At 35.0% G+C, this 129,682-nt stretch overlaps 11 protein-coding genes across 15 annotated transcripts; 6 read left to right on the top strand and 5 right to left on the bottom strand.

Annotated features, from left to right (window-relative positions):
* The first annotated feature begins 15,855 nt into the window (after positions 1-15,855).
* LOC116125229 lies at positions 15,856-16,831 on the top strand. Its single transcript, XM_031410956.1, has 2 exons — positions 15,856-16,134; positions 16,262-16,831. Exons 1-2 carry the CDS (start codon positions 15,856-15,858, stop codon positions 16,829-16,831), a joined length of 849 nt encoding a protein of 282 aa, XP_031266816.1.
* Positions 16,832-39,240: 22,409 nt separating this feature from the next.
* LOC116125241 (SH2 domain-containing protein B-like) lies at positions 39,241-47,869 on the top strand. Of its 2 annotated transcripts, XM_031410967.1 has the most exons (12): positions 39,241-39,515; positions 40,352-40,537; positions 41,431-41,625; positions 41,727-41,816; positions 42,000-42,077; positions 42,179-42,343; positions 43,623-43,970; positions 44,853-45,136; positions 45,735-45,897; positions 46,293-46,642; positions 47,374-47,439; positions 47,787-47,869. In XM_031410967.1, exons 1-12 carry the CDS (start codon positions 39,369-39,371, stop codon positions 47,800-47,802), a joined length of 2,088 nt encoding a protein of 695 aa, XP_031266827.1. In that variant the 5' UTR covers positions 39,241-39,368; the 3' UTR covers positions 47,803-47,869. The 2 variants fall into 2 exon arrangements, with proteins under 2 accessions (XP_031266827.1, XP_031266828.1); XM_031410968.1 differs by lacking the exons at positions 39,241-39,515; positions 40,352-40,537 and adding an exon at positions 40,581-41,154.
* Positions 47,870-49,330: 1,461 nt separating this feature from the next.
* LOC116125223 (receptor-like serine/threonine-protein kinase At1g78530) lies at positions 49,331-51,282 on the top strand. Of its 2 annotated transcripts, none has more exons than XM_031410948.1 (6): positions 49,331-49,491; positions 49,582-49,723; positions 49,802-50,140; positions 50,379-50,633; positions 50,724-50,857; positions 51,003-51,282. In XM_031410948.1, the coding sequence occupies exons 2-6, from the start codon at positions 49,588-49,590 to the stop codon at positions 51,201-51,203; spliced, it is 1,065 nt and encodes a 354-aa protein (XP_031266808.1). In that variant the 5' UTR covers positions 49,331-49,491; positions 49,582-49,587; the 3' UTR covers positions 51,204-51,282. The 2 variants fall into 2 exon arrangements, with proteins under 2 accessions (XP_031266808.1, XP_031266809.1); XM_031410949.1 differs by having other exon boundaries at positions 49,354-49,500.
* A 646-nt stretch (positions 51,283-51,928) lies between these two features.
* On the bottom strand, positions 51,929-54,593 carry LOC116125224 (fatty-acid-binding protein 3, chloroplastic). The gene is made up of 5 exons (XM_031410950.1): positions 54,273-54,593; positions 53,184-53,285; positions 52,631-52,786; positions 52,315-52,529; positions 51,929-52,192 (listed from the first exon to the last, which is right to left on the bottom strand). The coding sequence occupies exons 1-5, from the start codon at positions 54,481-54,483 to the stop codon at positions 52,034-52,036; spliced, it is 843 nt and encodes a 280-aa protein (XP_031266810.1). The 5' UTR covers positions 54,484-54,593; the 3' UTR covers positions 51,929-52,033.
* Positions 54,594-60,276: 5,683 nt separating this feature from the next.
* On the top strand, positions 60,277-61,562 carry LOC116125226 (glucan endo-1,3-beta-D-glucosidase). The gene is made up of 4 exons (XM_031410953.1): positions 60,277-60,363; positions 61,026-61,069; positions 61,174-61,408; positions 61,493-61,562. Exons 1-4 carry the CDS (start codon positions 60,303-60,305, stop codon positions 61,516-61,518), a joined length of 366 nt encoding a protein of 121 aa, XP_031266813.1. The 5' UTR covers positions 60,277-60,302; the 3' UTR covers positions 61,519-61,562.
* Positions 61,563-65,429: 3,867 nt separating this feature from the next.
* On the top strand, positions 65,430-69,639 carry LOC116125242 (solanesyl diphosphate synthase 1, chloroplastic-like). The gene is made up of 6 exons (XM_031410969.1): positions 65,430-66,020; positions 66,255-66,379; positions 67,206-67,333; positions 67,417-67,520; positions 68,442-68,569; positions 68,748-69,639. The coding sequence occupies exons 1-6, from the start codon at positions 65,789-65,791 to the stop codon at positions 69,294-69,296; spliced, it is 1,266 nt and encodes a 421-aa protein (XP_031266829.1). The 5' UTR covers positions 65,430-65,788; the 3' UTR covers positions 69,297-69,639.
* A 1,134-nt stretch (positions 69,640-70,773) lies between these two features.
* Positions 70,774-75,005, top strand: LOC116125238 (mitochondrial inner membrane protease subunit 1). Its single transcript, XM_031410964.1, has 5 exons — positions 70,774-70,929; positions 71,021-71,242; positions 72,252-72,362; positions 73,520-73,582; positions 74,703-75,005. Exons 1-4 carry the CDS (start codon positions 70,819-70,821, stop codon positions 73,556-73,558), a joined length of 483 nt encoding a protein of 160 aa, XP_031266824.1. The 5' UTR covers positions 70,774-70,818; the 3' UTR covers positions 73,559-73,582; positions 74,703-75,005.
* A 2,349-nt stretch (positions 75,006-77,354) lies between these two features.
* On the bottom strand, positions 77,355-83,078 carry LOC116125237 (cytochrome P450 CYP72A219-like). 2 transcript variants are annotated; one of them, XM_031410962.1, is made up of 6 exons: positions 82,720-83,078; positions 82,313-82,530; positions 81,980-82,224; positions 81,499-81,575; positions 77,944-78,254; positions 77,355-77,843 (listed from the first exon to the last, which is right to left on the bottom strand). In XM_031410962.1, exons 1-6 carry the CDS (start codon positions 82,994-82,996, stop codon positions 77,415-77,417), a joined length of 1,557 nt encoding a protein of 518 aa, XP_031266822.1. In that variant the 5' UTR covers positions 82,997-83,078; the 3' UTR covers positions 77,355-77,414. The 2 variants fall into 2 exon arrangements, with proteins under 2 accessions (XP_031266822.1, XP_031266821.1); XM_031410961.1 differs by lacking the exons at positions 77,355-77,843; positions 77,944-78,254 and adding an exon at positions 80,623-81,087 and having other exon boundaries at positions 81,188-81,575.
* Positions 83,079-84,212: 1,134 nt separating this feature from the next.
* LOC116125239 (cytochrome P450 CYP72A219-like) lies at positions 84,213-86,838 on the bottom strand. Its single transcript, XM_031410965.1, has 5 exons — positions 86,502-86,838; positions 86,004-86,221; positions 85,516-85,760; positions 84,805-85,189; positions 84,213-84,724 (listed from the first exon to the last, which is right to left on the bottom strand). Exons 1-5 carry the CDS (start codon positions 86,779-86,781, stop codon positions 84,296-84,298), a joined length of 1,557 nt encoding a protein of 518 aa, XP_031266825.1. The 5' UTR covers positions 86,782-86,838; the 3' UTR covers positions 84,213-84,295.
* A 676-nt stretch (positions 86,839-87,514) lies between these two features.
* On the bottom strand, positions 87,515-91,507 carry LOC116125225 (cytochrome P450 CYP72A219-like). 2 transcript variants are annotated; one of them, XM_031410951.1, is made up of 5 exons: positions 91,169-91,507; positions 89,249-89,466; positions 88,880-89,124; positions 88,141-88,525; positions 87,515-88,046 (listed from the first exon to the last, which is right to left on the bottom strand). In XM_031410951.1, exons 1-5 carry the CDS (start codon positions 91,446-91,448, stop codon positions 87,621-87,623), a joined length of 1,554 nt encoding a protein of 517 aa, XP_031266811.1. In that variant the 5' UTR covers positions 91,449-91,507; the 3' UTR covers positions 87,515-87,620. The 2 variants fall into 2 exon arrangements, with proteins under 2 accessions (XP_031266811.1, XP_031266812.1); XM_031410952.1 differs by having other exon boundaries at positions 91,174-91,298.
* Positions 91,508-122,266: 30,759 nt separating this feature from the next.
* LOC116125236 (cytochrome P450 CYP72A219-like) lies at positions 122,267-126,420 on the bottom strand. The gene is made up of 5 exons (XM_031410960.1): positions 126,039-126,420; positions 124,227-124,444; positions 123,795-124,039; positions 122,920-123,304; positions 122,267-122,812 (listed from the first exon to the last, which is right to left on the bottom strand). Exons 1-5 carry the CDS (start codon positions 126,316-126,318, stop codon positions 122,387-122,389), a joined length of 1,554 nt encoding a protein of 517 aa, XP_031266820.1. The 5' UTR covers positions 126,319-126,420; the 3' UTR covers positions 122,267-122,386.
* Positions 126,421-129,682: the final 3,262 nt, after the last annotated feature.

Genomic DNA, 129,682 nt, shown 5'->3' with positions numbered 1-129,682 from the left:
TTACTTTTCTAGAACTGTCCCAACAGATTGAATTTATCTTAATCCTATGGTAACACTTTACGATAGCAATCATTAAATGAGGTTTTCAAGAAACAGAATAGAGTAATAAGGGTATTCTATGAGATTTTATTCTTAAAAAAACTCAGGGTCTCACACAGTGTTAAAGTTCATATTTGACTTTCATTACCCCTTTGGTCAATTTTTGCACATGTGGTATGAATCACATGCTACAGCATTTCCTCCTTTCCCATGGAATACATGTCTCTTTTCTTGTAAATGCTGTACAGATTTTAGTTCAGACATACCTAATGTCTAACTTGAGTTCACTTTACATACTTTTAATTCATCAGAACTCTAATATGGCAATTAGACAGATAAAGTGATTATTTATCACTTATGGTCACATTTCATTATGACATTATTTTAATTCTATTTTTTTAGACGACGTTAAACATTTTAAGCTTGGCTCTCTATTATCACCTAGATAATAAGCTTAAAATTGTCTCATCTCCATTCCTACGAAGTAATGGAGGCGATTGCCCGTGTGAGAAGGCCAATCTTTTAATTGTCTGAAATGCTTTTCAAAATAGACATATATATAATATTTACATAACTAATATATATATTTCTTCATGTATGTTCCATAATAATCTAAATTGAGCATTGACAATATTGTTATTAATATTGATAAGACAAATGTGAACAATTTTGGGAAATCTCAAAGTATAAATACATTCAACACCTATGTAAGCCTAGAGATCTAACATGTCTGTTGAAAGTATCTCTTAGTATAGGCTTTGTGAATGGATCCGCAACCATGTCATGCGTAGATATGTACTTCATGTTCACCTCCTTTTGTACCACCAAATCTCGCACAAAATTATATTTGATATCCATGTGTTTCGTTTTACCATGATATTTGGCATCCTTAGTGTATGTTATTGCTGCTTGACTATCACAGTTTATTCTGCAATATTAATTATTTCCAGATGATTCATGAACCGTCTCAACCAAACGGCTTCTTGCATTGCAGCTAAAAATGCTACAAACTAAGCCTCCATTGTAGATAAGGCTATACATGATTATTTCTTACTGCTCCAAGATATGGCCCCACCATTTAGTAAGAAAACATATCCGGAAGTAGATTTTCTTTCATCTAAATCTCCTCCCCAATCAGCATCGGTGTAGCCTCTCAAGTGTAAATCATTTCCTTGATAACATAATGAGTAATCAGTTGTCCCTTTTAGATATCTTAAGATTCTTTTCACTACTTTCTAATGTGCTTGTCCTGGGTCGGACTGGTATCTACTTACCAACCCAATGGCATAACAGATGTCGGCTCTAGTGCACATCATGGCGTGCATGAGACTTCCAACAACACTTGTATAAGGAACATTCTTCATTTGTTCCTTTTCTTGTGGAGTCTTTGGACACATTTTACGACTTAAAGGCTCGCCTTTCTCTATATGGTTGTCTATGGGTTTACAATCTTGCATATGAAATCGTTCAAGAATTTTCTTAATGTATGCTTCTTGTGAAAGAGATACTAATTTTCTTAAGCGATCTCTTAAAATCTTGACTCCAAGAATATATGTAGCTTCACCCATATCTTTCATCTCAAAATGAGATGATAACCATCCTTTGATTTCATTAACAAGTCCCTTATCATTTCCAGTTATAAGTATCCTAGTGAGTAAAAATGCGTATTATACGCGAATTGTACGGACAACCGTATAATTTGCATATAAAACGCACATATACGTATTTTGTAAAATCTGCCGTATAATTCGCATATAATAAGGGTTCCTGTATAATTTGCGTATAATTCGCGAATTACTCGCGAATTTTTGGAAAAAAAAAAAAAAACAAAATCTCACACCCCCAAAACGACGTCGTTTTGGTGGGTTTATACAAAAAATTAAAATAGATCTGGTTCAGTCGTTCTTCTTCAGTTCTTCGGCAGTCAGCAGCAATTCTTCTTCCTCAGTTCGGTTCTTCTTCTTCCTCAGTTCGGTTCTTCTTCTTCCTCAGTTCTTCTTCAGCTTTTCTTCCTCAGTTCTTCACGTTTTCAGCTTTCTTCATCTCTTATTCTCTTCTTCCAGGCTTCTTCTTCCTTATATTTGTATTTGTTAATGTGGTTGGTCGTGAGGACTCTGGGCTTGATTGGTTGTCTGGTTGCACGAATGGCTTGAAGGGATTGTGATGGATAGTGGCTTCTTTAGAGGGCATGAAGATGTAATAGAGTCCTAGGATCAAGAAAAAGAAAAAGATTTGAAAGTTGCGAAACTTTCTCAAGAACCAAACAGAAATTTCAGAAAAGAAAGAGAGAGAGAGAGAAAATGTTGAATCTTTGCAGAACTAAAACTTATTTTTTATTTGCTTAACTTTTTCAACTGAATATTAAATTTCTTTTATACAAGCATCAGCCACGTTGGCCATCCTTTACAAAATAACATCTCCACCGTTGATCATTCTTCTAGCATCTCCACTATTGATCAATTGTAAAACTCCAGTTGCCTTGTAATACTCAAACATCCTCCCTCAAGCCAAGCAGTAAAACTTTGGTAGCTTGCCTGTGGAAAATTTCAGTACCTTGTTAAGTTCATATCTATATTATATTTTTATATAATCTGTGTAATGTGAAGTGTTGATGCCAATTTTAGATGTGTTTATATATTGTGTATTTGTGTTATTGGTTAATTGAATACTTTGCATTTGAAATGTTATATTGATTTTAACCAGGTAGTCCATAAAAGTGTTAAAACTGAGATTGATATTACCGTATTTTTCAAAACGTATTATTAACAATGCACCATATTAAACCCGTATATACCCGTACCGTATTTTTTCCGTATCCGAATTTTATGGCCGAATTTTTATATAAATGTATTTTTCACCGTTTACCGTATTATACCTGTATAATTCCCATACCTTTTTTTGTCGTAGTCGTATTTACTAACTAGGATAAGTATATCATCAACATATAATGATAATATAACAAATTTGTTATTGGATCTCTTTGTATATACACAGTGATCTTTATCTATCATTTTGAAATCATACGACATTATCGCATTATGAAATTGAATATACCACTGTCTTGAGGACTTCTTGAGGCCATAAATTGACTTTAAAAGTCTACACACTTTGTGTTCTTGACCTTCTCTAATAAAACCTATTGGTTGTTCCATATAGATTTCTTCTTGTAATTCTCCATTGAGAAAAGCAGTCTTTACATCCATTTGATGCAATTCAAGATCCATGCTAGCAACTATAGCTAGAATAAGTCGGATTGAGGTAAACCGTACAACAGGTGAAAAAGTTTCTTCATAATCTATTCCTTCTTGTTGTGTATACCCCTTCGCGACTAAGCGAGCTTTGTATCTTTCAATACTGCCATCAGCTTTACGCTTGATTTTGAGAACCCACTTGTTCCCAATGGCTTTGCGTCCTTTCGGTAAATCAACCAATTCCCATACTTGGTTTGATTTCATAGACTCCAATTCTTCTTCCATTGCTTTCATCCATTTTTCCTTAGAAGGGCAATTGAGAGCCTCATTTACATTCCTTGGCTCTTCGTCATCTTGTGGAGTAACTAGAAAAATTTCCCCCTCAATCTCAAATCGTCGACGTGGAACTTGTTTCCTGTTTGATCGACGTATTGGAGATTGATTGGTGTTACTCCCACTTGGACCAGCTATCATAGTTGGATCACCAGTAGGGAATGATGGAGGATCTGAAACTGATTCATCAACTTCCATATTGCTCCCACTGGGATGTAGTATAACCAACTGATTGTCAGCAACAGAATTGCCTTGGTCTTGTGTTTCATATAGAAACAAGTCTTTACCTATTTCGCCCTTCTTAGGAAAATCGGTTTCTAAGAATGTGACATCTCGTGATTCAAACTCAGTGATGCTACCACTTTCTTGTTCTCCTATGAAGACATATCCCTTTGAATGTTCTGAATATCTTATAAAGATACATTTCTTCCCCCTTGGACCTAATTTTCCATATTTATGGGAAGGATCATGAACATAGGCAGCACATCCCCATGGCTTTAGGAGACTCAAATCGGGTTTCCGATTTGTCCATAACTCATATGGTGTAGTAGTAATAGATTTGGATGGTACTCGATTGAGGATATATGTGGCAGTCAATAAGGCATCACCCCAAAAGGTGATGGGCAAGTTTGCTTGTGCCATCATAGACCTCACCATCTCAAGTAGGGTTCTGTTTCTTCGTTCTGCAACACCATTTTGTTGCGGAGTTCTGGGAATAGTTAATTGACGTTCTATTCCCATTTCATCACAAAAATTTCTGAACTGATCAGATAAATATTCACGTCCTCGATCGGTTCGTAGAACTTTTATCTTTTTATCTAATTGATTCTCAACTAAGTTTTTAAACTTTTGAAAGCATTCTAAAGCTTCTGATTTTTGAGAAATCAAGAAAACATAACCATATCGAGTGAAATCATCTATAAATGTGATGAAATAAACAACCCCATGTCTAGCCCTCACATTCATTGGACCACATATGTCAGAATGAATTAGTTGCAATGGAACTTCAGCTCTTATCGCTTTTCCAAATGGTTTTCTTACTGTTTTTCCAGCTAGGCAATGTTCACAAGTAGTCAAGTCTACTTTTGTTAAGGATCCTAACAAACCTTCTCTTGCTAGTATATTCATTCTTTGTTGGCCAATATGGCCAAGCCGTGCATGCCATATATTCACATCATCATTATTGGAAGATGTAATAAAGGAAAAACAAACATTACTATAATTATAAGCAACGTCAACTACTATAAAATCATCCGAAATATAACCACAACCATAGTATGTTGTGTCCAAAAATAAATGGACACCAGTACTGGAAAAGTTTAAATTAAAACCAAGTTTAATAAGTTCTAACACGGAAATCAAATTTCGACAAATATCGAGTGCATATAACACGTCATGTAGGTATAGGATTCGACCTCCACACATGATCAATTTGCATGTGCCGATCCCTTTAACTTCCACTTTTGAATTGTTACCTACATATATCCATTTTGTTTCCCGTGGTATTCGTCAAAACTCCATGAAAGCACTCCTATCTTTCGCTATGTGGTCTGTTGCTGTTGAATCTACAGTCCATAAAGGATGAGATTCAATTAGAAAAACAGAATTGGAAACATTTATATAACTTAATTGTGCAAACAAGTGATTTTCCTTCTTCGGCTCGCTACAATCGCGAGCAAAATGTCCCTTGTTACCACAGTTATAACATTTCACCTTTGCCATGTTTCTCTTCCTAGTAGGATGCTTTCCTTTTCCGTGTTTAAAAAACTTCCTCCTCTTCCCTTGAGCCTTATCAGTATTTCCTTTTCTTTGGGATCCACCTTGGAATTTACATTTAAATCCCTTCTCACCATGTGAATTGGAACCAGCCATATACACATCAGTATTTGCCTTACTCGCATTAAGGCGATCTTCTTCCAGTTCCAAATGTCGTATGACATCTTCTAAATTTTTTATGCCCTCATTGTGGGTAAGGTGTATTTTCATGTGTTCCCAATTTTGAGGCAATGATCTTATGACAGCTGAAACATGTTGTTCATCAGTTAGGACGTGACCTGCATGTCTCAACTCATTTATCATGTTTGACAAGTGCCGTAAATATACTCTCATAGTATGTTTAGGCTTTTTTTTTATATGTATCAAACTTGATAGTGAGTGACCGGAGTTTGGTAATGGACGTACTGCCAAATTTTGTAGCAAGGGCGGACCACATGTCCTTTGCTAATTCGTAATCCCGGTACTTTTTCATGAGATCATTGTCGATGCTACTCAACAGAGTGATGCGAGCAGTGGAATTCTTCTTCTTCCACATGTCATAAGCTGCACGGTCTCTTCTATGTTGAGCCGTGACTCCTTCTTCAGACTCTTCCATGGTCGTGGTAAGAGCTTCAAAAACCTCTTCTTCTTCCAAGACATATTGGATTTTCATGCTCCATATCTCATAATTGTCACCGTTAAATTTTTCTCCTTTAATAAGTTCGGCGACAATGTTCTTAGATGCAGATGCCATTTCTAAAAAAAATTACACATTGGATAATGCATGTTATTCAATGCTCGAAACATACATATATATTTAATTAATTATATCAATAATTATTGTATATTAGATTTGGAATCAAAAGTTAACAATGTCAACAATCATCATCCAAAATTCTAATCTCCAATTATCATAGATATAATTAATTGCAATTCAAAAATACTATTAAGACACAATCATATAAGTATAATTCAACATAAATTCACATAAAATTTAAATGTTAATAAAAAATAAAAAACTAATTCCATTATGTAAATAGAATTCAACATGTAATGAAATTAAAACAAACAATTTCCAAAAAAAACTAAGTGTACAGCCACATTCCATAAACTGGGAAGGATCTGATAATCCTTATCGTAAGGTCTTTATCTAATTTGTAATTAACCCTAGGCAAGGGAACGCCCAGTTTCTTGTGATGTCCTTTACGATTGGAGACTCCTATAGATGCACCAGCCGTCTTTTTGGCACCCCAATCTATGTACTCCTTGATGTAGTTGTTGACTAAATATCTATAATTTTTATTGTCATCTTTAAGGTTTTGAACTTTTAGTTTGTTCCAAACCATATCAAGGAGACCAACGAGATTAGGGTAACCAAGAGTCTCTCTTAGGACTTTGTGTTTCGACTCATCTTCCTTTAGCCCCCCAATCCAAACAATTTCCTGAATCTTTTCATTCACATAAATGAAATGATTTACGAGTTGCACCAACTCATCCTCTATGTCTCTTAATATCAATGTGTGAGTTTGTAGAGTTCTAATCATGTTCATAACCCTTTCCTTTTGAGCGGGTGTTCTAGCAACCATTGCCCGTCAATAACGTAACATTTTTCTGTAACAAATACAAAAAAAAACTATTTATTTATCAAATAAAGGTTGACTATATTTGATAAATAATATATATACATGTTTATGGTTTAATAAAAAAAATTAGACTCATAACAACATACCAAGTATGCATTTTATTCTTTACAGCAAAAGAAAAAAAATTTGGAATACTTCACACGCCTCCACGCGCCCTCACGCGCCGCCCAGAGAAGCCATGCGCCCTCACGCGCTTGGCACGCGCCTCACACGGATTTGGGTCGGGTCGACCCGTTTCACATTTAACCGGGTCAATTTTGACCCGTTGACTTATTTGACTTCATGGGTCGAGTGTTGACCGAGTTTGAATGACCCGTTTGGTCTTATGGTTCAGGCGTTGACTGGGTTTGACTGACCCGTTTGACCTTATGGGTCGGGTTTGACTAATTACCGGGTTTGACTAACCCGTTTGATGTATTGGGTCAGATCCGCAGGTCAACTTGACCCATATTTATTTTGGTTTAGGATTGGGTTGGAGTTGAATATATGTGGTTTGTAAATGTGACTAACACAAAACAAACATGTAGCCCAGTGGTTAGAGAGTTAGGCTTCAACCTCGGAGACTTGGGTTCAAGTCTCACCAACCACACTTGTTTGCATTTTTTTTTAAAAGGAAGTAAACAAAAAAAACGACTTGTCATATTTAATTCTGGAGTTAAAACGACATGTCGGTTGTTTGACATCTTCAACTTCCATCCGGGGCTGCAACTTGGTACCCGACCCGGAAATTAGCCCGTACAGAAACCTGAAACTTTAAAGATGCATATCTTAGTCATTTTAACTCCATTTTTTATGATTCAAAAACCATTTTCTCATAATTTCATAAGGAATCTTATAGTCTAATTATCATTACCAAAATAACAACTTTTTATGCACAAAAATTCAAAATTCAGAACTACATTACTCAACAAGCAACATGCTTTAACATAACAGTACAAATTTAAAAAAATATATAAACCAAATGCTCTGATACCAATGTTGGAAAAACACAGAATAACATATATCCTAAAGTAATCCCAAGATCATAGTCACCCATTGCAATCACATTTTGTATATAAACGAACTACAATGAATTTACACAGCATAAATACTTCTTCTCCTTATCTCTGAAGCAAAAAATTGAATCTAGAAGAATAAACTACATAGTATTTTTCTTTTCCAATTTTAGAGAGAGAGAGCGTATTTTTTCTTGTATATTGGTGTATGCGTTTTTTTGACTAAAAGAAAGAACTTTTCTTTTATATGTAGTGGTTAGTGAGAAACTGCCTTTGGCAGTTTCACTTCACACACGTCGCTTGGGTAACCCATCATGGGTATACCCTTATCCAATACATATAAATATGAAGTTCTAGGAAGCTGCTATAAGCGCTTTAATTGCAATTTTTCTGAAATTTCTCTTTGGTTATTTGAGCAAGATACTTAATGGTACAAGCTTCAAAGAGAATATGATTGGAATTCACGTCAAAGGTGTGGCAAAATTTTTGCTTTCAAACCGGAATTCCATCTGCATTTCGAGCTTCAATGGGCGGAAAGACGAGCTAGAGTTTTTCTTGAAGGATGGTCAGGTTTTGAAAAAGCTGACAATAAAACCTCTTGGTTTAGTTTTGGAAGATGAGAAAGTGGGGACGTTTGGATGATATAATGCTTTATTATAGGGATATTATATTAACGGAAAAAAAGATTATCTTAAATATTACTGGGAATGTTTAGAAAATGTGTTTGGTTGGTTTGAATAAATTGGTGAATAATATGTTTGGTTAAGAGAATAAATTGGTGGATATGTTATATAGATTATTGAATTGCCCTCCTTTTTAAATATTAATATAATAGTATTTTTTTTAATTATTTTTTGAATAATTCTTTTAACCCCCTACTTTTCAGATTTAGCAAAAACACCCTAGCAACTAAAAACATTTTAAACTTAACAAAAACACATCTACCCACCCCAAGCCACTACCGATAGTCAACCACCACTGCCAACGACCGCCGGCAGTGCCACAGATCTGGCTGTGATGCCGACAATACCACAAATCTGGCCGTTTCACAACGAGATCTATGGCTGTTTCACGACCAAAGATGTGGTCGTGAAATGGCCATAGATTTCACCGTGAAACGGCCAGATCTCGTCGTTTCCGACTGTGGATTTGTGATCCATAGTCGAAAAAGGCCTCACCGGCGCATGGTTGGCCATATACGGTTGGTCTTACACCATTATGGCGACTTTCGACAACCTCTAGCAATGGTCAACGACGGCAGGCGATGGTGGCCAGTTTTGGGTACAATGGCATTTCTATAAATAATGACAATAACAAGGGTAATGTCATCCAAAGAATTCAAAAAGTGAGGACAAAAGGGTCTGCATGAGTGAATTGGGTGTTTTATAAATCTTAACAAATATAAGGGTAATTTGGACTAAATGCTCAACTGTTTAGGGCAACATGAGACAGAAAATATGATTACCTTGGGTTAGTTTTAATAACAGCCTCCTTAGGGAGTGTTTGGATCATATAATATTTTATTATAGGGGTATATTATATTAACGGAAAGAAAGATCATCTTAAAGATTACTAGGAATGTTTAGAAAATGTGTTTGGTTGGTTCGAATAAGTTGGTGAATAATACGTTTGGTTGGGAGGATAAATGGATGGGTATGTTATATAGATTACTAAATTGCCCTCCTTTTTAAATATTAATATAATAGTATTTTTTGTTATTATTTTTTGAATTATTTCTTTTAACCCTCTACATTTAAAATTTTGCTAAAACACCCCAACTATATAAAATTGGGGTGTTATATAGATTACTAAACCCTCTACATTTTTTGAATAATTTCTTTTAACCCTCTGTAGATCCCATCGATCGTGCACCATTATGGTGACTGAGCCTACAGGTGGGCATTTGGGATTGGGTCCAAAAACCCGATCCTAGGAGGCCTAGTCCCAAAACGGGACCAGGCCTAAGGAGGAGGGCCCAAGCCCTCCACTGGGCCCAAATTTTTTTAGATTTTTTCAGTTTAGTCCCCTATACAATTACATAAAACTCCTTATAAATTTTAAAATAAGCACAAATTACAAGGGTTAAAATAAAATTTCACAAATTTAAAAAAAAAAACAAAAAAATTTACTAACCTTGGCAACAGCCAACGGTTATAATTTTTTTTTAAACCGTTGGCTGCCAGCCAACAGTTATAATTTTTATTATAACCCTAAAATCGTTCATTTTTTCCACACCAATCAATCTCTCTACTCCAAATCTCCAATCAAATTCTCATTCAATTTATATTTATATTTATAATTTATTCATAATTCAATTTTTTTCTATTTTTCATAATCATCATAATTTCATATTTTATTTAATTTCTTTTCATTTTAATTATTTTTATTTTATCATAAATTTTAATGGCTTCCCCAAATGAGTTTTACGTTCCATCCACCAAAGAAATGGAAGGGTTCAATCCATTTTCACCATTTCCTCCAGAGACAGCTAAATTCCACAACCACATTCGGTCGGGACGAGGTGTAGCCAAACACATGCGAACTGCGAGTCAACGGCATAGCATAGCCCAACCCCCTTGAACTTCGATGATGCGACAACACTTCGATGATGCGACAATACTGGAGAAGAAGCACCCCTAAATAATGCAGTTGCCGGATACATCTTCAAGCGGATCAGGTAGACAAATTCAACTCAACTTAATTTTAATCCACAATCCTCAACTCTTTCAACATGGATACAATGCAGATGTTGCACGAGAGGAAATAGCAAGATTCATAGTTGCTACGGACTCTCCCATTTGTTTATTTGAAAATCTTTATTTTATTTACATGATAAAACTACATTTTGTCCAGCATATACCCCTATTAGTAGAATACATGTAGAAGAGATATACTAAAACTTTATAACAAAATAAATAATAAACTTAAAAACAATTTCAAAATTTAGGAATATCTCTATTGCACTTACATCAGACATATGGGCTTGTAGATCAAAAACCGATTTTTTAACTTTTACAGTACATTTCTTAGATCATAATTAAGGTTTACAACAAAATTGATGGGTTTTAAACCATATATGAAAAGCATAGTGCTGAAACTATTATTTTACAATTCTTGAAGTTTTGCAAGATATTTATTAACTGATAAGTTGTAACGCTAACGCTTGATAATGTAGCTGCTAACTGTTAAAGTAGATGCCCTAGAGCCAATCAATTATAGAATTGACTCTTCGTGATAATGTTCATTAATCAATAAAGGCATTTTTTTTTATATCGCGTAATCATTATTATTGCAATATGTATTGATATATGTCCTTAGAATGGTAGAACCGTGACGAGGGTATCAAGTGTTTCAAATCTTGATAGTGAGAACCCTATGAGCACATATGGTGGACATTCTAGAAACGTCTGTAGCCCCAGTATTATTCTAAAGTAAGGGCACAGATAATACGGTAAGGCTATCATAGTGTTGAACGACCCTGTCGAAAGGTAGTGACTGATCTCACTTGTCGAGGTTGTTTGGTGACAACCTGGTGCAACACATGGGTGCTTGCTGTAGGCAGATATATCGTAGTAAGTTCACTGGACTGACCCATTAGAGGATTCCATATGGATGGTAACCCTAGCGGATGGTGGTGCATGTGATCCTTAGACTTGAGATCATTGAAGTGCCTTGTGCACCGATTGGTGCAGTTTGACTAGCCTAACGCAGTTCTATTCAGAGCTATCAATACGGTGGTGATTGGCTGTATCAAGGAGTGTATCAAGACTATGGTGGATAGACAGAGGATTCATCACTCCTAGGTACAGGAGAAGTTATCTCACGGCGCAATTCAGTAAATGGCAATGACACTATAACTATGGCCACAGTGGGATTGAGTTGTTGCTCTATCCAGTTTATAATACAGGTGATTGATCCAGAAACTGAATACATAATATCGAGAGTAACCGAAGGTTGACACTATTTCTATGCCTTCATCTCGTCAAGATAATGTATGATGAAATGATCGAATTGTACGGTAACCATATCGTTGAAAAGGTAGCTACTTTACTAAATCTGAATCTATCGGGTGGCCATGATGCCTTGCTAGGGGCCAATATTGGTCTGTGTATTAGTGAGATGATTAATTGGTGTTAATCACGATACTATACACTACCGGTATGATGAGGAGCCTATGGGTCACACACATAGAAGAAAATTTAAGACTCAGGAAGAAAGAAGGGCGTTTTCGTCTTTTTGGGCAAAAGGGTATTTTGGTAATTTCATAGTGCAATTAAATTTGCAGAGGTCATAGCCTTTTATTTAATTTGTTAGAAAAATTAAATAAATTATCGTTATTGTTAAATGTTAATATATATATTAATTGATTTTAATTGAAGATAATGATGAATTAAAATAAATATCTAATTGGGAGTGTTTGGTAACATGGGGCGTTTGGGTTGGAGCCCAAGCCTATTCTATATGGGAATAAGGCAACTAAGTTTTCAATATAAAAGAAAAAAAGTTATTTGTAAAATAATGCAATTGATTCACTGTTCATTTTCTCTTTGAAAACAAAAACACAGCAGCCCCATATTTCCTCTCCCACGGTAGAATTCATTTTTGCCTAAAATCAATCTATTTGATTTTTCTTCTTTAATCTTAAAGCTAAGGAGGATCTAGCAAATCCCTCCTTAGTTCTTTGTGATTGTCTTCGTGTAGACTACGTTGGTTCGATCCTACACTTGGGTCGGTAGCAAAACGTTCAAAGACAAATTTGGAGGAGCCTCCAAACGTATGTATGTCTTTGTAAACTCATGATTAATTTTTCTGCAGATTTCTACTTTAGTATAAACTGTAAAATTATACCTTTGATCTTGGCTCTTTGGAACGATCCTTGTATTATGATTTTTGTTTTCCGCTGCGTATATGGATCGTTTTCTAACACTAACACTGTGGCAATCTCTTTATTTGAAAAGAGATTGGATCCACGTGGTGAAGGCAAATTCTTTCACTAGAGATGTGCTTGCCACATCATCAATTTGATAGTTAAAGCAGGTTTAGATGCTATACATTCGAAGATGGAGAGGGCGTCCACGGCTATCGGATTTATCGTCAACGATAGCAATAAAAGATGGCAGGAGTACGTCAAATATTGTAAGCAAGATGACCCACCGGTTCGACCTTTGAAGTTATGTACAGACATGCCTATCCGTTGGAGCTCCACCTACTTGATGTTGGAAAAAGCTTTGCCAACCGTGAAACAAATTATAGATTTCGTCAACCGGAATCACTATCCAGAGAAAGTTGTTAGCTATGATGATTGGGCGGTTTGTGAACTTTTTTATTCATTTCTTCAAATTTTTATGATGCTACTAATACATTAAGTGGTATTTATTATCCAACTACTAATTTAGTGTTAGATATTTTACTTCAAATTGCTAAAACTTTTGCTCAATATAAATATAATAACATTTTAAGGGAAATTGTTTTAAAGATGCAAGAAAAATATGAGAGATATTGGTTAGATATTCCATTCTTATATAGATTAGGCCTTGTTCTAGATCCTAGGTTTAAATTACACATAGTTAACTATATAATTACTGAGATAGGCTAGCATTTAGGACATGATTATACGTCTTATTTGACTGACTTTAAACAAAAATTGGATAGCCTTTTTTCTTTATATGAGAACAGGTACAATGGAAGTGGAAGTGGAATGTTCAGGAGAGAGGATCCAGACCTTAATGCAGCCTTCCGTCAAGGATCGAGCAAGTGGACGTATGTGGAACATGGCGGAAGTAATAGCTCCAGCTCATACATACATGGACCAAATGAGTTGAATCGCTACCTACAAGTGGACATGTCCTTCATGATGATGAATGAGGAACATGATATGGATATTCTTCAGTGGTGGAACCAACATGAAAGTCGATTCCCCATTGTAGCCCAAATGGCACGTGACATTTTATCTGTGCCGGTTTCTACAATTGCATCCGAGTCAATATTTTCAACGAGTGGTTGAATTGTTGAAGACAGAAGATGTTCTTTAACCGATGAGATGATTGAAGTGATAACGTGTTTACGGGATTGGACTCATGCAGAAAGAAGACTACAACAGCACGCTGAAGATCTTGAACTACTTGAACTCTTTAGGAATATAGATTTGAATGATATAAATATTGTTGACGATGAAAATAAATAATTTAATAAAAAAATTTATTTAATTGTTTATTTGTGAGACGTGAATGTGTGAAACGTGAATTTATGTTAAAAATTAACTATTAATTAATTTATTATTTTTTAAATTAATTAATTTTTTATAAACTTATTAATCTACCCCTAAAAAAATACTAAAAACCCCCTATAAAATTTCATTTCGCCCTTAAAATATAAAAAAAGACTGGGGGGGAAAAGAAATTATCTAGGCCAATAGGACCAGTCCTAGGACCGGTATTGGGCTCATAGGACCAGTCCTAGGGACCGGTCCGAGTCCTAATATTACTCATGGACCTGGGATCGGTCCTAGGCCCATGAGCGACTGGTCCCATTTGGGACCAGTCCCAAACGGGCCCAAGCTTGAGCCTGCTTGGGACTAGTCCTTGACTAGCTCTAACTGAGTCGATGGCCAATGGTGGTGAGTCACGGCCGACAATGGTCTTGGGTGGCTGAGGGTATTTTGTTAACTTTTAAACTTTTTTGTGGTTGGGGGTGTTTTAGCTAATTTCTTAAATATAGGGAGGCTAGGTAATTGTTATTTGGTAGACATTTGAGGGCAATTGTGTCCGAAATGAGTTTTAATTAAGGGCAGAATGGGAAGAAAAATCATATTACCTTAATAATGTTTTAATAACAACCTCTAGTAAGGCAATAAGATTACCCTCCACATTACCAACAGTAACCATTATTTGCTATAAAAGATTAATATAATATTTTATTACTTGCAAACTAAACACAAGAATCTTGAAAAATAAACGATATTACCCCTGTTATCTTATTTACCCCCGATCCAAATGGCCCCTCAAGGTAATGATATTCCCGACACCTTACCCCCCNAAAAAAATTGCAACTAAATTTATTAGTCACTAAAGCAACCGGTTCTGTGACTAACAAAATAGTCGCAAAAAAATAACTTTAGATGCCAAATGTTGGAACATGTGGGCCCTAAAATGTTAATCCTCTTTGCTCGACTAATGTCAATTTAGTTGGTAAATGTAGCCTTTTTGCAACTAATTCTGGTTAGTTGCTAAAAAATTGGTTGCAAAATGTCATTTTTCTTGTAGTGTTCTTTTTTTTTCTTTTTTTTTGCAGGTTTATAAAACTGTTGTAAAAAGACCCGTTGGCTTTTGCGAATCCAGTTAGCTTTTGTGAAGACACCCAACACAATTGTACTTATTTCTATTTTAATTTTGCCATTGTTAGTACTTTTTTTTCCTTTTAACACAAGCATCAAAAAATTGTGCAGCTTCATATGTTCTATATGTAATATGTTGTATGTAATGGATAAATTTTGGGCGTAAACAATTATTGGATTATTAGAAATATTTTTTTTTCGGATTTCACTAACTGATATATTTGTTCTGTAGATTCGACATCGTTCTTTAATCTTAACAGCAAATTACGCTCATATGCACAGATGTCAGTATAATTTCTCTCGACGTCGCAGGGTTGATAACTACTTGTAGCAGAGGCAAAAGTTTCAACGTTTTTCCAGACTTAGAGTTCATCATACACCCAGTTGGTCTACATTGTCTATATCTGCCCCTGCATTAATGTCATCAAGCAGTGTCGGATCGAACGAGGTATAAGTTTATCTGTGTTTACTTGATTACCACCACATGTTAGTATTATATTTTGTAATGTGATTGGTGACTCGTATGGTGTCCCAATGTTGGTTGTCTCTCACCGTACTGTCTTTAGATGAGTGATTCTGTGGCTTGGTCTGTTGAGATGACCCACAAATTTCTAGTCCTGTTATCTGAGCGAGCCAAAACTTTGCACGGTACTGCAATAAAAACAGCAGATTACCAGGAAATGTTGGACGACATATCATTAGTGGCTGGCAGGAGACTCAACGTCACACAATTAACCTCTAAGTTCTTTCGCCTGCGAAGAGTATATCAAGCATGGCGGAAATTGCTGCAACACACGGGGTTTGGGTGGGATCACGAGTCACAAAGTCCAACGTGTCCCGTTGAGGTTTGGCAAGAATATGTCAAGGTAAATTTTCATATTTTTTAACTAATATTATTCAATGACACCGTAATTATACACATTTTTTTTTCGGACTGCTAAATATTAATATATTATTCTTTTAACTAACCAGCAAAACCCATTGGCGCAACAATTTTACCACAAGGGACTTCCTCACAAGGAGCTTTATGAAATCATATTTGAGAAACAAACTGCCACCAGGAGATATGAATACACATCTACATCTCAACCGGTGGAGACCTCCAATTATTCCAGTCAGGGCGCGGTTCCCATGGATGATAGCGACTTTGAACCTGATCCAGATCAGACGACAGGGGAAAAACAGCCAAACACATCTGGCCATGGAAGAGCGAGAAATAGGAGGAACAGAAGCGATCCGGGACAATCACTTGCGGATGTCATTGGTAGATTGACAGACGAGCTTGTGGAGAAGCAGACTATGGGATCGAGGGCTAGCAATCGCAGTGCAGATAAGAGGGACGAAGAGAACACCAGTGCTCTATCTGATCCTTTTTCCATGAGCAATTGTATTGACATCATGACGGCCATGCAAGTACCGACACAGTTTTACCTGCTGGTTGTCCAGTACTTATACGAAAATCCTGGGTCGCGGGAGATATTCGTGAAACTCCTGCTCAAGGAAAAGGCTAACTGGATTTATAACAACTTTCCCAATAAGTAGATGACACTATATTTCCTAAGTGTTTGACAACAATTTTGTATGTGTCAATGGGCAGTTGTCATTACAATTACAATTTATAATGCTACTGTATGAACTTATTAATTGTGGTATTGTTTTATGTGATATTACATGTTTAACACCGTTTTGGATTGTCATTAGAATTAAATATTGACTGTTATATTTTGCTAAGTAGTACAACAACTGTTAATTGTTGATAAATATTTTGCAAATTTGTAGGTTTAAATGGCATCGTCTAGCCGTACAAGAAGAAGACGACGTGCTACAGATGACGAAGAAGAAATACTGACAGATATAGCCATTGCACTCTACGGTGTTGCCGCGTTAGAAGCAAGTTGGCGTGAACTACGACATACATCCGTATTAACTGGTCATGAGTACATGTTGGAAGTACTCAATGGTCATCCTGACAGGATCTATGACAAGTGTCGCATGGACAAAGACTGTTTTACATACTTATGTGAAATTTTGTCCGATCAAGGCAAATTGCAACCAACCAGGAAGACGAGTTTGGAAGAACAAGTTATGATATTTCTAACAATTGTTGGAAAAAACGAGACAATCAGAACGATGATGGAAGATTTCCAACATTCGGGTGAGACGATCTCTAGACATGTTGGCGTAGTTTGCGACGCTATATGTGAGTTGAAGACAGAGTTTATTAGACCACTTGACTTCAATGATGTTCCATGGGAAATATCAGCCAACAGAAAATATTACCCTTTCTTTAAGGTATTGGTTCATTATGTTTTCTATTAGTGGATAGTTAAGTTCATTGTGTTATTAATTTTGATAGTCGGTTAATATGAGTAAAATTCAATTTTCATGATAGGACTGTATTGGAGCCATTGATGGCACACATGTATACGCTTCGAATCCACATGAATTTGCCGATAGGTACCGGAATCGCAAAGGAGCGTTGTCACAGAATGTAATGGTTGTATGCGACTTTAGGATGATGTTCACTTATGTCGTTACTGGATGGGAAGGATCTGCGCATGATTCAAGAGTATTAAAATCAATTCTTGATGATCCTACTTCTGGATTCCCACATCCTCCACCAAGTATAAGTATTTTCTTGATGTATTATAGCGTATTTGCTCCACTGTTGAGGTCTTGTAATTCAAATAAAATGTCTGATATTATTACAGGGAAATACTATTTGGTTGATACAGGTTATCCAAATAGAGATGGGTTCCTCGCCCCTCATAGGTGAGCGGCTTACCATATTTCTGATCACTACCGTAACCGAAGGGGGCCACAAGAGTTGTTTAACTACAGACATGCTTCACTCCGCAATGTTGTCGAGAGAACCTTTGGTGTTTTGAAAAGACGGTTCCGTATTCTGAATGGAATGAACAATTACCCATTAGACAAACAAGGGAAGATTGTTATGGCATGTTGTGTACTTCATAATTTTATCAGAATGTACAATATGGACAATCGTATCTTCGAACAAACCAATAATAGTACGGGTAATGAGCAAGTATATTGTGATCGTCAAAACGGGACAGAATATGGCCGAAATGGAGAAGGACCGAGTCAACCGCAACAAGGTATTATAGACAACATGACGACTATACGGGATAACATAACGAATGCACTATGGGCAGCACAGTGGACCATGTCGTAGTTGTGAATGGAGCATACGTGTAAGAATGATTGTAAGGGTTGATAATTAGTACTTTTGTCATATATATATTAATGTGATGTTTTTAAACAGTTGGATTAGTACTTGAAATTAATATAGGTTTTTGTTTTTTAATATTTACAGATGACAAAATTATCAATAAAATGTTTAATGATAAGTTATATGAATAATAATATATTATTTTAACAAAATGCAACAAAATATTATATTAATAAATCAATTATAAAAAAATATATCAATCAAATATTTAACACAAATATCAAGGTCAAAATACTCTACCAAACACATATTATGCAAATCCTATTCTCGTAATCATAACTCTACTCAACTATCCAATATTATTCCCAAAATTTTATCCAAAATAATGAACCAAACGCACCCTAGAATACCACGGTCATATTACATCTATAAATCTAAAATATTACAGTCGTATTACATCATCTATAAATCTAGAATATCAGAGTCATATTACATCATCTATACCACTATTCAGTTAATTTATATTAGTTGTGAAATTTTCACTCTCATTTATCTTTATATTGAATGTAATTGATAGTCACTAAATATAAAATTACTTGGTATGCAAACATTGACTCGGATGCCACATCATCAATTCCACCGTCTTCTTTGTGGCATAATACCTTAGGATCCCACATCTACCAATTATGGAACTAGAGAATGGTTTTATTTACAAACCAATGAGCAAACGACTATTTCCCACCCAAGGTTTGCCTTAATGACATTTATCCACCCAAAAAGTTTTAAAATACCAAATTACCACCCGAATATCATGCTCCGTTAAATACAGTGATTTTAATTGTAAAGACGGAAATGCCCTTTAACAGTTTGACTGGAATTTTTCTAATTAGTATATGTCATGTCAATGCAATCAATTAGCAATATACCCTTTTTTAATTGTGTAATTACTGATATACCCTAACTATGTGTAAAGATTGAATTACCAATTCCTCCAATACTAAAAATCAATCAGTATTCGCTTAGATTCAAAAATTTCGAAGCAGTTAATATTACCATCCTTGTGTTTGATGCAAAATAAACTCACATTTATATAATTAATTTTATCAACTAAAACCCAACAAGAGTGCAATACAAATATCTTCAATCTGGCTAAATAAAAAAGTAGGTTTTGGAGAGGGAGAACACAAAATGGAGTTAAAATCAATTCATTGTTATTGTCATAAATCTCATTAAAAAATATCAAAGCCAATTAATTATCATTGTCACAATTCTCACTCAAAAATATCAAAGCCAATTCAGTCTCCATCTCCCTATATGCCACCATCATAAATCTATGATCAATAATATATATATAGAGCAAAAATATGACCAATATTCGACCCATCCTGGGTGACAAACATGGTTAGTGAACATAAGACTTTAATTTTGGTGCTTCCTGTAGTCCAAACCCTTGATGATCTCCAAGGGTTATGTACCTGAAACAGATTAAATCAATAACTTCCCCTCAGAATTTTCACAAACTTATAATACACACAGTATACAAATAATTAACCAGCTTTACACAAAAAAAAAATAATAATAAATAAATAAATAAATAAATAAATAAAAATTCCAACAAAAACAAGTAAAAAACAAGCAATTTTTCAATCAGCCACCTCAAATTCACCTCCCAATCCCAATCCCATCCAAAATAGTTATATAGCCTTATTGACTATCCAATCAAAGATTATTATTATTTCTGCCTAACCCTTACAGCAAGGTTACTACAGAGTAACCAAAATAGAAAAATTTACATTCAGAACCAGAACATTGCCATCAATATAAATAACTCAAGTAGCTGAAACTTGACATTAAGATGAAATGAGTTGCTTTTGCTTTAAGAAAATTGATATAGCATCAAAAGAAAAATTATATTATCTATATATACTGCCTATATAGTTGCAAATTCAAGAAATTCAATTGCAAACCATTATTTCAAATTTCAACAATATCGTGCAACTAGCAACAAACAATGATTACGCGGAATTCATCCTTCATGGAAGCATCAGTAATATATCAAAACAAGTGTAAAATGCATGGCACAACTTGGACAAACTACCTCACCCTGAAACAAATTAAGTTAGCAGATTCATCTTCGAGAAATCTGTTCATACAATTGACAAGACAAAGGAATGTGTCAAGATTTATACCCTATTTTGAGAAAATTTCTTCTTCACGCAATAGTGATGAATTCAAGCGAGGCAACCTTTGGTTTGGGACAATTCTCCGTGTCAAATATAATTAGAATAAAGTATCAATGGACTCAGTAATCAATGATTTAGCAACTCAGCTTAAAACTATGACTAATCCATCAGTTTGATGTTTAAATCATTAAGTTCTTTGGTAAATTGCAAGAACTAGGCATTATATTTTATCTCTGATACTATGCATATGAGCATATCTTTAAATATATCTTAACCTCCAACTACTTGACCCGTATAATAACTATATTAGCTGGAAGCGTTACAAACTTAATTATGTTTTTTGATAAAGCATCAAGAACAACCTAAAAAGAACTTCCTTTAAGGATATCAAATAAGCTAATTGGGTAAAATAATCATATGGACTAATCAAATTAAAAACAAAAACAAAACTTTGCACTAAACAAACATCAATCAGATCTGGAAAGTAGAGCGGCAAAGAAACAATTGAATACAACCTTCAATGCAGCTTCATTGCACTCTTCACAGGAAGGAACATCCAGATTGCAGAACCAACTCCGCAAATCAAGGCAAGACCTGACACCAAGTCCTATTTTACCATCTTCTATGTAACAAAGCCACTTGTCCTGCACCAGCTCATCCGAAGTTTTTTCCTTCTAAGACATTGTGAAATTTCTGAATGCAACAGGAACATGAACAACATTTTGTGACCATGATTTCGTACCAGCAAGAACCTGAAAATGTACCATGAGAATCATAAAGCACTAACCCTATGTACAAGAAAACAACAAACAAATCTTCCTGTCATTAACCCATTCGCAAACGAAAAGAACAAAACAAAAACCACATTTTTTCCCATACAACCTCCAGTAAACGAAAACAACAAAGGTGCAAAAAAAGATGACCACCACTAGTCCTCCACAAGTTCAACTACTCGCAAAAGTAAACCTTATCGTTACCAACCTCAACGATGAACGACTCAAAAGCCGTAAGTCAGCAAACCAACTGTCAGTGGAAGCCACTAAAGAACTTGTCGTTCGCCTAAAAAACAAGTCCTTTGCCGAAAAAACTTGCCGATAACAACCCCAAACCTTTATCGTCAACACTGTAAACGAACCCAAAACTCCACCCCGCCAGTCTACCTTGTCATTAACACTCACCGGTCGCCGTAAACAATCACCACAATGCCGTTGAGGCCGTCAGCCAAAACCCAAAAGTCGCCGCTTCCAGAAAACACAAAAGGCACCGTTTCTTTTGCTTTTCTTTCTAGTGTCAACTATCTTGGACATGTGTCAACCTCCCAGCCCGCCACTACAAATTTAAATTTAAAAAATAAAATAACGATCCTGCCTTTACTTATAAATGATTTTTGACCATTTTACCCTTCTTCATAACTAAATTTACTGACAAAAATACGCTGTGAGTAATAATTTGATATTTTGAAATTTTTTGAATAGTAAAGTTTCTTTAAGTCAAACCTTTTTTGGGAAATATTTTTTTATTCTAAACCAATTTTAAAGGTGAAATATACATAGTAGACAACAGTTGATATCAGAAAAAACCATCACAATCGTTGTGAATGTCCATTACGGAAACGTGAGTTCGTAAGACAACACAAATTACCAACTTGAGAGTCACAAATTTGCATGACCAAGGGCTATGAGAACTGGTCTTCATTTCCTAATTTGCTCAATTCGAAGAAAACCAATTGGGAACTGTTTGCTCAAGGACATTAGGATTCCAACCACAGTGATGTTATCAGGCAAATGAGTGTTACGACTGTCAATAAAAGTTTCAACTTTCAATAAAAAGTCAATAAATTCTTTATTAAAATGTACAATAATGAGTGTTATGTCTTGTAAGTTGTAAATCCACTTTACACCCACAATTCTCCATAAAAACATCATTGCCCTCAAGGTTTTTAAACTAATATTTACACCCTTCATTTAAATGGGATGAGCATGGGCAGCAGATAGAATCAAAACTGGAATCAAAACCAAAACTGAAATCGAAACCGAACCGAAACTAACATCGTGCAAGTAGGTTTTGGTTCTAATTTTTTGGAACAGACGCTGTGTGGGTCCGGTTTCGATTCTTACAAGTGCAGGAACAGAATCGAAACCTAAGATGGGAACCGATGGTGGGTACCTGGGATAGAACCTGCTTGGAACCAATGGCGGGTACCCATTATAGAACCTACTTGGAACTGAGGGTAGGTACCCAAGTTGGAACCCGCTTAGAACCTGTCTTACACATAAAAAATTTAAAATGGGATTAAAATACGTATGTGGACTGTGGAGGCCTCCGCTTGGTTGGTGTAGATTATATTAAATAATAAATATTATATATTTTTGTTAAAATGTTTTTTTAAAATATATATTATAATATTAAAGTTTTGATTAATTAAGTGTATAATTGGAATTATGATACAATTAAAAATATTTTAATGTTATTAAAAGAATTATTTTTGAAAAAAATAGTATATTTAATTGAATAATATGTAGTTATTTACTTTAATTATCAAGTTCTAACTTCTAAGTATATCTATAGTAAATTAATAATTAATTAATTATATAGGTGCGTTTCGATCGGGGGCATATAAGACAACGGGCGTAATCTTCATTTATTTGCAAGATTCCGATGTTTGGTTTGCAAGTAATAAAATATTACAGGAATCTTTTATTACAAATAGGGTGCGTTTGGTCCGGGGAATGTTTTATTGCTGAAAATGTAAGATTACCTCTGAGATAGATTATCTTGAAGATTATCGAGGAATGTTATACCGATATGTTTAGTTAGATTAGTGGGTATAAATAATTAAGATGCTTGATTGGGAAGAATAAAATATTATCGACGGAGGCTTTTACTGAATTGCTCTTCCTTTTTAATATCATAATAATAATAATAATTATTATTATTATTATTCGAATAAATTCCTTTAACCCCCTATATTTGAGAATTTAGCTAGAACACCCCCAACAACAAAGTTTGAATTTTAACAAAATACCCCCAGCCACCCAAGACTACCGCCGACCGCTGACCATTGACTTCAGTCACCAAAACAGCAAACGACCAGGCAAATCAGGCTAATCGTGTGCCGTTTTGGCTGTTTTCGTCTAGATCGAGGGTTGAAAACAACTAGATCCACAATGATCTGGTTGTTTCCAGCCAGATCCACGCTGATTTGGCTGTTTTCGGCCAGATAAAAGGTCAAAAATAGCTAGATTGTTGTGGATCTAGTCGAAAACGGCCACAAATGGCCAATTTATTATGGCCATTTCCGGTTAGATTCACAACAATCTGGCCAGAAACAGCCAGATCGTCGTACAGTCGGCCAAATCCTGCCGATCGTACCTCAAGATGGCGACTATTGCCGGTGGCCGACGGTGGTGGCTGGCGGTGGTCTTTGGTGGCTAGGGGTATTTTGTTAACTTTTAGACTTTTTATGGCTGAGGTATTTTAGCTAAATTCTAAAATGTAGGTGGTCTGAGTTATTATTATTTGATAGACATTTGAGGGCAATTGTGTCTAGAATGGTATTTAATTAAGGGAAAAATTGGTATAAAATTTAGATTACCCTGGTAATCTTTAAATGCCACCCCCTGAGGAGTTAATCTTATTACCCCATTTTTAACCCACAGTAGTTACTATTGGTATTAAAAGATTACTAAAATCTTTTATTACTTGACAACCAAACAAGGGAATGTCTGGAATTAAAGATAGATTATTGGAGTTATCTTTCCAAAGCCCTAACCAAACACACCCATAGTGTTTACTGTTGGTAATGCGGGGGATAATCTAATACCTTTCCCCACCCCTGAGATTAAAACATTATCGAGGGGTAATATAATTTTTATACCTATTTTTCCCTTAATTAAATTCTATTTCGGACACAATTGCCCTCAAATGTCTATCAAATAACAATTACCCAACCCCTCTACATTTGAAAAATTAGCTAAAACACCCCAGCCACAAAAAAGTTTAGAAGTTAACAAAATACTCCTGGCCACCCAAGACCACCGCCGACCGTGCGTCAGTTACCATAATGGTGCACAACCGACGGGATTTGGCCAGTCGTTTGTCGGTAAGGTCAGATCCATGGCTGTAAAAGGTCAAATCTGGTCGTTTCTACGACGTTTCATGGCCAAAGATGTGGTCATTTCACAGCCACATCTTTGGTCGTGAAATGGCCATAGATTTGGCCGTGAAACGGCCATGGATTTGTGATCCATGGCCAAAAATGGCTTTGTCGGAACACGACTGGCCATATACAGCCAGTCGTGCACCATTCCGTCAACTATTGGTGGCGGCCGGCGGTGGTGGCTAATTGCCGACAGTGGCTTGGGGTGGGTGGGGGTGATTTTGTTATAAATTAAAGTTTTATATGGTTACGGTGTTTTAGCAAAATTTCAAATGTAAGGGATTAAAAGAGATGAATCAAAAAATAATATTATATCAATATTTAAAAAGGAAGACAATTTAATAATCGATATAACATACCCACCCATTTATTCTCCCAACCAAACATATTATTCACCAATTTATTCGAGCCAACCAAACACATTTTCTAAACATTCCCAGTAATCTTTAAGGTGATCTATCTTTTTGTTAATATAATATCCTCCTATAATAAAAACATTTTATGATCCAAATGCTCCCTATATGATAAATTGATAAACATTACTACATTACTTATTACTGAATTAAATGATTAGAGATTTAATTAATTATAATATTACATTATAGGATGACAAGTCATGCAGTTATGCCTTATCAGTCATGTTATATTAAGAAATGTAGGTGTTTAATTAAATATTCATAAAACATATTAATATTAATATTTAATTTTATTATTTTGTCACAAATTCACAATTAATGTTAATTTAACTTATGAGCAAATTTAAAAAGTTTATTTTCACTCTAGTAATTATAATAATATATAAAATATTTTTATCTATTCATAAGTAATTAATTATGAATCAAAGTTCAATGAGTATCAAAGATAAATGATTAGCCGTTAATTTATTAAAATACAAAAATCAGAACCACCTGCTAATTGTGTATGAAACTTTTTCCAAAATAATTTAATTATAGTAATTATATTTTATTTCTCTATTAAAAAAAAGACATTATAATGTTAAAGTTTGGAGGGCATGTGATTAAAACTTAAGAGAACTAAAATAGATTAGATTCATTAATTATTTGATTGGAACTATGATCCAATTAAAAGTGTTTTAATGTTATTAAAAGAATTATTTTTGAATAAAAATAGTATATTTGATTGAATAATATTTTGTTATTTACTTTAATTATCAAGTTATAAGTATATCTATAGTAAATTAGTAATTAATTAATTATATATGATAAATTGATAAACATTAGTACATTACTTGATTAAATTATTAGAAATTTAATTAATTATAATATTACATTATAGTATAACAACTCATGCCTCATGAGTCATGGTATATTAAGAAATCATAAAACAAACTTAGAGTCATACAAATTATTTAATTAAAGATTCATAAATCATATTGAGTTAATATTTAATTTTATTCTTTTGTCACAAATTCGCAATTAATGTTAATTTTGAGATAGTGTTAAATCTGCTGCTTACTTGTTTGCTTTAGTTGTTCTCTCATTTTTCTTTTTCTTATTTCAATAATCGTTTGTGTTTTGGTTTTGATTAAGAAATTTGGTGTGAATTGATTGAATTCTAGTATTGCCTAGAGATTAGAAGATTTGTGAGTCACATTGGACACAAATGAATGAGTAATGAAAAGTTGAAAACTACTAAATGCAAGTTTACTTAATTTGTTAGGCGTGTATTTGTAAAATTTTAAGGTATGTTTGTCATTTTTTAAACTAATAGGGGGGTAATTTTTTTTTACAGGGTACTCAAGTTAAGAACTAGCACCTGCATTTCAGGTTTCGGTTCCAAGAATCAAAGAAACGGAATGGTCGGTTAACTGACCGGTTCCGATTCCCCCAAAAGTCGTAGGATATCCGGAATTGCTCACCCCTATTCATTTTTTTAAATTAATTATTTAATTTTAAGGGTTTTGTAAAAAACATAAGTTAATCTACTCTTCTATCTTTTAAAATCTAATACAACATCACTATTACACTGTAATTGAGTGCGATCTTGATCGGTGTTACTCAACATGATTACCTAAACTTATGTCGTAGTGGTGTTTTCGGTAATTCAACTACAATCCCTCTAAAACATTAATTAGTTTTATATAGTTTTAATTCTTATAGGATTAAATTTTGGAAATTGGTAAATTTTTATTTTATATTTGATTATATCAATTTCAGCTATTGTTATTAAAAGTAAAAATGTCTAGCCTAATTGTTGGGACATTGTATGCATATGTTCTATTTCTCGTTAATACCAAGGGTAATTTGGTAATTGTATCAACAATGTTTTATTTCTCATGTATAATGAGGGCATTCAACTTTAACTGTCTTATGGTTTTATTTTGAGTAAACGACATTTTCCCACCCAAGGTTTGTCTTAATGACACTTTCCCACCTAAAAAGTTTCAAAATACCACTTTCTCACCCAAAGTTTATATTTTGTTAATACCCAAAAACACTTCATTTTCTCAACCGACGTTCGACGAGTTACCAGGAGCTAGGGTAAGAGGGGTTTTATAGAGTGGAGGTCGATGGATCGAATAGTGGTGACCGATTGAATATTCGTTGCTAGAAATCAGTTAAGAACAAGAAAATCTAGCTTTGCAATGACCGGCAATCGATAAGAAATCAAGTGCTAGAGTGAGAGGGGTTTTATAGATAAGAGACCGAAGATTCAAATGGTGGTGACGAAGAGAATTTTTACCATCGAATTCGGCTTTGGATAGTAATGAAATATTAACTTTAGGTGGGAAAGTGGTATTTTGAAACTTTTTGGGTGGGAAAGTGTTATTAAAGCAAACCTTGTGTGGGAAAAAGTCGTTTACTCTTTTATTTTATTAATGTACGGGGTTGTGGTTGTTGTTTTTTAAACATGGGGGAAGCCGTGTTCTTTTCCTGATAGATTCAGTAAAAATATCGGCAAGCGAAATGTGGGATCTCCGGATTGGGTTCAACAGAGTGTCTTTGAGACTTCTTTTTTAGAAGTTGTGGAGAAGCAAAAGAGTTCTTGTTTGAACCTAGAGACCCCCCAAAATAATGCAGTTTTATAAGCTCAGAAACCATGGCAACACTTAGCTGAATTGGGCAATCACACTGGGGACTACTCCAAGTTCTGGGTACGTAAAGACTAGAGATATATTTTATTTCATTTTATTTTTTCAAGTGGATTTAAGGGTAAGCAATGGGGACTTAAACTTAGGGGGCGTTTGGTTCAGGAATGTTAGATTACTGTGAATGTTGGATTACTGGAAAGATAGATTACCTTGGAAGATTACTGTGAATCTTTAGGAAAATATGTTTGGTTAGTTGGTGGGTATGTTATATTAATATGTTTGGTTATGGTAAATAAATTGGTGGGCATGTTATTTAAATTACTAAATTGTCCCTTTTTTAAATACTAATATAATATTATTTTTATTATTAATTTTTGAATAATTTCTTTTAACCCCCAATATTTCAGATTTAGCTAACACACCCCGCTTATATAAAACTTTAATTTATAACAAAATCACCTCCACCTCTTGCCGCCGCCTGCCGCCACCGCAAACCACCATCGGAAGTCTCTGAAAGTCCCCATGAGTAGCTCACCGTGACCAAGAGGCTTCGATATGGCCGTTTCCAGCCATATTGATGGCCGAAAACGGCCATATCAGGTCAGATATGGCCATTAAAGGCCATGGACCTAGCCGTTAGTGGCCAGATCTATTCCGGCTAGATCTGGCCTGATATGGCTGTTTTCGGCCATCAATATGGCCGAAAACGGCCATATCGAAGCCTCCCGGAGTCTCCCACCTAATCTCGTTCTTTTTTAGGGACTCTGGTGATTTTCCGACGGCGGCCCATGGTAGTTGGCCCGCTGTCGGCAGTGGTGGCTGGGTGACAGTGGTGGTCTGCAAATTATTTTAAATATAAGGGCATTATTGTCCAAAATTTTAATTAAACAAGGGTAAAATTAAAATAGGATATTAATGTAAATTTGTTTTAAAGTAGGGGTATTATTGTCCAAAATTTTTATTAATAAAGGATAAAATTGTAACAAAAAAAGATAACCCTGGTAATCTCAGAATACCTAAGAAAATGGAGGTAATCAGATTACCTCCGATATTACCAATAGTAACCACTATTGGTATTTAAAGATTATCGGTATCTTATACTACTTGACAACCAAACATGGTAATCAAATAATATAAGATGACATTACCCCAGTAATCTCATATAACCCCTAACCAAACGCCCTTAAAGTAGAGTTATAAGTTTTAGGGAGATAAGTTTGTTTCTGCATCTGGATATGTGTTTATAGCTTTGATCCACTCACATTTTGTTTGTATTTTTCATATTTTATGAGGTTTTGACTTTTGAGTTACTTGGCTTCTTCTTTGTTTGACTTGAACATATATTTTGCAGGCATTTGCGTCTTGTCAATCCACTTTACACCCACGAAACCCTCAAGGTTTTTAAACTAACATTCTCTTCATTTTTGTAAATGAATTATTTAATTTAAAGGAATTTAAGGTTTTTGTAATAAACTTAAATAAATCTACTCTTCTATCTTCTAAACTCTAATACACCCACAACATATATTAAATCAATTAATCTTTAACAACAAAAATGTCAATTTGTAAACAGTTGAAAGTATGAAAATTATGTAAGAAACTTATCTGCAATCTAAACAGAAATACAAAGAATACAATGTTCTTAGACTACAAACCAAGAATCAAGGATTACCTTCAGCCATTGAAACAAACTCACGAAGCTGTATTTTTGCTCTTCTAAGCTCTCAAGACACTCTAATATTGATGGTATATTTTGTTTTTGTTGAGTACTTGAGCTTAGGGACGAAAACATTATATAAATAGCCAAGCTTCCATCAAGCTCTTAATGACATTGCTTAATAGCTACCATAAATCCCAATCAATGGTTAAACAAAAAACGTTTGGAAAACTGAAGCAACAAATGTGGATGTAAAACCCTTCCCTAGCCGGGTATTTCCTAAGTATCCCTTGGCCATTGAGAACCTAGAAAACGCACGCTTAGAAAAGAAGTTTATTTTAAAATCATACTTAAAGAATAAACCTGTAGTTTAAAAATATATATATTTTTAATTTAATTTAATTTCTAAACTATAATAAGTTCATTGTACAAGTCAAAAAAAAAAAAAATATATATATATATATATACTTTCCTTTCTTGGAGTACATTATGAAATCCATAGTAGTACTTACGAGAACATACACACTTTTACAAAATTTACTAGCAATTTGATTTCCTTTATTAACACAAACATATATACTCCATAATAACATGGACATATTTACTACATTATGAGATATAAACATAAGTACTACACTAAATACTAGTAAAACCATTCAATAGTCATAATTAAAACATTCCTTCATGCTCATAGCGTCCCTCGGAATCCTCTCCCAGCTTCATGCCTTAATCCTTACTTGCAAAACATTTGAAAACATTTCGTGGGATGAGCGTTAATCGCTCAGTAAGGAATATGGCCATTTATAAACTATTAAGGTTCATTATACAAGTATATTACTTAGGACCTTACCTACCTACAAAACATGACCTTTATTCTTTGACATAAAAAGTTCATAAAACATATCATACACTTTGGACTTTTCTCATAAACATAAGTCATAACATAACCATACATAATATAACATAGAACATATATGACTTATGAAATATTCATGTACATGGCATGCTTATTTCTTTTGTCTTTATACTTTATGGTTTCATTAGTCTTTGTTATCCGATCAGATTCATTTGAACCATTACCTTGTTCTTGGTCGTCACCTCAAAGGACTCATGGTTTCCATAAGAATTCCATTCCTCTGATCTTGGTTTATATCTCAAGAGACTCATGGAATTCATTCTTTAACATTTCATAAATTTTTCATAAGACAACTAAATAAGCTATATGCATTACCATTATGAATGCAAACATATGGACTAACATATTCCATGCTCAATCATACTATATTCTCCTACTAAACTTCTTAACTTAATTCATTCAATTTCTCATACAATACAAAGAATTTCAGTAGTAAGATTATTCAGGGGTTTACTAGAATTAGAAACAAATGGGAATTTCCATTAAGAAGGTGGATGCCATACAGTTCGTTACTTTCAAGCAATTTTTCCATTATCTTCTAATTCGAATTTATTTTTGGCTAAAACATAAACGTTTTAGGTCTGTTTCTAAACTTTTTAACACTTCAAGAATCAACTCAATCAGACTTCTATAACTTCAGTTATGACTGATTCAGTGAAGCATGTACAGTATAAGTCTCAAAAAGCCAAATCCGAATTCTATTCATTTTAACCATGTCACCTTCATTTGCACATTCATATCATTTGCCATGTCATTCTAAGTATAAAAGGCCATAAAAACCTCCCTTTTTACAGAACCAAAAAGTGCCAAAACATCGTCCAACTACAAATCTCTTAATTGGCATAATCATCCTCCACATGCACACATACACCAATCAACACACCCATTTAAACAATCCATAACCAAAACATAGCATCACACTCATATTAACATAAATAAATGTAAGTTCCATAAACCCTAGGTGTTATCAATTGTAGTCATAAGGGAGATTTTTTTCCTTACCTTAGTATTCAAAGCACAAAGACACTCCTCCTTAGCTCCAAAGGTTCACCCTTTCTACCTTATACACATAACCACTTATGAATTTCCCTTTTAACTAAAAGATCAGAACAACTAGGGTTTTGAAACTCACCTTAAACCCTGAAATTGAAGTTCTTTAAGTGTGGATGGTGATCTCCTTTGAAAATCAACTTGAAATCCTATGAAAATTTGAGAATAAAATGCTTGGATTAGTGGCTTTTATGGTGGATTTGAGAGATGAAGAAGAAGATGATATATTTGGGGTGTACAAGGCTGACTACTCTCTCTTAAAACCATGTAAATATTTATTCCATTGTTACTCTAATGTGATTGGTCAATAAAAGTTAGATATAAGGGTCATTTGGCATAAATTTTTCATATAAGGGCATTTTGGTCATTTCTACCACAACATAATGATTAGCACTCATTTAATGCCATTTGACTTCTTTAAAACACTTAACAATTAAGCAATCCCATTAGGTAAATGACTAATTTACCCTTGGTGCACTTTTATGGATACTTAAATCATATGTATTTGTATGAAAAGACCATTATACCCTTGGTTACCGTTTACACCATCTAACCATATCAATCAACTTTATAACCATTCTACCCTCATTTCTCTTCAATGACATCACCCCTTACACTTCATAATGGCCACATCTCGAAATACATGTAAATTGACCATTTTACCCTTCCATTCAAAAAAAAGAAAATTACTTGAAAAGGTAAATTTCATACCTTAGGGCATCGGAATAATAACGCGGGATTTATAGTGGACCATTAATCTTTAAAACTGATTTATATTTAATGAAAATTAAGTATCAACGTTACATGAGTAACGTAAGTTTTACATTTTCTCACTTGGTCCACATTTTTAACCATTATTTCATTAAGAAACAAATACACCAATCATGACGACAAGTCCTCAAAATAAAAACGAGTATTATCTTCCATGTATTACAATGCATTTGATTTCTCAAGTTTACTTTATATATGACAACATTACTTAATGAATAAACTCTATGTTTATTCTTGGTCTTACAGATGAATTTTCTCAGATGAAATTAAGGTGCACATGAATATGAGAAAATATCACAGTAAATAAGAGTTTTATTCAAACATTGTATATACAACTACATAGTAGAATGAAGTCCCATTTTTTCTACATGATCCTTGAATTTCAATGGTGGCATGCCTTTGGTCAAAGGATCAACGATCATCAAATTCAGTACTTATGTGCTCAATGACCACTTTCTTTTCCTTAATACGCTCTCTTATGGCTAAATGCTTAATGTTAATGTGTTTACTTCGACTTCGACTTCGACTTTTGTTGTTCTTAGCCATAAAGATAGTAGCTGAATTGTCGCAGTATATTCTCAATGGTTTAGAAATGGAATCCATAATTTTAAGCCCAGATACGAAACTCTTTAACCATACACCATGTGAAGTAGCCTTAAAATAAGAAATGAACTCAGCTTCCATAGTGGAAGTAGCAGTCAAGGACTGCTTGACACTTCTCCAAGATACAGCTTCACCAGCCATTATGAAAATATATCCTAATGTTGATTTGCGTGAATCAACACAACCAACAAAGTCTGAATCTGAATAACCGATTACTTCCAAACTGTCTGTCTGTCTATACATAAGCATGAAGTTTTTGGTTCCTTGAAGGTACCTCATCACTTTCTTTGTAGCTCTCCAGTGGTCTATACCTAGATTACTTTGATATGGTCCCAACATTCCAACAACAAATGCAATGTCAGGCTTTGTACAGACCTGAGCATACATTAGGCTTCCGACAGCAGAAGCATATGGAATGTTATTGATTTTTTCCCTTTCAAAATCGTTCTTTGGGCATTGGTTCAAATTGAACTTATCACCCTTCACAACGGGAGCCACACTTGGTAAACAATCTTTCATTCGAAATCTCTCTAAAACCTTATTGATATAGGTTTCTTGAGACAGACCCAAGATACCTCGTAGTCTATTTTTTTTATGGATCTTGATGCCAATGACATAAGATGCCTCACCCATATCCTTCATATCAAAATTTTTAGAGAGGAATTGTTTTACCTCATGTAGCAAACCCTTATCATTGGTTGCAAGCAAAATATCATCTACATATAAAATAAGAAAGCATATCTTACTCCCACTAACCTTCTGGTATATACATTGATCTATGGGGTTTTCAACAAAACCGAATGAAGTAATTACACCATGGAATTTACAATACCATTGGCAGGATGCTTGTTTTAGACCGTATATAGATTTCTTGAGCTTACAAACCAAGTGCCCACCATCACTAGAGGAAAATCCTTCAGGTTGTTTCATATAAACCTCCTCCTCTAGGTCTCCATTGAGAAATGCTGTTTTTACATCCATTTGTTGCAACTCAAGGTTAAAATTTGCTACTAATGCCGATATGATGTGTAAGGAATCTTTCGTAGATACAGGAGAAAAAGTCTCTGTATAGTCGATTCCTTCCTTTTAAGTGAATCCCTTAGCAACAAGTCTCGCCTTGTATCTCTATATGTTGCCTAATGAGTCTTTCTTTGTCTTAAAGACCCATTTACATCCAATGGCTTTTACACCATCAGGCAACTCAACAAGATCCCAAATTTCGTTACTCTTCATGGAACTCATCTCTTCCTTCATGGCACTGTACCATAATTCTGACTCTTTGCAACTCATGGCCTGTGAAAAAGACTTGGGATCACTCTCAGCTCCAATATTATAGTCAGATTCTTGTAAGTACACTACATAATCACTAGGAATGGCTGACCACTTAGTTCTAGTGGATCTCCTTAATATTGTACCATTATCTTCATGAGAAGCTTGTGGTTCAACTGGATGTTCAGAAGGTTCTGGTAATTCTTGAACTACTTGATCCACTAGAACATTGTTAGCAGCTTGTGGAACTTTAATGATTGGTCGTTCAACACCGATTTGTACTTGAGGGGTGCTATGAACTATGACCAATCTATCACTTGAGGTGGAAGGTCGAGAATCTGAATGATCATGTTCAGGAACATTGTTTCTGATTTGATCATTCCCACTAATCAAGTCATACTCAAGAAACTTGGCGTTTCTTGATTCCACAATCCTAGTGTTATGAGATGGACAATAAAATATGTACCTCTTAGACCTTTCAGCATATCCAATGAAATACCCACTAAAGATCCTTGGGTCTAACTTCTTCTCTTGTGGATTATAAATTCTCACGTCAGACAGGCATCCCCAAATGCGCAAATGTCGTAAACTCGGTTTCCAACCTTTCAATAATTCAAATGGTGTCTTTGAGACAGCCTTGGTTGGAACTCGGTTTAATATATACACAGTCGTCTTAAGTGCTTCAGTCCACAAGGACTTACGAAGATTGGAGCTGCTAAGCATACTCCTCACCATGTCCAATAATGTTTGGTTTCTTCTTTCTGCCATACCATTTTGGTTTAGTGAACCAAAATGGTATATTGGGCAACTATCCCATGTTCTTGAAGAAATTTAGCGAACGGACCAGGTGCTTGTCCACTCTCAGTGTATTTACCATAATACTCACCACCTCTATCTGATCTCACTATCTTAATTTGTTTTCCATATTGTTTCTCTACTTCAGCCTTATAGGTTTTAAAAGCATCTAATGGTTTGTTCTTGTTATGAAGTAAGTAGAGATACATATATCGTGAGTAATCATCAATAAAGGTGATGAAGTGTCTCTGACCATGTGAGTCCATGTCTAGACTACATATATCAGAATGTATGAATTCTAATATGTCTAAACTCCTATTGGCACATTTCTTAGACTTGTTGGTCTGCTTTCCCTTACTGTAGTCCACACATGTTTCAAAATCAGTGAAATCTAGAGTCCTAAGTACACCATCATTCACTAATCTCTTAATTCTATCTATGGAGATATGTCCTAATCTCCGATGCCATAACATAGAGAAGTCCTCGTTAATAATACACCGTTTAGACCTAATGTGAACATGCATTGAATTATAAGTGATATTGTCTTATAAATTAATACGATAAAGACCATCAGAAAAAATATCATTCCCAACACAATCCGAATTATAAAATAAACTGAATGATGTGTTTGAAAAATTAAAGAAATAACCCAAAAGTACAAGTTTGGAAACTGAAATCAAGTTTCATGAAAAACTTGGAGCATAAAAGGTCCTATCTAATTCTAATACAAAACCATTACTTTAAGTTAAAACACATGTTCCTATGGCCTCCACATGTGAGCCCATCTTGTTTCCAGATAAGATGCTTTGCTCACTTTCCTCTGGTTTCCTTAGATTTTGCATACCCTGCAAGGAGTTTGCAATATGGATTGTAGATCCAGAGTTAATCCACTAGGTGTTAATATTAACATTAACCATATTAGATTCATAACAAACAAACGAGGTTGGATTACCTTTATCCTGAAGCCATTTCTGAAATTTGGGGCATTCTTTCTTCATGTGTCCCTTCTTTTTACAGAAGAAACATTTGGCCTCTTTCTTGATATCAGCTTGAGGTGGTACTTTACCTTTCCCCTTTTGATTGGCTTGAAGTTTGCCTTTCCCGCATGTTGTTACCAGCATTGCACTTTTACCAAGCTCCATCACAAGCCTCCCTTCTTCCTGAACACACGTGGTCATTAATTCATTGATTGACCATTTGTCCTTATGTGTGTTGTACGAGATTTTGAATGGCCCGTACTATTGTGGGAGGGTGTTCAGGATATAGTACACTAGGAAGGATTCAGACATCTCAACCTCGAGTTTCTTAAGTTGAGCCGCAATGTCCCTCATACTCATGATGTGCTCACGCACACCTTTCACGCTGGTGAGTCTGATGGATGAAAAATTCTTGATTAGGGTGCTTGCCAGTGCTTTATCTGAAGTGATGAATTGATCACCAATGGCTTTCAGCAAGTCCCGGACCTTTTCATGCTGATCAACGGAACCACATATACCAACAGAAATTTTAGTCTTAATGAACATCACGCTGAGGCGATTAGATCGCTCCCACCGTCCATAAAGCGTGATGTCCACTGGAGTGCTAGTATCAGTGATAGCTGGTGGTTCATCTTTCTTAATAGCATAATCAATATCCATCCATCCTAAATGGAGGAAAATTCTCTCCTTCCATACCTTATAGTTATCACTTTTCAATTCAGGGATATCGCAACGAATATCAGAGAAATTAGCAGGTTGTGAAGTTGCATTAAAATTGCTTATGTCAAAATTTGAGGTCTAATAATTTTCATGTTTTACCAATGCAAAACATGTAAGAATTGAATATAATGACATAAAATTTGACTGTGGGCTTAAATTTTAATTCAAGTATATTCATATATAGCTTATGATAGAATCATCAAATTATGTTCTTAATTCATAATTAGTTGGTATATTATGAAAGTAATTTGATATTCTATCTTAATCTTATGATAAAACTATCAAATTATGTTACTTCTCCTAATTCCTGTGGGTAAATCAAGAAATATAATTTAATATTCTATCCTAATTAATTATATAAATATAACAAAATATCTTATGGGATAAAATTTATTATATTAAGTATAATTAATTACAGTTAATGTCTATAATTCTTTATGTGATCTTATATAATTTTATTTAACTAAAGATACTGTGGCTAATCTCTAATTAATTAAAATTATATGGATCACAAGACATTATAAATTTAAGTTTTATGAGAATATTTCTCCAGCATAAGAAAATTCAATATAAGAATAAATTGCATAATTCAGTCTATAACTAACATGTTATTATTATGCATAACATATTCACATAAAATATTGCATAATTTGCATAACATTTAATTTCATGCTCTCATTCAAAAAATTACATGTAGAAAGATATAATCAATTCATGAAAAATAAATATGAGCATAATTAATTTAGGATTCTGCACAATTTAACTTATGTAAAAATGCATATGATTAAACCAAAATTAATATAAGATGCATAATTAAAATGAGCAAAATTAGACATAATATAAATTTTCTTTTACCAATCAAATGACAAAAAGGGTAAGTGGCTTGTTTGCCTCAGTAGCATACTTCTTCACTTGGAAATGATGGGTTCAAGTCCCAGAGCTGTTAGATTTAAATTTTTTTTTTTTAATTGACAAGTAGACGACATGTTGTTTTCAAGACTTAAGGAAAACTGACATGTCATTAATCTTGGGCTCCAGTTGTCTTCAACCTTTGATCGGATCTATAACCGGATACCCGACCCGAAAACGACCTAGTAGCCAAACCCGGATGGAAATCTACTCCTCCAACGCCAAAATGATTGTTTCAAAGCATATAAATGATAGAAATCCATTTTCCTAATGATTTATAACATTTATTTTCATTAAAAACAATTAAAAAACAAACTTTGATTTTTTTTAAAAAAAATTTCAAACGGCCATGAATAGAGAGCTTAAAAAATTTATTTTGCAAAACATCAAGGCAGAGGTATTATATGGCTTTGATACCAACTATAAGAAACTTATCTGCAATCTAAACAGAAATACAAAGAATACTATATTCTTAGACTATAAACCAAGAATCAAGGATTACCTCCAACCATTGAAACAAACTCACGAAGCTGTATTTTTGCTCTTTTAAGCTCTCAAGACACTCTAATATTGATGGTGTATTTTGTTTTTGTTGAGTACTTGAGCTTAGGGACGAAAACATTATATATATAGCCAAGCTTCCATCAAGCTCTTAATGACATTGCTTAATGGCTGCCATAAATCCCAATCAATGGTTAAATAAAAGACGTTTGGAAAACTAAAGCAATAAATATAGTCTTTAAAACTGATTTATATTTAATAAAAATTAATTATCATCATTACATGAGTAACGTAAGTTTTACAAATGACACAATGGTAGGGGTGTTAAAAAAAATACAGAAACTGAACCGGTAATCGAACCGAATTTTTAGTTATCTGAAAAACTAGTTCGGTTTTGGTTCAAAGAAAATAAAAAACCAAATTTTTGGTTCGGTTACTGGTTTGGGAGAATATGAAAACCAATTAACCGAAACCGGTTTTACTAACTGGTTTATTATAAAAATATTAAATTAAAATAAAAAATAAAAAATAAGAAATCCAGTTTACTATAAAAGTATTAAATTAAAAAGTATATAAAATAGTAAATATTAAACAAAAACCGGTTCAAAATCGGTTTTTTCTTAACTGATTCGATTTCGGTTCATAAAATTGGTTAATCGGTTCAATTAACCGATTTTGAACACCCTTGCACAATGGCATGGTTGAGTGATAGAACTTGGTTGACAACGTTCGTGGTGACCAACAGCAATCTTGGCTAGCAGTAGCATTGCCCATATTTTAATAATTAATGTTAAAAGGTGTGAATTTTGTTAAGAAGGCGAGAGCATCTGGAGTGGGCCTTAATCAGGCTTTTCTCTTTTTCCCAAGCCCAAATTCACTACCCAGCCCTATATTTCTTGCCCTTTTTCAGGATTTATTCACTCTTAATTTTGTATTTCTTTACTCTTACCGATTATTCAGAAATTAAAAAAAAAAAAAAAAATTAAAAGTACAAACATATAGTTCAAACCCAATCAAAACACCCCACGTCACTAATATTTCCGATTCCCTAATTTTAGAGTGACGTAGCATTAAACTATTGGCTATTTTGCTTCAGATTCCTGTCAGCACATGTAGGAGATTCGAACATACTTTTGTCGAACAACCAAATACCAACCGTTAGTTAACAGCCGTCTTCCAGAAACAGTTTGGTCTTATAGAGGCAACAAAACTGAAACTTTTTTCTTGGATTAATGTGTTTAGTCACTTGAGAAATAGTGAGACAAGAGTTGTGCTTGGTGGGTTTGAGGTTTTGTGTGATTTGAAGGCGAAGAAAGAGGCGGAAATCATGGGTGAAAATGGAATAAAAAGTGAAGATTACAGTTTGCTTAAGAATTTGAGAGTAAAAATTGAAGCACAAGAAGGGGGTTTCACTTTTTGCTTCTGGGTTTATCTCCTCAAGTCTAGTACATTTCCTGCTACACTCATTAGTCAGGTTTTAAAAGACTTCGCCTTTATGTTTCTTGCTTTTTGTTGAGAAAACCCAGTTGTTGTTTTTGTGTATGAACTTTTTTTTTTCTTGGTGGATTTTTGGGTGTTTGATGTTGATTAATTTTGGATTGAACATGATTTTTATGGGTTTAACTTGTGTCAGAAACTGGCCCCTTTGTTTTCTTGCTTTGTTAATTGTTTTGGTTTCTTTTAGTTTGCACCCAATTGTGTGTTGGTTGGTTTTCCTGGAATTCTGTTGCTTAGATGTTTGGTAAAAGTTTTTTATATTTTTCATCAGTTGTAGTTGGAAGTGGAAAGTTTTCTATTTTTTAAGTAATTAAGCGTACTTTTAAGTGACTCAGGGTATGAGTGGGAAAATATGTTTTTGTTGAGTGTTTTGTGATCTTACAAGTCATTTTGTGGCATTTCATGTTTTTGCTGGAATTGTTTTAGAAATCTGAGATGTTTTTGTGACTCAGGGCATGAGCAGGAAAATATGTTTTTGTGTTTTCTTTTGACTAGTCTTTGAATTATGGACCACATCTCAGGTATTAGAATTTTTTATTAACTGATGAAGGAGGATCAATATAAAAACAATCATTTTTGTAAGCGAGCTTCGAAGCTGGGAATTCATACTTATGAGTTTGTTTATAAAATGAATGAGCTGGTTTATTTTTCTATTTCTTAGGGTGCATTGAACATGATTAACTAAGGTACTTTAATTGCCAATACTGATTAATGACATACTTTACAATGCACTATGAAATTGTATTCTTAGATCTTTTGTTAGTTCTTCTTTGAACACAATAAAAGGTCGATTAAATTATTTTGTCTATGCAGGTGCATAATACCGGCAATGCTCCCTTTCTAGTGCTAAATGAGAAGAAAATATTGAAGCTTTTTCCTTTGATTTCATTACACCATGAAGCTCTTGATCCTGGAAATTCTACTCCATTGACAGAAATTCCCCATGCATCTATGGAGACTGAATTTCCTTCAGAAAAATGGATTCATGTTGGATGCAAGGTACGTTTCAAATAGATTTCAAGTAATAAATTAACTGGACTCAGGTTTTTATTCCACTCCCATTAATATAATCATCTTCAGTTACCTTTTCAAAAACAATGTTCAGAGGTTGGTCAGTCTAGTCCTTTCACTATGGAAGTATGTGGCTGATCTTTTAGAAGAAATTGAATTGTTGGGAGTAAACTGTTTGATACTTAAATGGAGTTCAATCTAAAATTTGATGGAGATGGTGATGAGATGTTGTTAGACACATTCTCCGTAGTGAATCAAGTAGATATAAAATTTGTTGTTGGAGTTGGTCACTTTCTGTAGAATCCGGAACTAGAATATTGGAATGTCGTTTTGTCTACTGATTTTTTTAAGAGCGACTAATTTTTTAGTCTACTTGATATAATTGGTATTTCTAATGCAAATTGGCTGGATAATGTATGGATGGAAGGCCAATTTCTGGTTTCGGTACTTTTGCTGGTTGAAATCTAGCTGATATAGGAAGAAACAAAATGTGGTGGCTAGATCAAGTGTTGAAGCTTAGCACATAAACCTAGTACTACATGTGAGATGTTATGGATAAAGTTCATGCAGGAAATGACTATTTCATGCCATATGCCAAGCTAGCAGTGAGTCCAAATTTTTTTTTTTTTTTTTTTATAAATGTTGAGGAATTTTGGTTCAATTCTTTATCGTGTCTTTTATATCTACATCTTCGTTTTATACAATATTATATCAGCATCTATTATATATTCCTTTGTACCTGATCAAATGTACTTTGTTCTGTGCGTTCTCAAGTGTTTTGGGTGCATCTTATTGTTAAACCTGGTGATTCTGATGCTTTTTGTTATTTTTGGGCTCTATGAAATTCTTAAAATTCTAATTTGTTGATGTGTTTTTGTTAGGTTTATATTGATTCTGTTCTGCTTCATATTGATGGGGGGATTGTGGCAGAGCAGCCTCTATCTTCATCTTTCAGCAAAGATTCAATGTCAGATTCTTTGAAGAGGATAACATTGGTTGGTAGTGATGTGCAAGGTTTTGTCCACTATGCAAAAGTCTTGCCTCTAAACTTTTCTGTTAGTGAACACTATGCTAAGGTGCACTGAAGTTCTAATTTCAGTTTCTTGAAAATTTCTTGTTATCTCATTAAGTGCCAACTATTTTAGTTTCTTATTTCACATACATATGTTTATTCTAGGACCCACCTCTACAACTATCTATTGATAATTCATCTGCCTCTGAGATTGAAGAAGATAGCGATGGTGTTTGGAGCATTGTCGGTGGCAAGGTTAGACACTTGGGAGTTTATTAATGTTATGCATTTTCTAGTGGATCAAGTATCAATTTATTGTATTGAAATGAGTTATAAGATATAACTGCAGGACATGATGTTCTGTAAGTCATAGCTTATGAAATTATGATCAGATAATACCATTTTGAGATTTCTTCTAATACATTTGCCATTTTTCAGGCATCTTGCCGCAGGATCTTTTCCCTGGATGTTCATTTGTTAAATGCTTTTGGAGAGCCTGTAAACAAGGAACTTGAGGTTTATATCTCTAGCTTTTGCTTACTATAGAATTCATCACGTGTTGCTTGTTTGTTTCTGGTAGCATTAATATTTATGTTTGAAATTGGCTGTTGAAACAGGTTGTCGCTTCACTTTTGTATGCTGACAATGGTGGCCCTGTAGAGAAGACAAATGATGGAGAAGCTCCCCTCTTGACAAGCTATGATGGAATTGAATATGCTTCTTGTGATAGACCAAGTAAAATATTGCATGGATGTGCTTCCTTTAAGCTGAAGATATCTCAGGTAAAATATTATATATCAAAACTTAGGTTGTGGTTCTTATAGGAAAAAAAAAAAACACCTTCTCTTGTGAACTTTTGGTGTGGTGACATTTGGGATATTGTTCACATCTTGGTTTGGAAGTTTACAAAGATCTTGCTTTAGTGCATGTCAAATTAATTTGTCATTCAGTGATTCCTGCAGAAATATCCTTTTTACATTAAATAAATTATCTATGTGATAGTGTCCATCCAATAACTTGCAATGAATATTCATCATCTTTATTAACTGAATATATGTGTCACATGGTTGTCCGGGTTGAAGTGATCTTAACATAGAACTGCAAGGTAGGAAGCTGCAATGATAGGCCTCTTTCACACACAGCTTGCGGTCTGATGCAGTTTGAAAGTGTTTCTTATGATCTTTTACCACTGTATATGTATTTACTGCTGTAATGTTTTGTTTAGCTGTGACGTCAAAGATGAACCCCCTTCTTGTGAATACGAATATGTAAAATTGGTTTTTATCATTGCGTTCTGTTGTAGCTGCTTTGTTTGGCTTGTATTTCCCATGGCTGAAACCATTGGTACCTTTTGTAGTTTTGTGCATTCCAACTTTTGATTTACATGAAGTAAGGATGAATCTTAACTTCTTTGTGATATACTTTACTGCTCTGCAAAATTGAAGTGATTGTAGTTGTTTGACTTTGCACTACTGGTCTTTTTGATTTTCTTTAATTTTTTTTTTCTTTTTTTGGTTTTCTAGACCCATAACAGTTCATAGTCTTTTAATTATTTTGTGGATTTTATTGCTGCTTATATACTATGTGGCCTTTTACTTTGTATCAATCTTTTCATTTTAAGTTGTTATGATTGCACATGCTTAGAGTGTCTCAACTTATAACTGACAGTTCGGGATTTTGGTTTTGAACGGCCTAATATGTCGATAGGTTCTAATTATGACTTTAACGGACATATTGCTGAGCCTGTGTAGAAAGTCCATTATGAATCCCATGTCTTTGTTTAAACTTGTGATTTCATGTGGCTATATTTGAATGCCTTGTTGAGAATTTTATCCTCTATATTGGAACCAAGTTATCAGACACTTGAATGTTTGATTTTGGTGACAATAATTCCTTAATGTATCATGTGGTGATGTGTCGCAATTGAGAAAAGGAAAAGATACACATGAGAAGAATAATTTTATATTGTTGTTACCTGTGCCATTCCTTTTTTGGATTTGATAATTTAAAGTTGTGTTATCAGTAAGAATTTGCCAATTTGTTACTTTTCTCCCATTTCAGCTTTCATCGAAGTGCGACAACAGGTTGTTCCGTATTAGGTTTGAAGTACCAAAAGTTTCTGGGTATCCTTTCCTGGAGGCTCTCTCCCATCCAATTCGTTGTATCTCAAGAAATCGTAATATACGCACATTCCCTGTGATAAGCAAAAAAACCCCAGCCGCTATCCATCCACTCGATGGATCTCTATCATGCGGATTTGATGATGGATCTGTAGAATTTCAACACAATACTGTACGAGAAGCAAAACCTAGTCCATCATCAAAGCGGGTGAGGTTGGAACAAGAAAATATATCTGTCATGGAGCAACCTGAGGGGGAATGCAACTCTCATCCCTGGACTGCTAATAAGGTATTTCATGAGTTTACTTCAATTATCTTTATCATAGTCTTTTAAAGATATAGAATAACCAAAATTTCTATTTGAACTGCATTGAGATATTTGGTATGGATGGTGGCTACTGACCTTTTTCTTTAACCATAACTAGGATGATTACAGTACATGTATATGGTTCTCTTCATTGAAGAATCACGTAGTTCATGAAATACTTCTCTTTTGTATTCCATATTCTAGTTATGATTCCAAATATTTTATATGCTTCATTTAAGCTGCCAATTAATTAGTTTCGTCCCTTGTCATACTATTTGGGGATTAGACTAATTGGAAAAGTGAGAGCCAAACATACACATATATGCACCCAACTCTCACAACCGAACTCTTTAATATAATAAATGATCACTGCCATCCACTAAAATATGTTTCACTATGTGCACGTGTGCAGACATTTCATCTTGTCTATATCTAGAAATACATATGCGCTGTGATTTCTTTGTGATTTTAGGAGTCATATTTGGACCTAATTTATACTCTTCACGCAAGAGCCTTAGGGTCTTTTTGGTAGCAAGGGCAAATTTCTTTCTTAGTTCTGGAGAGTGGAAAAACAAAATGTTGTGGAAATCATAATCGATGTAACATTTTTGAAATGCAATTTTGAAAATATTGCTGGTTACAATTAGTTTCAATAAATGACAAATTAATTTTCTGTCACACTTTAGACTCTTCATCATCATGGTCCATCCTTGGGAGCTATTTATTCCTTAAAAGTAATATTTTAAAGATGGTGACTGTTTTTCTTGCTGATTTTCAGAATTTACTTGGTGATCTACATTTATTTTGACATTTTATCTTTTTGCTTATTGAAAACATATTAATCCCAGTGAGATTGTTAATTAGGCTGAGAATGCATTTGCAAAGAGTTCGAATGGGAGACACGAAAACTTTGTGGAAGCAGACAGCTCTCCATCCGATTCTGAGAGCACTGGAGCAAGAAACTCATCTTTTAAGAGTATGTCAAGTAGTGGAAATTCAGTTTCAGATTTGACAATCTTTAAGTACTGCCTGGGAAACTTGGCTGAGAAATCTCGTGTGCTTAAGGAGATTGCAACCTCTTCTTCTGATGATGAGGTGTTGGAGTTTGCACATCAAGTATCCATTTTCTCTGGATGTTCTCACCACAGGTGATCTACAGGGGCTCTTCATTTTCTGAGCATTATCATATGATTGATCATATTCCTGTTAAATCAATTAGTAGGCACGTAATGAAACCCTGCTGATATGATTGCTATTTGTTGATGTTTGTAACGGAGGAAATATGCTACATGAAAACTAGTATCTCTAAATTCAATACCTGCTTCATCTGTTTGCTAGCATTTTTAGCTGAAAACCATAACTGTAATAGTACATTACTTAAATTTTTTCAGCTGAAAATCACAACATGCAATGATGCTTCCATTTTCTCAGTACTGTATCTTTATAACTAAGAATGGAATGGAATAGGACTTTCAATTCTTTCTTGGTTAGAGGGCATGCATATTTAATTAATTCTTGCTTCCTTCTCTATGCTTTAGCATCTGACTGTTAGGAAGGGAAGCTACTGGCTTGGTGTTCACAATTGTGGGGATGATAACTGAACCAATTACAATATTGCTGTAAATCTTTTTGCATGTGTCACATTTCAATAACTCTCAGATTAAATCTTGGTTTCTGCATGTTATGTACCATCTAGTTTGCTTCCTAATCCTATTTGTAAGAGAGTTACATTTCCCCATCGATCAGGTATCAAATAATCATTGCAAAGAAATTGATTGAAGAAGGAAGAAATGCTTGGAATTTGATCTCTCAAAACAACCATCATGTTCATTGGGGTAGTGCAATATTCGAGATTGAGGAGCAATTCATGAAGATTTCATGCTGCTGTACTAGATCTCTCACACAACAGGTTCTCTCTCTCTAAAACACACACACTCATGCACACTCAACACAGCACAAATCTACCACTGCTGTCTTTCTTAAAGCTGAACACATGGCGTGTAACTTTTTTTTATCTTATAAGAAACTGAAACATGAGGCTTGTAACAAACATGGTTATAGATACATGTCTAGGTTGAGGTGCTACAATATTGCTATTGTGGCATATATCTATATATACCATACAATTGCAACATGACAGTTTTGGTTATATTTTTGTTTGACTGTTATTAGATTTTTTTTTTTTTTTTTTTTTTTTTAAAGATTTTTAGTGTATAAACTTTGCGAATAGCTTTCTTTGCTTAGATCATCAGTTGTTTGTGACCATGAAAACTCTGAAAACTATGGCCTTTATAAATGTTTCAGGACTTCGAGCTTCTGAGGAGAATTGCTGGATGTGGAGATTATCTGGCCCAAGAAAACTTTGAGAAGCTATGGTGTTGGTTATACCCTGCTGCTTTTACGTTATCTCGAGATTGGATAAATGCCACTTGGAAGTCCACATCACCCAAGTGGATAGAAGGATTTATTACAAAGGAAGAAGCTGAATATTCACTTCAGGGCCCAAGGGGCCTTCAGGAGCCTGGAACATTTATTCTCCGGTTTCCCACTTCAAGGAGCTGGCCCCACCCAGATGCAGGAAGCTTAATTGTGACTTATGTTGGCACCGATTACACCCTCCATCACAGGCAGGTTTCTGTTGATTATATTTACAGGTATGTACTTCATTTGGTTCTTCCCTTTCTTTTAAAACTACATGTTAAACTTATCTTGCTTTAAAATCATTTACCTAACTTCCACTTCATTAACATGCCTTCATTCTCTTGAAGTTGAACCGTGTATAAGTGGGACAACAGGATAGGCTACTATGAAATGGTGATTAGAGGGGAACATTTAGGATCTGACTTGTTAGGATAACGTGCAAATTTGTTCCATAAAGTTTCCTCTAGAGTGGAGGCAAAATATAAATATAGAGAGAGAAGTGATAGGATGGTCTGATATGAATTATATTTGTTACTTCAATTGTTCTATAGGTCTTTATCAACAATGTGTAATGTCCTGATAGTTTTTTGGTTTCCGGCAGTGAGAAGTGGTCTTGCATTGCTTCGAATAGTAATGTTAAACTTGCAATAGAATATTTAGATGGGTTGTATATTCCAGTATCGATGATTTTACATAATACAGACACAATTGCCCTTAAGATACAAAATGTGATGATTAAATCACAATTCGAATAGTTGGGTTAACTTTGATCGAGCATGTGGCATGGTATTGGTTTTTCGTGCCTGTGCACACGTTCATATTTCTCAAAGATTTGAAATTACTTCCCATCTCCATGCCTGTTTTCATCTTAATGGAGAATTGATAAGTTAATTTATAAAATGTATTGTTTTTTTCAGGCTAATTTCTTTATTTTACTAATGATTTTTTTGTTCTCTAATGAAAGGGAGAAGGATGTTAAATCTCTACAGGAATTGTTATTGGCAGAGCCAGAGCTCTCTCGATGGGGAAGGCAAGATATATCTCAATCTTTTTTAATTCTCTTCTTTTGCATAACTAATATTGCTTTTCCCAAACATCATTCCTACAAATGTGACATTCCGTATCATTTACCACATCGACCATTTTAATCGATCATAAAGTTTAATTATACCCCTAGTTTACATTGTTTTCTTCTTATTCATTCTATTTTCACTAATTAGAAGTGATAACATGACAATGCCATATCTAGTTTACATGATTTTTTACGATACAAAATTGGAGATATACTTGGAAGTCTTGTATGCTTATTTGTGTATTGATGGTTGTAGTAAAATGCACTTGTCATCTTACTAATGATTTCTTGACATGGAAATGCAGGATCAGAAGAACTTAGAGAGCTTGTTGAGATCTAGCGATCATATTATCTTTCTTTCAGTACTGGCGGCCATTTTTTTGTTTTTATACCGTTCCTATCTTTTTGGGAGATAAGGATGGTGTTACCCTTGTTGTATTCTTGTTCTTGCCTGTAATGTACATATGAGATCTTCTCATTATATCAAGTTCTTAAAGCAGAAAAATGTCTACACAATTCACAGTGTCACTCTCTTTCTTTCCAAGGTCTCCAGTAACGTTATTGGGGTAAGTTAGCAGTCTCCTCGTGGGACTGCTACTTTATACCCCAGTAGCATTAATGGGAGTTTCAAAATATTTCACAAGAGCTATAAAGCAAATTCCCAACTGACCAACATTAATAGATAGCCTTTGCTTGAATGAAGAAGATAGGTAGCTTTTACACCTGCACTTATTTGCCATAGATAAAAAGTGTGTCCTGTGAGTCTTGTTGGCTTTATAAATTGTCAACTGTTCGTCTACTTATGTAGGATATACAGATGGCTAATATTCCATGGTTACAGCAAATACTTTCACATGATTCAATTGTCCTTTATTCCTTCGTTTACCAGCATTTATCCTTTATCAGTTTTTGTCTTCTAGCATGTCAATTATAACCTTTCTGTGACTTGAATTCAGGTTATTTTTAGTACACAAAATTGTTGTTGCCCCCATCAATATTTTTTTTGAAGAAATTGACATAAGTTATTATGGTTTTGATTAAGTCTGAGGACACTCAAGTTATTGGTGAAATTGGTGGCTAACAGCCGAAAAACCCAGACCCTCCAAAAGAGTTTTCACAACACTTTTTACCTATGATTATAATGATTTATCATTAATAAATTTAAAATTTATCTCCACCGTCACTTTTGCTATGACTATTGTACCGACACACGATGGCTCACGTGATGAATTGAAACTCAAGTCAAACAATAATAGCATTATTCCTCACTTTTTTAGGTGAGGTTAACTGTTTTTTTTAATTTGATTTTTTGACCAATTAAAAGATAATAAAAAATTTATAAAATCAAATATTTAAGGGTATTTTCATCTTTTCAATAAAATATTAAAAGAAATCATAACAGAACCAAACAAATGGTGGAAAAATGTCATTTTGAAACTTGAAAGGTAGAAAAATGTCGTTCTCCCTATAACATTATAAAATGTGTCAAGAGAATGGTCACAACTGTATGATATTAGCACTCCTCTTAAAATTTTTATAATTAATTGTTATTAAATTAAAAAATTGTGTTAATTAGTAGTACAATTGCCGTAATACTGTTGTAGTATCATAGATTCACAATCCTACAACTTTAGTAGTCTTGGAAAACATTTGACAATAAGTAGATATACATATCACAATTTGATTTGGATTCAAACAAAGCTTTTAATTAGCAGATACATCCAGAATTGCATAGATGATTAAATATGCATGTGCAATGGAAAAATACAGTAAAAAGTCACAACCCCACATGACATGAAGTGTCACAAAGTGTCAACAAAAAGTTGGGCAAAAGAAGAAAGTTTTTATATCATTATATGCTCTTGTGGACAAACTGTCTTCTTCCTTTTAAGATTTTCCGGTGCAGTTGCCAATCAACTGAGCTACCACTTTCATTATTCTCCCATTACACTTCTGCATTTATCTTCAACCTTTCAGGGCACCATTGAAGCTCCTGCATATCATTGGCTGGTAACTTTGGCAAGTTGACACTTCAGTTTTCTAGATTTAAATGTTAAGCACTTTCATTTTAGTTCTCTGAAATTCCATCTGATTTTGCAGGACTAAATGGGAAATGTTCGAGTCATCGCATTCTACATCACAATCTGCTGCATAGCTTTTATTATATCAAAGATTGTTGTTTCTGTCCTCCTTTACCGGAGATGGAAAAGAAAGAACATGGTTTATTCAGATGGATTCTCAGGTAATGATGGCTTGAAGCTGGTTTGCTAGAAGGGAAATGAAGATTTACTAATTTTTTTTTTTTTCCGGGAAAATACAGGTGGGAAGATAGTGATGTTCAGGTCTCCATTCATACAATCTTTAACATCTGATGTATTACTGAAGAAGACACTGAAATTGAGCAACAAAGACATTGTTGGTTCAGGAGGCTTCGGAACAGTTTACAGATTGACGATCAATGAGTCGACAGCCTTTGCCGTGAAAAGACTGCACAGGGGAACTGCAGAGATGGAGAGAGGTTTCGAGAGAGAGGTGGAGGCAATGGGAGATATAAAGCACCGGAATATTGTTACTCTTCATGGATACTGCACTGCCCCTCAATACAATCTTCTCATTTATGAGTTCATGCCTAATGGAAGTTTGGATACATTTCTCCATGGTATGCATGTATAGCTTTCAAAAAAAGAATTTGTTTCTTAGTTTCAGCATATAAATAACGTTCTGAAATTCTTTCTTTTAAAGCACATGAACATGCTAGGAACTTCTCAAACAAGGTCAGAATTTCAGAAATGTAAAAATAACAGATACTCAAGTGTCAAAATCATTCCATGAAAATCAATAAATTTTCTTTTATAATATTACTTGCATGGTTGATTGGAAAGTAGCAAATGATGCAGGAAAATCAGTAAACAAGAAGCATTTAGATTGGCCATCAAGATACAAAATAGCAGTAGGAGCTGCAAGAGGAATAGCATACCTTCATCATGACTGCATCCCCCACATAATCCACAGAGATATCAAGTCAAGCAACATCCTGCTGGATCAAAACATGGAGGCTCGAGTGTCTGATTTTGGACTCGCCACATTGATGGAACCTGAGAAGACTCATGTTTCAACATTAGTAGCCGGAACTTTTGGATACTTGGCTCCTGGTAAAAAACACTACATACATCAAGTCTCTCCCTTACTTGTGGGTGGTTAACTATGTGATATTCTATTAATCAACATCTGTTATTCTTCAGAATATTTTGATACAGGGAGGGCTACAGCAAAAGGTGATGTTTACAGCTTCGGAGTTGTTCTGCTAGAGCTTTTAACAGGAAAGAAACCCATGGATGAAGCATTTCTTGAGGAAGGAACCAAACTTGTGACATGGGTATGTCTTCAACAGTAATAGACTTGACTTGGATGAAATCTTACAATTTGTTGCAACAAGAACTTGACTCATATGACATTGCATCTTCTGCAGACTGATATACTATTTACATCAACTTACAAACTGTTTGTCAATGTTGAAACAGGTCAAAGCAGTTGTCCAGAACAAGAGGGAAGAGTATGTCCTCGACACTTGCCTAGGGGGTTGTCCAACTGATGAGACTAACATTGTATTCAGTATTGCATTAACATGCCTTGAACCAGAACCCTCCGAGAGACCTACAATGGCTGAGGTTGTCAAGATGCTTGAGAAAATTAAGTCAGAAAAAGTTGTAAAAGACAATTAATATATGCTTAATGACCATGCCTTCTCCAAGCAGAAGCCTACCAACTGTTTCCTAGTTAATTGCAGATTATTTTTGTCCCTTCTTTTCTTTTCCTTTCCTTCCAGGAAAATAGTAAAATGTTTCCTCATAATCACAAGCTAGGCAGGAATTAAGCAAGCGTTGAAGCGACTCTGCCAACAGCCACACACACAGACAAAGACAGGCATGGTGCTTCAGATATTTATCAAACTGATCGATCATCAAGCAGAAGTTATTATGAGGACAAGACGTGGCTTAAAGGCACTGAAAAAGGAAAATGTTGCATGATCAAATGGCAGAAAATGTGAGCTATCACAGAACAAAACACATAAAAGGGTTCATGGATTTATGCAGGTTGTACTTATTTCTCAAGAATGAACTTTTCAATTTTCATGGTAGTTAGTACTAGACAGAACCATAAAATAAATTTGTACAGAAGAACAAATTTAGCAAAACATAGGAAAAAAAAGGAAGTTACTCATGGAGGAAAGACATTACTAGTAGAAATGCCTCAATGGATATAATATAATTCAGAATGAGAGATTCTCATCCAAAATCATGGAGGAGCATGTTAAGAAGACAAGATAACATTATATTTGCGGATTACAACGAACAAGCTCAACTCTACAAAAGCACCGTACTTGGTTGAGAAACGCCGCTTTTTCTTTCAATTATCTAACCAGCTTTAAAGTAGTAACACATGCAAATACAACAAAATTTACAGCAGCTCGGTATCAAGAAACTATATTTAAGATACACATTATTTACCATACTCTTATATAAATAGATACAAAAATTTGCAAAAACTAACTTCACTTGAGGATTTTGGCCAGCCCAGTGGCAACTGAGGCTTTCAATGAAGGGGTAACTGAAGCACCTCCAAAAAAGACATCATAAAGGGCAGAAGTGACATTTTCAGACTGAATTGTAGCATCAATGGCAGATGGCAATCCATCTGATGAGATGCAAACCTGGAATCATAATGCATAAAACCTCTGATTGGAATGAGAAGGAGAAAGTTGGAAAAAAGAAGAATACTTGAAAAAGATTTTGTAGCATAATATTAAATTTATGTCAACTATAGTAAACTTACAAGCATCTTGGATGGGCTCAGCCATGTTAAAAAGATGAAAGTTCCTTTCTTAAGAGGCCGTGCTTGGAAGATGCTACGAAATGTGGACAGGGCAGTTTTATCAACTCCTGTGGGTGCTTTTATTCTTGGGGAGATGGCTTCATCCAGAGCTTCCCAGAAAGTTTTTCCATCAATATCTCTGACCAGAACAATCTGTAATGATTTCTCCAAAGAAACTGCAGTATACAGATAATTAGCAACCTCAACTGCACTTAAGATTTAGAAGATATATTAGAACTTTCAAGTATAGGTGCAATAATTGATATCATTTAGTTACCCCGAAAAACTGAGTCAAACAAAGAGGAATCCACTTGAATCTGAGCTGCTGGTCGTCCTTTCCATGCACTCAATTTATCTAATATAGATTGATTGATATATAGTCCTGCAGCATAGACCTTGACACCAATGAAAGCAAAAACCTTCTCCCTGTATCCTGACATTATTGCGGATAATCAAAGTGATTATTCCATAGAGCATTCAAAATAGGACTTCTACAGGCTACACCAGAAATATGTTAAGTGAAACATTTAATAGACAGAGTAAGCCACTACCTGATTTAATAAATGTTTTGATGACTCCATAGCAAGAGATATATATGTAGATATGTATGCATAGTTGTGTATGTGCTTGATCAGCACCCTTATACATGAAAACTTTCACGATATAATGGCTCAAATGACAGGGAACACTAAGTTCCCGATTCTTACTTTTTCCTATACTTTCAAGTGCCACTTCCACATCAATTCATGTGGTGCCTTGAAATTGTTCATGATGATTCTTAAACAAAAGGTATATAATTAATTTTACAACTAAAGTCTAAAGCAACTGACCTGTTCCAAGCAAAGACAATGGACATGAGCAACCTGGCAAACTCAATGACGTCTGAAATTTTACATTAGTTACAGGTTCCTCTGTGTACTCTGCACTTCCAACTGCACATGGATGAAAAGAGAAGGATTTATGAATTCGTGGTGCAAAGTTAATAGCTCTTTTCATAAGTGGAAGCTGTTGATTGGTAATTCTCAATATTGTTTATAACCCTTTTAAGGCTCTGTGCAACACATAATTTGAAGTGAGAGCATCACCGATTGGACTATAAATCATTCAGTCTGCACAAGAATCAGGGTCACTTCATTACTACCACTTTGATGAAAGAAGATACGATTTCTTAGTCTTTCAGCATGCACAAATTCCTCATGTAAAACCTCTCCACAAATAATAATAACAAAATAGAGGTTCATACTCCATTCTACCTAACTCTAACACAACCAAAGAAACTGCTAACCTTATCATGGTTACCAGTAACAAAAAAATGTTAAAATTTTAAGATATAGTGGCCAAAGCAATTAGCAACATGAACTTTAACACAATATATATTAATGGCTGTAATAACCTATATCTTAATCAGAACTGAAAATATGTCCCGTAAAATTATCCACACATTCTCATGACAACTTGTCTGTGTATCATGGTTGAAAATTTTTAAAGGACTTCTCATTCCCCAAAATTTGCTTGCTATGATTTCCTAATTTTCCACCAAAGTGCAGCAAATAAATACTTTGAATACTACATAATGCTTAGTTCTTGCTCTACATTGCCTCTAATACTAATATAAATTATTGGAAAAGCCAAGTCCTTGAGATCAACTCTTCTTCTTTGGCACTATGTTCATGAAACCCGACATAAAATCCACTCCACACAGACAATACTCACAATTAATTCTATCAAAATGTTTAGACAAATTTCCAGCTCCATATACTACATGAGTTGAAACCCATTTTCCCACTACAGAAACCAAAACCAAAATCAAAATTCAGCAACTTTTTCACATGCATGAAAACCAAATCACCAAAAGCATGCATACAAAAGATAAATGCAACTCTGTGAGCAACATGGAGGGACTTGAAGTAGAACATTACCTGAAGAAGCAGCTTTTACAGAGAAATGGGTTTGTCCCATTTTAGGAGAAAATGTTGAATATTGCGAGTAAGATTGGTTCTTGCCAGAAAACACAAGTGGGTTCGAAAATTTTCCCAGAAAAAAGAAACTGGGTTTTGAGTTGCAGGTTTTAGCAGGCATCTGTGAGGAAAAACAAATTGGTTTCGACAATGTTGCTCCTGCTGAAAACATTTTCAGAATTTTGATTCTGCTTTTGAAATGTAAAAGTGTTTTTAGCTCTCTGATTGAAGATGAAAATGGCGGAGTGTTCTATGAAGTTTCATCAACTTGTGAAGCGAGTGAGTACTTATAGGCTGAGTTAATGCACAGTTGGTGAGTTATTTGCACACAATTAAGATGACTAATCCAAGATTTTATTATTGAATTAAATTGGAGATTATGAATGGGATTAACAGCAAAAACAACAAACAAAAAGATTTAAGGATCATACAAACAGCACCACCTAAATTTCGGGCATGGAAATTTCATTGATGTGACTGTGTGAGTTTCGAAATTTATTAAACTTCAAAAAAAAAAAAAAAAAAAAATTGATAAAAAAAGATAATAAAATAAATATTAAATTTTATTTACTTGTAAGGCTGAATACATTTTGTCCTCCAATCTATTGTAAAAAACACTTTTCCCCCTTGATTTTGCAAACACCCCCTGTTACCCCAGTCTTTCAAATTCAGGCGTTAAAACTTAAAACTTAAATGTGAAAAGGTAATTTTGTCAGTTCATACTTCATAAAGTTGTATTAGGTTTTTTCTGTCTCCATAATATTTTATATATGAGGTAAATTGACAAAATTACCCTTTTACGATTAAGTCTTAATGCTTGAACTAAAAAAATGAGGATAATATTGATTGTTTCCAAAACCAAAGGGGGAAAATGTTCTTTCACGATAGAATTGGCGTCAAAATTGAGTCCATCTTACTTGTAATGCCATGCTTAGAAAATAAATATTAAATTTTTTTTTAGTGGGTATATATATATAGGCAACCGAGGTATAAACCCACATTGGAGTCTATCTAAACCTCAGGGTCATAGAATACTCAATAAATCCAATAAACCAAAGTAATTGTACAAATATAATAGGTACCTCTCTTAGTAACTCGAACACNTAATGTGAATACATTTATATTTATATTTCATAACATTTAAAGTAAGTTGGTTTGAGTTTTGAGAATCTACCTTTACAAAGTAATGGAGTTTGTAATTTTGAATTTATAATTTGTAATTTTATTTTTGTTAACAAGTGCCAGGTGGGGGGGTATTTGTAAGTTTTTAAGGGTTTTTTTGTCATTTTTAAAACTTTTGGGTGATCACATAATTTTACAAGGTACCTGAACAGGAATCAGAACCGTTGTTACAGGTTCTGGTTCTAGGTACCTAGGAACCAGAACCGTCGGTTCTGGTTCTGGTTCCAAATTTCAAGGAACCGTCGGTTCCGGTTCTGGTTCCTTCAAAATATGTAGGGTACCCGAAACCGAACACCCCTAGGTATATATATATTAGGGGTGTCTGGTTCTAGGTACCCTGCATTTTTTGAAGGAACCGGAACCGAAACTGACGGTTCCTTGAAATTTGGAACTAGAACCGGAACCGTTGGTTCCGGTTCCTAGGTACCCAGAACCAGAACCTGTAACAATGGTTCCGGTTCTGGGTACCCTGTAGAATTACATGACGCCCAAAAGTTTTTAAAATGATAAAAAAACCCTTAAAAACTTATAAATACCCCCCCCCACCGGGCACTTGTTAAAAAAAATAAAATTACAAATTATAAATTCAAAATTCAAAATTCAAAATTACAAACTCCATTACTTTGTAAAGGTAGATTCTCAAAAGTCAAACCAACTTACTTTAAATGCTATGAAATATAAATATAAATGTATTCATATTACTTTTTCTACAAAAGTTTTTATTTACCCCCTAATCTTTAATTTTATTTTATATTAGTCTCGGTTCCTGATTTCTGGTTCTAGTTTCGGTTCCTAACTATAGGAACCGGAACCGGAACCGCACAGTAACGGTTCCAAAAATTTGGAACCGGAACCTACCCGTTGATGGTCGGCTCTAGGTAGGAACCGGAACCAAACCCCAGGTACCTGCCGGTTCCGGTTCCAATAGGTTCTTTTGAACACCCCTAATATATATAGAGGCAACCGAGGTATCAAGCCCACATTTGAGCATGTCTAAACCCTAGGGTCATGAAATACCCAACAAGCCCAATAAACCAAAGTAATTGCGCAAATATAATAAGTAACTTTCTTAGTAACTCGAACACAAGACCCCAGGGGCGGATCCAGCCTAGTTTTGGCCCACCCTCAATTTTTTTTTAAATACTAATATGTATAATTTCTGGATTTTGATTCACCCTAATAGAAATTTTTTGATACGTTATTACAAGACCCCTAAGTATAGTTAACCCAAGAGTTTGTCATTGATTACCAGAAGAGAGGTAAATATTATATTATTATCAATCATGATATAATCATTAATTGTAGTAAAACTTTAATTTAACGAAACATTGCAGGGATTAAGAAGGATAATTTGGTATCACTGAAAATTACACGTATAAATAAAAATAAATATATCTGTATTTGAATTTTGTTGGAAAGTCTTTCTTGAGTCATTTAAGTTAATCTAATAAAATTAGATCATATATGTGTTATTTTATATCATGATTCAATGTATTTTGTGGGATAATAATATTATATAAATGAAATAGGAAGGCTTCAATGTTTCATTGTGAAAAACTATCAAAAAAAAGGCTAATTATGTAATTAGCAATGTGTAAGCTACTAAATCTTTCAATTAATAAAATTATATAATTATTATACTCTGAAGATATATATTATGATCATAAAAATTTTATATTTTTATGATAGTAATATATATAAAAGAAATTATAATGGTTTTTGACCGTTATTAGTTATTAATTAGTGTCCAGGCATTTATTTATGAATAAAGACATCATCGATAAGGCGATAATATCTTAAAATCAATTTATATTAATTTATTATTACAATTTTATCTTTGTTTAATTAAGTTTTAAAACAATAATGTACTTATATTTAAAACAAATTACAGACCACTATCGCCACCCAGCCATCATCGCCGGTCGTTGTCGAATGTCATTGGGAGTCACCGAGAGTCGACAATATGGCCGTAGATCTGGCTAGAAATGGCCAGAACTATTCTAACCATTTTCTAGCCAAATTGATAGATCTGACTGTTAACGGTCAATTCTGGGCGAAATCTGGCGGTTAACGACCAGATCTATGGCCATCTGGCCGTTTTCGGCCATTGATATGGTCAGAAATGGTCATATCAACAACTCCCAACGATTTATAGCGACTTCTGACGACTCTAGGTGGAGGCTGACGGCCGGCAGTGGCTTGAGGTGGGTGGGGGTGATTTTTTTACAAATTAAAGTTTTATATAAGCTGGGGTGTTTTAACTAAATCTGAAATGTTGGGGGTTAAAAGAAATTATTTAAAAATTAATAATAAAAAAAATTATATTCATATTTAAAAATGAGCGCAATTTAGTAATTAAAATAACATACCCACCAATTTATTCCTCCCAACCAAACATATTAATTTAACATACTTACTGATTTATTCCAACTAACCAAACACATTTTCCTAAAGATTCACAGTAATCTTTAAAATAATTTAACTTTCCATTAATATAACATTCTCAGTAATCCAACATTTCTTGAATCAAACGCATCCTTCAAGTAAGGACTAAACTTAACAAAATTAAACGNCTATGTAAGGATTTACAATGGGAGGGATAGTGTCTTGGATTTTTTGATTTTCTGGGATATAAGATATTTCATACAGACTGTCTACTTTAGAAGAAGATCTAGATAAGCTAGTATTTACAGGTGCAGTAAACGTAGATAAAACTGAAGAGGATTCCATGTTCGTAAGTTCAACCTCTTGGATGTGTAATATCACCTCAAATGGTAAAGATAGCGCAAGACCCGAATATTAAACAAAACATAACATATGAAATAGAGAAAGAAAACATAACCAAAACTTAAAGGAGCCAATATCCGAGGGGAGGTAAACCATTATATATATAATATAATGGTTTTTGACCTTTATTAGTTAATAATTACTAATTATTAATTAGTGTCCAGGCATTATTTATCAATAAAGACATCACCGATAACTGTGTTTACTGACACTCGTAAGACAACGGCTTGAAGGGTGCATATTTCGATGCTCATTAGTAAGTGGCAGTTAATGTGACACTAACAACATGTCCCGTTCTGATTCCTTGCCCTTCGCCCGGGGAAACACTTTTTAGATGTTACTTATATCGAGGGTAATGTTATTTATATTATTTTATATAAAATTTCGATAACATTTTAATATTAATAATAGTTATTATTGATAATATTAAAAGTAATCTATTATCTCAAATTTTTTAAGTATTGTAAAATTATTTGATAATTTTATTTTTGTTATAATTTTATCATTTATTAATAATTTTTTTGAACAATAATATCTTTATTTTAAAATCAATTTATATTAATCTACTATTACAATTTTACCCTTGTTTAATTAAGTTTTAGAACAATAATGCACTTATATTTAAAACAAATTGCACACCACTAGCACCACCCAGCCACCACCGCCGGTCATTGTCGAAAGTCGTTGGGAGTCATTGAGAGTCGACAATATGGCCGTAGATCTGGCTAGAAATGGCCAGAACTATTTTGAGCATTTCCGACCAAATCAATGGATCTTGCTGTTAACGGCCAGTTCTGGGCAAGATCTGGCTGTTAACGATCATATCTATGGTCATTTGGCCGTTTTCGACCATTAATATGGTCGGAAATGGCCATATCAACAACTCCCAACGACTCCTAGCGATTTACAGTGACTTCCAACGACTCTAGGCGGCAGCCAACGGTCGACAGTGGCTTAGGGTGGGTGGGGGTGATTTTTTTACAAATTAAAGTTTTATATAAACTGTGGTGTTTTAACTAAATCTGAAATGTTGAGGGTTAAAAGAAATTGTTTAAAAATTAATAATAAAAATAATATTAGCAATTTAGTAATTAAAATAACATACCCACCAATTTATTCCTCACAACCAAACATATTAATATAACATACCCACCAATTTATTCCAACTAACCAAACACATTTTCCTAAAGATTCCCAATAATCTTTAAGATAATTTAACTTTCTATTAATATAACATTCTCAGTAATCTAACATTTCTTGAACGCACTCTTCAAGTAAGGACTAAACTTAACAAAATTAAACGGACTAAACAAAAACAATTTAACCTAATTGGACTAAATCAAACTTTATAGGGACTAAATTGATATTTCACCACCTATGATGAAAGAGAGATTTAACACTACCAGGAGAAATCAAAGAAACTTATTTTTGTTGAACGAAAATATTTATGTCATAAGGCTACAAAAGACACTAATATCCTAAGATTATTAGGGAAACTTAATAGATAAAAATACTTCATACATAAAAATAAAATAGAAATATTGAAATAGAAAAGCCCAAACATAAAGAATCGTAAGGCCATACACCTTACTTTCATCTTCCATACTTGTCACTTTAATTTCTCATTTTACTATTGTTATTATATTTATTATTATTATTTTTTAATAAATAAAGTGATGGGTACTCTGGTAATTTCAATCTTTAAACATGGAGGACTAAAAAAATCATTTTTCACAAGTAATTATGCTAATTGGAAAGCCCTTGAGTTATAAACTTTTATGGCAGCAAAATCCCACCATAAATTATTAGCATTTAATTCAAGAATGATCCAACGGCAGGAGAACAATGATAAGTCAGCATCACGTGGGCGCCTGCCTTTTCGCCTCTTTTATTCTTCGTCTCTTTCCGTGTCCTAACTCAAACGGCTCTCCACTCTATGAATGTAGCCGTTACCACTCACCTTTTCCCCTCTCTTTAAATTCCCCCTTCTCCCTTCCTTTCTTTTCATTCATTTCCAAAACAATGCCTAAATCAGCGTTCTTCTTCCTTTTCTACTTCTCTTTCTCTTTCTCTTTCATTTCAGGTATTTTCGTTACTCTCTCTTTCAACTCCTGCATTTCAGTTTACTTTCCTGTTAATTCTACTGTACTTACGTACCATCAAAAGTTGCTTTATTTGCATTCTTTCCCCTTTTTGCTTTCTGCTTGTTTTCAAATTTAGCTCAATGTCAAGTCAGGTTAACTTTTATGAAAGAGGAGTGTTAGTCGGGAGTCATGAATGCGGCAATTATTGGTTTTCTCACATTTTTTTTTATCTTATTTCATTTAAAATGGATGTGTTTCGAAGACAGTTAACATAATCGTACTCAGGATTGTTGCTAGCACTCCTCCTTATTGAAAGTCTTGTCTTGACATCTTTAATTGTTTGTCATGTTTCGCCTTTTTCTTATTTTGGTTGTTGTTTAATTGTTATGTAATTGTGGGTTATGTTATCGGATAATGTTATCGACTTTTGATAATCATTTGATCGATATATTAAATAATGTAACAGGATTCATGTCGATCCAATAATTATCAAATATTGCTAACGTTATTGAATCGATAGAATAGAAAAATTCCATAATCATTAGTTATTAGTCAATAATTCACTATGTTATCAAACTATTACGTTACGTCAAAACTCTCAGTTTCTTTGTTGTTAATTATTATTCCTATCAAATTATAAGCCTCTAATTATTCTTATCAGATTCTTTGGCTATGACTAATTGGACTAATGGACAGCAGCAGCAGGTAAAATCAAACTTATTAACCCCAATAAAAGATAAAATTAATAATTAAGTTAACGAACTTCTTTTATGAATGGATTTGTGAATTTGAAATTTGCAATATTGCAGAAAACATGGTGTGTGGCAAAGCCTTCCTCGGACCAGGCCTCTCTTCTCGCAAATATCAATTATGCATGCGCTCATGTCGATTGCGGAATTTTGCAGAAAGGTTGCCCTTGCAGCACTCCGGATAATCTAATGAACCGCGCCTCCATAGCCATGAATCTCTACTACCAAGCTTATGGACGGAACCACTGGAATTGCGACTTCAGGAACTCTGCTCTCGTTGTCGTCACAAATCCAAGTAAGTTGAATTATGTCTATCCAATAAAATCATATTCATGCCTGAGATTGGGAAGTAAGACAAGGTGTTTTGGCTGATTTGCAGGTTATGGTAACTGCATCTATGCATAGTAGTTGGAGTAAGAAAGTGAAGTTGGCCTTGAAAAATATAATTTTTAGGGTAATTTAATTAGTTGTTAAATATCTATGAATTAATGAAAGTAGTTTGTAATTCTCTAATAGATGCAATATATTGTTGTTTAGAAACAGCAAAACAAACTCTAATTTGCAGGTTGAGTGAAAACGTTTTCTTTTTCATTGCCTCCACTTTTCTTAATTTTCATCCTAAATTTAGTTAAATTCTATATTTTTTTTATACATCCATTTTTTGTCAAGTTAATACAGAATACAGTTTATTTAATAATAGAAATTATAAGAAAGTTTTAGGTGAGATAAATGTATATTACATTACCTAGAGGAATGAAATTTAAAATAAATATATATGTGATAAGATTTTATTAGATGAATATATAGATGATGTGATATGTTCGTTTCACCTAAAACTTTCTCTTTATATGAGACATTTATATATGTTTATGAACATATTACTTGTGCATTTATAAAAGAAAAGTCTTAGGTGGGACGAGCGTATTACGTCATCTATATATTTATCTAATAATATTTTATCATATATATTTTTATTTTAAATTTATATGAGATTGAATTTTTATACATATATTTATTTCATTTAAGATTTCTTTTTATGTATATGAGCTATGAGGTATTTATACGCTCTCTTAAACATAGCACTTATGCGTTTTGACATAAAGAGAGAGTTTTAGTTGGGACGGACGTATTATATCACCTATACACACCTATTGAATAGAATTACATCATATATGGATTTATTTTAAAAATCTCTAATCAAATGATTAGATGAACGAAATTTAAAATAAATATACGTGATGAGATTTTATTAGATTAGCGTATAGATGATGAGGTATGTTTGTCTCACCTATGACTTTCCTTTTATATATAAGATGCTATACATGTTTATAAATATAAATGTCACTTGTACGTTTTGATATAAAAATATATACATGATATATATGTTATCTAAAACTTTTTTTTATTTTTTATACATTACATATTTTATTTATATATATGCTTATAAAAGTAAATTTCATGGGCTATGAGTCCTTTAATTCTGGATTTATGTAACATGAGTTATTATCCATAGGAGGATATTTATTTTAAAAATTAAATAAAAAATTATACAAGTTTTATTTGTATCAATAAATGGATACATTTATCAATTCAAATACTATTTAACTAATAAATGAACAATTGTTTAAATAAATAGACACTTTTTCATATACATATTTTAAAAATGTCATTTAAATGATAAATGTGTCCGTTTATTGATACAAATAAAATTTGTATTATTTTTCTTTTATTTAAAAAAATAAATATCCTCCAAATAATAATACCCCAGGTAACATTAGTTGTTAAGCTATCAGATTTTGTAACTAATTATATGTAAACAACTAAATTAAGTAATGTTAATCAGAGTATAATATTCCACTTCACCAACAACCAAATCATCACGTGTATGCTTACATAATTAATAGTGATCTTTTCAGTATTTCAATAATAAAATCAATAAAAATATTCAAACATAGACAAGATCTGACCCCCTTATTTATTAATTATTACAATTTAATTTAAAATCTTTTTTTAAATTTTAATCTACCCATCCAAAATAACTGGCAGGTAGACCCTAATGGATGAATGAAGTATATATATAAATTATATATTGTACGTATTTAATTGAAATAATATTTTGAAATGAAGATTTGGTCTGACCCACTTGATATGACTGTCTAAAAATCAAGCTTGAGAATTGAGACAATGTTACAACTACATTTATTTTTTTAAATTCGAAATTATTGGATTCTCATGTATCATCCAGAATATACTGGCCATACTCCCAAGAAAATATAAAATATATTGTATTATTATACTCAAGTTTTGAAGTGAGTTAAAATATTACGCTGTAGTTACTGATATTGGTATAGAAATAATTTTCATGTAATCATAAAAAAAAAAAAATTTGGTTCCAACTTAGACATATTATAAATAAGAATAAAATTTATATCAAGTTATAATTTTTTTAAGTTTCGCCTTAAGAAATTTATTTATACATAGTAATAATTGTATGTATATTATAAAAATATATATATTATGTTACATTAAATGTTTAAGATGAAATAAAATATTTAACTAAAGTTGTTTGAGACAATGATTTATGTTTTAGAGTTATTACCATATCTTTTATCTTGCAGATATGTAATAAGTCGCCAACATAAACACCTTCTTGTTGAAGCCAAAATATTTATAACTGCATGCCTGAAGCTTCTTGGCATAAAACTTTTGGTATTTTTGTACTATATTCATCATCAGGATTATCTCCTCCCTCTTATTGTCTAATTCCAATAATGATTCCTTCTTCAGTTAAAGCATGAACGACTTGTTGCTAATTTGGATGGTTAAAGAATATATTAATATCTATTTGATTAGTGTAGTGAAGTTGTTGAATTTGATCACTTATTTTATAATGACTCTTTCATATTCATTTTGCATACTATCAAAACAATAATTCTTGTAACTACACCCCTATTAAGTTATAACCAGGGGTGGATCCAGCCACTTTTTGGGTGGGCCATGACCCACTCTCAAATTCTTTTTTTTAAATATTAATATGTATAATTTATATATTTTGTCCCACCCTAACAAAAATATTAATAGATAAAAGTATTACCGTATAATTAATTTTTACTTTAGCCCACCCTAGTAAAAATTTCTGAATCTATCACTGGTTATAACCTCCTTATAGTAATAAATTTAGTTGGTTCAACATTATAACTATAGAGATTCTATAATAATCCGATCATTTATTTATGTCATCTCCAATAGAGCTAGGCTAGGCTAGGTTTACAACAATTTAAAAAATTTATGGATAAGTTAAGATAGATTTTAAAATAGGCTGAGTTGCAGTCTGGCTGTCTAGGTGAGATTTGGTTAAAAACCAAGTTTTTTTTTTTAATCAAATTGAATTTTTTAATCTATTTTATGTTATTTAACATTGATATTTATATATATATACTTTCCATGACTTTAGGGGTTTTGATTTTCATTCCTCTCAATTACTAATAAGGATAATTATATTAGAAGAGTATATCTATATTAATTTCAGGGTCGTAAAGGATTTGTCGAGGTGTGCGCAAGATGCAGATACTCTTGATCACTAAAAAAAAAAAATATTAATTCTTTTAACCTCTAAACCACATTTTTTCAAAGAAAACAAATTGCCCATCCCACAATTCATGACAATTTAACCCAAAAAAAAAAAAAAACATTCATGTTAAAATTCATACTCACCCATTTATATCTTGTTTTGATGTCTCTTTCTGTTTTTTAATTTCTTAAATTCAAAATAATTTTGTTTCTCTTCTTAACAATTATAAAAATAGACTTTATTAATATGATTTTCTTACATCAACAAGATTAGATAATATATATAATTTATATAAATTTCTAAAGTTCATTTTAATAACATGATAAAGATGCTTATGATGCAAGGAGCAAAATGTTATCATTCTTCAACGATTAATCTAATTATACAAATCCCACATTTTAAGAATAATCATGAACCCCTTTTAAATTTGATGAACAATCCTTTTCTGAAATTTCTTGAAATTCATCAGATTTTTTAAATTTTTTAAAAGAAATTAAACCATAATTTTAGAACCATTAAGCGCATCACACAGAAAGCAAAATAAGATATTCCAAGGATCGACCAAACAGTGAATGGCTGAAAAATAAACACAAAAACTAAAACCAGTTATATAAATAAATAAATAAATAAAGGTTGAGACTTTAACATTACGTCCTTCAATTTTGACCACCAGCTAAACAATTTGGCATGGAACGGATTTGATATTGACTCACAGATAAGGTCTGTTCATTCATGTCCTTTCTTACATACATTTAAAGAAACAAGTGAACAGCACAAAATCTCTTGTCCAACCCCTGACAAAACCCAAGTCTCAACTCACCTCTCTCTACTGATAATAACACATGTTTTTATGTCCTATGTGGGTTTCATTCTACCACTCAATATTAATACCCCATTTGAGTTCATTATGAAGAGTAAAACTTAACACGCAAATCCCTTATTCGGACTTTTTTTTTTATTCTTTTTCATGTTTTGTTCACTACCCAGTTGGTGATTTGGTGTTGTTTTTATTGTTAATGGGAGTTTCAGCTTGATTTTCTACCTGGGTTCTTGAAATTTGGTGGCTTTTTTGTTCATTGGCTTTCTGGGAATTGTTTGTTGAGAATGATGTCAATGACATGCAGCAATCTTGATTTTGGAAGAAGTGTGCTTGATTTGGTGGCTTGTGGGTGTTCTTCTAATGCCTCCATTGATAGGTCTTGGGTTAGAAGTTATGCAAAGAGTGTTTCTAGGAGAAGTAGTAGACATTTTGGTGCTAAAAGATTGGTCTTTTGCAAGCAAAACCTTGCTCGGTGCCGGGTTTATTCCACTAAAACACCTGAAACTTTGCTTAATGGTAGTGTTTTTTGATGGCTAAGTGTTGTTTTTAGTTGATTTACTAATTGGTTTTATCCAATATGTTGTCTTCCTTATTGCCGTTGTATTGGTGTTTGTTGTTTTAATAGCTTGGTAATGGCCGTGTTTGTATTAGTATAAGATAGTTTCAATTTGTTTTAATAAAGTTTAATTGTTTTTGTTGTTGTTATGATGGCAAGTTATTGAATTTGGTTTACTTGTGGAATTAATACAGGGGTTAGTCAAGGTCCGCCACCAGTTCTGGATTTGAAGAAAGAGGCAAGAAGTCCAGTTTCACTGTCAAACGTATTTGAAGTGGTTGCTGATGACCTCCGGACTCTCAATCAAAATCTCCAATCGGTGAGTGTTTCTTTGAAAATGTTTTTGATATTGTCTAGTGTGAGAAAGCTACTTATCTTTTACTTTTGGAGTGATGTTATGTATTGTTATTAAGTATGCTTTAATGCTATGGAGAAGGTTTTTGTTTAAAACAATTTAAAGCTGAAGCTAGTGTTTTACTTCTGTTTTTTGTGAATATTGACTGGTGCCTGCTGAGCTCAATTACAGTTTGCTCTTATATGAAAGATGAAATTCAGTTTGAATAAAATAGAAGAAAGGTCTCTTATTCAATTGAATGCTGTTAACTTCTGCTGGAATTTGGGGTAATAGCCATTGTGGTAGAGGTTTTTACTGCACCAAATTAATTTCTTGATACTAACATTAATATTGCATATAATATGGAGTTGTTCTTAGTTGTATTGTCTCTTCAGATAAGACTCTGGGTCTGGTCCATTGATTTCTTCATGTTGTATTCATTTCTGTCGTTCTCTTTGATATATTTTTCTTAGACGCTACTTTAGGTTAGTTAGTTTAGCAAGTGCAGCTGCTATTACTTAATGATGGTGTCTCATAGCTGACTAAGCGTAATATTTTGCTTCTGATTGAGTAAAGGTCTCATGTGTTTTGCAATTTATTGAACATATGTTGATGAAAGTAAGAGTGGCCCTTGATACCTGTTTAACCCTTTGTGTTTTATTATGTAGCTCATTTTTATGTTCCTGTGGTTATATTTATGATAATCCATTTGCAATTGCACGACTAGTGCACCATTTATACTTGAAGCTGAGTATATTTTTATTTTCTTATTGAATTGTAAATTGTATATCTGATGATGATGCTTTGTTAGATTGTTGGTGCAGAAAACCCAGTTCTTATGTCTGCAGCTGAGCAGATCTTTGGTGCTGGTGGTAAGCGAATGAGACCAGCTTTGGTGTTCCTGGTGTCAAGAGCAACAGCAGAAATGGTTGGATTGAAGTAAGCAATATTCAGAACTGTTTGTTAACTCATGAAATTCTGTAAAACAAATCGGAGATTCATTGTGTACTGCTTTCTTTCAGTGATCTTACTACAGAGCATCGTCGATTAGCCGAGATCATTGAGATGATCCATACTGCAAGCTTAATACATGATGATGTATTAGATGAAAGTGACATGAGAAGAGGTATGTGTTACATCAAGATCTTTTATAAAAATGTTATAGATGCCTTTTTCTGCTGTTCCAGTCTTTATACTCCTAATAAGCAAAAACCTAACAGATATCTGCAGCTTGTTGCATTTTGGAGTGTCCAAATGCACCTAATATATTTGTCAAGTATCGGTACCTTGAAGTTTGATTAACATAGATTTCCTATGTATCTAATTTGTTACAAGTTAACAAATTTTCATCTGCAACGTTTGGTGTTCTCTTTTAGGCCATATGAACACTTTAATGATTAGTGATTAATTTTGTCTGTAGAAACCAATGTGTTAGCTTCTATAACCTAATTTTGGGCTTTGCTCCTAATTTTAGCGTTATTTTGAAGGATGGCAAAGGAGCAGTGTGAAATAAATCACATGAATCATATTAACCCCTAGGGTTGGGCTAAGTGGTAAAAGTCCTCGGTTTCAACTAAGAGGTTTAGGATTAAAATCCCACTGGGGTCACATACTTGGGATACTATTCTACCAGTTCCTGAGCTATGAAGATTGTAGAATCTGGATGTAGTTCTAAATATAGAACTCGATGAACTTAGCAAACATTTGAGGCATTTTCAGATATTAAAAAAAGAAAAAAGATCATGTCAAGATCTTGGGGACATACTTGCTGTAATAATCCTTCTGGGTACTTAAAATCGATTGTTTATGTGTATTGTATTCTGAAATTTGTAAATGTAATCAATTGATGGTATAGTCCATGATAAATCCCTTCTCTTTCCTTGTGACTTCGGCTTTATCAGTGATACTTGGTCTACCGTTGTAAACCAGTATATTTCATGTCAGTTGTGCTACCACATTTTGTATCTCTGACATGTTATGGTTTCTCCCCTTACATTCAAACTTTTATCTCTTCACATAATTTGGACTAATTGCTCTTTATATGCAGGGAAGGAAACTGTTCACCAAATATATGGCACAAGAGTAGCGGTACTGGCTGGGGACTTCATGTTTGCTCAGTCTTCGTGGTACCTCGCAAATCTTGAAAATCTTGAAGTGATTAAGCTCATTAGTCAGGTATCCTGACACTCCATCACTTTTTGTCCAAAAAGTTCAGTATCCACTTTTTGATGGTTCTGTGTTTTATAAAGCCTGTCAATTCTCAAATTACATTTTGGGGCGCCATAAAGTAGGTGCACTTTGTGATATTTTTGTTGAATTAGTTTCATGCTTATCAACCTAAGTATTGTGACAGGTTATTAAAGATTTTGCAAGTGGTGAAATAAAGCAAGCGTCTAGCTTGTTTGACTGTGACGTTGAACTTGAAGAATATCTACTCAAGAGCTACTATAAAACAGCCTCCTTAATTGCTGCTAGTACCAAGGGAGCTGCTGTTTTTAGTGGGGTTGATAGTAGTGTGACAAATCAAATGTATGAATACGGTAAAAATCTTGGTCTGTCCTTCCAAGTAGTTGATGACATATTGGATTTCACTCAGTCGGCAGAGCAGCTGGGGAAGCCAGCTGGCAGTGATCTGGCAAAAGGGAACCTGACTGCACCGGTAATTTTTGCTCTAGAGAAAGTGCCAAAATTGAGAGAGATTATTGAATCCGAATTCTGTGAGACAGGTTCCCTTGAAGAAGCCATTGAATTGGTAAAGACTTGCGGAGGCATTGAGAGAGCACAAGAATTAGCAAAAGAGAAGGCCGATCTTGCAATCCAGAATCTCCAAAATCTGCCTCGAAGTGCCTTTCGATCAGGCCTTGAGGAAATGGTGTTGTTTAATCTTGAACGAATCGTTTAGTTAAAAGTATTTCGTAGTACAAGCTACTTCCTAATTGAAAACCATCCTCGACGAGTTGCTTACAAGGAAAATAACTAAAATCTCTACTAGTATGACATGCACTCTTGTCGAACCTTAGTGGGTTACCCGAAGACAAGCTGCTTATAACCAGTTGTATATCATAAAAGGTATTGAGCTATGACCCCAGCTCATAATATTGTTTGTTCAAGCACACATTTTTTATTTGGATATAATTTACTCCCATTGTTGTACAGCAAAGTTTTGAGCTCATCAATAATGTCATGTTATTCTTCCTGTAACCTTTTTTTAGTCAAATAATAGTACAAGCTACGGTTTTAGCTCAGACTGCTGTATACTGTCATGTAAATACATCACTGATAGAGCTCACACTGCTGCACACACCCCCCTAGTAAATAAGTTTAGAGGACGAATAGTTACCTGGTTAAACTCGAGGAAGAATTTGACCGAAGTAGCTAATTCTTGTTTTGATGCTTGAAAATGTTCGGCTTGTAAGCGAAAAATCCAGGATCACCATTTGTAGAAGCTTTTGCAGTATGTTAGGGGGGTTAATGCTTACTGTTATACAGGCAAGGCAACATAAATTAGAATAATTGGATTGTGATGTGACAATGGAACAACAGTAACTATCTAATGAACACTTAAAGGCAAGGCAGTCATTTTGATTTTGAAAGCCTTATGCTAAGCGTTTACTACAAAATTCCTGTATCCTCTTGAAGATTATAATTTCTTTTTTTAAATTTTTGATGATTTTATTGAAAGTTTCTTTAGATGCGAGATTATATATAAGTGTACGAGTACGATTATATTCATGTCAAGGATCAATTATTTTTGGGAATCTTCACTGGCAAAGACCGTTGTTTTCCATTTTCCAAAGACCGGGGGGTTCAACGAAGATTCTAGTTTTGAACTAGAATTTGCAGTTGAGGATGGAGGATCAAAAAAGAATTATTAGATGTAAATATGAGATTAATGCACATAAAGCCGACATGTGGCATGAAAATGCTGGAGTGAGTTGGAAATTAATCCATAAACTCGCTAAAATTTACAAGAGTTCACTATAATTTCCTCCTAAGGCATCATAAAAGAATAATTTCCCCTGAAGTAACAATTTACCGTTATAGTTAATGTTTCAGATATTTACTAATACATTTTATACTTAATCAGTTCAATTAAACAGTGAAACCCTAACTAATACTAACAATATACAGTAAATTTATTATTCATGATGTATAAAGGGGGAAAATTATTATTTACTGATACCTAGGGAGAGTTTAATAAAATCAATTAAACAATTAATATTATATATATATATATATATATTTATTTATTTATTTACTTTTTGGAAAAAGAAGAAGAGAAGTTACGGGCCTTGGCCCATACTATTAATTATAAAAGTTTATGAGCCCAGTGTAAAACCGTCCACTCTAAGCAGAAACGCGGTCGTTTTCATTCAAAATTTAAATTAAACTGCGCAAATCGGAGCTGGAGGAAGAAGAAAGAGATGCGACAATGGATATCCGTAGCTAAAGAAGCCCTAAATCAAATCTCAACAGTGGCCAGATTTCTCTGTTTGCTCCATGTCACCGACAAGTACCTATGCTCCCCTACACTCGTTCGTACACCACTCTTTCACTTAAGTTGTCTCTTCTTCTCAAACACTCTTTGTTTTTTTTTGGTTTTTAAATATGATCTGGTGTGTGTAGGCGTACGGTCCTAGCATGCTCCCGACGTTGAACTTAACCGGAGACGTCATATTATCGGAACAGGTGTCCTACCGCTTGGGACGAGTAGGTCCAGGTGACATCGTGCTCGTCCGATCACCAACGGACCCGCTAAAGATCGTTACCAAGCGCATTCTTGGTCTTGAAGGTGATCGAGTCACGTTCTATGATCCTTTGAGTGGTGACATATGTCGAACCGTCGTGGTGCGTTTATTTTCTTTCTTAATTTTTTATGCCTGAGTAATGTTAAGCGTAATTGATGGTTTACTGATATATAAATATGACTGTTTGAATGAGAAAATTGAATTCAAGTATGTCAGATAGGTAATTTAATCAAAGTAAGAGTAAACAAGATAGAGAATTTATAGTTAGAGGATATGGATCATTGAGATTGATAGCTCTTGAAGTTATGTTGAAAATCTGGCAGGTGTTTAAAAAAGGAAGAGTAATCTTCTTAGTAACTAGGTTAAAATTCTACTTATGTTTATTTAATGTGTAACTTCTTAAAAAGGTTTGAAGTTCCAACTAAAATGTAATACCTTTATTTTTTATTGATAATTTATTTCGAAAGTGCTCCATAACCATGTTAGTAATTCTCTAAAAATTATCTCTTACCATAGCTCAAGAATTAGTATGGGGTTATCAAGAGAGAAGTTATCAGGAAGCAACTAAAGTGGTTATTAAGCGGTTTGAAATAATCTATCAATAAAATTTAGGTGTATTACACTAATGAAGCTAGTTAGATGGATTGGTTGGGTGGGTGTAGCTAAATGACCAAGATTTCTATGGGTGTTATAGACTGGATGCTTGAATGGGGGTTTAAGACATAAAATGGTATGTTGGCCAGTTGCTATGGGTAGTCTCTTGTCTCTTATTCATGGTTAACAAAATTGCTCTGTTTTATGGTGATGGGGGACCTGCAAACGTATTAGTTTATTGCTCCCACCCTTTAATGTAATTGAATACCAATATCTAATACGTATAAAATGTGAAGTTATATAGCTAGGGAAGCCTCTTGTTTTCTTATAATTGATTACTCTCTACGTCTCTCTCTCTCTCTCTCTCCTTTCTTAAGTAAATAATGGCTTTATGTTCTGTATTAAATTTAACACTGTGGATGTTGCAGTTCAACCCACTCTTTGTCTTTTCTGTCATATTTTCATTGCTTCTAAATAGATTAAGTTGTTTTATATTTTCGGATTTTGATGGACAGGTTCCAAAGGGGCATGTTTGGATTCAAGGGGATAACATATATGCCTCCAATGATTCTCGATATTTTGGGCCTGTTCCTTATGGTCTAATTCAGGGGAAAGCATTTTTCAGGGTACTCTTATCTAATTTTTTTCGGTTGGCTTTCTTTTTCTTGTCATAATTAGGATCATAGTTTTATGAGATCAAAATTGTTATGAATTACCATCACTTTTTCAGAAATATTGTACTGGGAAGGGAAAAATCATGATGTGATATAATGATGTAGGACATAAAATGCATGTTTTCTTGTATTTGTTTGATGATAATTTGATTGTGAAAGGGTAGAAGCTGTGTATTGAATTAGGGACTGGGAATAATTTGAGATCAAAATATGAAAATAAAGAAAGTCATATCAGCAGTTTTCATTATGTCAAAACTTAAGAAAAATAAAATGAGACAGCTGCTTGTTAACTTAGTAAAACCTGTGTTATGACCTGGTATTAACTAAGACCAGTTGTTCATAATACCAACAGCGCCCCAAATTGTTAGGGTTGACTTGAAGATAAGGAATATTTTGAACTCGAGTTCATTGACATTTTGCTATTTAACCACCTTTATTAATTTGTTCTGTTTGGTCACAGAATTAATGCAATTTGTGCAATAAGCTTGTGGTACTCAAGATGGGGAGAAATTTGTTGTTCTAGTGACTGAATTAAATTGGTTGATGTGTTTTTTTTATTTTTTTTATTTCATGAGTTTAGAGCTTTTGTAGTCGCATTAAAGTATTTGTTTCTAGGTTCAGGATTTTGGTTTTGGATTTTGATTATATATTTTGTCAACTAAAGCCTTACGAAATGGGGTATTGAGACTTTGGCAATGAATAATAAACATTTTAAAGGGTTGAGAATCCCCTTGTGACATTGTATCTGGAATAGATGCACTTAGGTTACTGGTGGTTAGTTATTTGAGCTTTAAAAGGTTTCATTTCCATATATATATATATCTCAGGTTTATGGATGATTTTAGAATTTAGCATTTAAAGATTGACTTTATGTTGATAAATGTGACTTGTAATAACAAATTGTAGATATATGTGTCAACATATAGACTTTACTTGCATAAACATAGAGGTTATTGTGCATGAACAAAAGCGATCCTTTCTGATCGTTTCCCATATTTTATAGATCTGTATAGAGTAATTTGTGTCTCAGTGAACTTCTTGATTCATGAATCGGGACTGTAGTTTGGAACTTATTCAGATCATGTAATCATATGTGCTTTGTTCATCAGGTATGGCCACCTGACAGCTTTGGACGATTAGGACCTTGAACTGGATGATAATCCCAATTGAAGGTATATATTCAGGATTTTTCTTTTCTTTTTTTTTATTATTCTTGATGTGTGCCAAATCTTGATCAGTTGGATTAATTTTTAAATTAGAGCTTGTTGGATGGTTTGTTAGCAAATATTATGGATTTCAGGTGTTTGAAAAGTGATTGTGATTTCTATGTCTATTTCCCCCCCAAGATCAGTTATTTTGTGAATTTAAAGTACTCACTTATTACTCATGTGGGATTTGATTTTGCAGAAAGTGGTTGAAGTTAGCCCTATATATTTAAATAGTTTAAATATAAACGTGTTTCAACATTTTGTTTAACTATTATGATGATTTACAGCAAACTAGTAGAATTTGATTGTTCTTTTAGTGAACTCTTCTCTGCATAGCATTGCTATAAGGCTTTCACCTTTTCCTCTTTCCCTCTGTTTTTTGCTATTTGATGAGATCTGTGTCCAGGCTGCCCCTTTGAATTCTCAACCTATCTTATTAGTCTATTTTGCTTTCTTTCTTCCTTCTTTTCTTTGATCAAATCAGTTTAAATCTTGAGAAGATGATCATGTAAGACCTTCTTGCCCCAGATAGGATCTGTTTGGCACACAGAATCTCAAATAGGTCTAATTATGAAAATGATATTAGACTTAAACAATTCAAGTAATTAAGGGTTCACTATGATCAAATGCCCTGCACAACCTTTTATGCAATATCAAATGACATTTATCTAATTCTGAGTTCTATATTTCAAATTCTTCAAGATCTTGAATTATTGAAAGTTGGTTTCTGTCTCCCTTCCCCACCATATATTTGTCTCTGAGCTGTATAGAGGGCACCCGTCATAATCCCAAACAACCACAACTGTTAGGAAGATCATCTCTCTTCTTGATAACATCAAAGGCTATTTTTATGGATTTTCTCAACTAATTTTGAGGTGTAATTTTCATATTGTTGAGGGTGTTGGTTTTATCCATTTCTTTATTCCCATCTTTGGTCAGGCTCCTCGAAATACATTTATCAAAGTTTATTAGATAAATGACACCTACTATTCTCTAATTGTCATCTGCTGCATTTTCTTTGGTATTTGATTTCGGTTAGATTCTATACATTATTTTGAACTCTACTTTTTGTTTGAACTTTCAGGAATTGTGTTTTAGGGTATAGAAGAATGATTATCGAGGATCTGACACTTAGTAATGTATGTAAATACATGTTAGAAGTGGCTGTACATTGTAAGCTCAGGTTATTTGAAAATTTTGGCGGTTCACCAATCTTTGACCTTACATATCAGTTTTTAACTTTGATGTGTCTAATAATGTAGATGGTAGTATGATTTAAATTTTAACTCCAAACATTGTTTCTTATCTCCATTTTTCTTTGTATCAAAGATTGTGTTTCAAGCATCTGATGATTGATGAATAGTGACAATGAGATGGTTTTCATTTTTTTTTTTTTTTTTTTTTGATTTCTAAAATCAACAAAAAGTATACATCCATGACAAAACGTTTTTACAAAGCTCTTTTGTCATATATGGTTGGTAATTGAAAACTTTGCTGTTTTTACTGTAAGAGTCGCAAAAGACTATACCTCTTGGTAAATTTTAATTAAGCTGCAAAACAATTTCGTAAACATGGGATTCCTTCCTTACAGAATCAGATTAGATCAAAGAATGATATGAGATGTGAGATTGTGCAGAAGGGAATACAGACCAGTTTGATTTGGGTTAAAATCCTTGTTCTTTGTTTAAAATTTTTTAATTTTTAAGATTTCTATCTACAATAATTTACAATTAAGACATGTTTATAATGGTGAATTAAACAGTCTTATCTTGAGTTAACAACATGTTCCCACCCAAAAAATGGTCTATTGAGACTTTTTTACCCTTAAACTTTTAAAATACTTTTTTACTACTCAAATATTAGGTTTTCTACTGATTTGGGTGGAAAACAAAATGATTTTCTAAAAAACCCCTGGTTTCATTTAGATTTGGACACACAAGACACAAATACATAAATAAATTACATTTTAACCCCAATGTACCTTGCTTTTTCCAGTAGCCGGAAGGGAGGGAAAATCGCTCAAATCCTACCAAAATGGAGGCGGACGAGGCTAGGGGATGAATGGGTTTTGTCGGGGATGAATTGGGGAAGCTAGTGTTGGTGGTGGTGATGTCCAATAGCGCCCGAAACCGGCTAGATCTGGATTTTTCTGACAGCCATGAAAGAGGGGAAAATCGCAGAGAAAAGGCTTAGATTCGGCCAAAATGGAGGCAAACGAGGTTGGGGGATGGATGGGTTTTATTGGCGATGAGTGGGGGAAGCTAGTGGTGGTGGCGGTGATGTCCAACGACATCGGAATTGGGCTAGATTTGGATTTTTCCGGCAATCACAAGGGAGGGAAAATCGCTTAGATCCAGCCAAAATAGAGGCGGACGAGGCTGGGGGATGGATGGGTTTTGCTGGGGATGAGTGGGGGAAGCTGCTGTGGTGGCGATGATGTATAATGGCGTCGGAATCCGACTAGATTTGGATTTTTCCAGTAATTGCGAGGGAGGGAAAATCGCTCAGATCTGGCCAAAATAGAGGCGGACGAGGCTGGGGGAGGATGAGTTTTGTTGGGGATGAGTGGGGGAAGCTAGTGGTGGTGGCTTTGATGTCCAACGGCATCGAAATCCGACGGCCGCAAGGGAGGTCAGGGGTGCTTGTGAGAAATTTGAGATGTCGAGGGTTATTTTAAAATTTTTATTTTAGCCAAATGTTTGTTGACCATACTGGCCTCACAAATAATGAACTTTTGATCATTTTACCCCTCCTTACAACGAAAATTACTAAAAAAATTGTGTTGTGGGTAGTGAAAGGGTATTTAAAATGTGGGTGGGTATGAATTTGTTAATAAGCCATTTTTGGGTGGGAAATAGCTCGTCTTCTCTTATTCTATTTTGTGGAGATTACTAATTTACCCTAGCGCCCTTCTTAAACTTTGGAAGAGCAAAAGGGACAATTCCTCGAAACCTACTTCACTATAAATAGGAACAAGGTGGGTTTAGGGTTTTTCTCATTGCCTTTGAGAGAACTCAGCGAGCTATGTAAAATTGCCGCTGTGGTTCCGTTGCCGGCATATACAAACCCCGTAATTCCTTTCTTTTTTCTGCAAGCTTTCTCCTATTACTTGCGATTATAAGGAAAGGTATTATACATTTCCACATGAATTATCATGATAGATACTCTTTTTGTTTTTGATTTTGGGTTATTATTCGGCCGATCCAAATGGGTTCTTGCTTATTTTAGATTGTGGGAACTCAATTTCACCCGGCCTAAAGTTGATAATTGGGACAGCCTCAAGGTTTTACATGTCTCTTACTCATGTTTTAACTTTTAATTCAGGAAACTGTCCTAAATTTTTCATTTTAATTTTCTCTTTCTTTTATCTAATAAGAATTTTAACAAGAAATTGATTGAATTCCATAAGTTATGACTTTCTGCAAGGGTTATAATTTTTGAGGCTATTTTTGCTTCAATGGAATAGGTGAGAGATTTGTTTTCCAGAACCAGCCCATTCCTTAAAAGTCAAAGAGACTTAATTCACATATTGGAGAGTGGTTGAGAGTGAATCTTTGTAATTTGATTTTCTTTGGCTTTGGCAGCCTAATTTTTATGCACTTTTGATTTGTTGCCGAGCAACTTTTCTATATATCTAAGTACTTTTCAGTGGTGATTTGGAGGATATAAAAAATGCAATTTTGTTGACGGATTTAGGAATCTTGTTATAGAATTTGATCTATAATGTACCAAAAAGAAGAAAAACAAGGTTTTGTGGCAAACTGTATTTTTTATTGTGATAGGTAAGTGTTTATTACTAAAGTTTGTGTAAAATAATGTGAGCCCCATGTTGTGGCTGTATGGTTATGCCACGAACTGGGGCATGTACATAAGTTGGAGAAAGCTGGAAGGAGAAGTTTTGCAGAATCATTGCAAAAGCTAGTTTGGCTTCTAACCATGCAAAGTTTTGTCCGATGCATATTCTAGGACCCCAACTGAATGGGAAGAACGAAACTTGACCATTTTTTGATGCCTTTGAAACTCCTTGAGAAAATCTATCTGGGTTGAACTCCTTTGCATCTTCTCCCCAATAGTCTTCATCATGATGAACTAGAATTGTCGGCATTGAAACTATAACTCCAACTGGGATCATGAATTCTCCCAATTTGGTCTCTTTATGACAAATTCTTGTTAGCAAAGATGCTGGTGGATATAACCTTAGTGCCTCATGGAGAATTTTGCTTATCTGCAACAAAGGTTTTGAAAATTAATGTTCATGTGTTAGTGTGGATCAACATAAGTTACTGAGGAAACATTTTGTTGAGGCGGAATACATGTTCACTTACTTCTTTCAATTGGTTCAGCTCATCAAACCGTGGTTCTTTGTTCCCAAAAACTTGGAAAACTTCTTCTCTTGCACGTTCTTGCCAATTTTGATGCATGCATAACAAAATCATTGTCCATAGGAGCCAGGATGCAGTAGTCTCCTGTCCAGCAAGATAGAAAAGTTTGCACTCCTCAATCACCTCTTCAATACTCATTCCTCTTTTCTTGTTCCCATGCTCTTTAATTTCTCTGTGATTTGATTCAACTAATAAACCAAGTAAATCATCGTCTGTGCTAGCTTCTCCAGCGTTCAAGGCTGCCTCCTTTTTATCTATGATCCCTTTTATCAGTGCTCTAATTTGATTGTGATTGCTTTCCAAACATATGTAGGTACTGTTTTGCAAAAATGTTTCGAGAAAACAGTATATACCAACCATTAACTTTTGAAACGACAAAAATGACATTCTCAGCGTTTTCTGATATGGAGAACCATTTAAAATTAATTCCTGCAAAACAATTTCGTAAACATGGGATTCCTTCCTTACAGAATCAGATTAGATCAAGGAATGATATGAGATGTGAGATTGTGCAGAAGGGAATACAGACCAGTTTGGTTTGGGTTAAAATCCTTTTTCTTTGTTTAAAATTTTTTAATTTATAAGATTTCTATCTACAATAATTTACAATTAAGACATGTTTATAATGGTGAATTAAACAGTCTTATCTTGAGTTAACAACATGTTCCCCACCCAAAAAATGGTTTATTGACGCTTTCTTACTTTCAAACTTTTAAAATATTTTTTTACTACCCAAATATTAGGTTTTCTACTGATTTGGGTGGAAAACAAAATGATTTTCTAAAAAACCCTTGGTCAGTTATATTTGGACACACAAGATACAAATACATAAGTAAATTACATTTTAACCCTAATATACCTTGTGGAGGGAAAATCGTTCAATCCTACCAAAATAGAGGCGGAAGAGGCTAGGAGATGGATGGGTTTTGTTGGGGATGAATCAGGGAAGCTAGTGTTGGTGGTGGTGATGTCCAACAGCGCCCGAAACCGGCTAGATCTGGATTTTTCTGACAGCCATGAAAGAGGGGAAAATCGCAGAGAAAAGGCTTAGATCCGGCCAAAATGGAGGCAAAAGAGGTTGGGGGATGGATGGATTTTATTGGCGATGAGTGGGGGAATCTAGTGGTGGTGGCGGTGATGTCCAACGGCATCAGAATTGGGCTAGATTTGGATTTTTTCGACAACCACAAGGGAGGGAAAATCGCTCAGATCCAGCCAAAATAGAGGCGGACGAGGCTGGGGGATGGATGGGTTTTGCCGGGGATGAGTGGGGGAAGCTGCTGGTGGTGGCGGTGATGTACAATGGCGTCGGAATCTAACTAGATTTGGATTTTTCAAGCAATCGCGAGGGAGGGAAAATCGCTCAGATCTAGCCAAAATAGAGGCGGATGAGGCTGGGGGATGGATGGGTTTTGTTGGGGATGAGTGGGGGAAGCTAGTGGTGGTGGCAGTGATGTCCAACGGTGTCGAAATCCGACAGCCGCGAGGGAGGTTAGGGTTGCTTGTGAGAAATTTGAGATGTAGAAGGTTATTTTAAAGTTCTTATTTTAGCCAAATGTTTGTTCACCATACTGGCCTCACTAATAGTGGACTTTTGACCATTTTACCCTTCCTTACAGTGAAAATTACTAAAAAAATTGTGTTGTGGGTAGTGAAAGGGTATTTAAAATGTGGGTGGGTATGAATTTGTCAGTAAGTCATTTTTTTGGGTGGGAAATAGTTCGTCTTATCTTATTCTATTTTGTGGAGATTACTAATTTACCCTAGCGCCCTTCTTAAACTTTGGAAGAGCAAAAGGGACCATTCCTCGAAACCTACTTCACTATAAATAGGAACAAGGTGGGTCTAGGGTTTTTCTCATTGCCTTTGAGAGAACTCAGCGAGCTATGTAAAATTGCCGCTGTGGTTCCGTTGCCGGCATATACAAACCCCGTAATTCCTTTCTTTTCTCTGCAAGCTTTCTTCTATTACTTGCGATTATAAGGAAAGGTATTATACATTTCCACATGAATTATCATGATATATACTCTTTTTGTTTTTGATTTTGGGTTATTATTCGGCCGATCCAAATGGGTTCTTGCTTATTTTAGATTGTGGGAACTCAATTTCACCCGGCCTAAAGTTGATAATTGGGACAGCCTCAAGGTTTTACATGTCTCTTACTCATGTTTTAACTTTTAATTCAGGAAACTGTCCTAAATTTTTCATTTTAATTTTCTCTTTCTTTTATCTAATAAGAATTTTAACAAGAAATTGATTGAATTCCATAAGTTATGACTTTCTGCAAGGGTTATAATTTTTGAGGCTATTTTTGCTTCAATGGAATAGGTGAGAGATTTGTTTTCCAGAACCAGCCCATTCCTTAAAAGTCAAAGAGACTTAATTCACATATTGGAGAGTGGTTGAGAGTGAATCTTTGTAATTTGATTTTCTTTGGCTTTGGCAGCCTAATTTTTATGCACTTTTGATTTGTTGCCGAGCAACTTTTCTATATATCTAAGTACTTTTCAGTGGTGATTTGGAGGATATAAAAAATGCAATTTTGTTGACGGATTTAGGAATCTTGTTATAGAATTTGATCTATAATGTACCAAAAAGAAGAAAAACAAGGTTTTGTGGCAAACTGTATTTTTTATTGTGATAGGTAAGTGTTTATTACTAAAGTTTGTGTAAAATAATGTGAGCCCCATGTTGTGGCTGTATGGTTATGCCACGAACTGGGGCATGTACATAAGTTGGAGAAAGCTGGAAGGAGAAGTTTTGCAGAATCATTGCAAAAGCTAGTTTGGCTTCTAACCATGCAAAGTTTTGTCCGATGCATATTCTAGGACCCCAACTGAATGGGAAGAACGAAACTTGACCATTTTTTGATGCCTTTGAAACTCCTTGAGAAAATCTATCTGGGTTGAACTCCTTTGCATCTTCTCCCCAATAGTCTTCATCATGATGAACTAGAATTGTCGGCATTGAAACTATAACTCCAACTGGGATCATGAATTCTCCCAATTTGGTCTCTTTATGACAAATTCTTGTTAGCAAAGATGCTGGTGGATATAACCTTAGTGCCTCATGGAGAATTTTGCTTATCTGCAACAAAGGTTTTGAAAATTAATGTTCATGTGTTAGTGTGGATCAACATAAGTTACTGAGGAAACATTTTGTTGAGGCGGAATACATGTTCACTTACTTCTTTCAATTGGTTCAGCTCATCAAACCGTGGTTCTTTGTTCCCAAAAACTTGGAAAACTTCTTCTCTTGCACGTTCTTGCCAATTTTGATGCATGCATAACAAAATCATTGTCCATAGGAGCCAAGATGCAGTAGTCTCCTGTCCAGCAAGATAGAAAAGTTTGCACTCTTCAATCACCTCTTCAATACTCATTCCTCTTTTCTTGTTCCCATGCTCTTTAATTTCTCTGTGATTTGATTCAACTGATAAACCCAGTAAATCATCGTCTGTGCTAGCTTCTCCAGCGTTCAAGGCTGCCTCCTTTTTATCTATGATCCCTTTTATCAGTGCTCTAATTTGATTGTGATTGCTTTTCATTTTCCTGTTTGTTGTTGTAGGGATAAACCTGTAAATGTTTAAAACAAATCACATAAGTTTGAATTTTTTTACTCATTCAATATCTAAGTTGTAAGTGATAAAAGGAATTGGGTACCCATTCCCAAAAGCTAATTCAAAGTATGCGGGTGTAATTCATGTATATACACCATAATAGCTTGGTAAAGCTCTCATTCATACGCGGTCTTGGGTCGGGATCCAAACTCATCATTGTTTTGAAATGTATGGTTTTGATACCATGATAAATGAGTTTGTGTAAAACTCACTTTCAAAAACTAAATCTGAGTATGGCGCCCAATCCACATATATAAGCTCTGTCAAGCACAAGGTGTAAGACCAGGATCTAAACTCATCATTGCCTTGTAATAGTAAACAATAGAAATAAATTTAATTAAGTTGGTTGAAATCAATTACCGCCATCCGGGGATGTAAACGGACTGCATAACTTGAGTAAAAAGATTAATCTGTTGGCTTATGAGTTGAAATATTTTTCTTCCATCTTGATGGCTACTACCAAATGCTGTCCGAGAAATAACATCTGCTGTCAAAGCTTGAATGTGAGGCCATACATCCAACTCGCAGTAGTCTTTGCCTGAGATTGAAGTCTTCCAATTCTTCACCATGTCATTACAACTCAAATACATTTTTGATAACATATCCTGCAAAAACTCTCATTAAAAATATGCAATGATGGTGAATGTGTTCACTATTGCTTGAATTTCAAACGATAGAACTATATATAGATACCTTCAACTTTTCGAGATGGAAAGCTGGAGTAGCAATCTTTCTGACTTTAAACCATTGCTCACCTTCATACATCACCATCCCATGAACAACCAACCTGCTTAGTGGATTACTCTTTGGTTTTTCAAAAATTTCGTACTTGGACAAAATTTCCCTTATCAATTTGGGGTCTGTGATGTTTAGGCTTGGTTTTGGACCCATCCATATGAATGAATTCTTTCCTGCATATCATTCACCATACCTGAAGTTGTTAGTTTACGGAATATATGTTTGATCAAGTCTATAGATTGTGTAACTTACAAAAGAACTGATCCTGAAATAAGTTAATTGACATTGATTAACATTCACTAAACATGTTAATTAATTATTATCAGATCTTAATTAATTAATTATAAGCACATGAGGCATACCGTATTTGTTGATGACATGTTGGAAGAATGGCACAATTCTGGGAGAAATATCATGGGTGAGGCTGAGAGGTTTGGCTCTGGCTTGTACTCTCATCGTCGACATCTCTTTCATGTCTCCATGAAACAGCTTGTACGAATTTCCGGAGAAGCCTTGTCGTCTAATTAACATCTCTAGCTTCTTTGGCCTCAACCAAATCCAATTCGCCACTGTCCATAAACACCCTGAAATGATAGCGAAAGCCAAGCAGAAGGCAATGGATGTCACAGTAATCTCCATCAAACTACCAGAGAAAGTAACGCAATGTCAGAATAGATCCCTCTCAGTTGATTCTTTTATATATATTCTTTGTAAGAGTCTTATTTTTCGGTACTTTTGAGTTGTGTCAACCATATATAACTTCTGTTTCCATATTTTTCCCCCTATCCTATTCCTATCATTTCCAAAATACATATTTGTTTTCTGAAAATATTATTGTATTTTATTCAATTATTTTTAAACCCTATAAGTTTGTTAATTTAACTAAACACTCCTAAAAAGTTTAAAAATTAACAAAAACACTCCTATCACCTACATTTGCCAGATTCCGACCACCACCGTCGAAAGGTGGTCAAAATCTGGTATAATGGCGCACTACCAGCTAGATCTGGTCGGTAGTGCATCGAAAAATACCAGATCTATCAATGACGACCATATCTTGGCTGTCGTTGATGACTCAACATGGTCAGATCTGGCTATCAATTGATTTGATTGGAAAAGGCCATCTCGGTACACGATCGGCTAGATCTAGCCGGTTGTGCGCCGATACGGCGACTCTGGCTACCCTTTAGCGGTGGTGGCCGACTGTTGGTATTTAATGGGTGGATGGGGGTGTTTTTATAATTTTTAATGTTTTTATTACAGGGGTGTTCAATAAATTAACAAACCGAGAGAGTGTTTTTGTTAATTTTTAAATCTTACTTTGTTATTACTACTCAACTCTTACTTTTTCAAAAATACTAAAACAAAATGCACCCAATTAATATTGATATTATAATATAAAATTGTCTTAATGTTTGCACTTAGGGCATGCCTTAAGACCATAAATATAATTTTTTTTTTGGAATATTTTGATACATTTCATTTATAAAAAATGAAAAAACTATATTTTCAATGTATCGATATGATCCATTTTTTGTTTGAATGTGTGCCTTTAGAACATATGTTAAAAAAAAACTCTATTAAAAATGTCTTTTGTTCTATCTATGTAACTAAGTTAATTAACATTTATTAAAATAATTTACCATATGATTTTAGTTTAAATATTACAAAATAATTATAACAAAAAATATTATTATTTATTAATGCTAAAGCTATGAACCAGTAACAAATTAATCTTATGGTTCAAGTTTTGCGGTTTTTTCACCTACCAAGATGGAGCTAATCTGAACTAACTTTGGATTTTTCTATATTACTTGGGGGAATTTTTATTTGAAAAATAAATAAATAAAGTATGAATCCATGGAAAAAAGATAAAGTATAATTAAAATTTAAAATAGGAGTATTTTTTAACACTTCAAAAGCAAGTACACTACAAAACTATATTTTGCGTAAGATGATGTGGGCACCATATTGAGGTTTTAGAGTGAAGTCACGAGTAGGAGCATGAACATAAGTTGGAGAGAGATGAAAAGAGAAATTTTGCAGAATCATTGCCAATGCTAGCTTTGCTTCCAACAATGCAAAGTTTTGTCCAATGCATATTCTTGGACCCCAACCAAATGGGAAGAATGAGACTTGATCGTTCTTTGATGCATTGGAAACTCCATGAGAAAATCTATCAGGATTAAACTCCTTTGCATCATCTCCCCAATATTCTTCATCATGATGAACTAAAATTATTGGTATTGAAAGTAGAACTCCAGGTGGTATTGTGAGTTCTCCCAATTTGGACTCTTTAATACTTGTTCTCGATAAGAAATTTGCTGGTGGATATAACCTTAGAGCCTCATGAAGTATTTTATTTACCTGCAACAGATATATAGCCAAACTTTATAGAAGATCAATGAAATGGAAATTTAAGAATGAAAATATCTTTCAGTACTCACTTCTTTCAAGTGGTTCAGCTCATCAAATCGTGGCACTTTGTTCCCGAAAACTTGGAAAATCTCTTCTCTTGCGCGATCTTGCCAATTTTGATGCATACATAAGGAAACCATTGTCCATACAATCAATGATGCAGTAGTCTCCTGACCAGCAAGATAAAAGAGTTTGCACTCCTCAATCACCTCTTCAAGACTCATTCCACTTTCTTTATTCCCCTGCTCTTGAATTTCTATGTGATTTGATTCCACTAATAAACCCAATAAATCATCGTTATTTGCTTTTCCAATTTTCAGAGCCTCCTCTCTTCTCTTTATTATGCCTTTTATTAGTTTGCGAATTTCATTATGATTACTTTTCAATTTTCTATTTGCTTTAAAGGGCAAAAACCTGCAAATAAAAATCTATTAAGTGCAAGAAACAAATGGAGTCCTCTTAGATTAGCTTGATGACCGAAATTCAATGCAGAAAACAAGAAAACAGTGGGTAACCATTTAATCTTTGTAAAGGAAATGAGAAAAAATAAGTTTAGTTAAGTTGTTTTTATACCGTTCCCAAATTTCATGTTCAAAAATAAATTAAATTTCACTAAGACAGGTGTTTAACATTTTACCAAGTTATGGAAAGTACAAAATTAAATTTCTTGTTTTTGTATTCATTTTTCAAAAACAATTCCACAAAGTAATACAGAAGGATCCCAAGTTAGTTCAAATTACCTCCATCCTGGTATGTGAAAGAACCGCATGACTTGAACCATAAGATTAATTTGTTCATTAAGGAGTTCAAATATTTTTCTTCCATCTTCGTAGCTACTGCCAAATGCTGCCCGAGAAATCACATCCGATGTTAAAGCCGTAATGTCAGGCCACACATCTAACTCACAGGATTCTTCGTTTGAGATTGAAATCTTCCATTTTTCTATCATGTCATTACAGCTCAGATAAATTTTAGGCAACATACCCTACAAAGAAAGAGAAACAAGAAAGTAAATGTAAAATTTGTTCAAGTAGATATAGTTTTTTTAGATGTGGTAATAAGGCGAATGATAATATTTAATGTTAATACTAAAAAAAATAAAAGGTGACTAAAATAAATTGATTTAATTCTAATGTCACATGTCATGAAGAAAAATCAAAGATGTTTTGCGTTCATGTTTTTCATACACAATTACTATTGCATGAGTTTTAGAGGATAGAAATGGGACCTTCAACTTATCAAGATGGAAAGCAGGATTAGCAATCTTTCTGACTTTAAGCCATTGAGCACCCTCATACTTTACCATCCCATCCACTATAAACTTTGCGAGTGGATTCCTCTTGGGTTTTCGAAAAATGTCGGGTTTTAACATAATATCCCTGATCAATTTGGGGTCTATGATGTTTATGCTCGGTGTTGAACCCTCCCATATCAAAGAATTCTTTCCTGCATTATTCATGGGTAAATTATGAGTCAGTTAAGTTCTATAGTTTTTAATTTGTGATAGACATACATCAGCACATACATCACTTAATAAAATTATTTCATAATTTTCTCATCGAAGTCAAAGTCAAGTCTCATGTATTTGTTTTATATATAGTGAACAAAGATAAGTTCACACGGCTCTATTATGTGGTTATTACCAAATTCTAAGAGTATCAAGGTAAACGATAACTTAAAATCTTCATTAAATAATTATAACTTTCAAGTGAGAAAATTCGCATACCGTAGTTTTTGATGATATGATGGTGGTATGGAATGATTCGCGGCGCAATATCATGGGAGACGGGGTTGATCGGTCTTGTTTTAGCCTGTTTTGTGATCCTGAACATCTCTTTTGTGTCTCCATGGAGAAGTTTGTAGGAGTTGCCGGAGAAACCTTGCCGTCGAAGTAACATCTCTAGCTTCTTCGGTTTCAACCAAACCCAGTCGAGCACCTTCCACAGACATGTTATGATACCAGGAAAAGCAACAGAGAAGGCAATAAATGTGACTGAAATCTCCATTTTCAGTAAAAGTTGAAAGAAAACAAAGAGAGAAGAAGAAAGTGGATGTAGACAATTCTTATAGGGGACAAGTTCATAAGGAGACTTTGTGACTCAATGGGCCGGGAGTGGATCACATATCTTACTAGACCCAAAAACTACTTCAATGGGTCAAGTAATTCTTGGGTTCGGTAGTCTAACGTTGAATTTTCTACCATTAACATTATCAATTTTTTTAAAACTGTTATTGGGATGCTTAGATTGAGTAATACTATAATGACAAACAAATCTCATAAATTTTCTCTTATACATCAATGTGACATCTGAGTTGGTATTAACACGTTAACTGATGATTTTGACTTAACATAAATTATGTTTCTTTAGGGATGAACGATTGTTCTTTGATAAGGAATGACCATTTCGTGTGAAGAAATGACTATTCCATGACCATTCTTCCTTCATACATGACTGTTCCTTCAAGGAATGATCCATTCCATAATGAAGGCCATTTCTTTTTATGAACGACCGTTTCTTGGGTCTAATTAAAATCATTTTGTGTCTCGGGTGTGTTGAAGTTGCTAACTCAACAGTTATGTTGAGATTTGTAAGAGAAGTTTATGATATTCGTTTTTAATCAATATTTATTTGCTTAGATTTGGGTTTAAGTTTATATCAGACTATACAAATTCCAAATTTAAAGTAAAACACAAGTATGAATGAACATATAAATAATTTAGGTATCGCAATAAACACATAATAAATAATCCAACCATTACTAGATGTTGTAAGATTATTGAGTCAACAACATATAAGGCTCGATATGTATAGAACTTACATCAAAACTATTTATCTATATGATACTAAATCTTTTGTAAAATGATGTGAGCACCATTTTGTGGTTGTATAGTTATACCAAGAACAGGGGTATGAACGTAAGTTGGAGAGAGCTGAAAAGAGAAATTTTGCAGAATCATTGCTAAAGCTAGTTTTGCTTCCAGCAATGCAAAGTTTTGTCCGATGCAAGTTCTGGGACCCCAACTGAATGGGAAAAATGAAACTTGATCATTCTTTGAAGCCTTTGAAACCCCTTGGGAAAATCTATCTGGATTGAACTCTTTTGCGTCAGCTCCCCAATATTTTTCATCCTGATGAACTAGAATTATTGGTAATGAAATGAAAACGCCAGGCGGGATAATAATTTCTCCCAGTTTGGACTCCTTAATAGTTGCTCTGCCTAACAGAGGTGGTGGATATAATCTCAGAACCTCGTAGACAATTTTGTGTAACTGCAACACATATTTTCCGGGGAATAAATTATCCAATGTTAATGGAAGATTCTTAAAACGTTAAATCCTCTCGAAGTAGAAAGAAATTACTTACTTCTTTCAAGCTGTTTAGCTCATCAAATTGCGGTTCTTTGTTCCCGAAAACTTGGAAAAGCTCTTCTCTTGCACGTTCTTGCCAATTTGGATGCATACATAACAAAATCATTGTCCATATAATCAAAGTTGCAGTAGTCTCCTGGCCAGCAAGATAAAAAAGTTTACACTCATCAATCACCTCTTCAATACTCATTCCACTTTCTTTATGCCCATGCTCTTGAATTTCCTTGAGATTTGATTCCACTAATAAACCCAATAAATCCTCATTACTTGCTTCTCCAACTTTAAGGACCTCCTCTCTCTTCTTTACGATTCCTTTTATCACTTCTCGAATTTCTTTCTCATTGCTTTTCAATTTTCTGTTTGCTTTAGTGGGCACAAAACTGAAGATTCAAAAAGTGATTTCATCAGTGCAAGAATGAAACGGATTCTTCTTACTCATCCATTATAAATCTCAAATATTTGACAGCAAAATTAAATAAAAATTACTATTGAGTTGTTTAATAATTTTTCAATTTTAAATAAGTACTTCTAAATTAATAAAATATTAGTAAGTTACTATAGTAACATATGAGAAGGCTTTTTTATTGGTTTATTTTCATAATACATATAATACCAAATGCATTCTCAAATCTTGAAAATATAAAATCAATTCATGTTCTCAATTTTAGAATTCCCATTTTCCCCTTTGTTTTTTACAAATTAATATAAATCAACCCAAAATTAGTTCAAATTACCTCCATCCCGGAATGTGAAAGAAGTAGAAAACTTGAGTGATAATATTAATTTGTTCGGTTATGAGTTCAAATATTTTTCTTCCATCTTCATAACTACTGCTAAATGTTGTCCGAGAGATCACATCCGATGTTAAAGCCTTTATGTCAGGCCACAAATCTAACTCATGCGACTCTTCATTTGAGATTGAAATCTTCCATTTTCTTATCATGTCGTTGCAGCTCAGATACATCTTAGGTAACATACCCTATCAAGAAAATGAAAAAATGTGTAACATAATAAGAGTGCATAAATATTATATAACATATGCATTAATAGACACATAACAAAAGACTAATTCTTAATTGTAAGAGGATAGAAAGAAGAAAAACCTTCAACTTATCGAGATGGAAAGCTGGATTGGCTGTCTTTCTGACTTTGAACCATCGTTCACCCTCGTATATCCCCATCCCACTAAATACCGACCTGCCAAGGCTGTTCAGCTTGGGTTTTTGAAATATTTCATGCCTTAACAAAATTTCCCTTATCAATTTGGGATCTGTGATGTTTATGATTGGCATTGGACCCATCCATATGAATGAATTCTTTCCTGCATTAATCGTTATCATTAAATAAAAAATAATACTAAATGTCAAACTAATGTGTACAAGATGAACAGACTAATATATAGACGAATCGTGGCAACTAATGAGTTGATATAGAAATAATTATTTTTATTTTTTATCCTCTCACAAGTAAAACCTGACCTATAGTAAATAATATTTATCTAACCATTTTATGGATATAATCTAGTTGGATTTGATAATTAAGTAGAAGATTAACTCTTATTATTATTATTATGGTGGTGGTTGTTATTTTAGGAGATTATAACAATGATATTGTGCCGTGTGAAAGAATTCGGTTATCAAAATCAAGGTTTTAAAACCCAGCACGAGGTGAATCCTGGCAAAGCGACTGGGTCCTGAGTTGATCAGTTGAACCCGATAGGTCAAACCGATGATGTCAGCATATCCAAAAGTTTGAAATCTAGCAAAAACATCCCTAAAAATTACATATAAATCCCTACAAATTTGAAATCCTACAAAACACCTTAAATTACCCCATCAGCGTCAACAACCCAAGCCAAATAGGATATGTTTCTATCGTCGACAACACACCCCATCACCACAAAAACTCTCCTCTCAGCCTTCTGACCAAAACCCATCTCACCTCACTTCTATTTGCCTCATTAATTGTTGGTTTTTGCGATTTTTGGTCAATTCACTCATTGAAAATCACCTCCATCGCCACCTTTCGACTCATTGACCCTTCTTTTTCAAAACCCTTAACATCCCAGTCACCAATTATTCGCCAATCATCGTCCTAATCTCTTGGGTTTGTCATAAACAATCAAAATGGTAACTCGGCCTGGTGAAGGCCTCAGGTCTCGGTTCGACCGGCCGGGTCAGATCGGGTTTTAAAACACTTATAAAAACTTGTTTATTTATTTATTTTAAAAAATGGAGCCCCACAACGATGGAAAAAACTTACGTGTTATTGTAACTTTTTACTATTAAGTTCATCCATTTTAATCACGAGTAATTGCATAAATTTAATTTGGATCATAACTTTTAAATGTTTAAGTCAATTATATGATCTTGCTTTTAGGATTTCGATTACATTAGCATTGCTGTAAAGGACAGACAAATGAAGATAAGAAAGATAAGCTGGCACCTTTCCAGTGCTAGAGAAATTAAAACTTGTCGGCCCACTTCATCTTTTTAGACCTTTAACCTTTGATTGATCCAACAATTTATTCGATAAGGACCAGCATATCTAGCCAAAGAATCAAAGATATGCCACAGCATATAATAAAACTTTATAATACATAGAATTAGAAGTATGTATAAAATCTTTGAAGAAAGAAAAAAAGAAATACATAATTTAGAACTTTTATTTAGTAGTCAAAAGAGTTTTATTTAATACTATGAACATTTTTGAAATTGTTTTTAGTTATTTGATTGCATCTCATGAGTATTTATAGGATTTTAAATAAGTTGTTGCAGGACTTAAAAAGATTTTGAGCTTCTCTTATAAACTCTTTTTGAACTTGGTGAATATTGAATACTGAACTGGAAGATTTGAATAACTAGCAAAGCAAACACAAACTGGCAAAAAGTTAAACATGAATGCTAGCTGGGAGCTAGAAATATTATCAGTCAATATAACTTAAAATTGATTCTATCTACATATCTCCACTTTCTAGAAAACATTGAGAAATTATAAGTTTCCAAGTGAAGAAATAGGCATACCGTACTTCTTGGAGATATGATGGTGGAATGGAATGACTCGTGACGCAATATCGTGAGAGAAGGGGTTGATCGTTCTGGTTTTTGCTTGTTTTCTCATCATGAACATCTCTGTTGTGTCTCCATGAAGAAATTTGTAGGAGTTGCCGGAGAAACCTTGTTGCCTAAGCAACTTCTCTAGCTTCTTCGGCTTCAACCAAACCCAGTCCAGCGCCTTCCATAGACATCCTAAAACGATAGTAAAAGCAACAGAGAAGGCAATAAATGTCACTGAAATCTCCATTGTGCAGGGAAAGGTACTAAGGATGCCTATTGACTATTGAGTAGTGCCTTTTATGGAGCTAATAATGAATGGTCACGTCATCTTGCTAGAAACGTTTCAAGTAAGATTTGAGCAGGGATGTCAGATGGGCCGGACCCGGGCATGGCATGAGGAGTAAAGGACTTTTCCCACCCACGGTTTAGCCTAATGACCCTTTCTCCATTGTTTTAAAACCCGGCCCAGTCGGTTGAACCAGGACTCAGCAGCTTCAATGGGCCGGGTTTAACTTTTCTGATTCACCCCAAAACCCTAAGATTTGGGAGGATGATTGACGAACAATCGACGGCCGGAAGGTTAGGGCTTTTGAAGACTAAGTTCCGGTGAATGCAATGGTGGTGACGGCGTTGATTTCTGGTGAGTAAATCGACCGAAAATCGAACAAACTTGGCAGCGACAACAATGGGATTTTTTCGGCGATTGGTGAGGCTAACGGGGGTGGGGTGAGGTGGGTTTTGGTAGGGAGGAACATGGGAGTAATTCCTGGGTGATGAGGAGGTTTGTCGACGCCGGCATGGATGAGATCTGGCCTAGAATACCCACGCCGGCGTCGATGAGATCTGGCTAAAATCAAACATATTTCGGCCAGACCTTGGGTAGATTTTAATGGAAATGGGCTTAGGGGACGATTTGGGTTGCATTTGTGGTGTCGCCGCTGCCGATCAGTCGCCGGTCGATTTTCATTTGGGGTGTGTTTGATAAAGTTCAAACATGTAAGGACTTGCAGGTCATTTTTAGGGGTGTATTTGTTGAGTTTTAAAATTTTTTGTCAAACCGTTGGTCAAACCGATCAAACCGGGACTCGAAAACTTTGCCGGGTTTCACCCTGGGTTGGGTTTTAAAACATTGCCTTTCTCAGTTCAAAATACTACTTTACCATCCATCACTAAGACCAAATATCCGTTAATTGACAAATATAAACAGTATAAATGCGAAAATACCATTTTCTCTTCTACTCTTCCCTTCTTTCTCATTCCCCACCTCTCTTCTCTTTCTTTCTTCTCTTTTCTTCTTCTTCACCTCCACGAGCTCCAAACCTGCCACCATGACCCTTCATCCAAACACTACTTACCTTAAAACAATTAATCATTACACATTAAACAACACTAAATTGAAGCGTATATGTGCACTCTCATCCCAAAACATAAATTTATACTTGAAATTTACTACACCAACTCTGAAATCCATTCAATATTCAATAAATCCAAATCTGAAACTTCAATCCCAACGGCACGACTCCTCTCCTTCCTCACTAATTTTCAATCCCCCCAAACTCTTCAAAATTTTTGAAACATCTTCTAAACAATTGAAGCGTATAAAGAAGTAACCTGCCTCTGCAGATGTGAAATGACTTTTTTGGCTTGTTTCAACTCAAAACCCTGTTTCTGTAGCAGTTCTTGAAGCTGAGAATTCATAGCATCTGGAAACAAAATTGCACTCTTCAATGCTTTAATCTCTTCCCTCTGCTTCAAGCACAAGTTTTTCAACTTCTTGTTAGAGTCATGAAAATGACTATAAGAGTCATGAAAATGACTATAGTAAGATGATTAAAATACCCTTCTTGTGAATAAATTGAATTTATATTGAGACAATTGAAGAAATTTTGGAATTATTAATGAAAAATCACATTTTAATTTTTCCTTACAATTTGTGCATGTTTGGAATGATTTTTGAGATGTTGTGAGTCGATATTAGGGTATGATTTATTTATTAGGTCTGAATTTGTCTCATTTATTATGTTCAGGGGGTAAATTGTCACATTTTTAGGGGTTGATTTTGTCAGTTTTCATTCATACAGGGACTAAATAAAATTTGTCAGTCTTTGCATAAAAGGAGATGAATAGTTCCAGATCTATAGCGCCGCTCACCCCAAACCCCAGGTCCATTTTTTGGTGACCTTTTGCCTCTCATTTTCGGCGACTCCCCAGCTTCCCCTTGCATCGATCATCATCATCCCGCACTCACTGCCGTGATTTGCGTGTTTACTGGTGACGTTTCGTCTTTAAGCTATTGTTGGGTCACTTTCCGACGACCTTCGATAACTCTTTCCTTCCTTGGTGGCTGATCTACCTTCCCCACACTCAAATCCACCTTCCTCCAAGCTCTGTCGATGTCAAACTGGTCAAAATCCACCGTCGTTGCTGCCATGCCTCTTCACCTTCCAGCCGCGATTTTGCTCATTTCCTAGCAACTTTTCACCTTCCAACCAGTCGATCTATCATCTCCATGACCTGATATATCCTCCGGTACCCTTGAATCCCATTTCCGCCACCATTTGTTGGAAAACTAACCTATTTTGTCGAGTTGCGATTGTTCATATTCTGACGTATTTGTTGGTCATTTTTGCTCCTTCTTTGCATTATCTTGTTGTCAGTTATGTTCTCTTCACCATGACTAGCCCCATTTCTGGCTTTTCAGCCTTCGTCGACACCACCATGAGCGGTTGAGCTCCCGGTTGTCTGTTACAGTGTAGGTGAGATCGAGATCGACACCCATGGCTCTTCTCAACAACTCTCAACTAGTTGGATGAACCTGATTGTTGGAAATTTGGCTTAGTATTGTGTATCAAATTATATTTGTTTTTGTTTCATGTTTGATTACGATACTTTAACATAGTTTGATACATGATTTGTGATTGTTGGTGTTGTCCATTGAGATTAATTGTTGATATAAAATCTATTGCGTGATAAATGTTGGTTTAAGATAATTAAATGTTGAGTATTGCTTTAAATTACTTCAAATCGATTGTAATAGAGTTATATTCACATTTATACTTTAGGTTTATGTTAGTTTGTTGTTTGTGTTGGTATTGTCTTCTTTGTAGTGATTATTTGTTTGGGTAAGTTGTTTAGTTTAGTTTATTTTAGTTGCTTGTCTTTGTTATTTTTACTTGCTTGTGTGTTAAATGCCTTTGAGTATTTTGTGTAGATGAGTGTTTACTTCTTGTGTTCATTTTAGTTTAGTATATTTTTATTTTATTTTGGTTATTTTCCTTTTGGTTGGGTTATCATTTTATGTGATTTTGTTTTATTGCTCTTGCATTTAATTTTTGTTGGAATAGTTCATTTGTGTTTGTTTTTGTTTTGTAGGAAGATCGCAATTGGGAAAACGCTGCAGTGTGTCGTAAGCATGAAAGATTTAGTGCAAACCGATTGTGAAATTCTCTTAACTTTATTTTTTTTGTTCTTTTGATTAATAGTTATAGTTGTGTGGTAGTTTATTAGTGATAACTTTTGCCTTATTTTGCATATTGTGTTTTAAATCATAGGATTTAGTTACTAGTTTTGCTTTCTTTTTGTTTGAGTTGATTGTTAAGTGTAGTTCTTTAATTGTATGTTGGACTAATTGGTTGAGTGAATTTATTGCATGCTTATAGTTTTGGTTGGTTAATTGTTAGTTTTCCTTTTAATTTGCATAATTTGTTTTTAGTCTTAGGATTAAATTTTTGGTTCTTAGTATTAGTTTCTTTTAGGTTTCATTGATAGCTTTGGTTTTGATTAAGCATATTTGTTTGTGTGATTTTTTTTTTTTTTGGGTAAAGTTTCATTAAATTTTAGATTTGTTTTAGTTATGTTTTGTGTGCTTATTGAATTTGCTCCTTAGGATTTGCATTTAGTTATTTTTCTTTGAAATTGTTGTTACGGTTGTTTGTTGAGCCTCTTGTGTGTTTTATTGATGAATGCAAACTAGAAGGTCTTATAACGAAGAGTTATTACCTTTGAATCTTGAAATTGAGCGCACTTGTAAGAGGAATAGAAAACAAGCATGTAGGATGGTTGACCAAGAGGCACCCAAGCATGTGCCCCTTAGCCAACATTTTGCACCCACCACCTACACTTCAGCCTCAAGTATTCGTATCCCAACATCTAGACACAACACTATGAGATCAAAACTAGTGTTATCCAATTGTTGCCAATTTATTATGGGAATTTAAATGAGGAGCCATACAAACACTTAGATGAATTTTTAGAGGTTTGCTCCTGAGTTAGACTGCAAAATGTGAATGGGGATGTTGTGCGCTTAATTTTATTCCCATTCTCACTTAAGGATGGAGCCAAACAGTGGCTCAATTCTTTGGTAGCAGGCTCCAATACCTCTTAGACCCAAATGCAACAAAGATTCATAAAAAAGTATCATCCCATTGGTGAAACCAACAGCATAAGACGAGCCATCACTAATTTCATTCAACTAGATGGCGAGGAATTTTATGAGAGTTGGGAACGTTTGAAGGAAATGCTTAGGTTGTGTCCCGATCACGCAGTCCTTAGGTGGCACCTTAGTTCATAGTTTTTATGACGGACTAATCGAGAGGCATAGGAATATGGTAGACGCCTCTTGTGGAGGAACATTTATGTACAAGGACGAGAATGAATTATGACAATTCTTTGAGACCTTAAGTGAAAATTCAATACACCATATTTTTGTGTCTAGAATGCTTATCTCAGGGCAGCCATCCAAGAAGGGTGGCGTGTATGAGGTGTCACGGTTAGATGACATCAGTTCAAAGCTAGAGGTGTTGGCCCACCGGTTTGACAAGTTTGTATCTATACAAGGGCAACTCTTTACAAAATCATCTTAGAATAGGGTGAACCAGGATGTTTTTGCCATGCACTCAACTCTTGACCATCCAATTGAGGAACCCGCCCCCGACCCTTTTGAGGAGCAAGTGTAGGTTGCACAAGGCTTTCAGAGACAGAACGATCCGTACACGAACACGTGCAATCCTTGGTGGCGTAACTATCCTAATTTTTCATGGAAGCCATAACCACCCCAGAATGCCCCTAATAATATGCCATACAAGAACAATCATTCCAATTATCAAGGCAATTATAGGGAGCAACCTTCAATCCAACCACCCACCAAACCTAGGATCCCATATTCCGTTCAATAGCCCACTCCAATGCCCAGTTCACTGGAATCAATAATGGCTCAAATGCTCCAAACCATGCAAGAACAAAAAGCCAACATGAATGATAAGTTCTAAGATTTAGAGCAGAATACCTAACTACTACATTCTCATTACCAATCCATTAGTAAGCTAGAGATCCAGATTGGTCAAATAGTCGAAGCAATCAGTAGGAGAGAACAAGGCCAATTGCCTAGTCAAGTCGTAGGTAACCCTAGTGGTTCTTCTCAGTAGAGAGTTATTCCAAACAAACTAAGGCTGTGATGACTCTTTGGAGCTGTTGAGAGCTAATTAGGCCTGAGAGGGAAGTAGAAGTCTAAGGTAGAGATGACGAAAGTCTAGGTGGGGACCAACCCAAAGGGAGTGAGAGTGAGCCACTTGTAAAGTCAAGTGTTCAGAGACTAGGTAAGAAGAAAGATGGGGAGAATGAACCATCCCCTGCATCGTACATACCTAGAGCACATTTTCCTTAATGCTTAGAGCCCTAAAATGTTCACACTGCTAGGAAAAGCGTTAGGATGGAGGAAATGGTTGAGTTGTTTAAACATGTATATATTAACATTCCACTTTTAGATGCCATTAAGCAAGTGCTTACTTATGCCAAATTCCTTAAAGACTTGTGCACGCAAAAGAGGCGAATGAAATCTCACAAACCCAAGACTATACATTTACCAGAAAATGTAAGTGCGGTTGTCTCAAATTGCCTTCCCCTGAAGTTAAAAGATTCTGTAGCTCTTATTATTTCCTGTGTGATAGATAATGTCACGATTGATAGAACACTCTTAGACTTAGGGGTAAGCATGAACTTATTACCCACTTTTGTGTATGAACAGTTTAACTTAGGTGAGCTCAAGTCTACTGAAGCCATCCTACAGTTAGTTGACCGATAAGTCAAAATGCCTATGGGCCTAATTGAGGACATGTTAGTTAAGGTTGAGGAATTATATTTTCTAGTGGATTTTCTTGTCTTATACTTGGAGTATACAAGTAATGGAAGTATGCCATCGATTATTTTAGGGAGACCTTTTCTAGCAACGATAAATGCTTGTATTAACTATAGATCAGGAGAGATGGAAGTGTCTTTTGGGAATAGGAAACTGAGACTTAATGTGTTTAATGCTGCTTTTGGGCCTATGCATGAGGACGATAATGAGTGTTTTATGGTTGATACTATTAACAGTCTAGTGGAGGCTTATGCTCCACAATTGCTATGTGATAATGCGATTACACTCTTATGAATCCGTCTATTGAGGAGATATGCAACTTGGGTGTTGTGTTTGAAATTCAAAAGGTTAGTGTGTATATAGATAGGTCACCCACTTTAGAACATAGACCTTGGACCATCAAGTACGAACCCTTACCACTTTTGTCTAAGACGACACAACCAAGATCAATTGAGTCTCTACCAGTGTTAGAGTTGAAGGCCTTGCCTGATACTCTCAAGTAAGTTTTCCTAAGACCCAACAAGGCCTTACCCGTGATCATTGCTGCCAACTTAGATAGTAAGCAAGAGGAGATATTAGTGGCGGTCTTGACAACACATAAGGAAGCAATCATTTGGTCGGTAGCCGATGTGCTAGGGATTAGCCCTTTTTTGTGCATGCATCGTATATTTTGTGAAAAGAATGCTAAATTGGTGTATGAATATCAAAGAAGGTTAAACCCGAACATGAAGAAGGTGGTGAAGAAAGAGGTGATTAAATGGCTTGATGCAGGTATCATATACCCCATATCTGTCAGCCAATAGGTAAGTCCGACCAATGTTATACCTAAGAAGAGTGGTCTCACTGTTGTTGAAAATGAAAGAGGTGAGTGAATTCCTACCTATACTCCCACAGGATAGAGAGTTTGCATTGATTATAGGAAGCTCAACCTAGCCACTAGGAAGGATCATTTCCCACTCTCATTTATTGACCAAATCCTAGAAAAACTTGCAAGACAGACTTTCTATTGTTTTTTGGATGACTATTCTGGATATAACCAAGTACCAGTTGCCCTCGAAGACTAGGAAAAGACCACGTTCATATATCCTTTTTATACGTTCGTCTTTCATCGCATGCCTTTCGGGTTATGCAATGCACCGACAATGTTTCAAAGGTGCATGTTATCGATATTTTCTGACATGGTGGGTTAATTCCTTGAAGTCTTCATGAATGATTTTTTTTTGTGTTTGGTACATCTTTTAACGATTGTCTCGAAAAGCTTAAATTAGTGTTGAAGCGATGTAAAGAGACAAATCTTGTTCTTAGTTGGGAGAAGAGCCATTTCATGGTTCAAAAGGGAATTGTCTTAGGTTATGTAGTTTCCAAGAAGAGGATAGCAGTGGATAAGGCAATGGTGGAGTTGATTTCTCAACTGGAACCACCTTTATTGGCTAAACAAATTAGATCTTTCCTAGGCCATGCAGGATTTTATAGACGTTTCATCCAGAATTTTAGCAAGATCTCTAAGCCTTTGTATGATTTGCTTGTTAAAGATGTGTCATTTGTTTTTGATGATTCTTGTATGATTTCCTTTACCATTTTGAAAGAAACATTAACCATAGCACCCATCATGCAACCTTCTATTTGGAATCTACCTTTTGAAGTGATGTATGACGCGTCGGACTATGCCATTGGTGTAGTCCTTGACCAACGGGTGAATAAAAAGTTTATTGTGATCCACTACGCAAGCAAGACCCTCTCCGATGCTCAATGCAATTACTCCATTACCAAGAAGGAGTTGCTTGCAGTAGTGTTTTCCCTTGATAAGTTCTGGTCTTATCCATTATTTTAAAAACTGGACTGCTCTTTAACTTGGTCAAAGGGCCGGTTCTTGGGTTGACCAGTATACAATAGACATACCTTTGAATAATTTTTTCAGTCCTTATAAGTTTGAAAACCTAAAATACACCCCTAAAATTGACACATGAGTCCCTGTATGTATGAAATAACCTGCAACTTTTATTATTAATTATTTTTCTCTCTCCCCATCACTTTCATCTTTCTCCTTCTTTTCTCTCTCCCCATCACTTTCACCTTTCTCCTTTTTTCTCTCTCCCCATCAATTTCTTCTTTCTCCTTTTTTTCTCTCCCCGTCACCTTCTTCTTTCTTCTATCCCTTTCCCCTCTTTCTCTGGTAATTTTTTTTCTCTTCTCTTTCTTCTTTCTTCTTCCTTCCTCTTTCTCTTCGCCCCCTCTTCTCTTTCTTCTAATCTTCTTCCTTCCTCTATTCTTCTTCATCTCCTCTTGTCTTTCTTCTTCCTTCCCCTCCCTTTACTTCTTTCTCTTTACACGGTAGATTTTAGAGTAAGTGAAAAAGAATAGAAGATGAAAATGGAAGATGCAATTCGGTCTTTGGAGATGAAAATGATATTGAAATAAAATGGAGAATGCTTGCTGGTGTAATGAAATAGAGAATGAAATGGTGCTGCAAATCTGGTTCAGAATTAGGGATCAAATTACCCTAAATAGTAAACCCTTTTAAGATCCAGACCGATCGAACTAGCGGTTTTGTACTGTTCCACCGGTCTATTACTAGTCTAAAGTGGGTTTTATGCCTTTTCTAGTTTTTATGTTAACTCGGACCGGAGTTAAGGTCAGGTCCCAGTTGAACCGATAGGACCGGCCGATCCAGGTTTTAAAACAGAGTTCTTATCTGCTTGGGTCTAGGATAGTTGTCTTTATAGACCATTAAGTATTTGTTAGACAAGAAAGACAATAAGCCTAGACTAGTTCGATGGATTTTATTGTTGCAAGAGTTTGATCTAGAAATCAAAGATAAAAAAGGTAGTGATAATGCACCGACCACTTGTCTAGACTCTTTATAGAGTATGTCCCTGATCAATGTTTGAATGACTCTTTCCTGGATGAGTAACTATTTTGCTATATCCCAATCCAAAGCACTTTGGTATGCCCATATAGTCAATTACTTGGCCGTAGGACAATTGTCATTGGGGTGAACCAAAACTCAGAAAGATCATTTCTTTGCAACCATCAATGATTGTTTTTGGGAAGACTCAAACCTTTTTAGGGTGTGTGTAGACCAAATTGTTAGGAGATGTGTTCCCGACCACGAGTTTAGTAGTGTACTTGCATTTTTCCATTCTTATGCTTGTGGTGGTTAGTGTAGTGGCAAGATGACTGCTTTAAAGGTGCTCCAGTGTGGTTTCTATTGGCCCACTCATGATGCATTCTTTATCGTCGTGCTTGTACTTCATGTCAGAAAGTAGAGAATATTAGTAGACAAGACATGATGCCCTTCAATCCTATTTTGGTTATGGAAGTGTTAGATGTGTGGGGTATTGATTTCATGGGTCCATTTCTCTCATCATTTGACTTTGAATATATCTTGCTTACAGTGGATTATGTGTCTAAATTGGTAGAAGCCATTGCTACTAGGACCAATGATCACAAGGTGGTCATCAACTTTGTTCAATCACACATATTTAGCCGTTTTGGTCACCCGCGTGCCATCATCAGTGATGGTGGTTCGCATTTCACCAATAGACACTTTGGCTTACTATTGAAAAGTACTCAATCACCTATCGAGTTGCCACACCTTATCACTCTCAAACTAGTGGACAAGTGGAACGTGCTAATAGGGAAATTAAGACCCTCTCAGAGAAAATGGTATGGCCCAATTAGAAGGATTGGTCAATGCATCTGAATGATGCACTTTGGACCTATTGAACTACTTATCGTTCCTCTATTGGCATGTCCCCTTATCGGTTAGTTTTTGGGAAAGCATGTCATTTACTTATAGAACTTGAACATAGAGCATATTGGGTCACAAGGAAATTCAATTTTGATATGACCATGGTCGGTGACCATAGGAAACTCTAACTTTCAGAGTTCAATGAGCTATGAGACGAAGCTTATAAGAACTCTCGCATCTCTAAAGAGAGGACTGAGGCTTTTTATGATATAACACTTTGTTAGGGAGTCATTCTCTCCTAATCAAAAAGTGTGGCTCTTTAACTCCAAGCTTCATCTCTTTCCAGGTAAGCTTTGGTTATGATGAGATGACCCTTTTATTGTTGTTAATGTTTTCCCTCATGGAGCTGTTGAAATCCAAAACCCAGAAAGGGGACAAGTTTTTAAGGTGAATGACCAAAGACTTAAACCTTATGTCGATGACATTAATGATGGAGAGGTGATTGAGGAGTGTTCTTTGTTAGAACCACATTAGCCATTTAAGTGCACTAAAGTTTGGCTGAAGACTTTAAACTTAGCGCTTGTGGGAGGCAACCCCACCTTTGTATATATGTTTTTATTGCTTTGATGTTTTTGTCTTTGTAGGGATTGCCATGTTTGGAAACTCATTAACTAGTCAAAGGCTACGCCTAACATGCTTCGCAAACCACGATGGTGACAACTTTGTCATTGTCCCTCAGGTTGTATCTCTTCACCTTATATGTTGTTATTGTTTGATTTTTTTCTCAAATATGTTGGACGATTTTAATGTTATTGATCATATTGCCATTTGAGATCATTTGATGCTAAGTTGGAGAGGATTTTGTAGTTGTGGGTCATTGAGGACAATGACATTTTAAGTTGGGGAATGTTGATTAATTTTGTTTTTGTGGAGTATATATGTTATTGTGAAGTGTTCTTGATGATGTTTTTGTGGAGATTGTATGTTGAATGGATTGTGCTTAAATTTTTGTGGCATAATTATGTTTTTGTTGAAAATATGTTGATTCCTACTCTGTCCAAGTGGTAAAAGTGAACTAAAGTGAGCTATTTTTAAATTTTTTCATGAATTCATGCATAATCACCATTTTAGAAGCAATTGAGGTGCTACTTGAAAGGTTTTATGAGGTTTTTGAAAATGGTTTGTTGCAATATGGTTTTAAACATTGAACTATTGTTTCTGTTACGTGCTAGGTTTGTCCATAATTGTGGTTAGACTCTGTTTTGTGTGAATGTCATGTGTTTTAGTGTTTATGCAAGTCTCGCACACACTTTACATGCCCATGGAGCAAATTTTTATTTATTATCTTACGTGTATTAAAAATGTTAATCTTTGTCTTTGGAAGTGCTTAAATGTTGCTTGATGATTTGGTTTTGATTTGTAGCCTAGTTGACTCGAGTAAGTACGCCCAAGGGGTGTTCTACACCTAATCCCCTAAAGCTATCTAGCTTGGGAGCAATTAGCCTAAAGCTCATTACATGGGTCCTCTAGAAAACTTAATAAGTCATTACATAGATCATGAACCTTATAAAAAAACACAAGTCTTGACTTGTAGCTTAGTTGGTTCGAGTGAGTAAGTTCGAGGAGTGCTCTACACTTAGTGCCCTATAACCATCTGGTTTGGGAGTCATTGACCTAAAGCTCGCTACATGAACCTTCTAGAAAGCTAAGAAGTTAAAGCAAGAAAAGAAAAAAAGAAAAGAAAAGAAATCAAGTGATGAATGAAAAAGAAATTATATGTTTAAGTCTTGTGTGGAAAATGAGCATTATGTTACATGTACATAAGTTGGGGAGTTTTGCATGATATTTTGACATTGTGATATGAATATGGAATGTGTGTTTGAGAAGCTTAAATGGAGATAGGCAAATGTTGACGAAAACTTTAGTTCATTATTTAGGATTGTACTGTTTACTTGTTATGCTCAAATTCTTCATTTATCTTTTGGTAAATGTTTTGGTTGTGTATGGTTTTGTTGGTTGTGTATGGTTTTGTGAAAGTGTTGAAAAAGTTTCTTTTACTTTACTCGAGGATGAGCAAAGAGTAAGTTGGGGAGTGTGTTGGAGTCATGAAAATGACTCTATTAAGATGATTAAAATACCCTTGTTGTGATTTAATTGAATTTATATTGAGACAATTGAAGAAATTTTGGAATTATTAATGAAAAATCATATTTTAATTTTTCCTTATAATTTGTGCATGTTTGGAATGATTTTTGAGATGTTGTGAGTCAATATGAGGGTGTGATTTCTTTATTAGGTCTGAATTTATCTCATTTATTCTGTCTAGGGGGTAAATTGTCATATTTATGGGGTTGATTTTGTTAGTTTTCATTCATGTAGGGACTGAATTGAAATTTACCAGACTTCGTATAAATGGAGATGAATAGTTCCAGGTCTGTAGCACCACTCACCCCAAACCCCAGCTCCATTTTTTGGCGACCCTTTGCCTCCCATTTTCGACGACTCTCTAGCTTCCCCTTACACCGATTATCATCATCCCGCACTCACCTCTACGATTCGCGCATTTACCGATGATGTTTCATCTTCAGGCCGTCATTGGGCCACTTTCTGGAAACCTCCAACGACTCTTTCACTTCCCTAGTGGCCGATCTACCTTCCCCACACTTAGATCCATCTTCCTCCAAGCTCCGTCGATGTCAAACTGGTTGGAATTTATCATCGCCTTTGTCGAGCCTCTTCACCTTCCAGCAGCGATTTTGCTCATTTTTTGTTCCTTATTAGCATTCAAGAGCTTTCTCTTACTTCTCAACCATCGTCGCTCAACTTGTAACCCATCTCCACCATGCACCCCAAATTGCAGTCACGAAGACAGAGGCTACGGTGGCATGAAAGGTAGCGAAATGTTATGAAGATGAGACCTTGAAACGATAGTTAGACGATTGAGTGACCGCGAAGAGAGGACAACAGTGTCGACAGTTGCAACTATGATGATCGGAAGTGGTTGACTGCAAATGCACCTTTGCGATTGCGAGAATCCTGACTGAAACAGGAAAAGACGTGGTCAACGCAATTGGTGATGGCTGCAATCAGACGTCGGGAAAGTGGCTTAAACCACTGGCAATAGGATTGGCTGTAGTGGAGAAGTTGCGACCTAGTATGATTTGGGTGGGAAAGGTTTTGGCCTGGAGGGGTGGGGAAGAAAGGGTTTGATTTAGGTTTATATATATATATATAGGGTAAAATGACATAATTACCCTTTAACTATTTCTAAATTTATTGTTATATCCTTATTTAGTTAAAGTTAACAATGGATGGATAATAAAGTTGTATTTTAAAACTTATTGGGTGAAAAAGTGTCATTAGACCAAACCTTGGATGGGAAAAAGTCGTTTACTCTTTCTTTGAGCAAACGACATGTCCCTATCCCATGATTAGCCAAATCCAAGTTGACACTTCTGATTACCTTTATTCTAGATTTCCACCCACTAAAATAATAAGGTGCTTATGTTCTGACAGTTGAAGGGTAAAAAAGTCCTTCACCATAATTTGAAATTAAAGCATCAAAATAACGGGGGAGTTTATTAAAAAGACATTTGAAGTTTACATTTAATTAAAAGGCTATCAAGTTTTGAAATGTTAACTAAATAGCCATATTATTGATTAAGGGTAATTAGTGCTTAATTAGGATTAATGTAATCTTTTCAAAATTATCTATATTTCCACAAACCCGAAATTGTTGCAAATAAACCCAAAAACCTTCTTCTTCCTCCCGCCATTAACGCATCTCTACCTGCATCTCTTCTCTTCTTCTTGGCTTCGTCAACATCTTCTTCTTCCTCTACATCTTCTTCTTCTTCCTCTTTCCTGTACATCTTCTTCTTCCTCATTCCTCTATATCTTCTTTTCCTCCGCCATTAACACTTTCTTCTTCCTCCACCATAACATCTTCTCCGGCAAAGATCCCCCTCCTCCCTCCTCCTCCTGACATTTCGCCTAAGTATGTGTATCTCCTTTTTACATTTTATATTAGATTTACAAAGATTTAATAATGGATGGGGTTTGGGTTATGATTTTGATTTAGTTGTTTAGGTTGTTGGGTTGTGCTTGATGTAATGTAGGTTAAAGGAGTGAAATTTGTTGAAAATTTGTTCTGGTATTTATTCTGGGTATGATGAATCGATTGTAGGTGGAGTGACTGAAAATGTGTTCTGGGCATGATGGATCGCTTAAGCGATCTGGTAGGTCTGGTAATGCAGCAGATAGATCGCTTAAGCGATCAGGTATGTGGCATAAGATCGCTTAAGCGATCTGGTTAAAGTCTGTTGTATGGTAACAGATCGCTTACGATCATGGTTATTTATACTGGATCGCTTAAGCAATCAAGTGTATCGCTTAAGCGATCCAGATAAATAACCATGATCGTTCAAGCGATACATCAGACCAAATATGCGAATGTGCAGATTCTTTTTAAACTATTTGAACCCTTAGTACAACATTTAAGAATATTGTTTTTCGCATTACAGGTAGTTGCTATTATTATACATGGGAAAGTTGTTTTGGGTGTTGAATATTTTGGTGAGTGGGTGGAGGAAGAAAGTAGGTGGAAGTGGATTGGGAAGAGCAAAGAAGTTATACCAATTGCTGTGAGCACCAGAGGTTGTTTTGATGAGTTGATTGATGAAATATTAGAAGAGGTAATTTGAGTTGCTCGCGTAGTGATAATAGTTGTGAAGTATGTTTTAAGCAGAGCTCCTGAAAATTATAAGGTACCTCCTGCTGTATTAAAGTTGGATGAAAGTGTGAACTTATTTATGATTGTATGGCCGATAGTGGTTCGAGGCCGATTTAAGGGTTTCTTATGTAGAAAAACCGTTGGAAGTTGGTTCCAAGGAAGGGGATAACGAGGATGTAGGCGGAGATTTGCCTGGTTGTAATTTGAACTACAAGGCCATTGATTTGTTAGCTGAAAAATCAAGAGTAGACGGTGAATTGGGTGGAGGAGGACACTATAGAAGAGATTGGTGATGGGGGGACAAGAAAATGTTGAGGAGGAGGACCCCGTAGAGTTCCCACAGATGTAGAGATTCCTTTAAATACAGATTATCAGAAGGCGTAGATTGTGAGGAAGAGAACACTATGGTCGTTTATGCAGGTTCAAAGGGGGCAATTGAGGTAGTAGTGGATCGCTCATTCTTTACGGATGATCGGACTTGCGCATAGGGTATTATTTGACAACAGAGGAATGGTTGAGGAAGCTAAAACTTGTTGCTGTGAAAGGTTTTTGAGTTCATCACCAAAAAGTCAAATTCATTGGCTGTGACGGTTCATGTCGTGACCGAAAGTGCAACTGGCGGTTTTTGTAGAAGGTTGGCGGAGTCGGAAAGTTTATTCTTAGCACATATACCCGTGAGCACTATGTGGTTTGGGACATATTTCAGGTGAGCATCGACAAGCGTCGCTGAGTATTGGACAATTTGTCAAAAGTCGGTTCGTCGAAGGGAAAGGTCCATCTCCTAAAGACATCAGAGACTTGTGCGCACAGAGTTGGGATGTGCGTTAGTTACTGGAAATGCTGGAAAGGTAGACAACATGCACAAGATTTTGTGAGGGGCACGCCGGAGCACGGGTACGCAGTATTAGAAGCGTACCGTTATATGCTTGAGTTGACAAACCAAGGTAGCAAGACGGCTTTGAAGTGGGACAGAATATGATGTTTAAATATTTTTTGTTGCTTATGGTGCTGCTATAAGGGTTTTTTAAACATGAGAAAGGTGTTGGCTGTTGATGGTTGCTTTCTGACGGGAAAGTATGGAGGTACTTGTGGTGGGCCACTGCACAGGACAGCGAGAATCACACAATCCTTGTTGCATGGTTGTGGTTGATCTGAGAATGACGAGTCGTGGACTTGGTTTTTTCAGCAGTTACGTACGATAGTGCCTGACAGTGACGAGTTGTGCATAATATCCGATAGGCACAACTCTATAAAAGGGGATTGCCATTATTTACCGTCAAGCACATCACAGATTCTGTATGAGGCACCTTGGTGAGAACATAAAACAAAAGTTAAGTGTGCTGGCCTCCTTCAGACATACTACATGGCAGCAAAAGCTTATCGGGTTGATGTTCGAGGAGCACTTCCAGCAAATCCGAATCAAGGATGTTAGAGTTGCTAAGTACTTGAGCATGATGTTGGTTTCGAGAGATGGAGTAGAGCTTATTTCCTGGAAGAAGGTTTGATGTCATGACCACGAACATAGCTGAGTCCTAAATTCAAAGTTGTTAATAGAAAGAGAGTTTCCAATAGTTGCACTTTTTGATGCAATCCAAAGGACACTGTCGCGGTGGTTCCATGAGCGTCGTATGGAGTCAGATAATTTACTACAACCCTTTTTTCGTCAGCTAAAAAAATATTGCGAGAACATATGGAACTGTCAAATACACTGTTTGCCTATCCTTAATGCTCAAGAGTTTACTGTGCGCGGCTATGGTCTGGATGCCCTAGTTAACCTTGTTACAAAAACTTGCAGCTGTAAAGTGCTTGACATTCAACATTTACCTTTCCTCATGCACTAGCAGCACTGAAACACCAACGGAAGCCGGATTTTGGTTCAAGAATTTACATGAACTTTGCTCCCCTTTCATATGACAGATCACTACATGCTAGCATATTCAGAAACGATATATCCAGTGCCTCCAGAAGAGCAGTGGGTAGTGCGCCAGAGGTGGCTGACATTATCCTCCAACCGCCATTGAAGAAGACACCAAGGGGAGAAAAAGGTTAAGCGTATTCCATCAGCCTTTGAGGTTCCCCGGAAGATGATAAGTGCTCAATTTGCAAGCAACCTGTCACAAGAGAAGCAGTTCCAGAAGTATTAGGGTCGATTCGAAGAAGGATGAAATTATTGATGTTTTAAATTTTATTGTTACCTTTAATAAATTATCCTTTATATTGTTTATTCTTATACATGGTCTAATATTTGTTGGTGATTTTAGTTTGGAATTAGGCTGTCAAATTGAGGAAAAGTATGGAATTAATACGTGTTGGTATTTTAGTTTGTCAAAATTCAGGAGAAAAGATGCAAATGTATATATTGCCCACATCGCTTAAGCGACTAATGTATCGCTTAAGCGACAAAGTGTTTTCGCAGAAGGATCGCTTAAGCGATACAGAGATCGCTTAAGCGATCGTGCACCTGGATTGATTGATTCTGCCCAGGTGCATGATCGCTTAAGCGATCCACGTCGCTTAATCGACCATGGGAAAAAGGCATATTCCTTAAGCGATCATGGACCTGGGCAGATTTGCTTCTGCCATCACATGATCGCTTAGCGATCCATTGTATCGCTTAACGATTCTTCTGCAACGGTTTTTAAAATTTACAGATACACCCCCACCTACCCCGTGATAGATTCTTGCCAACGGAGCCGGAATCTGACCGGGAAAGGCGTTTCGATGCACAGTGGTCGGATCTGGCCGATAGGGCCTCTATATGGCCTTTCCGGCCAGATCAACCACGGATGTGGCCAGAAAGCCCCACGATCCGCCAGAATTGGCCGAGACGAACGGAAAATTCCAGAGCTTGCCGTCTGGACAGCCAACATTTGGCCGTCGTTGACCGTCAAAGTCGGACATTTCATTGAAAGTCCATGACGAAGATGTGGCCTTTTCTAGCCACATCAATGGTGGATATGGCCGAAAAGGTCACAACTAGCCATTACCGGCCATTTCCAGTCGTTCGTTGCTGTCGGAGGTAGCCAGAATCTGGGAAGTTGGGTGGGGGGGGTGTTTTTGTTAATTTTTGAACTTTTTCTTGGTATTAATGAAATTAATTCACTTAATGGGTCGAATATTAATTAAAAATATGCTAATTTCCTAAATAATTAAGCAAATAAATAAAAATATACTGAACGAATCGTAAACCCTATAGGTTTCATACTGACGTGTAAAGGAACTATATGTTTATATAAATGTAATAACAGAACAATTGCTCTGAACGAATCGAAACCCTATAGGTTTCATACTGACGTGTAAAGGACTATATGTTTTATATAATGTAATAACGGAACAGTGCTCTGACGAATCGTAAACCCTATAGGTTTCATCTGACGTGTAAAGGAACTATATGTTTGATATAAATGTATAACGGAACGGTGCTCTGAACGAATCGTAAACCCTATAGGTTTCATACTGACTGTGAAAGGAACTATATGTTTTATATAAATGTAATAACGGAACAGTGCTCTGAACGAATCGTAAACCCTAAGGTTTCATACTGCAGTGTAAAGGAACTATATGTTTGATATAATGTAATAACGGAACAGGTGCTCTGAACAAAATCGTAAACCCTATAGGTTTCATACTGACGTGTAAAGGAACTATATGTTTGATATAAATGTAATAACGGAACAGGTGCTCTGAACGAATCGTAAACCCTATAGGTTTCATACTGACGTGTAAAGAACTATATGTTTTATATAAATGTAATAACGGAACAGTGCTCTGAACGAATCGTAAACCCTATAGGTTTCATACTGACGTGTAAAGGAACTATATGTTTTATATAAATGTAATAACGGAACAGTTACTCTGATGAATCGTAAACCCTATTGTTTCATACTACGTGTAAAGGAACTATATGTTTTATATAAATGTATAACGGAACAGTTGCTCTGAATGAATCGTAAACCCTATTGGTTTCATACTGACGTGTAAAGAACTATATGTTTTATATAAATGTAATAACGGAACAGGTGCTCTGAACGAATCGTAAACCCTATAGGTTTCATACTGACGTGTAAAGGAACTATATGTTTTATATAATGTAATAACGGAACAGTTGCTCTGAATGAATCGTAAACCCTATTGGTTTCATACTGACGTGTAAAGGAACTATATGTTTTTATATAAATGTAATAATGGAACAGTGCTCTGAACGAATCGCTTAAGCGATCTTTTCCGAGGCAGAATACATCTGCCCAGACTATGATCGCTTAAGCGACCTTTCGTATCGCTTAAGCGATTATTACTAAAGACACATGATCGCTTAACGATTTATGATCGCTTAAGCGATCTTTTCCGAGGCAGAATGACATCTGCCCAACTATGATCGCTTAAGCGACCTTTCGTATCGCTTAAGCGATTATTACTAAAAGACACATGATCGCTTAAGCGATTATGTCGCTTAAGCGATCTTTTCTGAGGCAGAATGACATCTGCCCAACTATGTCGCTTAAGCACCTTTCGTATCGCTTAAGCGATTCTTTCTAAAATGACCTCTGCCCAGACCTTGGTCGCTTAAGCGATTTAAGATCGCTTAAGCGATCATTTCTGGAAAAGTCTTGGTCGTTTTAGAGAGTATGTGGACAAACAAAAATATCTTATATGGACACACCATACATAGTAAATTGAAACTGCTGATGAATTATCTTATATGGACAAACAAAAATATATCCCAAATATCAGATCCAATTCTTTACAATGATCACACCATACATAGTATTATTTACAATTTCTGATACACTGCCTTTAATTTAGTTTTTGATGCCAAAGAGTTTAGAATCCACAGTGAATGGTATCAGGCACTCCATGCTTGAAAAGATGCCCACGACATCATTCTTCCCGATGCTTTCTGGCTTTGCACTAATCCAACATATCAAGATGATATCTACAAGGGCGGCTAATATGTGCCTCGGTTGACTTTCTGTGGGATTGACCATTCCATCTAGTGACCTGCAGTGTAAAACACCATAATATGAGAAAGGCATGAATTAAAATAGCAAGCCAATGAGAACAAATTAAATAAGCAGTTCTCGACATAAAGTCACTCAAAACACCATTGAAAATGAACATGTATATACACCCTTATTGATAATTAAACAGGTATCACATAAACTCAACTCAAAAAACCCAAGTATGACATCACATCACATAAACTACACAATTCAGCGTCCAACTTTCATACCCTTTGATTGGGTTCTGGTCACTCAAAACGGATCCATCTGCCCATGGAAGCATTCGACAGGCCAGCGCTCCCGACAGTCTCTCATTGTTTCGTCATTCAACTGTCCATCGGGCTGTTGGTCATGTCGAACTGAATAAATTTCAGGGCATTGCCCCACATTCAGCGCTACAATAGAAGAAGACATTAGCATTATAATAAACTTATAACAATTGTATTATGTAAGTTAGTTTTAAACAAATTTACCTTGACTCATTTATTGGGCAGGTAGAACGCTGAATTCGCCACTTTCCGTTAGTACCTGATCACCCAACTGCCCAAACATCCCGCTTTCATGCACAGCCGCGGAACAACCTGGACAGTGGCTCCAACTCGACCTCCAACTGCTTGTCTCGATAAATGTTGGGTTGCAGTCAAGATCTTCAGACACCCTCCTCTAGATGCGCAACGACTGCTTCCAGTGCATCTGTTTGACGGATGATGCAGTACACTCTTTTAACAAAGGCCCAACCGTGGCCATATTTGGGCCGATCCCCCCTTACGTACTGCATAATCCTATCATCAAACCGGAAATCATCAGGGATGCAATCCGACTGTTGTGCGGCCAATCGTTTTCGCTCGGTCCTTTTGCTACACCACTACAACGACATTTTTAATTAACACGATATGCCGAAACAAGCGTTTGCCCAAACGCCACTCGGTGATAACACAGTCGGGATACAACAGATCACCATCACTAGTCTGTCGTAGCCTCATCAGTGCCAATATCTAATCGATGTGCTACATCAATAAAACAACAATAAGTATGGAAACCACAGCAAAAATAAGGAAAATTAAGTGAAAATACCTCACAGTCCTCAAGCCACGTCCCTATCGTTAACAACTTCTGAAACCATTCCCGGGATAATCCCTTGTCTTACACTTATAGGCCATCAATTCCCGATCCATGTAATAGCAAAAGAGTTTTTTCCTTTCCTCTATTGGCCTATACAATCGACATTTGAGTCCAATTTCCCTTCCCACTTCCTCCCCCTTCCTCCATTTTTACACCCCGCTTCCTTCGCCTCCCAACTCCCCCCCTCCATTATCACCGCCCCGCTTCCACACCAACCTCCTCAACCTCCCCATTTCTGGTGTTCCTCCATTTGTTTCTTCATTTTCTTCTTCTTTACCTGTGTCACTACCATGTAAGGCGATTTCACAACTTGCTCTTTCGGCTCTCTCTTTTCAAGCCAGTTTGCACTTCAACCCGCCTTTAATTCTCCACCAACTTCCTCCCATTGTACCAACTTCGCCCTCCATTGTACCTACTTTCCCTCCCACCTTACCACTTTCTTCTCCACCCTTTTCATTGTTTCTTCCATCTTCTCAAGCTTTGCATAAACGCTGTTGTAAAACTCTCAAACAGGCCATTTAGAGGTTAACAACCTCATTCTCCCTACGCCGATTCTCGGCAAAGCGGTACTTGTTGTACGGTTTGCTGAGGCATACGAACCTCTTCCTCCCTCTTCTCCTCCTCCTCTCATCCTCGGTCCCCCGAGCTTCATTATCCTCAGCATCAACCGACATTGTCAAGCAATGGCCCTGCAACTGCCATCACATGCGTGACCCCTTTTAGGTCCCGCATCAGGCGTCTATCTGTTCATCCTTTTCATCCTCCATTGCTTAGAAAGATGTGACATAGTCCTCTTCCGCTTCATCCCCAATAGCGGTCAAAAAAGGACGACGACTCCTGCAATAAGAATAAAAATCAATCAGATTGAAGCAAATAAAAAAGCAACTGCATATTCAAAAGCTTAATCCTTCAATCTTACCCCAGCTGCTTGAATCTCAATCTCATATTGGCCATAATCCCAATGGTTACAGCTCTCGCATGCCACCGCAACATCCTAGGAAATTGCTGTTGCACATTCACATTGTTGCTCCTCCCCCCCCGCCTTAGCGAAGACAGGGATGGCCTCGTACATCCAAGCCTACTTTGTAAAAAAACAGTCCATGTCATTATTCAAACACACATATTATAAAAAAATATAACATAGAGCTATTAATATTTACCTGCATTGCCCATGGGAAGCCAACAAAATTATACGTGCTTGGTTTTAGCCTTCCGCCCCATTCGGCATGCTTTAACGCCATGTCTGGTTTTTTCAGGCTCTTGATGGTTCGCTTAAATGATAGTCCTCCACGGATAAGAATTAAGAACTCCAAGTCGCTTACAAACAGCACCAATCTCTCAACGCTTTTGTTGAGTCACCAGCCAATAAGATAGAATGTAAAAACAATATCAAGCACACTTTTATCTTCTCTGCATCACTAAACCGAACTGTATATACCTCTTCTCTAAAACTTTTCTTGTAATAGACTTTGCCCCTTTCAAACCTTTTTACAAAAGTTATGGCTCCCGCACTCGTCCTTACTGCGTCTGCCTCCGCCAGTTGTCACTTTCCCGCATCCTAAGCCCGTCACCAACGCATACTCCATCATACCAAACCGTAGTGGCTTTCCCTCCACCACGAACCACATTTCATTTTTTTTGTTGCATTTTACTGAGTGCATCAACATGTATGCACTCCCTGCCCCCAAAATGACTTTTTCCACTTTTTTCCGATTCTTAAAAACTGACCGAAACAAGTGCCACCAAAATCTCTTTCACCGTGCCTCATTCTAGCTAAAATGGCCCTTATTCTGTCAAAAACCTCCCAGCTCACCTCACGCCACCCTTGCAAGGAAGTAGGGTACCTTCTCACTTATAGGCTCCAACTCGTACTCTCTACAGTTTCCGTCCGCACAATCTGCACAATCGATATAAATAAAATGTCATCAACAATAAACCAAAACCACTGTAGTCGCTTGAGAGATCTCGGATCGCTTAAGAGATCTTTACTGTCTCATGCAAGATCGCTTAAGCGATTTTAAATCGCTTAAGCGACCAAAAGTTAACTGAGAATCTCTTAATCTGTGATTCTGCCCAGACCTAAGATCACTTAAGCGACCAAGAGTAAACACTCATGATCTCTTAAGCGATCTTTGGTCTGGGCAGAATCATCTGCCCAGATCTCAGATCGCTTAAGCGATCATTTTTATCGCTTAAGCGATACAAATGATCGCTTAAGCGAAATTACAAGCAACATTCCCAAACTACGTACCCTATCTTCGCCGGCCTTCTCCTCGTCGCCTGGATCCTCCGGCGACTCCTCCTGGCCTGATTCTCGCCGGAATCTACCTCCTGGCCTGAATTCTCTCCGGAATCCTCCTTCTGGCCTGATTCTCGCCTGACCCTCGTCTTTAGACCCTTTGCTGGTTCTTCCCTCGTTCTTGTGCCGCCGGCGTCTCCTCTACGTGTGGACCACCTTCAATGGTTAGATGATCCACCGGAGCAGCCATTGAACTGCTTGCGCCACCGGAATCTAGATTCGAAGTGGCGTTGGGCTTCCCTCCTCATTTCATGTCACTCATGGTTTTGGATTGAATTTGGTGTCAAAGTTTGCAGTTTCGACGGAAATCTGACTGTATCGTTGGAAATGGCACAGTTTTCGTTTACGGTTAAGGAAATCAATTTTAGGGTTCAACAAATCGATCGAAAATCACGACTATATCGCCAAAAATCGCGACTGTTTCGGTTTAGGGTTCAAGAAATTGATTTAGGGTGTAAATCAATTGGTGTTCGATCGGAAAAAATCGCGTCTCCCTTCGTTCAAGAAATCGCGTTTTCAACTGATGAATTTCGATTAAGCGAGGTGAATAGTTAGTGGGGCGTGTTTTGCGAATTTCAAATTTTGAAAACTTTCATTATTTCTGATTCGGCCCACATATGTTTTAATCTTTTCATTTTAACCTATTTTACGTGTTTAATTAATCCCTAACTATGCCACGTCATCTTCTCTAAATTATAAAAATTTGATGAACAGTTTCAAGGCCATTTTCTTAATACATACTTGAGGGAACCGGGCCTCTAATTTCTCTTAAAATACCTCCGACTTCTTATATTTCTTCCACCCTCCTCTACGCCTCCACCTCTACCATCGTTGGCCAGAGATCCAACCGAGACCGCTGGTCAGATCGATTCAGCTGGATCCACACTGGTTGCTCGTGCTCTGGCTCTCGTGAGCACTGGGTTCGCTCGCTCGCACGCGCACTAATTGCGGAAAATCGTCGAGTACCTGTGTTTCGTCGGATAAGAGTACCAGTGAAGTGGTTGGGGAAGTGGAGAAAGCCGCAAATACACCTCAATCAATTAAGACCACAACACTTCGCACCAAACTACACCAAACACACAAAACTTCCGGCAATCAACTTCCAAAAACCTTATTCCCAAATCACTGAAAATCACAATTCGCGATCGGTCAAAAAAATCTTTGGCTGGCGAAAGGTGAACAATCTGGGGCCAGAAGGTTGGGGTTTTTTTTAAGGGATTGAAGGTGAGTCTTGGGGTGGTGTCAATTTTTGTTTTGGTAGCGGAAAATCGCCAAAATCCGGCGAGGAAGAAAAGCGCGTATTCAATCTAGAGGAGATAATATCTGATTTTTGAAAATCTTGAGCCATATTAAAGATGATGAGAAATTGCAGAGTTATGTGGAAGAAGAAAATGGAAATGGGTGAGGGGATTTATATTGTCCGTAGATTGTGAGGTGTTTTGGTGATGATTGTAGTGTTGAAAAGGGTGATGTTTATAGTGGATTTTAAAAGAAAAAAAGTATTAAAAAATAGTTGTTGAGAAAAACAACTTTATCCCAAGCTGACACATCCATAAAATAGTTGTTGAGAAAAAGCAGAAGAAGATGGGAGGGAATTTGGCTGATTGGCAGAAGAAAAAGAAGATTTATATTATCTGCAGATCGTGAGGTGTTTTGGCTGATCGGGTGAAGAAGAAGGAAGATTAGAGGGTGGTTTGGTAATAATACGCTCTGCATCTAAACGAGAATTCAACCAAGCTGTTAGTTTAAGGGTTACAATATGAAATAAATGAAACCAATGGTATTAACTAATCATTTCGCTAAACCTTGGGTGAGACTTAGTTAGTAAATACAGGTATGACGAAAAAAGGGTACAAAAATTTTACGGGCATAATATGGCAAATGGTGAAAAATACGTTTATAGAAATTCGGCCATAAAATTCGGATATGGAAAAAATAGAGTACGTGTATATACATGTTTAATACGGTGCATTGTCAATAATACTTTTTAAAAAATACGACAATATCAATCTTGGTTTTAATACTTTTATGGATTGCCTGGTTAAAATCAATATAGCATTTCAAATGCAAAGTATTCAATTAACCAATAACACAAATATACAATATATAACTAATATTCAAATTATAGTCTCCAGACTCAAACATAATATTTAGCCATGATTCTTTACTAATTTAAAACTTGATAAGTTTGATATTAAATGTAGTCAATTTTAACTTCCCATTAATCCATTAAATTATATTAAATCAATAACTAAAATTTTGTCTCACAAATCTATATAAAAGATTAGTGTTACAATAGTCTAACTATTATTTTATACTTATAATATATGACTTTAGTTGTTTATTATTTATTTATTTATTTTGATTTAATAAGAGTTAAGACCAATCCATTACTAGGCTGTGTAAGAAAGTTAAATAAAGAAATCATAAAATCCAATAAATTTAAGTATAATGCAATTATAATTAATAATATTAAATAATATATTAATGTATTATAACTTTAAAAAATGAAGTTATATCAAGTAAGGCATCACAAATGCTGTAATTCAAATTCAATTTCAGATTAATATCTAATAAAAACATATTTTCATGAAAATATTCCCTTTAACTGTAACAGTAAGAAATAAGGGGTGCATTTGGTTCCATATTATTATCTATATTCTCAATCATATTCCCCAAATATTGTTTTGGTACATTATTTTAGAAATATTATTGTATTTTTTAATGACTTTTAGACCCCTTAAGTTTATTAATTTCATTAAATACCCCCCAAAAAAGTTAAAAAAGTAACAAAAACACCCCCTAAACCCATACTTGCTAGATTCTGGCAACCATCGTCGGTGGTAGCCGGAATCTGTTATAACGGCCTATATTGCGATCGAAAAAGGCCAGTAATTCACCGATTTGGCCGTTAGCGACGGCCAAAGATAGACTTTTGCGGCTGTCGACGGCCATATCTGACATTTTCTGGCTAGATTCGGGGTAGATCTGGATAGAAAAAGCCATATCAATGCGTTACGACACAGATCCGATCAGTCTGTGTCGTAATGCAATTTTTCGACTAGATTCCGGCAGTGGTAGCTGGAATTTGGTACTGAGGGCGGTGGAGGTGTTTTTGTCATTTTTTTTTTTTAATATATTGGGGTGTTTAGTTAAATTAGCAAACCTAGGGGGTTTTTTATAAAATTTTAAATTATTTTAATATCATTAATCCAATCTAAAACCCCTTTTCCAATCTCTTCTCTTACCTACCGATTTCTTCTTCCCACACTAAAATGACGTCGTTTCAATCAGTTTTTTTTTTTTTTTTGCAATAATAATTCGCGAATAATTCAGCAGCCATTTAAAAAGTATGTAAATACGTGTATTTAGTATTTACTAACTAGGAGGTGGGAACATGTTGTTTACTCTATTTTCTTTATAATTTGGAAAATAATTTTTAACCCCCAGCATTTTAATAAGTAGTCCTCATATTTTATTTTAATGAGATTAAAAAGGGTAATTTTATTTCGTCATGATAAGCATTGAGATAAGAACGTAAACTTGAATATGAATGATTAATCTCAAAAAACAGAACTCATCATTGGAAGGAAAATTGATGAAAACAAATTGTGATCATTTAAAAAAAATTTGATGAAAACAACAAATCTGATTATTAGAAAAAGAAATAGTAAATTTTTTATGAGAATGAGAATTTGCCTTTGTCTAAAATACCATTTACTCCCTCCCTTCCGAAATAAAAGTCATTTTAAGTCGGTGCACACTTTTTAAACTAATTTTTTAATGTAAAAAATTTTTTTTGATGGGAAATGTTTTGCAAACGGAAACAAAACTCTAACATAGCTATTGAATATAATAATAACAAGTAATAAAGCATAAATAAATTGCCAAAATTAAATGCAAAATAAAGAATACCAGGAATTAACGAGGTTCGGTATTAAAACCTATGTCCTCGGACACTGCAAAGAAAACGCCACTACCTCAAACAATATTACAACTTTGGGCATACACAAATACCCAAAACAAGGGAGATACAAACAAACTTGCAAACTAAAGGTCCTTAAAGAAAGAACCCTAACACAAGAAGTATAATGGAATTACAACTTGGGATGCCTAATAACAATGATTTAGGTCCTTATATATAGGCCCCAAAGTTTCCCACTTTCATTCCCAAGCAATGTGGGACAAACTAACATTTGGCCTATTACATATAAGTCCCTAAACCTTTTTCTATTTCACTTCTACCCCTGTGATTTTGCTAAGAGTGATGCTATGGGTTTCACAATCCGACGGATGGGTACTAATCTGTGACTAACTAAAGTATAGTACCGTCTATGGCTATGTACCCTACTATACTTTGTTAGTACACAGATTAGTACCCATCTGTTAGTACCCAAGTATTATTCTTTTGCTAAATGAGCCATTTTTCCAACAATCTCCACCTTGGCGAATTAGCAAACCTTCAAATTTTATATTCTTCTGTCAATTTGCAACACCTTCAATGCGCCAAAAGGCACAGTCAAGCTCGTAGGATGTTGATCAAGTTCAAACAATAAATGAACTGACCTTGTCACTACTGAAGTCAACATTTCTGTAGGATTATCTTCTGTTCCAATCTTCGGAGAGTCATTTTCCCATTCTCAATATACCCACACCAAAAACTAAACCAATATCTATAGTACTAAAATATACTGTAGAAACCATTTCACAACTTGCAAATGTCCTTTACCAGGATCATGCATATGCCTGCTCACCATATCAACGCTTGAATATCAGGCCTTGTGTACCGTGCCCATCATACATTACAATCGCTTGTACCACTGTCTTGTGACTGCTTCAAAACTATATAGCGATTTCTTCAATCTGCAAACCCAATTTTTTCTTCCACAACCCTAAATCATCTAGCTGAGTCATGTAGATTTCCTCTTCCAAACTATCATGTGAAAACACGATTTCACATCCAATTGAATAGTTCAAAATCAAACTGTGCCACACAAGGTTAGCAAAATTAATGGAAGAATACTTTACCACAAGGAGAAAACACTTCACTGTAATCAAATCCTTCCATTTGAGCGTATCCCTTTACTACCAACTTAACCTTGTGCCGACATCTTCTCTATTGGAAACCCTTCTTCTTACATACACCCATTTGCACCCAATCACCTTCTATGTAGGGATCGCATTTCATCTTCATGGTCGTTTCCATGATTCACAATTTGAACTCCTAACTACTTCTTTATAAGAGTAGGAATATCATCACCTACAGTTGGAATGCATAAGCCACAATCTTAGTGAACGAGCAGGCTTGCGAATTTCTCGTCTTAACCTATTGTATGCAATCGATTCTGTTGCCGATGAGATTCTTGAGGTAAAATCTCATTTTCATCTATAATATCCACATTAGTCACCCAGAATCACTTTCGTCTGTGGACACTATCTGGTTCAACTGTTGTTTCAAACTCCACCTGTTGCCGAGTAGTCTCCACACACACATGCCACAGTTTGAGCATTTCTGAATCGCATCCTCCTGTACGACGGCTGCTGTCGTTCCAATAACTGTACACCATTATAGTAATACAAGTTGTTTCTCCTTGTGCCTTTCATTACCACAAGAGCGCTGAAGAAACTTTTAGAATTCCATCTCGCATATTCATCGTAAAGCCTTTAGATTCCAAGGCTCCCAAGAGATGAGATTCTTTTTCAACTTCGGTACATACAACATCTGTCAGAGTTTAGTCAAGCCATCATGATTCTTCAACCGAATTGAACTATCCTAGTTGTTTACAAGCATCATCATTGCCCATATAACAACTCACATGTTCTTCAAAATTAAAGAACCAGTCCTGGTGAGGACACATATGATAGGTACTACCTAATCCTAATCCACTCATTTGATCCAGAGGTGGATGGTAGGCTAACTAGACAGAAATCTGACTCATCCTCTTCACCTCAACAACTTATGCATCGGAAGTAGATTTGCCCTCTTTCTTTTGCAACTTCGGACAATCTTTCTCCAATGCCCATTCTCACGACAAAAGGCACATTGATCCTATTGAGTTTTCCTTTGAACGAGAATCTTCCTCTTCTCTCCTTTTTACGACTCTGATTTTGACCCGCCCTCTTGCTATAAGAGCTTATGCTGACTCATCTCTATTCTCCTTCTGATCCTTCTTCCGAATTTCATGATTGGACAAAGCAGAACAAACTTCTTCAAAGGACAATTTTCTTTCCCATGAAGAAGTGTAATACTAAGTAGTCCAACTCATCTGGAAGATCCAATTAACAATATAGCCTTATGCTCATCTTTGAATTTTTCATCCAAATTTAACAAATCAGCAATTAATCTGTTAAATGTATCAATATGGCTACTGATATTCGTACCAGGTCTCAACTGAAGATGAAACAGTCTTTTCTCAAAAGAGCCGATCTAATTACTTCTCTTCATGTATTTGTTTTCTAGCACCTTCCATAACTTATTGGCAGAAGTCTCTTTCATGAATGGATATTTCTACTCTCTACAAAGACATGAGCGAATCATCCCACACGCTTTTACATTCAACCTCACCCATCTTTCTCATAGACATCTCTGCTTTCTCCTTTTAGAACGATATCGGATCTTGTTTGATACAAGCTATCTATCACCTCACTCTGCCACAAGCCAAATTATTTGCCATCAATTTTTCAACTCAATTTTTGCATTTGAAACCGTTATCATCTTTACTGGTGCGGATGGTGGTGTCGGGATGGTGATGCCTCGGACGATGAATCCTCGGACAATGATGCCATTTATGCCTTACTCAATTGGCTTGGTAAACAAAGTTCCCAATAACCAAGCTCCACAAATTATTATATTCAATAGCTAACCAACAAATCAACAATAGCCCAAGGTGTAGTAAGTGCTAAAATGATTAAATACGCACCAGAAAAATTCCCAGAAAACAATGGAGGGGTCACAAATGGTCCCACTTAATCCAGTCTCCTTAGATTTTTATCATCTTTTTGACAGAATTTTCCTAGACATGCATATAACCATACAATAGCTACTCACTGTCCAAACCTAGGCTCTGATACCACTTATTATGCAACGGAAAACATAAACTCTAACGTTAGCTATTGAATATAATAATAACAAGAGTAAAGCATAATAATTGTCAAAATTAAATGCAAAAATAAAGAATACCATTAACGAGGTTCGGTATTAAAAACTACGTCCTCAGGCTCTGCAAAGAAAACTCCACTACCTCCAACAATATTACAAACTTTTGGGCAATACAACAATACCCAAAACAAAGGGAGATACAACAAAACTTGCAAACTAAAGGTCCTTAAAGAAAGAAACCTAAACAAAAGTATAATGGAATTACAACTTGAGTGCTTATAACAATGATTTAGATCCTTATATAGCCCTAAAGTTTCCCACTTTTCATTCCCAAGCAATGTGGGACAAACAACATTTTGCCTATTCATTAAGTCCCTAAACCTTTTTCCATTTCACTTCTACCCCCTGTATTTGCTAAATGAGCCATTTTTCCAATAGGAAAGTGGGAAATGCAAAGAGAAAAAGCAATGACGGAAGAGAGAGAAGAGAGAGGATATGAGGGTAGAGGAGATGAGGGGAGAGGAGATGTCAAGACAAGAGAACGACAGTTAATTTAAGAAAATTTTAAACCTTCAAAACGTCATTTATTAAAAAACAAAGGGAGTATTATTATATTTTATTATAAATTTACTCTTTAAATGGAGGCAACTGATCCAATAATTGTCAGGTATAGATTAAGTATTTAAGTATTTGTATTGCATAAATATTTAAAACTGAATCTATAAATAAAATAATTCTCTAATCAAGATATCATAATATTAACTTGTTAGGACCAAGCATAAATACCAAATTGTAAAATAACATATCAATTTAATAAGATGAATGTAACAGTGATTAAACATGATTATAATGAAACTAATATCTTGACTAGAGAATGATTATCTATAAATAATTTTTTTTTATAGTTTAAAAATAGTCAGGTATAGATTAACATTAACATAAATTTTCAAATAATTATAACATCCAAAACCAAATTAAAAAGATTTATGTACCAATACAAGCACATCAACAAGTAATCCAACCATTACTCAAAATGTCGTAACTTTACTGTCTTAGCAACTCCAAAAGGCGATATACATGGACATCAAAACTATTTATTCTTTATAACACTAAATCTTTTGTAAAATCATGTGAGCACCGTACTGTGGTTGTATAGTTATACCAAGAACCGGGGTATGAACGTAAGTTGGAGAGAGCTGAAAAGAGAAATTTTGCAAAATCATTGCTACGGCTAGTTTCATTTCCATCAATGCAAAGTTTTGTCCGATGCATGTTCTGGGACCCCAACTGAATGGGAAAAATGAAACTTGATCGTTCTTTGATGCCTTTGAAACTCCTTGGGCAAATCTATCTGGATTGAACTCCTTTGCGTCGGCTCCCCAATATTCTTCATCATGATGAACTAGAAGTATTGGTAATGAAATGAAAGCTCCAGGCGGTATAGTAATTTCCCCCAGTTTGGCCTCCTTAATTGTTTGTCTGAGTAACAAAGGTGGTGGATATAATCTTAGTACCTCATGAAGAATTTTGTTCACCTGCAACACATGTTTTCCAGTGAATTAACATCTAATAATAATTAAGGAAGATTCTTAACATTAAACTCTCTCAAGTAGAATAGAAATTTAAGAATGGAATATGTTACTTCTTTCAAGCGGTTTAACTCATCAAATTGCGGTTCTTTGCTCCCGAAAACTTGGAAAACCTCTTCTCTTGCACGTTCTTGCCACTTTGGATGCATACATAACAAAATCATTGTCCATACAATCAAAGTTGCGGTAGTCTCCTGTCCAGCAAGATAAAAAAGTTTGCATTCATCAATCACCTCTTCCATATTCATTCCACTTTCTTTGTTCCCATGCTCTTGGATTTCTTTGCGATTTGATTCCACTAATAAACCCAGTAAATCATCGTTTCTTGCTTCTCCAACTTTCAGGACCCCCTCTCTTTTTTTTATGATGCCTTTTATCATTTCTCGAATTTCTTTGTCATTGCTTTTCAATTCTCTATTTGCTTGAGTGGGCACAAAACTGAAAATTAAAGAATTAATCTCATCAGTGCATGAATGAAACGGGGTCTTCTTACTCTGACAATCTCAAATATGGACGACCAAAAAAAAAAATAAGTTTGCTGAAAAACCCGTTTTTAGAAAATGGATTTAAAAGCCGTTTATGAACTTCTGTAAAGGAACTGTGAAAACAAATTTAAGATACTTTTATCATCTTCTAATTTTTTTTTTAAAACAAAAGTCACTATTGAGTTATTTAATATTTTTTCAATTTTATAGAAGTACTTCTAAATTTGCAACCACACATAAATTTTTTCTTTTGAGAAAAAAAGGGAAAAAAAAAAAAAATCTCGATAGAAGTTTTTTTAAATTGTTTTTTTTTTTTTATAATATACAAATGCATTCTTTAATCTTGAAAGTATAAGATTCAATTCTTGTTCTTACTTTTCGAATTCATGTTTTGAAAAATTTCAACAAAACAATATAGAACAACCCAAATTAGCTAAGATTACCTCCATCCTGGGATGTGGAAGGTGTAGAAAACTTGATTCAAAAGATTGATTTGTTGGCTTATAAGTTCAAAAATTTTTCTTCCATCTTCATAACTACTATCAAATGTTGTCCGAGAAATCACATCTGATGTTAAAGCCTTAATGTCAGGCCAAACATCTAACTCACACGACCCTTCGTTTGAGATTGAAATCTTCCATTTTCTTATCATGTCGTTGCAACTTAGATACATCTTAGCTACCATACCCTATAAAGAAAAAGAAATAGAAGGAAAATGTGGAGTGCATGGAAATTAGATTGAGTAGATAACATGTGCAGTATAGGACACATAACAAAAGAGTAATTCTTAAATTTGAAGTCCTATTGCAATTTTTTTGGCCCCCTAATTAATAGGTTGATTAACCATTATTTAAAAGGATAGAAAGAAGAAAAACCTTCAACTTATCGAGATGGAAAGCTGGATTGGCTATCTTTCTGACTTTGAACCATTGTTCACCCTCATAGATCCCCATCCCACTAAATACCGACCTGCCAAGTGAGTTCAGCTTCGGTTTTTGAAATATTTCATGCCTTAACATAATTTCCCTTATCAATTTGGGGTCTGTAATGTTTATATCTGGTATTGGACCCAACCATATGAATGAATTCTTTCCTGCATTGATTATAATTCACTCTGTGTTATCATTAAATAAAATATAATACTAAATATATAAACTCTTCTATCAAACTAGTGTGTACAAAGTGAACGGACGAGTGCATATGACAAATGAACTCAATATATATTCAATAAATATAGATGAATAATGTGTCAATAATTACTACATTATATACAGAATAGATGTGTTGATATAGGTATAATTATTTGTAATTTTTTTTTCTCACAATCATTAAATTGTAAGACTTTACCGTACAATAAATAGTATCTATGTAACTATTGTAGGATTAAAATGGTCAGAATTTTCATTATCCTATGTTTATTGTTAAAGGAACTTCGAATCTTGTCATTGTCATTAATTTGTATTCATGCTAGTTTATATTATCTCGATATGTTGTGAGAATCAGCACCTCCGAATTTTTTTTTTCATATAATTTTTACTTGGTATAGTCAAATACTATTAATATTATTTTAAGGGTTACTTATGATATTGTGCCATGTAAAAGGAAACCATATCAAAAGTTTACTTATTTACTTTTACAAATTGAGCCCCACAACGATGGAAAAAACTTGTGTTACTGTATTTGTTTACTATTAAGATCACCCTAACTAATTACTATTGCTATTCCCAGTAATGATATAATTTAAAATTGGATCATAAGTTTTAAAGCTTTGGAATGCTGCATACACAAACTATTCTCTACAAATTGTGCGGCAACTCTGCATATTTATCATGTAATCTCTTTTCATTGTTTAATTTATTTTTAATTTAAAATAATCCAGTAATCTTTAAAATATCAATTTGTATGAGAGTTTGTATATGAACCTCAAGAGATTGGCCTGACAGTAAAAAATGTTTGTTCCATTCATTAATTGACTACCTGAGTTCTAACCACTTTGGGGTCAGCTACCACATTTGTGGTTTATCTTGAAATATTGAACTTGTAGGGTGTTCAATAGACCTAACATATTAATTAAGATGTGTGCAAGCTGACCTAATAATCTCGATCATTAAAAAAAAAATAAAAAATTTATATATGAAGTATTATCCTTAAATGTTTTAGTCAATTATATGATCTTGCTTTTGTGTTTACGACTTTATTCTTAATGCTGTTAATGGCAGACAAATGAAGATAAGAAAGATAAGGTGGTACCATTCCACTACTTAAGAAATTAAAAATTGTTGGCTAACTTTATCTTTTTGAACCTTTAACTATTTAAAATTTTATTTAATCCAATTATTTATTCGATAAGGACAAGCATATCTAGCCAAAGAAGCAAACACATTCTACAACATAATAATACTTTATAATAGATATAATTAAAAGTCTACAGGAAACTACCAAAAAAAAAAAAAAAAAAAAAGAGAAAAATAGATGTTCCTAAGTATGAACTTGGTGAAGACTGAAGAGGAAGATACTAAAGACTAGCAAAGCAAACACAAACCGGCAATAAGTTAAACATGCTAGCTGGGAGCTAGTAATATTCTATAAATTTACTTTTGCAAAAATCAATTCATGACTTGTTAGCATCTTCATTTACAAGAAAACATTGACGAATTATAAGTTTCTAAGTGAGGAAAAAGGCATACCGTAGTTCCTGCAGATATGATGGTGGAATGGAATGACTCGCGATGCAATATCATGTGAGAAGGGGCTGATGGGTCGTGTTTTTGCTTGTTTCCTCATCATGAGCATCTCTGTTGTGTCTCCATGAAGAAGTTTGTACGGGTTGCCGGAGAAACCTTGTTGCCTAAGAAATTTCTCTAGCTTCTTTGGCTTCAACCAAACCCAGTCCAACAACATCCATAGACATGCTAAAAGGGCAGCAAAAGCAACAGAGAAGGCAATAGATGTCACTGGAATCGCCATTTTCAGGAAAGGCTTATAGAAATTAAAGAGAGAAAAATCTGATTAAGAAAGTGATATTGAAATGAGGATACCTATTGAGTAGCGTCTTTTATGTTTATCAGGATAGTCAATTATTGTAGGGAAAACGGAAAACTAGTTAATTGTGGAGCCAATTATTAATGGTCAAGTCATCCTGGTGGAAAAGTTTCTAGTAAGATTTGTGAGTGGGGATGTTGATGGGCCCGCTATGGTATGGGTAAAAATAGACCCGACCCAAATCCATTGAGATAGAAAATCACAAACTACGGCTGTGCTAGTGTGTTTGTTTCATTTTTTTTTCCTATCCTATCCCATCCACTCCTACCAAAAATACATATTTGTTTCAATATTCTCAAAATCCAATCCAATCATATTCTATTCAACTCAAAATATTTAGATTTTTTTAATCCCTTAGGTTTGTTAATTTAACTAAACACCCTAACAATAAAAATTTATAAATTGACAAAAACACCCCCTACCCATATATTCTTGGCAGCTGATCACCACCGTCGAAAGGTGACTGAAATCTATTGGAATGGCACACGACCAGCTGGTTGTGGCGGTCATACGCCAATCTAGCCTTTTACGACCAGAGCCATGGTGGATCTGGCCAGAAAAGGCCAGATCTACGGTCAAAGATCTGGTCGTTGACGGCTAGATCTTGTCACATCTGGTTGTCAACGACTACATGTGGCCAGATTTGGCTGTCAATGACCAGATCTTTGGCCATAGATCTAGCCTTTTTCGGCTAGATCCATGGCCGTTCTGGCCGTGGCCAGAAAAGGCCAGATTAGTCCACGACCGGCTAGATCTAGTCGGTCGTACGCCATTTTGGCGACTTTCGGCCACCCTCCAATGATGGTGGCGACTGCTGGCATTTAATGGGTGGGTGGAGGTGTTTATATTAATTTTCAATGTTTTATTGTAGGGGGTGTTTAGCTAAATTAACAAATATAGGGGATTAAAAATAATCTAAATATTTTCAGAAAATGTTTTTCAAAAATTTACCAAACACATTTTCAAATTCTAATCTTATTCTCGTAATAATAATCCAACTCAACTTTTTCAAAAATACTACTCAAAATACTCAACATTTTTCTTATTAGACTTTACCAGACCCAAAAATCATTTCTCCGGGTCAAGTAATCTTTGGTTTCAAAGTAAAACAATGAATCCAACAATAAAAATAAAAAAAAGCAGTAGGATATTGGATTAACATACAAATGGTTTAGGAATCAGAATAAGCTCATCTATAGTCTAATCCAACACTAGATGATGTAATCTCATTGATTCGCAACTTAAAAATTTCAATATATATATATTGTTTACACATAATAAGTATGACAGGAAAACATCAAACAAGATCCTCTTTAATTATTTTTTTTTCTCTTCTTCATTTATTAGATGCTGATTTCTAAAATCCATTTTGACTAATCTAGTTTATGGATTATATATAATACTAAATCTTGCGTAAGAAGCTAGTTGTGGTAGTACGAAGTTCAACCAAAGGGTGAAGTTTGAAGTGTTGTCATAATAGGGAGTGTTTTACAACTAATGCTTAACTTTGGCTTTGTCATTGTCCTATAAATGTTTATCATAGTGGATTGGCTTCGTTTGGACTTGGTCCTATAGATCTAGGCAAGTTGCTGAACCATTTAAAAATGATTTGTGTGCTTTAAATTATGCCATGGATATTTAGTTTATGTTGATGATAATAATCCAACCCATAAGAACAAATGAACATGTTTAACCCATTCCGCACAAGTTTAATCAACTTGGTAAAGTGATAAAACTTTCGACTTGTAAAGTATAGAAAGTTAAAAAAAATCTTCAACTTATTGAGATATTAATTATTGAGGATTATAATTAATATGTTAATTAAATTGGTTAAAAATTGGAAAGCAACCTTGTACAGCATCTGCTTAATCATAGTGGAAAATTTTCAAGTAACATTTGTGAGTTGGGATGTTGATGGGCTGGCCATGGTATGGATAAAAATAGATCCGACCCAAATCCATTGAGATTGTAAATCAAAACTATATTATTCTTATTAGACTTTACCAGACCCAAAAATCATTTCTCCAAGTCAAGTAATCTTTGGTTTCAAAGTAAAGCAATACGATATTGGATTAACATACAAATGGTTTAGAAATTAGAATAAGCTCATCTATAGTCTGATCCAACACTTACCAGATGATGTAATCTCATTGATTTGCAACTTAAAAATTTCAATTGATATATACATTCACAATGGCAACAGTCTTTACACAAAACAGTTACAAATACATAATAAGTATGACAGGATAACAACCAACAAGATCCTCTTTAATTTTTTTTTTTCTCTTCTTCATTTATTAGGTGCTGATTTCTAAAATCCATAGTGACTAATATAGTTTAAATTATGTGGAATATTCATATTTGTCAAACTTATGGGTTATGTGCACATTGGTTGCCAATCTTATGATTTGGCTTGTTTTCTTTGTTGTGTGTGTGCACATCAGATCTGTGTGCACATTGGTTGCCAGACTTGTGTCTTGTCTTGTTTCGTTTCGAGTGTGTGTGCCCAACAGTTTGTGCTTACACTCTCGCTTCAAATATTTGCAACCCAACACGAGTTGCATGTCTAATAACGTGAAAAAGATATTGTTTATCTTTGTTTCTTACTTTTTAAGACCTTTTTACATGTGTCATAGTACCCTTAAGTGGTCCTAGGAATAAAGTTTCTTTTCCCGATTTGCTTTGTGGTCCAAACCAAAAGAAGGAATACTTCCCTTATTTGGACAAACATGGGTCAACTCCTTGTTGGTTGATGTGACACTAATGTGTTGAGCAAGAAACTGTACACCATATATTATCTTATCTTCCCTTTTTACTGTATCTTTGATCAACTTTAAACTATATCTTGTAATGTGTTTTTAACTTAGTGGATTGCTTCGATCTGGACAAGATCCCATGGATGTAGGCTAAAAGTAGATTTAGCTAAACCATGTATATGGTTGTGTTATTTATTTTTTGCACTTGTGTTTGATGTGGTTAAATTGGAAATGTCTTAAACTACTTGGTAATATTTCCATTGTACTTAAAATGGGTAACCATACACTAAAGTGAGTTAACCAACAACTCTTTCCCTAACAACTGGTATCAGAGTGTGTCATGATAAGTTGCTTCAGTTGATCCTTACCCAATTTGGTTGATTTTGTTCGCATCTAAAAGGTCTGGTAGTTGGAAGAAATCTAATCCGTGTTGCGTGTTTATTTTAGATCTGCTGCGTGTTCTGTGTGTGCACTGCTGTTTGCTGTGTTAGCATTTTTCTGTTTGTTTTTCATCATGAGTTTCTTCATTGAAG

Source organism: Pistacia vera, unplaced genomic scaffold (genome assembly GCF_008641045.1).
Source record: "Pistacia vera cultivar Batoury unplaced genomic scaffold, PisVer_v2 Contig161, whole genome shotgun sequence".
Taxonomy (NCBI): Eukaryota; Viridiplantae; Streptophyta; class Magnoliopsida; order Sapindales; family Anacardiaceae; genus Pistacia; species Pistacia vera.
The sequence above is the reverse complement of the archived record's forward strand: the minus strand, read 5'-3'. Positions and strand labels throughout refer to the sequence as shown.

Coding starts and splice junctions, on each gene's coding strand:
- LOC116125224 (XM_031410950.1), bottom strand. CDS start 54,483: ATGTTTTCAGCAGGAGCAACATTGTCGAAACCAATTTGTTTTTCCTCA. Junction 52,787..53,183: donor ATTGTCTTTGCTTGGAACAG/GTCAGTTGCTTT, acceptor CAATAATGTCAG/GATACAGGGAGAAGGTTTTT. Junction 52,193..52,314: donor TGAGCCCATCCAAGATGCTT/GTAAGTTTACTA, acceptor TTATGATTCCAG/GTTTGCATCTCATCAGATGG.
- LOC116125223 (XM_031410948.1), top strand. CDS start 49,588: ATGGGAAATGTTCGAGTCATCGCATTCTACATCACAATCTGCTGCATA. Junction 50,634..50,723: donor TTTTGGATACTTGGCTCCTG/GTAAAAAACACT, acceptor GTTATTCTTCAG/AATATTTTGATACAGGGAGG. Junction 50,858..51,002: donor GAACCAAACTTGTGACATGG/GTATGTCTTCAA, acceptor ATGTTGAAACAG/GTCAAAGCAGTTGTCCAGAA.
- LOC116125237 (XM_031410962.1), bottom strand. CDS start 82,996: ATGGAGATTACTGTGACATCCATTGCCTTCTGCTTGGCTTTCGCTATC. Junction 82,225..82,312: donor TCCATCTCGAAAAGTTGAAG/GTATCTATATAT, acceptor GAGTTTTTGCAG/GATATGTTATCAAAAATGTA. Junction 81,576..81,979: donor GTTTACATCCCCGGATGGCG/GTAATTGATTTC, acceptor AAACATTTACAG/GTTTATCCCTACAACAACAA.
- LOC116125238 (XM_031410964.1), top strand. CDS start 70,819: ATGCGACAATGGATATCCGTAGCTAAAGAAGCCCTAAATCAAATCTCA. Junction 70,930..71,020: donor ACCTATGCTCCCCTACACTC/GTTCGTACACCA, acceptor TGGTGTGTGTAG/GCGTACGGTCCTAGCATGCT. Junction 71,243..72,251: donor ACATATGTCGAACCGTCGTG/GTGCGTTTATTT, acceptor TTTGATGGACAG/GTTCCAAAGGGGCATGTTTG.
- LOC116125241 (XM_031410967.1), top strand. CDS start 39,369: ATGGGTGAAAATGGAATAAAAAGTGAAGATTACAGTTTGCTTAAGAAT. Junction 39,516..40,351: donor CTGCTACACTCATTAGTCAG/GTTTTAAAAGAC, acceptor TTGTCTATGCAG/GTGCATAATACCGGCAATGC. Junction 40,538..41,430: donor GGATTCATGTTGGATGCAAG/GTACGTTTCAAA, acceptor TGTTTTTGTTAG/GTTTATATTGATTCTGTTCT.
- LOC116125229 (XM_031410956.1), top strand. CDS start 15,856: ATGAGTGATTCTGTGGCTTGGTCTGTTGAGATGACCCACAAATTTCTA. Junction 16,135..16,261: donor GTCCAACGTGTCCCGTTGAG/GTTTGGCAAGAA, acceptor TTAACTAACCAG/CAAAACCCATTGGCGCAACA.
- LOC116125239 (XM_031410965.1), bottom strand. CDS start 86,781: ATGGAGATTTCAGTCACATTTATTGCCTTCTCTGTTGCTTTTCCTGGT. Junction 85,190..85,515: donor TTTCACATACCAGGATGGAG/GTAATTTGAACT, acceptor TTTTATTTGCAG/GTTTTTGCCCTTTAAAGCAA. Junction 84,725..84,804: donor AGCTGAACCACTTGAAAGAA/GTGAGTACTGAA, acceptor TATCTGTTGCAG/GTAAATAAAATACTTCATGA.
- LOC116125226 (XM_031410953.1), top strand. CDS start 60,303: ATGCCTAAATCAGCGTTCTTCTTCCTTTTCTACTTCTCTTTCTCTTTC. Junction 60,364..61,025: donor CTCTTTCTCTTTCATTTCAG/GTATTTTCGTTA, acceptor TATTCTTATCAG/ATTCTTTGGCTATGACTAAT. Junction 61,409..61,492: donor CGTTGTCGTCACAAATCCAA/GTAAGTTGAATT, acceptor GCTGATTTGCAG/GTTATGGTAACTGCATCTAT.
- LOC116125236 (XM_031410960.1), bottom strand. CDS start 126,318: ATGGCGATTCCAGTGACATCTATTGCCTTCTCTGTTGCTTTTGCTGCC. Junction 124,040..124,226: donor TCCATCTCGATAAGTTGAAG/GTTTTTCTTCTT, acceptor TTTTCTTTATAG/GGTATGGTAGCTAAGATGTA. Junction 123,305..123,794: donor TTCCACATCCCAGGATGGAG/GTAATCTTAGCT, acceptor TTTAATTTTCAG/TTTTGTGCCCACTCAAGCAA.
- LOC116125225 (XM_031410951.1), bottom strand. CDS start 91,448: ATGGAGATTTCAGTGACATTTATTGCCTTCTCTGTTGCTTTTACTATC. Junction 89,125..89,248: donor TCCATCTCGATAAGTTGAAG/GTTTTTCTTCTT, acceptor TTTTCTTGATAG/GGTATGTTACCTAAGATGTA. Junction 88,526..88,879: donor TTTCACATTCCGGGATGGAG/GTAATTTGAACT, acceptor TTGAATCTTCAG/TTTTGTGCCCACTAAAGCAA.
- LOC116125242 (XM_031410969.1), top strand. CDS start 65,789: ATGATGTCAATGACATGCAGCAATCTTGATTTTGGAAGAAGTGTGCTT. Junction 66,380..67,205: donor TCAATCAAAATCTCCAATCG/GTGAGTGTTTCT, acceptor ATGCTTTGTTAG/ATTGTTGGTGCAGAAAACCC. Junction 68,570..68,747: donor TGATTAAGCTCATTAGTCAG/GTATCCTGACAC, acceptor GTATTGTGACAG/GTTATTAAAGATTTTGCAAG.